Source organism: Lissotriton helveticus, chromosome 2_1 (genome assembly GCF_964261635.1).
Source record: "Lissotriton helveticus chromosome 2_1, aLisHel1.1, whole genome shotgun sequence".
Lineage (NCBI taxonomy): Eukaryota > Metazoa > Chordata > Amphibia > Caudata > Salamandridae > Lissotriton > Lissotriton helveticus.
Window position 1 is genome coordinate 1,447,976,152 of NC_136059.1, and position 144,179 is coordinate 1,448,120,330.

Sequence of the window (144,179 nt, forward strand, 5' to 3'; positions counted from 1 at the left end):
TCATATCCCTGATCCCTACAGGCAAAACATGCTGTAACAGAGGTTGTTCACAAGTAAGTGCGCCCTGCACCCAATTCCCCTTGCCTCACCCTTTTACTACCTAAATACTAAATCTCCACAAACTTTTGTTTAGATTGACCTTAACTCCATTCCTTGTCACTAGAGACCGCGGACGCAGCTCAGAGTTACTGGTTCGCCGTCCCTGATATACAGCAGCCCACTGCAATAGGTAAGCCGAGTTGCACCTGCAATTGGTACTGTCCCACCTTGATCTCGTCCTTCTTTATTGGCCACACTCCTTCATTTAGGCCACTCTGATTTTGACACTGCTCCGCGGCGCAAACATTTAAAATATGTCCTTTAAGCTGTTGCAGCCTATATTAGGTAAGCTCCTTTCCTCCTTCGGCGCCCCACCCATCTCTACGATCTTTTCTTAGATCCACATCACTTATCATTTTTCATGTATGTCAACTCTGACCCAGCATCCAACTGCACAGACCACGGCCGTGGCTGTCTGCATCCTTTACTCTCCTTGTACTTGGCCTGGACTTCTACTCGGTCTTCGCCTGAAACAAACCTCCTGCAAGTCACTCTGACCTTGATCTAGGTATTACTTTAACTACCTTTCACTCGCTGCCCTCAAGCACTCTATCCACTGGCACTGTTTCACATGAGTTTCACCAGTGTATGCATTTGCCACTTTTTAAATTATTTATTTTTTCTCTTACAGAATCCCACGCCACTTTGCTTTGAATGCCGGTGCTTTACTGGCACTCTGCTAGTTTCACAGGTTTTTCACCACTCACCAAGCTCTCTATCGTATTGGGCGTTCTATCACTGCACGCGTATGACTATGATTTTTAGCAAACATTGCTTGTTATTGCAAAATTCTTTCACTCTTGCTTTGCAATTGTATATGTTCTGCTCACTTATCCGGTATCATTGTACTCACATGCAATCCTCTTACTTTGGTCTGACATACACTGCCCTCACCAGCACCCAAGTTGTTTTCAAATTGTTTTCTGCCCGAGCTAACTTTCATACATCTCTTTTTCTTTTTTTAGCATTTATTCCCTCCTACGGTTTTATTTATTAAAGGCAAAATGTATACAGGAATGCCATTGTTATTGTCCTGATTATGATGCTATATCTTTTGTAAGGATAGAAACGCCATTGAATTGTTGTACGCCATATACCCCTCTTTATTTAGTACTTATTATGTGTAATGGTATCTCCACTATAATTTGTCTGCCTGAACCTTTTTGTTTCATGTTGTATGTCCTTCTCACTAAGTTGGATACAGGCTTGTGTCCCAATTTATTTGTTTCTTTATGAATCTTGTGTATATTTAAGCAACTATATATTAAAAACACCTGTCTGGGAGCATGGTGGAGCTGGCTACGGTGGAGTTCCATGCCTCCCCGTAGCACCTGAGAGCCGTGCTGTTGCCGCTCCTCCCCACGAGGTCGATGATGGCGGTCGGAAGGCATTCGCTGGATCTTGCTGCGGCTTTGCGGTCTCTGCCTCCGCTTACCTGTGATTCCTGAGCTGGAGTTTCCCTTGGATCCCAGAGGCTGAGAAAACGGCCATAGAGCGTCTGTGTGAGCCCTCCGCTCTGAATGCTGCTGCTAAGGTGGTTTCGGCATCCAGTACACCGGTGGAGGCGCGGCTGACAGCTGTCCGCTGTTAGCGGTCAGCGAAGCCAGGACTCTGATCTCGATTTTGCTCGGCGTTTTGCCTGCGGTCTACATTATGCGTAATGCGGCTGTTACGGATCTGCTAAGTTTGATTTTTTCCCGAGCTTTTGGAGGTGCTTAGTCAATCCTGCTGCCCGAAGAGTGAAAACGCACCGGCATTGCTGCCACGTCTGCCAGTTTTCGCCACAGAGCGAGTAAACCACTGTACGTCTTGCTAAACAATACTATATCTGCTTTCTCTCAAAAGACATTGAGGGGGAAAAAATCGTTTTTTTTTGGAACTGAGAAAAATCGGCGACAAGTGGTGAGCTTTGTGAATTCTCTGAACTCTTGAACCTTTGAACTTGAAGGGCTTTTTTTTCTCACAAATCCTTTATGAATATTTGAATTGCGGGCATCATGGGGAAACTACTAAACACTTGTATTAAAGCTAAGCAACGCCGACAGCAGGCAAAAGAGGCAGCGGATAAGCTAACAGATGGAGGTAACTCCAAGGAGGATGACTCGGTACATTCATCAGAAAGCTCAGAGGTGGAGGATTTACTGACAGAGAACCTAGTTCAATTGAGTATGGGGGACAAAGCCAATGATCCTCATCTTGAAGATAAATCCAAGACTCTTGAGCTCCCTCAGCCTCCTCAACTGCCCCCGCCATCTAAACAATTTCCTCTGTTTGTGAAATAATCACTTCTTCTCTCACCCAACAAAGCATCCTCTTCAAACTCTTTTAACCTGGAGCTAAGTCAGAATCAGCATATCGGCACAAATGATCTGAGGTCGGCTTTAAGCACCCCTATAAGCTCTGCTCCACCTGCTGCATCTACTTCTACATCTGAGTTAAAAAAGATAATAACTGACTCTGCGGATTCTAAAAAAGAAGATTTAAGGAGCATAGCAATACAGCCTTCAGAATTATCTGACAAGAGATCTGGCGGGCCGGTGGCAGACCCCCTCTGTTTGAGATGGACACGGAGACAGAGTGGGAAATGAGAATGTCCGTGAAGGATATGTTGAATCTAATCCTAGATGAAGTGAGAGAGATAAAGAGGTCGCAAAATATCGAATTGACTGCGATTCATCAGAGACTGGACAAAATGGACAAAATCGAGGAACTACTCTCAACTTTTCCAGCCCGTCTAGTTGGGGCGGAGGAGAGGATTTCTACTATAGAGGATCAAATGGTCGAAGTGAAGAAAGAGACCAAAGATGTATCAAAAACAACAAGGGCCCTCGAGATTAAATTGGATGATTTGGAGAACAACAACAGAAGATCCAATTCACGTATAGTGGGGGTTCCTGAAGGAATTGAGGGTCAAACATGCTTTCATGGGTGATCATGTTTCTTCAACAGGGGGTGATACCGGAATATAAAGGTGATTTAACTATCACCAGAGCTCATCGGGTTCCTGCTCACCCCTTTCCGAACTCTACTATCCCGCGAACTATCCTGCTAAATTTTGCAGATGTCAGGGTCAAGGAGCAAATTTTGTCCAGGGCGATCCAACAGAGGCAGTTCCCTGCGAATGCTACGGTGAAATGCCGAATCTTTTCAGATATGTCTGCAGTAGCGGCTAGACGCAGGAAAGAGTTTGTTAAGATTCTTCACTTATTTAAAGCCCATGGGGCCCAGGCAATGATTGCACAACAATCAAAACTCAGAGTGTTGATTAAAGGGAAATTCTATATGCTATCTCACGTGGAGGAAGCACAGGAGTTGCTTCATGGAATCCAAAATGGCTAGTCTGGACATAACACTTAGTTCTTGAAAATCCCTTGTGACAATCAGTATTATTCACGAATGTCTCTCTTTACACTATGTCTGACAATGTCTATAAGTTCAGGGGGGGCACGGTTTTGGGGCTGAAGGGGTGTAAATCCACGACACCTCAATGTTAAGGGAAAGGTTCCTGTGGCTAGCGTGGGCAGAGGGAGGTAAAGCTAGGAGGGTGCCACAGGCTGTAGAGGGGGGTGGGTTGGGCAAAAAAGTAAAAAATGAAGTTCTAGGCAAAATTCTTTTTTTCTTTATTTCTGCTGTTTTGTCAATTGCTGGAGATAAACGTGGTTTTTGTGGTGGATCTTGTGGTGGATACAGATTAGGGTTTAGATTGTTTAAAGAAGGTCTAAAAAAAAAAAAGGAGAAAATGTGTTACTGGAATTAAGTAAATGCTTTATTGACTGCTAAAATAAGTTTGAAAATTATCTCCTTTAACGTGAACGGCCTAAATAATAATAAGAAAATGCGAGCGATAGAGACATGGATTTTGACTGAAAATCCCGCAGTTATTCTTTTACAAGAAACTCATATTCCCATATTAAAAGCTGATAACTTCTCCATGTTTAAAGGGTGGGCCTCTTACCGGGGCTTTTCTTTTTTTTCTGAGTTGCAGAGAGGAGCCGCACTATTCCTTAATAGGAGAATGGAGGCGGAGATTAATCAAACTGATGCGGGGAGCCAGGGTCGGTGGTGCTGGGCCACGTGTAAATTAAAAAATAGACCATCGCCCTTTACGTAAGCTTTTATGCCCCTCTGAATGACAGCCCTGTGATATATGAGGAAATGTTTCAGTCCCTACTGATGGTTGGCGGGGATATTGTGATTGGAGGGGATTTTAATATCCTCATGAATCTGAATATAGATTCTACTGCTGGTGGGAAAAAAGCAGCTGAAACCTAAATTGTTTAAGACAATATGAATAATATAAGGACCTTTGATCTTGTTGACCCTTGGCGTTTCATAAATCCTCACAAAAGGGATTTTACTTGCTGGTCGGGAAGGCATAAGTCATTTTCTCGTATTGATTTCTTTCTTGTTTCCTCAAAACTTAAACGTCTATATCACCGGATGTTGTATAATGGCTTTTCCGACCATGCGATGTTAGCTGCTGAGTTTGTGTTGGATGAAAGTACGAATGTCTTGAAACTATGGGTTTTTAACAAGTCTTACTTGTCTGATGAAACATGGGTTACTTCTCTTAAAAATGAGATAAGGGAGTATATCGAACTAAATATGGGGACAGCCCCTATCCATGTTGTTTAGGACTCACTGAAGGCGTTTATTCGGGGGGCTGTCATTGGAAGGCACGCAAGGGAATCAACTATCTTTAGGGATACAAAGAATCTATTGCAGCAAAAAATACAGGCTCTAGTAGATCAAAAGTACCACAATCCCTCTGTCAGGATACAGAATCAATTAAATGCTGCAAAATGGGAGCAGAGTGCACATTACTTCGCAAGAAGTGAGGACATTTTTTGTAGACAAGCTCAAAAAATATACGAACATAGCAATTTCACGGGCACATTTTTGGCGTGGCAGGTTAAAGAACAAGCTGCAGCTAATGTAATTCGTTCTCTCAAATCTCCAATTAGTGATTTGGATACCTCAGATGCGGGAGAGATAGGGGCAATAATGTTGTCCCATTATGAGAATATCTATACTTCACATCACACTATGGATCAACGTAGATTAAACGATTTTTTAGATAAATATAGTCTCCCTACTCTTCCCCATCTGGACCAAGACGCAATGGCAACATCATTCTCGAGGGATGAATTAGAGCTGGTAGTTAAAAGTCTCCCATGCGGTAAGGCCTGTGGTCCAGATGGACTTCCTGCTGAATTTATTTCTACGTTTTTAGCTCCCTTTCTGAACTTCTCCTTTTATTATCAAATTCTATGTTGGAGGGTGGCCCAATCCCAGCATCCTTCTACGATGGAACTTTGGTCAGCTTTTTGAAAAAAGGAAAGGAAGCTAAAGATCCAAATTCCTATAGGCCCATAACATTACTGAACTCGGATTATAAAATTATCACAAAAGTGCTTTCTATTCGTTTTAATCATGTATCTTCGCAATTGATTCAAGCAGATCAGAATGGTTGTATTGCAGGCCGTCAACTTATCACTAATACACACTATCTGATTGAGGCATTAGATTATTTTGAAACACGAAAGGTGCCGGCTTTAGTTCTCCTTTTAGATGCAGAACAGGCTTTTGATTTGGTGGTCTGGGATACACTTTTTGTTATTTTACAATATTTTGGTATTCCCTCACAAATCATCACTCTAATTAAAACTTTGTATCAGGGTGCAAAAGCTCATATTCTTGTCAATACATCTATGGTGGGCTCGATTTCAGTACAAAGAGGGACGAGGCAAGGCTGTCCACTGTCCCCTGTCCTTTTTGCTTTTTTTATTCAGCCTTTAGCGGTTGCAATCAGAAAATGTACGGATATTTCCCCGCCTATTGCTTTTATGGATAAGATCAAACTATATGCGGATGATATAATGTTGCTTTTGAAACCTGAGATGCACTCGCAAATACAGGGTTTTTCGGTTTTTGCTGAATTTGAAGCTTTGGGGGGGTATCGAATAAACAAAAAGAAAACTGAGAATTTAATCTGTGGCAGTATAAATCCTGAATTGCACCCATATATTCAGAGCTGTATTAACAACAGACCCAAAAGGTATCTGGGCGTCTATTTTTCGCCTTCAGTTCGTGATCTGTACTCATTGAATTTTGAACCTTAAATTCAAAAAGTTTGTGATATGTTTTCGCGATGGAATGTATTGCCTTCATCGATTCTAGGTCGGGTGGCATTAATTAAAATGTCAGTACTCCCCTTATTTATTTTTTTGTTCTCTACTATTTCTTGTTCCCTTCCAGGTTCCTTTTTTTCAAAAGTCAAGTCCTTATTTTCAGCCTTTGTTTGGACAAAAAAGACACCTCGAATAGCTATCAATACCCTATACGTAGATAAAGAACAAGGAGGTCTTGGCCTACCAAGCCTTAAAGACTACAATTATGCATACTTTGCACAGTATCTCTCAAGATTTAAACATTCAATACCCAGAGAGGCATTGTTTATAAATGTTTTCTTTGACTTAATTTGTAAAGAGACTAAAATTCCCTCCCCACTCTCAATATTCAAATCACCCAAATTAGTTAGATATAAGGTTTTGAGTTGTTTTTTAAAAAAACGGGATGTTATGCTGAAAAGGTACTCACTCTCCCTCCTGAACTTAATAACTCCATTGAGCGATGCTGTCTCAGGTTTCGGGATTAAAATGGGGCCAGAAACTATACATAATTGGGCCAGATCTGGGTTTATAACATTATCGAACTTTGTGGAAAATGGAGCCTGGCTGACTCCTAATGAGATGGCTATCTTAATTTGTGGAAACTTTCTTCTTATGGGCTCATATAATTTACTGTATAAGGCTCTGGCTCAAATCAATCTAACGCAGATAGGTCAATCCTCACACTTAACAAATGATCTTTTTTGGTCCCCACTTCTCAAGAATCCCGGAAATTGGAGAAGAAGCTTAGCACAAAGCAGGGAGGAGGATGTAAGCTCCAAAGCAATTAAAAAATGGCAGAAGCATGAAATTCTTAAATTAACTGATAATTCTTGGAAAACCTTAAATAAATTTAATTTTACTGTCCTGAGAGGTGCCAATTGGCGATGAGCTCAGCTCATCATGAGTGCAGCTCAACCGCACCTCATGACGAGCTGAGCTTATCACAAGCACTCAACGGGTTAAAAAAGGTATAATCCACACTTTCCTAGTTTCATGATAAAATTTACAAAATAGGACTAGGTGCATATTGGATTGGGTGGAGGTGTTATCACAGGGACACTGTGAGAGGTTACAAGACCAGTCATTCATTTTTGGATATGTCATCAGTCTATAGATAATACTCAGTCTTAGCCTTGTAAGAAAAAATCAATCGAAAGTTCCGGGAACGAAAAGACAGATAAGGCTCAATTCCTAGTGTGGTCCGTAACAACTGATGATTTCTCACGGTTATTTTAATTGCAGATTATTCTAAAAACTGCATGCCCTCTTTTTTAAAAATCTTTCTTGTGATATTTATAATTTAAGATGGATTAGTAAAATATTTGAGATGGCCCAGTTTGTTCATGAAGTTGTAAACGTATTTGATCCAGGGAATTCTATATGCCCCATCCAGCTTTAAAATATCTTTTAGAATCTCTCTGTTCAACTCTGTCTTATCCTTATATCAGACTCTATGCCACAAAAGGTTTGGCTCCAATTTTGTCAGATCTGCTATGTGGTGGTGAGCCAGCTCCTCGTGGCAGTTAAAAGTAGAGGTACCGGAGGGGACTGAGGGGACAGAGAGGATATACCTCATAAAGGCATTTTCAATCTGTTGCAAAGAGTTAGTGTCAGCAAAACCCCACACCCCAGGTCTGCAAATAGCCATTGAGATGCATTTGGCTTTAAATATGTGTAACAGCTCTCGAGGCGGTTTCCTACCCAGCTTCTTAGCGAAGTTTGATAGGGCTGCTGTTGATCTGGTGAAGGCTGTTCTCTTTTCGGAAATGGCGGAGGCCCAGGAATCTTGATAGTTAAAAAATACACCTAGGTATGAAAGGTTTTTTGTGGTTACTAACTTTCTCTCATCAATGAACATCTCACGTGTCTTCTGCGTCCCTTGTTTACACCTCATTACGTACGTCTAGGATATATTAGTTTGTAAACCAAGGTCACCCATATGTGTAGTAAAAATGTCCAGGGCTTTCTGGAGGACATTTTGGGTACGAGCCATCAATACGGCATCGTCCGCATATAAAAGTACGGGGATCGATATGCCACTCACTTGGGGAAAATCTTTGCCCTGCGACAACAGTGCGCCTTCAAGCCCATTTATATAAAGATTAACAAGGAAGGGGACCAGCACGCAACCTTGTCTGACCCCTCTCCTGATTGGGAAGGCTTCACTGCATTCTCCCTTTTGACCAAAACGAATGCTTGCTGAAGCATCAGTATACAAGCGGCGTAGAAGGGTGATAATTTGTAGGTCAACTCCCACCACTTCAAGGACCTCCCACAGCCTAATATGCTTTACTGTATCAAAGGCCGCGATGAGGTCGACAAAGGCTAGATATAATCTGCCCTTTTTTGCCCTCGTGTATTTACCTATCAATAAAGAGAGGTTTAAGGACTGCTCAATTGTACCCAGGCCCTCCTGGAACCCATATTGTAGGTCTGTTAAAATCTTTTTTTTCCTCGGCCCACCCTGCTAATCGCTCCAAAAGAACCCCCCCTAGTACCTTGACCCTAGAGTCGAGGAGGGATATTGGTCGGTAACAACCTGGGACTTCCCGGTTGCCCTTTTTGAAGATTGCTATAATTATAGATTTTACCGAAGTGGACGGAAGAGTAGACCTTATACTGGCATTAAAAACCTGAGTTGATATAGGTCCCCACAGGGTAACATTATGTTCGTACAGGTCACCTGGTTCCCCATCGGGCCCTGGAGCTTTACCCCCTGTGCTTTGTGCCAGAGCCCTGGTGACCTCCTCCAGGGTGATTTCTAGATGAATATTTTCCCAGTTACTTGGGGCCCAGGCTTCCGGATAATTACCTGCACTCCCCTGATCAATAAATAATTTGGAAAAATGGGTGATCCATTATTTTTCCTAGATGGCTATCTCCACAGTGGATTGATTGCACTGTTCCCTCGAGAACAGTGTCTCCCCAGAGCACTCGATGTCAAGTTCAATAAAATATTTCAAAACACTTGAGCAAAGTTCAATTTGTCTTTTTAATTTTATCTTTGTTCCTTTGGTATCATGATAATTCTCATGTTTAGGTAACTTTTATCTCATTTGGCCCAATGCATTTCGGGCTGTAGCCCTTCCTCAGGGGCCATGTGCACTCCTGTAAGGTAATCAAGCACAGTTTCAAAAATAACAACTCATTGTCATGTTTTGTTGTACAACTTATTCATAAATCTACCTTTGTGAGCATGCAGGGAGAGAGAGATCACATTGTAATTGTTGCTACTTAAGAATAAAAACGACTGAAGCAAAACGTGATCATAAATTCATAGTTACATTGTGAATCGTGCTATTTTAGAAGAATGAAACGTGATCGTGACTGTGTTACATGCTGGGAGTTCAGGGTGTGTATAAATACTGGCACCACCCACCTACATATACCCTTGAGTAAAAACCCAACAAAAAGGAGTGCGTATCCCAAAATACCGTTTTTGGCCAGGAATCTATCTCCACAGTGGGTCATGTGCTAGAGGCTAAAAAAGGGGTTCTCAGAACCTTCCAAAAAGTTGTACTGTCTTTCTGTTCTGACGCCTTATGTAAAGAGTCCCATGCCTCATTACGGAGGGACAGCTTCCTTTCTTTTAAAGCCCTCCTATATTCTAGTTTAGCTTGTTTAATATTGGGGAGCGATCTAGGCTTCGTGTGGAGTGCCTTTTTTAGGTTAGAGTGAGCCCTAGTACAGCTTGCGTTAAACCATCTAGAATGTTTCGGCCTGTTCTTGAACTGTGCTGTCGTTAACTCTCTAACTACCCTGGTGATTTCTTTGGAAGAATTCACTGTTGTTATATCCTGGGCTTCATCGCTTAGACACGTTTCTATCTCTGCCCTGCACCTCTCTAAAACATTTTTGGTTAGCCAGTCTGGGTCAACCTGGGACCACTTTAGTGAAATTCCATTTGCTGTGTTCACTTCCACCGTTCCCTGCACACGGGTATTCGAATTGCGCTTAATCTGGATATAGGAATGTGGGTTAAATCGTAATATGAGGGGGAAATGATCGCTTAAGGCGACGCCACCAACCACACTAGATAGTAATACGTGTGCACCGGTAGCCGACATCATTGTAAAATCAATTGTGGTGGCTAGGCCTCTCTCATTAAATGTGGGCTGAGAACCCACAGAGGGGTTTAAGCTCTCATTAACAAATACTGAATCTAATTTATAGATGAGATCATTAAATATATCACCCGTCTTAGAATGGGAAAAGTGTGTGCAGCTATCCTCAATAAAGGTGCCACATAACCTGTTATCTGCATTATTACATAGTCCACAATTAAAGTCACCCATCAGCAGAGTCATTATATCTCTGCTTTTACTATCCAAAATTTTAGTTACTGTGGCCAGGATTTCTTTTACAACTCTGGCCGGGCAGACATGGAGTATTATTGGTGGTATGCTCCGTCTCATGAGGTATTTTCTGAACTGCTTGCGATTGCTCCAGTGAGCGTTTAACAGCCCCCTCCAGACTCTGTAGCCTTTCTTCTAGCACTGATAACTTAGTTATCACCGGTCGAATTACATTTACAAGAATACCCTCTAACTTATCCCAGAAGAGTGTTTGAGTCGTGACCTCTAATTCCCCTGTTAAAATAGTGCTCCCATTACTTGCATCGGCCTCTGTGGTTTTCATTGAGGTTATGCATTCTTGTTCTGTCTCCTTATTGTTTTGCCTGTGAAGAGAGTTTTTGTTTGTGTTAGGACCTTGTCCATGCCTTTTTTTTATAGAGGTACTGGGCCCTTGCCCTGGCTAATCTTCATTTTTTGGCCTCTTGTTTGAACATTAGGTTTATTTAAGGAGGCCCGGTCTGGTGTTTTTCGTACAGGTTCAGGTTGAGCTGATAGCCACGGCATTGGGGACCAAATCTCTTCCTCGGATGATATCGACAGGGGTGCCTCCTTATCTAGGGCAGATCTTGACATTTCACTAGGAGTAGGGGCTAAAGCTTCTGAGTTTATAGATGGTGGATGCGTGAGTCCTACTAGAGGTTTGAGTGATAACCTGTGCTCAGTTAAGATGATTTCATGCCTTAGTACCGACTCCGCCCTTTGTAGAAAGGCATCAAGGGTCCCAGCTACCCCTTGGCCTGTGATAGATTTTCGCTTGTTCATTCTCTATTCCTTACTATCTTTTCAGCCCCAGCTAGGTGTTGGTGTGAACACTATTATTTACAGGTTCCTACGAGCTGTTTAATTATCTATACACGATCTACCACAATCATATGGGTATATGTGGATAAGCAAACACAACTCATACCATGTTGTAGCAAAAGGCCTCTACAGGATGTAATAAAAAATTAAAGTGTCAATACCGTGGCCCAGCCAAGTCTCTTCCAGTCTCGGACGGGCTCAGACGGGCCCGCCATTGGTCCGGGCTTCAGCCGGGCTACGTCTCGTGCGCGTCCCACGCCGCGGGGGGAGAGGCAGCACTATATGAGCGTTGACACACCTTCCCCTTACTCGCGGCAGCTGGAGGTGAGGGATAGCACCTTGGGAGTTGTAGTCCTCCTCCTGAGTGCAGGCAGACGGCGGGGATGCAGTGATGTAAAGGTTCAAACCCTGGGACCTCGTCCCACCATGGTAACGCGACACACGGGCAGCAACGGGCAGGAATGCAGGTATCAGCGCCAGCAACAAAGGTTTAGGGATGGAAGAAGATCTTTAAGATAATTGGCTATTGCAGCATAAGGCCAGTTCATGAAAAAGAATGCTTTGTGTAACTTAGATTTTGAGACGTTTATTTGGAGCTGATGTTTATTTGAGCTAGCTACCTCAAGGGGTTTCACTTTCAAGTGGTGGAATTTGCACAGATATCAGAGTAATCTAGGTATAGTCCACCCTTAATCTGGGTTCAACACTGGGGCCCAGATTTATGAATAAGTCAGGCAAGGCAGCAAGACACCTTGCTGCACAGCGTTGCATGACACAAAGAGGGAAGACATTTTGCATATCTATTATGATATGGGGCATTCCTGCTCTCTCCCTGCACTGGCGCACACATTGCAGCCTGGTGGCAACAAAGACACTGTTACACCATGGTGCAAGGGTGCCTGCACTGCAGGCAGGATTGCTTTTGTGCATGTAGGCTCAGAATGCAGTACGCACAGAAAGAGGATAAACAAGGAGAAATAAACATATTTCCCGCATTACTCTTAATCTGGCAAGGTGTAGCATTTTGATGCATTCCCAGGTTTACTTTGACCTTTTTTAGCAAATCTGAGAATAGGCTGAAACGCCAAAGCTCCAACCATGCCTTCCCAGGACAGAGTAACGCAACACAGTGACTTGCTCTTCCTTGCGTTACTCCAGATTATCTCTGCCATGCAGAGCCACACAAAGTAGCTCTGCGTGGCAAAGTGAATCTCATTTAAGGGTTTGCGCTTTTATGCGTCATCTTGCATGACCAACAGCGATGCAATCCCTTCGTATATCTGGGGCCAGGTTTTGATGTGCTGATATCCCATGGGAAGGCTCAGTTCAAATTATGGCCAGATGAAAAGATGGGTCCTTCATGTCATTTGGATTTGTTGGACTATTTTAATGCCATGTTTGCTTTCCAAGGTATCTGCTCAGCAGTTAAAGTCAACAAGATAAATTTGCAAGTTTGTTGGTTAAATGAAAAACGTATCATGGTTTGCAGAATATTGATGAGAGGATGTCAAAGTAGTTATAGCATGGGGAAATACACACAGTCCTGTCCTCAGATACGATTTAGCTGGAGCCTGGTATCTCACTGAATACTGAATCATTGGGAGACATGAATGCAAAGCTTTGGCTGGACAGCAGATTTTTCATTATCATTTAAAAATCCAGTGGAAGAGTGGCGGCACCATCTAATGAGAACTAGGGTTCTGACAGAGGAAGGACAGAATATTCCTCTTCATTTATTGAAATATGTCTTACAGATGCTTGTTCTACTGCTGAATGAACATTATTTAGGCCTATTTTTTGTGTTTTGCAGCTTAGCGTGGTAGGCTTAGCAGTGAGCATGTGATGGGCTTGATGAGGTTTGGCACTGGAGTTGACCATAAGGGTTGACAATTGGTAATGAATGAGGGGTTTTAGCAACATTGGTTTTGTGTGGTATCGATGGCTAAGATACACTGAGAAGCAGTAATAGAGTGTATGCTATAGTTTTGTCATAGTGGGTTGTTACTTGGTTTGTTGTGGGCCCCGGATAGTGTAGTGGAGGAAGGGGAGCCCTGGGCTGAAATGAGGGTGTTTAATTATAGATAAATTTGCCCAGTCTCCTTTCTGCTTAACTTCTAGATAGAGATATGATATAAAAACAGTGCTTTAGTTTAGCCCTGATTAATGTGATCAACATAAATAATGACATTGCTTGTCTGGTATATGCTTAGGCTCAGATTAATTACGATGTTATGACACTCTCGTACCATGCAAGGAGACGCAAGGTGATACAAAATGCAGAATGAGATTTACCAAGCCAGACAAGACCACCTTGTGGGGCTCTGCATGGCTTGGTGAATCTGAGGTCACACAATGCAGTGGAATCACTGCCTTGCATCACTCTACCTGGTTGAGGCACATGGGTGAAGCGACTGGGCTCCCGTGCATCAACCCATTTATTACGAAGAGTGGTGGAGTAGTGTGGCTCACCAATTAGAGCGGCAGACCCTGAGGCTGAGGTCTAGCCCGGGACCAGGGTTCAATTCCCGACGCGACAGGGTCTTGGGCTCAATGTCCACGGACTCGATAATTCTTGCCTCGGTGCCTATTCTAACCATGGGTCCCACTCTGCAACTCTGGGCAATAGCTTGCTTAATCTCCACAACGGCCCCGAAAGTGCTAGGATGCCTGGCTTCACCTTGGGGGTGCCCAGTAGGGGGCATCTCACAGGGAAAGCCAGGAAGGGTTCCACAGCGGTATACAGCGCCAGTATGCCTGAAAGGTGATAGTGCGCTTTACAAGTATACATACATTTACATTTACATAAAGCATTCCCAGATTTAACAACACCAGGTAGACCAGGGAATGCATCAGAAATTGTAAATCTTCCCACCAGAAATATCTTTATTTCTCCTCGCTGTTACCTCTTTCTAAGTGTGCTGCATTCTGCAGCACACTTAGGCCCATATTCTGAAAGGTGCAATGGAACGCAGCGCATCAGCCAGAAATGCTGTTCTGCGTTGCGTGACAGGGAGAGAGCAGGGGAGCTCCAAAGTTACAGAAATATGTCTCTCCCCTCCTCTCCCTCTAGCGCTGGCACTGATTTCGGCTGCCATGCACCGGGCACACACCTTAGCCTCATAGTGCTAGGGTGCGTGCCCGAGTCTACCATAGGCTTTGTACAAGAAGGGCATGCTTTCTGCACAAAATACTATGGCTAGACACACCTTAAAGCTTTTCCTACTTTGCATGTGTGCTCCACAGTGCAGCATGCATGCAAGTCAAGAAACAAAGGAGAAATTAAAACATTTCACTTTTTAACACTTGCTTTCCAGAGGTGTTATTTTTGGCGCTAAACCCTGTCTACTAATGTTAGTAGATAGGATTTAGTGTCAAAAAGCATGGGTGGTTGCATGGGAACCCTCATGTTCCATCGATGTAATGCTCCCCTGATGCTAAGTAATACAAAGCAGCGTTTCCTGCTGCTTCGCCCTACTTTCTCATAATAACCAACACTAATATCAATTAGCGTTGATTTGTTAATCCCCAAAAAGGTTTAATGTCAGGTGAACTTCAAAAACGTACCAATAACCTGACACTAAACCTTTGTGACTCTGACCCTTAGATTACTTTAAAGATTGTTTTTTGTGCAGGGAAGTCTACCTTTGTGCACAAAAACAATCCTGCCGGCAACGCGGGCACCCTTGTACCATGGCGCAGGGGTGTGTTCGTTGGGTCTGGGCTGTAGATTATGGGCCACAGCAGGCAGAGTACAGGAGTGTACCATATCTTGATAGAAGGGGTGGATGTCTGTCCTGTCACGCAGCGTAGCAAGTTATCCTGCTGCGTCGCATTGCTAAAAAGATGCTAAATCTGCCCCTTAGTGTACTCTCTCCTCTTCAGTACCCTTTCTTTTAAGTGATGAGCTCTACTTGGCTATCAGTTTTCAAACTGTTTGAAACCGTAGGGAGGCTGGAGAAGGTATTGTAAGAACAGATCAGTCATATTCTTCCTATTTCCAGCCAGGTAAAGAGTGTTTTGCGAACAGTGGCGACAGTCAATCAGTCAGGATTTGTATAGCGCTACTGCTTCACACATGATGGTCTCGAGGCGCTGTTAGCCATTCGTTAGAAAATGGAAACATTGGATCCACAAACTTCTTGCACGCATTTTTGTAATTCAGATCGAAATAACCCTGCCTGTATTTGATTTATGTAAACGCCCATTTCAAATGTATTTTCCCATATCGATATTGTGTCATTCTATAAGGGGGGGCTAATACAAGACGTTACCAAATGAGCATCCCACTGAAGATATTTGTATTTAATCTGTGTTTTTCGTGCGGACACAGCCATTCAGACATTGCAATGTCGGATTTTTTTTCCCTTTGCCTTTATCATGGAAACATATTTGGACAGATCATGCCAGCTGTCTCTCCTTCTGCCTTCTACTGCCATCATCCTAAGGCACCACCCCACCTTCTGGCCCTGCTGCTAATGTGTGTGCTGGGAGGGAGCCGGTTCCCTTTCCCTGTCACACTCATAGTCATAGCACGCTGTGTGTCTCATATGGAGCGTGCAGCCGCGGCTCGCCAATCTGTTCCTGAAGGTTTGTATGCACCCATACACCGTCCCATGTGCCTCGTCTACTACTGCAACCATTTCATGCAAAGTTAGCCGGCTTTCGAACACACACATTTTTTTTTAACTGTAATCAAGAATTACCAAGATGACCAAATTACAGATTAATTACACTCCTTAGCTGCTCTCCTTTGACCCCGCTACCAGGAGCACACACGTTCTTTTTGACAAATAGAGACCGTCTACGGTATATACATTGGGAAATATCACTCAAGGTTCTCAGAATAAAACACATCTGCGAGATTTTATCGTGAACATAATTATTGCCGGAGTTTTTGATGTAATGTGGTAGTAGTGCAGGCACAGCAGAACATGTTTTTGCATGATATTGTTCACCATAATTACTGTATTAAGAGGTAAGCTTCACATAACCTTTCTTGAAAAATAAATAATGGAGGTAAGATTGTCATCGCCTCCTGTATGTATTACTATTATCCGCTGCATAGTTAAGGTCGACATATAACCTCAATGTGCAATGTACGTACAGATCATTTATTTGAAAGATGTAGTTTCAGTAAAATTGCTTTTGGAATTAAATGTTAATTTTTTGTGCAAACTCCAAAAAGCAGTGTTGTGACAAAGATGGCATGGGCCCTAATGGGAGCAAGGAAATGTGCCCACCCTCACCACAACAATTCCCTTGTTTGCTACTAAAATATAGGTATATTCTATACCTTGCCCATTCTCAGGCCTAGAAACTGGTGGCACTACACTTGTTGCACTATTGACAGCTAGGACCTTGCAAAAAGCCATTTTTTCTGAAGCATGAAATGGATGTATCTTTAATCACGGCCTGTTCCCTCCCTCTATTATTTTCTAAGGAATAGTGTTGCGGTATCCATGGTTGGTAATGTTAGGTGCTGGACGTACTAAAAGAGTGTAAGTTAATACGAATGTGTAAATTACTACAAAAATGTGGTTTGTGAATACCGAAAAGTAATAAACGTACTCAAAAGTGTAAAGTCACTCGAAATTGTGGATTACATGTGTGACTCAGGCCCATAATATGTAAGAGCAATGCAAGCTCCGGAATACAAACAAAGAACAAGTACACAGTGGATGGCAGCAGACGTCTAACCCTCATTCACACATAAATACACACATGTAAGATGTGCAGCTCAAAGTATGTATCTGGTATTTATGTAGCACAAACATAGCCTAACAATAAAATAGGTTATACATCCAAACTTCACCAACCAATCGAAGAGAAGGAATGTGCCACCCTTTTTGTGACAGGGACTTTGTTATCATCTGAGAGTGCCATCTCTCTCTCTCTCGAACCTGCCTCCATCAGACTTAATGGAAATCATGCAGCAAGCCAGAGGCTGAGACACACTATTATTTTTATCACAAGGCACAGATATGTTTTAAGGTACCAGGTTCAAGCTAAATCTTATTTGAGTACAGGGCAATGTGTATTTCCCCACTTTCCAACTATTGTTTCATCTTCTCGTTATTATACTGCAAACCAGGATGCAAGTTGGATTTTACCAAGTAAATTGCAGCTAAATCTTGATCACCCGAATCTATTACAAAGAGATATGCTCCTGGGTGACTTAATAATCTAGGGAGAGCAGTGGAAAACAAACAGACCTCTGAAATGCCAGAACCGAGAGTCTCTAGGCTTCCCCAAATATTTTGAGGACCCATCTATTCAACAGGCCATACTGACACGATCTAGCCCCCCTCCAGAGCTGCAGGGGAAAGATTTCTAACCAACTGGCACTAGGACTTAATCAATGCACTAATGCGAATTAGAAATCAAATTAGACCTAACCATACACAACCCACTGAGTAATACTGTGCAGAAAGTGTTTCTGGTAAAGAGCAGCCCTACAAGAATGTTTCAGGGAAAAAGTGAAGCACCAAACCCATTTTCGTCACTGAAAAACACACTCAAAATAGCTCACAAAAGCAGGAGAGGTGCTTTGAAATATGTATTTCAAAATCTCTGTGGATGCTATTTTGGGCCTTCATCACCTATAGCGCGCAGGGGCACTTGCCTGGAGATGGGAGCAGGTGCACAGTGCTTTATAAATGTGCTCTCCTTCCCACAGCACAGACTATCAGAGGATGCTTTTCTGGGGCTTCATCACCAATAGTACAGAGGGGCACTTGCCTGAGGTGGGAGCAGGTGCACAGAACACGCACTCTTCTTCCCACAATATGGCATTCTCCATGGACCATGTTCTCAGACTTCATCACCCGTAGAGCACAAGGGCACTTGCCTGGAGGTGTAAGCAGGCCCAAAGTGCTTCATAAGGGAGCTCTCCTTCCCACAGCACAGGGCACATATGGGATGCACCTGGTCATATGCCCAGGCAAGGACCAGCGCAAGAGTGGGTCCATCTGTGCCCAATCCTTGGCCAAAGAAGAATCGACCATGCCTCCTTCTTGGCTCATCGCTTCCCTCGTTGGACCATGGCTAAGCGTAAAGCTTGAGTGACCCACTGAGTAGATAAACGTCCCTGTACTACTTCTTCCATTCTCATGTATCTTACTTCTGTTGTTGGTGTTATTAGGGAAGACATTGCTTCAGTAGAGGGACAATTAGGATGAGGGCTGCGCACCGATGACCCTGCTCATACTATAAATGAAGAGGCGCTCTGTGTGTGGGCAGTTCTAGCACTGGAATACTCCTAGCTGCCATTGCCTAATCTAGTTAGACCTTAAAACACAACAACCTAAAATCAATGCCATTCCTGTGACTAAGCTGGTGTATAAACACAAAGGATCATTTCTTTTTTTGAATAGGGATAAGCTGGAGTGCTAGTAAAGAGCAGTGTAGGGGGGCCTCCACAATGCACATGGACCCCCGGTTGGGCCTGAGGAGCACCTAAAGAGATTGGGGAATCTTGTACTGGACACTTGATTCTTGTGGTCAGCGACTAAGATAGAAACTATGATTTAAAACCTAGTGCAGTCCATTAATGCACAGATCAAATTGATGCATCAACAACAGTGACCTCACTAAGCATTGGTGGGAATTTGGATCTTACCCCAACATCCTTCTTGAGCAATAATGTAATTTCTGCCACCCGGTTGTCTGAGAAAATTGTGTTTAAGAAACGTACTAAAAGTTTACCTGCAGTGGATAGAGGTGGACAAACAGAGAATTCTAAGGTGTGGGCTCTAATGTAAAATCCACTTCAGACACTAGTTTGCCGGATAAGGTATCAAGGAGGGTATATCATTCTTATGAGGTGACCAGCTTTCCTCTCCATAGCACGGCAGGGGGAAGTTAGGCTTCCACTTGAGGCCTAGATTCTCAACCTACTGCTGACAGTCACCCCTTTTGTGTTGGTGTTGCTTAATGTGCCAACTCTTAGGGGGAAGGGGGGGGGAAGCTATTCACAGTCGAAGAACAAGATTACCCATTGACTGAGTAGGCATTTGGATTGGGTATATTTCCACTTGATCAAATGGCTTTACATCTCAAGTTTAGATTAGGAGCCTTACAGGTCCAGTCATTCCTCAAATCTTGGCCCAAGACCACCAGATTCAGAGAGGACACGTGTTGCTGCTCTTTGGGCAGCCAAGAGACACTTACTCACTTGATGCTTCTTTGTGTCACGTCATTAGCTTCCCTAAAGTTTTAGCTCCATCCCGTTTTTAAAATAAAATACCATCAACTGTAAGGAGGCCTTAACACTTTATTAAAGAACAGATTGGTGGGATATTTATCAAGCAATAGCATCTACATACAAGCTGCATGAAAGGGTACAAGATTTGATAAAAATCAGAGATGTGAGATTAATGACCATAGCACGTTACATTTATACACAAGTAAATTTGCTACTATTGCCCTGAACTACTAGCTGCTAATTTTAAAATTTGCACATGCGCTTTCCTACATGCATTAGCACTGTCTAAGGTTGTAGCATGGCTACATATTTTGGACAATTTGTGTTTTATCTTTCTAGCTGTCTTGCATTTATGGATTTTATGAAAGGTGTTTAATTAGTATGTCATATTTGCTGATAAAGACTATTCTAGGTTATACTCCACATGTGAGCGGCTGGCAAGTACTAAAATATCATGCATAGCTAGTTCTTCTGACTGTCTAAGGACAGCATAGGAACAATGGGTCATATGTATCAAGATCCCCTTTTGCGATTCTGAATTTGTGATTTTTCGCGAATCGCAAATTCAGAATCGCAAAACGGTATGTATGTAAAAAATAGCAATTCTGTAAAAATCGCTATTTTCATTACGATACCCCAAATAGCGATTCCTTAACGTAAAAAATCACAAATGTGCGAATTTTCGCAAATCTGCTAATCGGAAACTCAGGTGCAGCTTGATGACATCACAACCAGGAAGTATGACTACCCATGCTGCACCTGAGTTTCTGAAGCACAGTCAGAGAGAAGTAGTGGTGGAGAGGAAACTCTGCAGTGGTGAAAAGAATGGAAGACACTGGAGACATGGCCAGCCAGGACACACAGCAGCAGCAGCAGGGGGAAGGCCAGAGGAAAAGGATGCAAAAGTTTTCTGAAGCAGAGTTGGAGGTGCTCATTCAAGAAATGGTGAAAAGCCATGAGCACCTATTTTGGTAAAAAATCACTCTGGGTGCCTGAGACACGCAAGCGGCGTATATGGGTAAAAATCCAGCAGAAAGTGAATGCTGTTGGTGTTACACACAGGAGTGTGGAAGACTTAAGAAAGCGCTGGTACGATATGTACCAGTGCTCCAAGGAAAAGGTGGCTGCCAGGTTGGAGCAGGCCAGGAAGACCGGTGGAGGGACCTCCACTGCCACTGACTCCACACCTCTTGAGGAACTGGTGGAGGGGACCCTGCTTTCGGAAAGCGTAATGGGCGTGGCCGACCTTGACAGCTCCGACCCCCGGTACCAGGACAAGGTAAGAAGCATGCCATCACACTCCTGACACCCCCCAACCATCCCCACACCCCCAGCAGCGACCCAGGGGCAGGACAAAACTAGTAGTCCAGTGCAGGTACACAAGCACAAACTGCAATGCATTATGGGAGATGTAGTCACATACACATTACAGTGGTGCATTTACAGCCAGCCAGTCCCCAATAGCATGTGCACATCAGGAAAGGCAAATACAAGACACATGTAATCCCTAACAGTGATATTTAATAATTGACAAGTGCAAGTCAGAATAGTAAATAAATGTGTGCTTTTATGTCCACAGCACCATCTGGAACACAGGCAACAGGCGGTGGAAGACAGGGCGATTCCCCTAACAGTCAAGCAGCAGGGCAAGAGGAGGACACAGAGGTGGAGGACAGCCCAGTAAACCCTCCAAAGCACCGCAGGAGACATGTAGTGCCACCACTACCCCCATTGGAGGACGAGGGCCAGGACACCGATGGCGATGTCCAACCTGAGCCAACACAGTCAGAGCGACAACACCGTGCACATGCAGATCCAATCCCAACAGTCCCAACCAGGCGCAGGTCTCGTACATCCAACAGAGCAGTGCTGCAGATCCAGGGGATGAAACAGTGTTTGGCGGACTGGAGATGCACATGTTGCAAGTACAGCCCCTGAGGCCAAAAATATAAAATCATTACAGAGGGAAGTCAGGGCAGGCTTCAGGGGCGTGATAGGTGCCCTAGAGGCATTCTGTGCGGAATTTAAGGCTGACCGTACTGCTAGGCGCAGAGAGTTGCATCGCCTAGACCTGTACACACGGGCGGTGAACCGCCTGTCCTCTGCTACCAATGTTCTATCAAAGCGCAGCATCTGCATGGAGCGCGAGGTGGCACATAACAGCCAGGACGTTGCAAGGGCATTGGTCCAAATAACATCTGCAGTAGATGAGCTGAGGGCAGTTCACACTACTGGGCCAGGAGGCGTAACTCCCACAGATGAGGATGCACAGTCAGGAAGGAGCAGCATTACCCCCCTCCGCCCACCATGGATAGGCGCCGTAGTGGCCGTTCCAGTAGGCCTAGTGGGCCAAGTGGGGAGGGCACTCTGCAACCCCAAACAGGGGCTTCTTCACAACAGCGCCGCATTTGAGGTGCACTAAATGGGACCACTGGATGGGTGCAGCTACCCACTTTACATGGACACTTGCTCCTGATGAAAGACTTGCACTGTGACGATAACATGTGCTGGACATTGGGAGAGACATTGTGTGTCATTCAGGCTGTGTGACATCATTCATCCTAAAGTTAAGGAATAAAACACAGGCTCACAAATGATATCTAGCATTGTGTCATATTTTCTTACCTAGAAATAGTTGCGTGTAATCTCATCTCGCTTCTGGTGCCCAGCAGCTGCATCAACTACACCGGCTGGCATACGTCCTGGAGCAGGACCCTCCACATCTTATTAATCGATTCACTGAGCTCCACCGGTGTGCCTTTCCTGGTGGCGATGTTGTGCAGCATGGCACATGCTACCACTATCTTGCAACAGGTCTTGGGGCTGTATTGTAGTGCCCCTCCACTCTTATGTAGGCATCTGAATCTGCTCTTGAGTATCCCGAATGTACGATCAATGGTGCCTCTGGTTGCTATGTGGGCGCTGTTATACCGTCGCTCCCCAGCGTTGGCTGGATTCAGGTAGGGCGTCAATATGAAGTCCCGGACCGCATACGCACTGTCACCTGTGGGGTGGGAGGAATATGGTTTAACACTATCCTGCATATGCTATCCTTAACAAGTGTGGCCTCTGTTCAAATGCATTTACCTAGTAGATATCGATCACCAAACTCCCCACTTGTGAGTCTACGGTGTATTCCACTGTGACGGAAGATGAAAGCGTTGTGCGTGCTACCTGGGTATTTAGCGACAATGTCCGTGATGATGTGTTTGGCATCACACACCACCTGTATATTCAGGGAATGGTAAGATTTGCGATTCCTGAACAGATACTCATTCTGGGAGGGGGGAATATTGGAACATGTGTCCCATCGATGCATCCAATGACGTGGAGAAATTGGGCTATTTGATAGAACTCCGGCTTGGTCTGGTCTAGTGCCTGTGGGGTGCTTGGGAAGTGAATGTGGTGATGCAGCCTCTGTACCATGGCATCAAGTAACACGTGGAAAAAGCACAAGAGCACACTCTGTGACACCCCTTCTGCTGAGGCAATCACCCCCTGGAAACTACCTGATGCCGAGAGGTGCAGTGAGCACAGGACCTGGATGTGGATGGGGATGGACTGTGTCCTGCGTGTGGGGTGTTCAAGAAAGGGTTTGAGTTCCTCAATTAAATCAAGAATGCTCTCTTCATCCAGCCTGTAGTGTGTATGGCTGTCCTCCTCAGTCCGCTGGAACAAGTAATGCGCGCACGGAATATCTTCTCCTGGCGTCTCCTCCTCTGGGCAGCAGCTCTGAGGTGCAGCCTCCTGGCTCTCACGTACAGCCCAGCCATTGTGGAAAAAAGTCTGTTGCATTGTGGGACTCCTTAAATAGTTTGCACCTGGTTACCACCTGCTCCTACTTGGTGATAATTGCGATACTCTAAATAGCGAATTTAGTGAATTCGCTATTTGTGATTTTTTCATACATCCCATAGCGATTTCTTATTTTGCGTTTTCCCTTTTGCGAATTTCACAAACTGAGAAACCGCAAAATGAGGAATCGCTAAGGAAATCGCAGAATTCTGGGTCTCACAACGTAAGGAATCGCTATTTTTTGCGATTTCTCATTTTGCGATGCGATTGTGCATCATACATTGGAAATAGCGATTTTTTTATCACAAACTCTGTTTTTTGCGATTCGCAGCGTTTGCGACTACAAATTAGCTTGATACATATGGCCCAATATTGTTTATGGTTATACTACATTCTCGATCATGGCCTATTTGTAAAGCGCTGGCTAGTTTTAAGTTTTGCACTGAATCAGCTTGCCTAATGGTTGAAGGGCAGTGTTAGGATAATGTTTTGTACTTAACCCTTATCAACATATTAGCAGCCCGTCCCAACGTTGCCCGGTTATGAAATAGAATGTGTGTAATGTGTGTATTTGGCAAGGGCAATTTATTTTAAAATCTCACGGTAGACAACATTTTTTGTTTCATTAGAATAGGGACGGAGAAGGCCCAGCTGCAGCCCTGGTTGATGTTAGCAGGCACGTGTAATTGGTGTAGAGAACCGCCGCCTGAGCCCGGCTACAGCCCTGGTTGATGTTAGCAGGCGCGTGTAATGTCGTTGAATGAGAGTGTTATCAGCCGCGGGTAAATCCGTTTAATGAGAGAGTTAAGTGACAGCGAGTAGAAGAGGCTGCAGTAATTGTCCCCGCAGACACGCTCATTTGCGTGCTCCCCCGCTTGAGGCCCAGATGCAGGCCTGTTTGATGTTAGCAGGCGCATGTTCCCCCACTTGAGGCCCAGCTGCAGCCCTGGTTGATGTTATCAGGCGCGTGTAATTAGTGTACTGATCCGCCGCTAGAGCCCTGGTTGATGGTAGCAGGAGCGTGTAATTTCGTTGAATGAGAGAGTTCAGTAACAGCGCGCAGGAGAGGCTGCAGTAACGTTACTTACCAGGCCTCAATTGTGAATGCGTTTGTCACGCACCCAGCACATGGGCACAGCAGACGATCTTCTGATTAATGTACGACTCATATGGCATGAAGGGCAGAACGTTGCACATGCCCCCAGTATTTCTCACGCCCCCAGTGTGCCCCTTGATGCGGCGCAATTGCGTTCACATGGCATGAAGGCCGGACACATGCCCCCAGCGTTTCTCACGCCCCCAGCGTGTCACGCCCCCAGCGTGCCCCTTGATGCTGGGCAGCAACATAATTGGCGCTTGTATGTACGACTCACATGGCATGAAGGGCGGACACACACCCCCAGCGTTTGTCACGCCCCCAGTGTTTGTCATGCCCCCAGCACACAGCCCACGATGTGATGGCCGTACCATACGCCCCCAGCGTTAGTCACGCCCCCAGCCCAAGCCCACAGCACAACGCAGACACGCCCACAAAGACTACTTTGCTGGCACGGTTCTTTTACCTTTTAAATGTATAGAGGAGTTGGCCTAACGGCTAAGGCGCTCGACCTCGGACCTGGGGATCTGGGTTTGAGTCTTGGGAACGACGCCAAACATCCTGTGATTCTGGGAAAATCACTTAATCTCCCCGTGCCTAACAAAAATGAATGTGTGACCTCATGTAACGTAACTGGTGCTATGTAAAGCGCTTTGATACCTGATTCAGTTCGGGTCAAGTTTGTGCTATATAAAACTCTGCAAAAAAAAAATTATAGATGGTGGCCATCTGCATGGCCTATGTCCTTCTGCTGCAACTGCCCTTTCCAACGCTGTATTGGGTGTTGTGATTGGTGCTGTGGTTACTGAGATTACCCGCCTCAAAGGTTTGGGCTCTCTATAATATTAGTATGGATATATATATATATATATATTCACTGAAAAAACCATAGGTTATAGACCATATATAGTTAGGAATTAGCATTTACAAAACCTTGAAAATTCACTGAAAAAACCATAGGTTATAGACCATATATAGTTAGGAATTAGCATTTAAAAAACCTTATTTTACTCACACAAAACCATTGAAATTCCATATATAGTTAGTTGCACTAACTATATATCGCGCACCCGCAATCCACTGCTGATCATGTCACATATTACATCATTCATGACATGGTCAGTGACATCACTGATGACATCACTGATGACATCTCAAATGACATCACTGATGACATCACTGATGACAACACCCAGTGACTGTATGTTTCTGTAAAGTTAAAATATGTCTTACATATTGAAGAATGAGTGGATGTATAAGTGTCTGGATGAAGGATTTAGTAGGTGCGTGACTGACTGTATGAGTGAGTGATTAAATGTGTCTCACTGAATGCATGGGTTAGTGACTAAACTGTCTTAATTTGTGCATCATTATGTCTGTTGTTCTGTAAACTGCTGCATGTGTTGATCATTAGCTATACGAGAGGCTATATGTGTTATTAATTGGTTGCCCAAGTATTTCTATGGGAGATTGAGTTTGTGTGGGGGTGGCTGGAAGGTGTGTGACTCTATGCATAGATGTGTGAGCAGTTTATTCACTAGGTGTATGAGTTCAAGAGTGCATGTGGAAACAGCTACATGGGCAGTTGACTGTGTGCATGAGTGTATTGATGAGTGAATGGATATCTCAATGCTACATGTCATAGTAAGTACATATGTAAAACACAGTACATGTGAGAGTTGGCATATATAAATAACTGTGCATGAGAGCCACTGAATGAGTGAGTGGTTGTATCGATCATTGTGAACTTGTATCAGGGATTGTATAAGAGAGTAAATATGTGTTAGTATATGTTTCAATAAGTAAGGTGTGTTTAACTGTATAGTTGAAGAAATGGAGGTGAGATTGTTTCTTTGCATGACTGACTGGGTGTGTGAGTAACTCCATGGATGAGTGGCAGTGTGTGAGTGTCTGTATACACTGAGTGTATCTAAGGTTATATTAGAGTCTGAAGAGGTTTATCGTATTAGCACAAGAATGATGTCAAATGAGATGTCATCAGTGATGTCATCAGTGATGTCATTTGAGATGTCATCAGTGATGTCATCAGTGATGTCACTGACCATGTCATGAATGATGTAATATGTGACATGATCAGCAGTGGATTGCGGGTGCGCGATATATAGTTAGTGCAACTAACTATATATGGAATTTCAATGGTTTTGTGTGAGTAAAATAAGGTTTTTTAAATGCTAATTCCTAACTATATATGGTCTATAACCTATGGTTTTTTCAGTGAATTTTCAAGGTTTTGTAAATGCTAATTCCTAACTATATATGGTCTATAACCTATGGTTTTTTCAGTGAATGTCAATGGTTTTTTAATAGCAAATATCATAAGCTGTCGAATGTCAAGTACGTGGTAAGTGAAAACATTTTCGTGTTTATGCACACTGATCTGCTTTGAATGGTGCCCCCCCCCCCTCATTTCTATTAGGAGTACTCTCTCTTTGCAGATAGTGAAAGGTAGTTAACGCAGGCCTTTGCCCCCGTTGTAATCCGTCGTGCCTGCTTCTCTCTCCATTTGATTGATTGTTATCCAAGTATTTACTGTTTTAGAATTAGTTCTCTTTGGTTCATTCTCTATTTACAAACAAACACAGAGTCGCAATACTCTGTTTAGTCTTTGCAGATAACGAAAAATCGTGTAAAAAAAAAGAAAAGGAATCGAGCAAAATCAGTAGGCCACTAATGGGATCTCTTTTTGACCTCGCTAAAATAGAAACATTAGGAACAACCCCTCATGACAAATACAAAACTAGTGAGATGAACTGAACTCCACACAATGATGGCTGCAAAACAGCTCGGCTCCGCCACCCACCCCGCCCAAAATAACGATAAAGAACGGCTGCCATGATTGGTTGCGGAATGACCACGACGGAGCTACGAAATGGTGCTGCTCTCATGCTAACCCCAGCTTCAGTCTGAAACATCCAGAAACACTGTAGACTACCAATTCGATCAGTTCCGGTAGCGCCCCAATGTAACCCGGTAGAGAAGAACTAGCCCTCCCCTCTTTGACTGATGGTTCTTGTTGCCTGTCCCTTCTGTTGTCATTTAACAGAACTATTTAGCCTGCTGAAAGGGGTTGTGTTCCGACCGCTGGTTGGTGGAGACATTTTGACTATATTCTGTACCTGCGTTGTCGCGTAATGCGTCATATGATGCGCCGCGTTAGCGCATCCGGAAGTCATCCGGGGCGCGCAGCGCGTAACGTAAGCATAACAAGTCATGTGACTTGTTAATAAAACTTTTCATTGGTTCATTTTACTTTTCTTATTGTAATGATGAAAGGCTTGGTCATATGACCTAAAAATTACGCTTTTCATTACTTCCGAACATTATTTTTTCTTAAATATATGTTATAATGTTCCAGGCTAATGTACTTTCCCGGAAATTTTACAACTGTCCTGCAAGTAAAATATATTCTTTTTTCGAGAAAAAGAGCGTTTCTTCGTCCCATGACGGAGCCGTTGAGCAAAAGAGGGTCGACCTGCTGTCTTAGTCGCCGATACGCCTGAATATGAGATTCTTATCGATCACTTTATGTTGCAGGAATAGAAAACACAACAGCCCTTGACCATTTATCTTTACTGCGTTCCTTCGTATTATACCTTTTACCCTTCATGTAATTGGTCTGCTTTATTTCACTTGCCTTTTAATGATTCTAAAACAGTCACTATTATTAAAAACTTTACCAATGTATATACTACTACCATGTTTTCTTTTAAAAACCTTTATTGTGAAAATTTCATTATACAAATACGAGCCTATAACCACGTGGGCCTGCCACAGAGCAAACTGTAATCGTATATGATGAATAGACATTTACACTGTAGAGGAACGTAACGGGCGGGCCATTAGGTTGCAAGAACTAAGGTGTCTAACAGTTACGGAATCGGTGGACGTACATTTTATAATTAAAATACGACAGGGCCAGTTACAATAAAATTATCTAGATATACATTTGCGGGCAAGTACCATGGGTGACGTTAATTCGAACTTTCAACAGTACAGTAATCAATAACACATCAGAACTTAATATCAATAGAGATGTCGAAATAGTCAATCAATTCTTGTCCCCGCCCGCCATGTGCTTCAAAACTGCATACGTATCTCGTGATTTCAAGGTTCTGCAACCAGTACACAACAAGGAGTTACGAGTCCCATTTATTCCGGCGCCATTTTGGGCGAGGACGGGCAGGTCCAGGATATAGTCAAAATGTCTCTACCAACCATCGACTATGATGATGTTCATATGCTGTATTTATTAGAGTAACACTCATCTGTCCACATGAAATTAATTTGCCACAATCTAAACATGTCATTTTAATCTTTCCAAAGTTCTTCTAAATATTTGGGACCGTTTCCCTTGCCTCTGAAGCTCTCAGTGCCACTTCTTTGATGAATGTACTTGCAGGTCAGGGGTTCTCCTCCAAATCTCTCTTTTATGCAGCACTATAATTAATTGGTGCCACCTCTCCATATGACGATGCATGGTATAGTTACCACAACTATATTTTTTTTCGGTTCCTCTGGAGAGTTCATCGTGGCAGATGAAGCGTGTAACGTACCGGGCATTTACCTTTTTTTGCATGTACAGGAAAGGAAAAAAAAATCGAGCGTCCGAGTTCTAAGGTGTCCCAGGGCCATTTTAGTGGACCAGGCCCAAATTCAAAGAACAGGCCGCCATTTTGAGAGTCCTCTTGCAGCCGCCTGTCGCTGTAGCATCAAGAGCAGCCGAAACTCAGCTGAATGGCAACTGAAACGGTAAAGGGGCGCCCCACTACAGCAGACGAGCCTCCACCTAGGAAGGCCCATTCACGCCGGCTCCCCCCCCCTTCGGGCACCCCACGCCGTTATTCGGAGCAGTATTGTAGGATGGCCACACCAGTGCGGCAACTTGCTAGACATCACCTCGGTGGTAACCGAATCTCAACGCCTTGTGGTGTCTTCTATTCAAAAAACATTGTTATGCTGCCTTCGACCTATTCGCCGCAAGTGCGCACACAACTCAACTGCATAGCTTGCTAGACACCACCTCGGTGCCATCCGGATCTTGGAATGTCAGCACCTTTTGGTGTCTTCTCTTCAGAAAATATTGTTGCGCTGCCTTTGGCCCCATTCGCACATCAGTCTGCTACTGACGCCATCTCACAGGCTAATGGGGCGCCCCACGCCGACTTTCAGCATTATAGAATGACCACACCAGTACAGCAACTTGCTAGACATCACCTCGGTGCCATCCGGATCTCGGCGCCCCACTGCAGATGAAGTGCCTCTCAACTATGAAACCACCACGGTGACATCCGGATCTTGGCGCGTTGTGCTGCCTTCGGCCTATTCGCACATCGGTCCGCTATTGACGCCATCTCACAGGCTAATGGGGCGACCCACGCCGAGTTTCAGCATTGTAGGATGACCACACCAGTACAGCAACTTGCTAGACATCACCTCGATGCCATCCGGATCTTGGCATCTCAACGCCTAGTGGTATCTTCCATACAAAAAATATTGTTACGCTGCCTTTGGCCCCATTCGCACATCAGTCCGCAACTTAGACATCACCTCGGTGCCATCCGGATCTTGGCATCTCAGCGCCTTGTGGTGTCAGTTGGAAAATATTGTTGCGCTGCCTTTGGCCCCATTCGCACATCGGTCCGCTACTGACGCCATCTCACAGGCCAACGGGGCGCCCCACGCCGACTTTCAACATTGTAGGATGGCCACAGAAGTGCGACAACTTACTAGACACCACCTCGGTGCCATCCGGATCTTGGCGCGTTGTGCTGCCTTCGGCCTATTCGCACATCGGTCCGCTACTGACGCCATCTCACAGGCCAACGGGGCGCCCCACGCCGACTTTCAGCATTGTTGGATGGCCACACCAGTGCGGCAACTTACTAGACACCACCTCGGTGCCATCCGGATCTTGGCGCGTTGTGCTGCCTTCGGCCTATTCGCACATCGGTCCGCTACTGACGCAAACTCACAGGCCAACGGGGCGCCCCACGCCGACTTTCAGCATTGTAGGATGGCCACACCAGTGCTGCAACTTGCTGGACACCACCTCGGTGCCATCCGGATCTTGGCGCGTTGTATTGCCTTCGGCCTATTCGCACATCGGTCCGCTACTGACGCCGCCTCACGTGCCAACGTATTTTCTCCGCATTTTATACCCTATGCCGCATAACAGGTCATGTGACTTGTTTATAAAACTTTTCATTGGTTCATTTTACTTTTGGTTTCCTAATGATGGAAGGCTTGATCATATGACCTAAAAACAACACTTTTCATTGGATGAAAACTTTTTTTTTTTTTCCCAAACGATGAAAGCCCCACCTTGTTTCTGGATGTTTCAGACTAAACTGGCGTCAGCATGAGAGCACCACCATCTCGTAGCTCCGTCGTGGTCATTCCGCGAGCAATCATGGCAGCCGCTCCCCACCAGAAGCCTGCAGGAGTCGGGGCCCCCAAAACTTTTGATGAATTCTCAAGGCGGAGGGGACGCTTTCGAGAATGGGGTCCAAGACCTAGCAGACAAGCGTCCGATTTCCAAGGTGTCCCAGGGCCATTTCAGTGGACCAGGCCCAAAAAGGAAAGAGCCTGCCGCCATTTTGAGAGTCCTGTGACAGCCGCCTATCGCTGCACCGCAAGAGTGGGCGCAACTCAGCTGAATTGCGGCTTTTGACACAGTGGACCAAAAACGGACGGAATGGCAACTGAAACGGTAAAGGGGCGCCCCACTACAACAGATGACACTCCACCTGGAGAGGCCCGTTCACGCCGCCTCCCCCGGGGCGCCCCACGCCGTTATTCGGAGCAGCATTGTAGGATACCAAAACAAGTGCGGCAACTTACTGGACATCACCTTGGTGCCATCGTTCTGCTGCCTTGGAACTATTCGCACAACAGTTTGCTACTGATGACCCACCCCCCGCGACGCCCCACGCCGTTATTTGCTGGGTGGCAACTTACTAGACATCACTTTCGTGTCATCTAGATTTCGGCGCGTTCTGCTGCCTTGGAACTATTCGCACAACAGTTTGCTACTGATGACCCACCCCCGCGACGCCCCACGCCGGAAATCTGGACGTTGTGCTGCGTTGGGACTATTCGCACAGCCGACCGCTACTTCGTTGTTTTTCCCTAAAAATGTTTATATGTTATTACTATTTTTGTTTTCTTGTATATATTTATAAATTATTAAAGTTTTATAATCTTACTACTTTGTCGGAGTGCTATATATTTTTAATGTGACACATAATTGTAAAAACTTTGATGTACAAAGAGTCATCCCTGGAATCTTCCGCTTCACGCTCGGTCCCCTCCCCAATCACAATACAGGATGGTTTTCAGATAATAGCAACGCTTCTGCTGTGACGGATCTCATCGAGTGTGGGCCTTGATCTACTATAACTCCTTTGAAGAGGGGTGATTCTTTACAGCTGTGGCCATAAACTACATCTGCAGGGCTAGCTGATAGCCTAGGACCGGCCTGGACAATCGGACACAGAGGAAAAGGAGTGTCAGAGGGTGCGGTAGTGAATAGGGCGAAAGAGAGGTGTCGGGCGGGCACAGGGTGTGATTCTCAGGGAAGAGCAGCGCAGATGGGGGGAGGTTTATTACCCATGCATAAGACAGAGAGCGGGGGTGACCACTGCCTGGGTGAGATGCTTGCGAGGGTGGGGAGCCATGCTAAGGATCGACAGCGTGCACAGAGTGGGTCTGGTCAAGGCATCTAAAATGGCTGCCGTGCACGACAAAAGTGTGGCATTTGAAAAAAGACAAGATGGCGCAGACAATGTTTTTCAACACTTCCTGATTTCCTTCGAATCGAACGTTAACAGACGTTGGGGCATATTACCAAAGTTAAGCGATATTTATCCCTAACGATGCATTGCAAAGATTTTTTTACCGTCAGAAATTATCGCAGATAAACCTTGCTATTATCAAGGTTTATCGCAAATACGATAAAAAACGACCGCAATGCATTAATATCGCTGAAAACTCAGCGATATTCATGCATTACCGAGCTAATGCTCTTAGCCATGTTATCCACCTCCCATTGGATAACATGGCTAAGAACTGCTCAGGGCAGCTGTTACTTTTTGGAGATATTCGCGCTTATCTCGAATATTTCCAAAAGTTGATAATAGGAGATAGCGATGTTAGCGACTGTTTCCAGTCGCTAACATCTTGGCATGCCCACTTTGCATGTCATTAGTGATAAATATCACTCACATGCAAAGTGGGGCCCAAGATGGTCGCTATCTCCTACTAGCCGTCGCTAACTGGTGTTAGCAACAGCTAGGTAATACAGATATAATTTTATCTCCGCGAAGCGGAGCGCTGTTACAGATATATATCTTGTTTTTGAACGTTAATTTCTCAAAATGCACTGAAGCACATATATTGAGACCTAGCAAAGGCACATCGGGCTACCAGTCCCTAATATTTTACCAAGTTTCGTGCAAATCCATTCAGCCGTTCGATTATTATTATTATTTTTTTTTTTTGCCCCGCGGGGCCCTTTTAAAACCTCCACATCAAACCTAGGGGGTCAGCGAGGATCTACTATGCCCCCTTATGGTCATTTGCCCCTTCGCTTTGGCCTCCTCTTGTCTCTCGATCCTACCGAGAGACAAGATGGCGGCCGCTACGTACTGTTTGGAATGTTTACAGACACCGGAGAGCCAATCAGCTTCGCTTCGCAAAGCTCCGTAACGCGAAAAGTACGCGAAGCGGTGCGCTGTTACAGATATATATCTTTTTTTGAACGTTAATTTCTCAAAATCCACTGAAGCACATATATTGAGACCTAGCAAAGGCACATCGGGCTACCAGTCCCTACAATTTTGCCAAGTTTCGTGCAAATCCATTCAGCCGTTCGATTATTATTATTATTTTTTTTTTTTGCCCCGCGGGGCCCTTTTAAAACCTCCACATCAAACCTAGGGGGTCAGCGAGGATCTACTATTCCCCCTTATGGTCATTTGCCCCTTCGCTTTGGCCTCCTCTTGTCTCTCGATCCTACCGAGAGACAAGATGGCGGCCGCTACGGACTGTTTGGAATGTTGACAGACGCCGGAGAACCAATCAGCTTCGCTTCACAAAGCTCCGTTGCGCGAAAAGTACGCGTCCTGGAGCGCTGCCCGGTCCGCTGTTACAGATATATATCTTTTTTTAAACGTTAATTTCTCAAAATCCACTGTAGCACATATATTGAGACCTACAAAAGGCACATCGGGCTACCAGTCCCTACAATTTTGCCAAGTTTCGTGCAAATCCATTCAGCCGTTCGGGCTAAAAGTGAGGCCAACCGCCCTATGGAAAACTCAATGTTAAAAACACGTTTTGGGACCCCCCTTTTTTCTCGACCCCCCCTGGACGAACCCCCCCCAATTTTCAGGGGCTGCTCAGAAACAAAATGTGCCATTTTCCTGAAAATTTCAGCCAATTCCGTCCACAAACGCCAAAGTTATTAGACATAGAATTTTCAAAAAACCCATAGAGAAAAAATCCTAACTATATATACCTACTGGCGACCGCGATCATTCTTCATTCCTTGTAGTACGCTCCCCAGTCCGCTTCCCGTTACGCTACCCACCCCACCCAAAAAACGATTTTTTAAATTTTTTTTTGAACCATGGTGACAATGGGCACATTAGTTCATATGTCTGACAAGAAAAAGATTGTCAATAGTATTGACACTAGGGGGCAAGTGGTGGTCATCTTGAATGAATATGTCTCTCGTGTCTGAATTGGAGTAAAATTGGGGAAATGACAATTGATTTGTGGATTACGATTCAGGCAACATAGCGTGACTATGCGCAGCAGGGTGACCACTAAATAATATGTGTGTGTATATAAAAAAATGTTTCAAAAGCAATTATATACTGTGCCAGGTATTGAACTAAGCAATTGCATAGCCACTTTAAATTCAGAGCATCAGATTTGATAAACAATAAAGATGGGACATGTAAAATGCTCCTAATGAGAACATAGGAGAATGATGGATAAACTTGTTTGATTATCAAATGTTAAAGGTGGCCCTTAATGTACGAGTTTTACTTATTGTTATCATTTGTATACTAAATTACAGCCTTGAAAAAGCCCGCGGAAGGGCGAAACGCGCGTCGGCTGTGACGATGTGGCAAGCCCTGCAGATGTAGTTTATGGCCCCAGCTGTAAAGAATCACCCCTCTTCAAAGGGGTTATAGTAGATCAAGGCCCACACCCGATGAGATCCGTCACACCACACGCGTTCCTACTATCTGAAAACCATCCTGTATTGTGATTGGGGAGGGGACCGAGCCTGAAGCGGAAGATTCCAGGGATGACTCTTTGTACATCAAAGTTTTTACAATTATGTGTCACATTAAAAATATATAGCACTCCAACAAAGTAGTAGGATTATAAAACTTTAATAACTTATAAATATATACAACAAAACAAAAACAGTAAAAACATTTAAACATTTTTAGGGAAAAAGAAGGAAGTAGCGGTCGGTTGTGCGAATAGTCCCAAGGCAGCACAACGTCCAGATTTCTGGACGGCACCCAGGTGATGTTGCCTGGGTGCCGCACTGATTTCGGTATCCAGCGTGGGGCGTCGCGGGGGGTGGGTCATCAGTAGCGGTCTGTTGTGCGAATAGTTCCAAGGCAGCAGAACGATGGCACCAAGGTGATGTCCAGTAAGTTGCCGCCCTCCGAATAACGGCGTGGGGCGCCCGGGGGGGGGGAGGCGGCGTGAACGGGCCTCCCCAGGTGGAGCCTCATCTGCTGTAGTGGGGCGCCCCTTTACCGTTTCAGTTGCCATTCCGTCCGCTTTTGGTCCACTGTGTCAAAATCCGCAATTCAGCTGAGTTGCCGCCCTCCGAATAACGGCGTGGGGCGCCCCGGAGGGGGGGGGGAGGCGGCGTGAACAGGCCTCCCCAGGTGGAGCCTCGTCTGCTGTAGTGGGGCGCCCCTTTACCGTTTCAGTTGCCATTCCGTCCGCTTTTGGTCCACTGTGTCAAAATCCGCAATTCAGCTGAGTTGCGCCCACTCTTGCGGTGCAGCGATAGGCGGCTGTCACAGGACTCTCAAAATGGCGGCAGGCTCTTTCCTTTTTGGGCCTGGTCCACTGAAATGGCCCTGGGACACCTTGGAAATCGGACGCTTGTCTGCTAGGTCTTGGACCCCATTCTCGAAAGCGTCCCCTCCGCCTTGAGGATTCTACAAAAGTCTTGGGGGCCCCCGACTCCTGCAGGCTTCCGGTGGGGAGCGGCTGCCATGATTGCTCGCGGAATGACCACGACGGAGCCACGAGATGGTGGTGCTTTCATGCTGACGCCAGCTTCAGTCTGAAACATCCAGAAACAAGGTGGGGCTTTCATCGTTTGGGAAAAAAAAATAGTTTTCATCCAATGAAAAGTGTTATTTTTAGGTCATATGATCAAGCCTTCCATCATTAGGAAACCAAAAGTAAAATGAACCAATGAAAAGTTTTTTAAACAAGTCACATGACCTGTTATGCGGCATAGGGTATAAAAAGCGTAGAAAATCCTTTGGCACGTGAGGCGGCGTCAGTAGCGGACCGATGTGCGAATAGGCCGAAGGCAGCACAACGCGCCAAGATCCAGATGGCACCGAGGTGGTGTCCAGCAAGTTGTCGCACTGGTGTGGCCATCCTACAATGCTGAAAGTCGGCGTGGGGCGCCCCGTTGGCCTGTGAGATGGCGGCAGTAGCGGACCGATGTGCGAATGGGGCCAAAGGCAGCGCAACAATATTTTCTGAATAGAAGATACCACAAGGCGCTGAGATGCCAAGATCCGGATGGCACCGAGGTGGTGTCTAGCAAGTTGCCGCACTGGTGTGGCCATCCTACAATGCTGAAAGTCGGCGTGGGGCGCCCCGTTGGCCTGTGAGATGGCGTCAGTAGCGGACCGATGTGCGAATGGGGCCAAAGGCAGCGCAACAATATTTTCGGAAAAGAAGACACCACAAGGCGCTGAGATGCCAAGATCCGGATGGCACCGAGGTGGTGTCTAGCAAGTTGTCGCACTGGTGTGGCCATCCTACAATGCTGAAAGTCGGCGTGGGGCACCCCGTTGGCCTGTGAGATGGCGTCAGTAGCGGACCGATGTGCGAATGGGGCCAAAGGCAGCGCAACAATATTTTTGGAATAGAAGACACCACAAGGCGCTGAGATTCGGTTAGCACCGAGGTGGTGTCTATCAAGCTATGCAGCTGAATTGTGTGCGCACTTGCGGCGAATAGGTCGAAGGCAGCACAACAATGTTTTCTGAATAGAAGACACCACAAGGCGCTGAGATTCGGTAGGCACCGAGGTGGTGTCTAGCAAGTTGCCGTACTGGTGTGGCCATCGTACAATCCTGCTCCGAATAACGGCGTGGGGTGCCCGAAGGGGGGGGGGGGAGGCGGCGTGAACGGGCCTTCCTAGGTGGAGGCTCGTCTGCTGTAGTGGGGCGCCCCTTTACCGTTTCAGTTGCCATTCAGCTGAGTTTCGGCCGCTCTTGATGCTACAGCGACAGGCGGCTGCAAGAGGACTCTCAAAATGGCGGCCTGTTCTTTGGATTTGGGCCTGGTCCACTAAAATGGCCCTGGGACACCTTAGAACTCGGACGCTCGAATTTTTTTTCCTTTCCTCTACATGCAAAAAAAGGTAAATGCCCGGTACGTTACACGCTTCATCTGCCACGATGTACTCTCCAGAGGAACCAAAAAAAAATATAGTTATGATAACTATACCATGCATCGTCATATGGAGAGGTGGCACCGATTAATTATAGTGCTGCATAAAAGAGAGATTTGGAGGAGAACCCCCGACCTGCCAGTACATTCATCGAAGAAGTGGCACTGACAGCATCAGAGGCAAGGGAAACGGTCCCAAATATTTAGAAGAACTTTGGAAAGATTAAAATGACATGTTTAGATTGTGGCAAATTAATTTCATGTGGACAGATGAGTGTTACTCTAATAAATACAGCATATGAACATCATCATCGTCGATGGTTGGTAGAGACATTTTGACTATATCCTGGACCTGCCCGTCCTCACCCAAAATGGCGCCGGAATAAATGGGAGTCGTAACTCCTTGTTGTGTACTGGTTGCACAACCTTGATATCACGAGATACGTATGCAGTTTTGAAGCACATGGCGGGCGGGGACGAGAATAGATTGAATATTTCGATATCCCTATTGATATTAAGTTCTGATGTGTTATTGATTACTGTACTATTGAAAGTTCGAATTAACGTCACCCATGGTACTTGCCCGCAAATGTATATCTAGATAATTTTATTGTAACTGGCCCTGTCGTATTTTAATTATAAAATGTACGTCCACCGATTCCGCAACTGTTAGACACTTTAGTTCTTGCAACCTAATGGCTCGCCCGTTACGTTCCTCTACAGTGTAAATGTCTACTCATCATATACGATTACAGTTTGCTCCGTGGCCGGCCCACCTGGTTATAGGCCCGTATTTGTATAATGACATTTTCACAATAAAGGTTTTTAAAAGAAATCATGGTAGTAGTATTTACATTGGTAAAGTTTTTAATAATAGTCACTGTTTTAGAATCAGTAAAAGGCAAGTGAAATAAAGCAGACCAATTACATGAAGGGTAAAAGGTATAATACGCAGGAACGCAGTAAAGATAAATGATCAAGGGCTGTTGTGTTTTCTACTCCTGCAACATAAAGTGATCGATAAGAATCTCATATTCAGGCGTATCGGCGACTAAGACAGCAGGCCGACCCTCTTTTGCTCAACGGCTCCGTCATGGGACGAAGAAACGCCCTTTTTCTCGAAAAAGGAATATATTTTACTTGCAGGACAGTTGTAAATTTTCCGGGAAAGTACATTAGCCTGGAACATTATAACATATATTTAAGAAAAAATAATGTTTGAAAGTAATAAAAAGCGTAATTTTTAGGTCATATGACCAAGCCTTTCATCATTAGAATAAGAAAAGTAAAATGAACCAATGAAAAGTTTTATTAACAAGTCACATGACCTGTTATGCTTACGTTACGCGCTGCGCGTCGCGCCCCGGATCACTTCCGGATGCGCTAACGCGGCGCGTCATATGACGCATTACGCGACAACGCAGGTCCAGAATATAGTCAAAATGTCTCCACCAACCAGCGGTCGGAACACAACCCCTTTCAGCAGGCTAAATAGTTCTGTTAAATGACAACAGAAGGGACAGGCAACAAGAACCATCAGTGAAAGAGGGGAGGGCTAGTTCTTCTCTACCGGGTCACGTTGGGGCGCTACCGGAACTGATCGAATTGGTAGTCTACAGTGTTTCTGGATGTTTCAGACTGAAGCTGGCATTAGCATGAGAGCACCACCATTTCGTAGCTCCGTCGTGGCCATTCGACGAGCAATAATGCTAGCCGCTCCCCACCAGAAGCCTGCGGGAGTCGGGGGCCCCCAAGACTTTTGTAGAATCTTCAAGGCTGAGGGGACGCTTTCGAGAATGGAGCCCAATCTCTAGCAGACAAGCGTCCGAGTTCCAAGGTGTCGCAGGGCAATTTTAGTGGACCACGCCCAAATCTGAAGAGCCGGCCGCCATTTTGAGAGTACTGTGGCAGCCGGCTATCGCTGCACCGCAAGAGCGGGAGCAACTCAACTACATGGTGAGCGAGACGCTGTAGTCGAAAGAGCGGGCGGTAAACAGCTGAATAGCGGAAGAGGCACAGTGTAGCAAAAGCGGGCGGAATGGCAACTGAAATGGTAAAGGGCCGCCCCACTACAGCGTGTCTTTAGGTGAAACGGATTGTGGGACAAGGTCAAGAATGGAAGAGTTACCAAAAGGCAAAAAGTTCCGCTTGATCCCGGGAGCCGGCCACCTATGTCAGGGGCGATCTCAGGCTACACCAGGAGAACACGACTTGGGGAGGGAGCCGGAGCCAAGCGCCCCCTCCGAGTCTGCGCCATCACACCGCCCCTCGGGGGCCTCCGTCAAGCGGTTCAGGGTGGCACCGCATTACATTGTTCACAAATGCAGTCACGTCCTCAAACAGCCCCCACTTTACTTTGAGAATAGTGAAGCTGAAGCAAGTGCACATAGGCTTCAGACAGTGTTACAAGCACTCCTCAAAACTTTGAACCATCAGAGTGCATGATTTTCATGCTCGATCGATTGAGCTAGCCGGATCGGGCAACAAAAAGTATAAAATAGTTATGTAAATAGTTGTTTAATAAAATGTTTTACCCTGTTACTTTGCTGGTGTGTTGTATATATTTGTAATATTTGCATACAGTTTATCGTTATTTTGGGCGGGGTGGGTGGCGGAGCCGAGCTGTATTGCAGCCATCATGGTGTGGAGTTCAGTTCATCTCAATAGTTTTGTGTTTGTCATGAGGGGTTGTTCCTAATGTTTCTATTTTAGCGAGGTCAAAAAGAGATCCCATTAGTGGCCTACTGATTTTGCTCGATTCCTTTTGTTTTTTTACACGATTTTTCGCTATCTGCAAAGACTAAACAGAGTATTGCGACTCTGTGCTTGTTTGTAAATAGAGAATGAACCAAAGAGAACCAATTCTAAAACAGTAAATGCTTGGATAACAATCAATCAAATGGAGGGAGAAGCAGGCACGACGGATTACAACGGGGGCAAAGGCCTGCGTTAACTACCCTTCACTATCTGCAAAGAGAGAGTACTCCTAATAGAAATGAGGGGGAGGGGGGGGCAGCATTCAAAGCAGATCAGTGTGCATAAACACGAAAATGTTTTTACTTACCACGTACTTGACATTCGACAGCTTATGATATTTGCTATTAAAAAACCATTGAAATTCACTGAAAAAACCATAGGTTAGAGACCATATATAGTTAGGAATTAGCATTTAAAAAACCTTGAAAATTCACTGAAAAAACCATAGGTTATAGACCATATATAGTTAGGGATTAGCATTTAAAAAACCTTATTTTACTCACACAAAACCATTGAAATTCCATATATAGTTAGTTGCACTAACTATATATCGCGCACCCGCAATCCACTGCTGATGATGTCACATATTACATCATTCATGACATGGTCAGCGACATCACTGATGACATCACTGATGACATCTCATATGTATGTATAGTTTGAATGTTTATCACGGCGGCTCCGGCCGTGGAGGGATCGCACTGCCTAGAGGGAAAAGGACCGCAGGGGAGAGAACGAGGCTTCCTTGCAATGGCACGGCAGGTGCAGAATTGAACATGTCGCTTACAATCCTGGAGCAAACTGGAGGGCTAAAAATGATCCTGAAGTGGCACACATGAATCGGACCCATTGGAGGGCATAAAAATATGTAAAAGGACTACATCTCCCAGCAGACATTGCAATTGAAATTGAGGCACAGCTGAAGCCAATTACAATCAGAATAAAGCACGGGGAGATGTAACCGCAATAATTGGATTCGTGTGATGCGGCCTCTGATGAGAAGCTACAATGCTTCGAAACGGGTAAGGCCAAGGACAACAACACAGGACTTGAAAGCTGCATGTTTCTTTAATAAAGGTTTTGACAAACCGACCTGCGAGTGGTGAGCGGCCTCAACTCCGAGTGTATAGTTTGAATGTTTATCACGGCGGCTCCGGCCGTGGAGGGATCGCACTGCCTAGAGGGAAAAGGACCGCAGGGGAGAGAACGAGGCTTCCTTGCAATGGCACGGCAGGTGCAGAATTGAACATGTCGCTTACAATCCTGGAGCAAACTGGAGGGCTAAAAATGATCCTGAAGTGGCACACATGAATCGGACCCATTGGAGGGCATAAAAATATGTAAAAGGACTACATCTCCCAGCAGACATTGCAATTGAAATTGAGGCACAGCTGAAGCCAATTACAATCAGAATAAAGCACGGGGAGATGTAACCGCAATAATTGGATTCGTGTGATGCGGCCTCTGATGAGAAGCTACAATGCTTCGAAACGCGTAAGGCCAAGGACAACAACACAGGACTTGAAAGCTGCATGTTTCTTTAATAAAGGTTTTGACAAACCGACCTGCGAGTGGTGAGCGGCCTCAACTCCGAGTGTATAGTTTGAATGTTTATCACGGCGGCTCCGGCCGTGGAGGGATCGCACTGCCTAGAGGGAAAAGGACCGCAGGGGAGAGAACGAGGCTTCCTTGCAATGGCACGGCAGGTGCAGAATTGAACATGTCGCTTACAATCCTGGAGCAAACTGGAGGGCTAAAAATGATCCTGAAGTGGCACACATGAATCGGACCCATTGGAGGGCATAAAAATATGTAAAAGGACTACATCTCCCAGCAGACATTGCAATTGAAATTGAGGCACAGCTGAAGCCAATTACAATCAGAATAAAGCACGGGGAGATGTAACCGCAATAATTGGATTCGTGTGATGCGGCCTCTGATGAGAAGCTACAATGCTTCGAAACGCGTAAGGCCAAGGACAACAACACAGGACTTGAAAGCTGCATGTTTCTTTAATAAAGGTTTTGACAAACCGACCTGCGAGTGGTGAGCGGCCTCAACTCCGAGTGTATAGTTTGAATGTTTATCACGGCGGCTCCGGCCGTGGAGGGATCGCACTGCCTAGAGGGAAAAGGACCGCAGGGGAGAGAACGAGGCTTCCTTGCAATGGCACGGCAGGTGCAGAATTGAACATGTCGCTTACAATCCTGGAGCAAACTGGAGGGCTAAAAATGATCCTGAAGTGGCACACATGAATCGGACCCATTGGAGGGCATAAAAATATGTAAAAGGACTACATCTCCCAGCAGACATTGCAATTGAAATTGAGGCACAGCTGAAGCCAATTACAATCAGAATAAAGCACGGGGAGATGTAACCGCAATAATTGGATTTGTGTGATGCGGCCTCTGATGAGAAGCTACAATGCTTCGAAACGCGTAAGGCCAAGGACAACAACACAGGACTTGAAAGCTGCATGTTTCTTTAATAAAGGTTTTGACAAACCGACCTGCGAGTGGTGAGCGGCCTCAACTCCGAGTGTATAGTTTGAATGTTTATCACGGCGGCTCCGGCCGTGGAGGGATCGCACTGCCTAGAGGGAAAAGGACCGCAGGGGAGAGAACGAGGCTTCCTTGCAATGGCACGGCAGGTGCAGAATTGAACATGTCGCTTACAATCCTGGAGCAAACTGGAGGGCTAAAAATGATCCTGAAGTGGCACACATGAATCGGACCCATTGGAGGGCATAAAAATATGTAAAAGGACTACATCTCCCAGCAGACATTGCAATTGAAATTGAGGCACAGCTGAAGCCAATTACAATCAGAATAAAGCACGGGGAGATGTAACCGCAATAATTGGATTCGTGTGATGCGGCCTCTGATGAGAAGCTACAATGCTTCGAAATGCGTAAGGCCAAGGACAACAACACAGGACTTGAAAGCTGCATGTTTCTTTAATAAAGGTTTTGACAAACCGACCTGCGAGTGGTGAGCGGCCTCAACTCCGAGTGTAAAGTTTGAATGTTTATCACGGCGGCTCCGGCCGTGGAGGGATCGCACTGCCTAGAGGGAAAAGGACCGCAGGGGAGAGAACGAGGCTTCCTTGCAATGGCACGGCAGGTGCAGAATTGAACATGTCGCTTACAATCCTGGAGCAAACTGGAGGGCTAAAAATGATCCTGAAGTGGCACACATGAATCGGACCCATTGGAGGGCATAAAAATATGTAAAAGGACTACATCTCCCAGCAGACATTGCAATTGAAATTGAGGCACAGCTGAAGCCAATTACAATCAGAATAAAGCACGGGGAGATGTAACCGCAATAGTTGGATTCGTGTGATGCGGCCTCTGATGAGAAGCTACAATGCTTCGAAACGCGTAAGGCCAAGGACAACAACACAGGACTTGAAAGCTGCATGTTTCTTTAATAAAGGTTTTGACAAACCGACCTGCGAGTGGTGAGCGGCCTCAACTCCGAGTGTATAGTTTGAATGTTTATCACGGCGGCTCTGGCCGTGGAGGGATCGCACTGCCTAGAGGGAAAAGGACCGCAGGGGAGAGAACGAGGCTTCCTTGCAATGGCACGGCAGGTGCAGAATTGAACATGTCGCTTACAATCCTGGAGCAAACTGGAGGGCTAAAAATGATCCTGAAGTGGCACACATGAATCGGACCCATTGGAGGGCATAAAAATATGTAAAAGGACTACTTCTCCCAGCAGACATTGCAATTGAAATTGAGGCACAGCTGAAGCCAATTACAATCAGAATAAAGCACGGGGAGATGTAACCGCAATAATTGGATTCGTGTGATGCGGCCTCTGATGAGAAGCTACAATGCTTCGAAACGCGTAAGGCCAAGGACAACAACACAGGACTTGAAAGCTGCATGTTTCTTTAATAAAGGTTTTGACAAACCGACCTGCGAGTGGTGAGCGGCCTCAACTCCGAGTGTATAGTTTGAATGTTTATCACGGCGGCTCCGGCCGTGGAGGGATCGCACTGCCTAGAGGGAAAAGGACCGCAGGGGAGAGAACGAGGCTTCCTTGCAATGGCACGGCAGGTGCAGAATTGAACATGTCGCTTACAATCCTGGAGCAAACTGGAGGGCTAAAAATGATCCTGAAGTGGCACACATGAATCGGACCCATTGGAGGGCATAAAAATATGTAAAAGGACTACATCTCCCAGCAGACATTGCAATTGAAATTGAGGCACTGCTGAAGCCAATTACAATCAGAATAAAGCACGGGGAGATGTAACCGCAATAATTGGATTCGTGTGATGCGGCCTCTGATGAGAAGCTACAATGCTTCGAAACGCGTAAGGCCAAGGACAACAACACAGGACTTGAAAGCTGCATGTTTCTTTAATAAAGGTTTTGACAAACCGACCTGCGAGTGGTGAGCGGCCTCAACTCCGAGTGTATAGTTTGAATGTTTATCACGGCGGCTCCGGCCGTGGAGGGATTGCACTGCCTAGAGGGAAAAGGACCGCAGGGGAGAGAACGAGGCTTCCTTGCAATGGCACGGCAGGTGCAGAATTGAACATGTCGCTTACAATCCTGGAGCAAACTGGAGGGCTAAAAATGATCCTGAAGTGGCACACATGAATCGGACCCATTGGAGGGCATAAAAATATGTAAAAGGACTACATCTCCCAGCAGACATTGCAATTGAAATTGAGGCACAGCTGAAGCCAATTACAATCAGAATAAAGCACGGGGAGATGTAACCGCAATAATTGGATTCGTGTGATGCGGCCTCTGATGAGAAGCTACAATGCTTCGAAACGCGTAAGGCCAAGGACAACAACACAGGACTTGAAAGCTGCATGTTTCTTTAATAAAGGTTTTGACAAACCGACCTGCGAGTGGTGAGCGGCCTCAACTCCGAGTGTATAGTTTGAATATATATATATATATATATATATATATATATATATATATATATATATATATATATATATATATTCAACACAAATTGCCCTGAAGCATTAGGATAGCACACTGTCGCTCTCTGCCCTCCGGCATAAAATTGCAGCCCTCCAATTTACTCCGTTTTTGTTAGTGTTGCCGACGCGTTTCAGGGCTCAGGGCCCCTTCTTCATGGGCTGACAAACTACAAATGGAGACTGCATGCTTCATTAACAACTTTAATTAAGACAGCATCCCACCTCCTGAGGGGCGTGTTTGCATCCACTTCCCACTGGTGAATTATGGGGGATGAAGTTTTGCATACAGGAGCACGTTTTCCTTTTAGTAAGTCCATTTGTCTTTGTCTTGATTTTGTTTCCAATTCTTGCTCTGAGTGAGCCACGGATGAAAAGAGGGGGGCTCAATCCGCATATAGAGAGCGGCGCCGCTTTACCAAGCACAGTCCTGACAGCGGCTCCTCTCAGCTGTTGATATCTGTATTCAGCAACTGACGGTGGTGCCTATCCCCACGGCCGGGCTGCCGTGCAAGTAAGATTCAACACAAATTGCCCTGTAGCATTAGGATAGCACACTGTCGCTCTCTGCCCTCCGGCATAAAAATGCAGCCCTCCAATTTACTCCGTTTTTGTTAGTGTTGCCGACGCGTTTCAGGGCTCAGGGCCCCTTCTTCATGGTCTGACAAACTACAAATGGAGACTGCATGCTTCATTAACAACTTTATATATATATATTGATACCCCTCGGTTCCTTTTCGCCAGAATTTGCAGCGCTCTCTCGCCGGTTCGTAAATCCCCGCGGCAGAATCACGCCGCATTTAAAACCACAACCAATTCCCCCAGCTGGGAGAAAAATGGGACGAACTCGCGTTTGTCTTCACTTATGTGCTTTTTTATTTAATCCTCACAGCATGGAGTTTCTCAAATAGGCAGGTACAAATCTACGCGTTTCGGGATAGCATATCCCTTGTTCACGATCAATTTGGCTCCAGGCTCTCAGTCTCAATATAGTGAGTCACATTATTACATCATTTCCTGTTTGATGTTATTTTGGCCCTCGGCCTTCTGGATGATGTCGTTTTTTGCAATTTGTTTATACATTGTTTTATCCGTCTGCATAGCCTATGTCCTTCTGCTGCAACTGCCCTTTCCAACGCTGTATTGGGTGTTGTGATTGGTGCTGTGGTTACTGAGATTACCCGCCTCAAAGGGTTGGGCTCTCTCTTTATAATATTAGTATGGATATGGATGGCCGCCTAAAGGAATGATAGTTCACTAAGCTTTGATTGTTATATGTCCGGACTCCGTATACATACAATTGGGCAGAGGTTTACTTAGCAAGGATGTCTTTAGATGACTAGAATACGATGCCCTTTAATAGCTATGTGTACAGTCATGGCCAGCGAGATCTAGTGAGAGAGGAGGTGGCCAAACAGCTAGAGCAGGCGACCTTGAAGTTGGGGAACAAGGTTGGAGTCGTGGCAGGATCGCTGAACATCCTGTGATTCTGGGCAAATCCTTTAATCCCCGCTGCCTAACAACATTAATGTGTCTATCTGTAACACAACTTGTGCTAATGTAAAGTGCTCTGATGCCTTTGGGTCGAGTTTGCTATATATCAAACTCCCCCCTCAAAAAAATAAGCATTTGCAATGCAATAGGTCTCGCATTCATGTGGGTTTAAGCATTGTAAATGACAATCTCTTTTATTTATGTTTTGGGTTTTAAACATAAATATAAGGCATTGTCATTTACAATACTAATAACTTAAACTCTTGCAAATGCTAGACCTATTGCATTGCAATAAAGGGCCTTCTTGACCACTGGTTAGACTGTAAATATCAGAGGAAGATACCGGCCTGCCTCTGGTGGCTGGTGCATTTTGAAAGTGGTAGGGCATAAATCCCTTTCTTGAATTGGAGGATGTGAGTGTCTGGATTAAGTAAGCCAGAAGATAAGTTAAAGGGAGTTCTATCTCCACTTGAGAAGATTTTGACTAGAAGCTAGGCGAAAGGGAGCATTTTGAAGCTGGATTTTCACAGATGTTTAGTAAAAATGCCCTGTCCTGAAGGGGAACTTTTATGTTGTTCCAAGCAAGCTTTACATTCAGAAGGGATCACAAAACTCACCCTAGCCAAGTAAATGTTCACACAATATTTGTAAAACGGTGGACTTTTCAATGTAATATCCTCTAAAAGTAGGTTAGAACTTTAGGAATTACAGGCAGTACAGGCAATCTGGTTATGCAAGGTCAAATGTCCTATGTACTTTAATAATACATTATTCTCTTTATTTTACCATTTAGTCCCTTTCAGGTAGCTGCTCACTAAAATGTTATCGCAGTGACTCTAAATAAAAAAGGCGAGACACACAAATCACAAGTTATACAAATTTCAATCACAGGTTGTGGACAGCACATCTATTCAAATGTTACCGGTTCACACAGCTGAGCTATTGCTCAGTTACAAATAGATCACATGATCAGAGAGCAATTTTGTTTAGCTACCCAACATCATCTTGTCATTTTCACCATTCACACATATATACTAGTTTAGGTTCTTCCTTTCATGCCCATTCATCATCAAATAGCAGGTCTATTGTGTGGCAAATTTTCTCCTCATCCTTATGCAAGAGATAGCCAGAATTGAGTTATGAAGGAAATCAGTAATTCAATGGTATGCCACACCTAAACTAGGGCCAGCCTGGTTTTTTATTCAGTATTGCTGCATTTGGCAGGGAAGAGTGGCTATTAGAAAAGATATTATAAGAACGGTGCTAGAAATACCCCTGAATATCATTGCTGGGCTATTATGGCAGGGTTATCCGCTCTCTCCCAGAGAATGCAAAAGGGTGCCCATGAGTGGAGGGTGGGGGCTGCGGAAATTTGGAGCAGGTTTGGTGACGTTGTCCATACAGCAATTGCTGCCACTGGCAGGAAGAGCAAAAACATCTTTGAGGACATGCAAAATATTTTTTCTGGTTCTAGTGACTAGACAGTGGGGTGCTATCTAGAGGCATCTGTTGGCAGGCCCAAGCCACGTTTATGATGTGGGGTCCAAGGTCAAGTGGCTTCTTTCCCTTCTTGCCCACAGTCACCTTCTGCCTGCTGGTCATCTGCTCCCTTAGTGCTCCCCTTGCTGTACCTGCCAGACAATAGTAAAGGGTAATTATTATGCTAGGGTTAGCCAGCATGTCCCAATGGATGCACACAGTGTGAGCAACAAAACCTATGCGCACACAATACAATCAATGACAAATAATATGTTGTTAATGTTCTTAGAAACAATGAAGAAGGGCAGTCGGTGTACGTTGTACTTGTTGTTTTTATTGCGCCAGCCGACAAGTGTTTCATTGGAGTACAGTACACTCCAAATCTTCAGCGCTGGAGAAAAAACAAAAAATAATCCAACTGACAATTCTAGCCAGAATGTCAGTTACAACTCAAATCCAGAAGGATATTGAGTAAGAGCCATAATCAAGTGCAATTAGTTAAAATAATGCTATATACAAAGTAAACAAATCACATGTTTCTATTCAATGGGAAAGCTTAAGAGAATTGGCCTTGATCATGCAGAAGATGAAGTTTTGTGAATGTCAGAAAGAGAAAAGAACAGAATTATTGGTGACAGGTCGCACAGCGCCCGTATTGAAGGATGGTGGTATCTTTCATCCCTTACATGTTCGCCAAAAATTCCTCGACCATTGAGTACATTGACTGAATGCAACTGTTTAACATGTCAATACACTTAATCTTATATGAACAGTTCAAGATTATAAAAACATAATTGATCACATAAGTTTTATAGAAATGTTCACTCTTATCATGTGATGTAAGAGTTGCCACCTAGATGCGTGAGAAGGCAAGGGGAAAAAGGAGACCCAAAGTACCTGTGAGAAAAGTCATCCATAATAGTGTCGCCTTAAGGAGCCCTATAAAGACCATATAGGAAAGAGAAATAAAGACATCCGCTCATACACACCACAAAAGGGCATGCTTCATACATACCTCAATCCTCATAGATAGTAGAGTTAATCCCTGCAAAGGGGAAGAAAAGGCTGAGAACTAATTGTAGCTGACAATTGAAAGCTATGCCCTGGTAGGCTACTGGAGAAAATGGCAAGGCTATATATCATGAATGCATGGCTTACCACACGACTGGTGATAATTCCGACCCAGTCAGGGTGTCGGTGGATTTATCGGCAAATGATAGCCAGGAGAGTCAAAGGCGCTCTGTCGCAGGAGGAGTCCCTTGTAACAAAAGTTTCAAGAAAAAAGGTGATTTAGAGAATGATATGAAAAGGGGTACTGAATAGATCAAGACATGTCACAAGTTTCATAGGATTTATTTCTTAAGATTCAAAAGAGAAGGACTCCCTTCATTTGCATCATGTCCTAAGTAGAACGACACGCTATGTATACTGCAAAGAAAGACAAATAATTCTGGACACAATTGCCTAGAACGTTACTCTATTGAGCTGGTAGAAATGGTGTAAAATGTCGTGAAGACCATTATCCTGTGACCTTGCCCTTATCACTGGTCCTATGTACAGGATGGCTGTTATATCGTGAGCCAAATCTCGCGTAAACAGGATAAGACCCACCTGTGGTGTTGTTCTGTGGTGAATGGTCTGCGCCGGATGTTGGCAAGGACAGACGATGGAGGAACTTCAAGTGTAACTAGGGGCAGGGATACACAAAGGGGATTGGATAGGTACTAATAGAAAAAATGTACAATAATTCAAGAGCTGCGTCGATAATCACTTACATTTGATTCGCTTTAGACACGAATAATATGTACTGTCAAAGTGTCCAAGGGCACTGCGATAATCTATATAAAAAACTGAATAGGTATGAAAAACGGATGGTGATTAGTGCTTTAAAACCGTCCCTTACCTGCAAAGACAAACTACAAGAAAACATTTGAAAAAGACTAGTCACACTCACTTATAGCTCCAACTATCAGTGGAGGAACCGCTGCCACAATCGGAGCTGTGTTCCAATTCGTTTCCTGAACGGAAAATACAGCATATCAGAAAAATGGCTAATGTCAATAAGAAATTAAATTAAGATTTATTCAGGAATATGAAACCCCCAGAGGGTCTCTGAGACACCAATCTATTCATGTACCTCTATGTCTGTACCGTAGCTCTAGCGGCGTCTTACGCTTGGCGATGGGTGCATCAGCGAGAAATTGATGTGCGCATGCGCATAAGTAAGATGGGCCCTTGTTTCCAAGGAAAAGGAATAGACCGCTAATTCTAGATCCGGCCAACAATGAACATGTTACCGGAAGTGAGTATAGGAGAGACCACGGTGTGGTACGTTCGAATATTTCATCAAAAAGCTCATGTCTCAAAAAGTTCGAGACAGGAAATGAAAATTCCGCTGTACTCCTGCAAACTCTAAATATTGAATGTGTATTACAAAGTTGGTGGATGAAATTATGTATAGGTGACGTGGATGGGGGGCCGCAGTATGATGTTTAAAGGCCAGAAATAGACAGAATAATTCTCAACAGTAATGGATGCATATGTATGCCACCTATTGAAAATAATGTGCAAAACCAATGTGAAGTGCATGTGTCCTCGTAAAAGCAATGAGTACCATATTCCACAAATGTGGGCTGAACTTCAAAGAACTATCAATATTGGAATATGTTCACACATCTCCCTGTCACCAATATTTCTGTTCTTTTCTCTTTCTGACATTCACAAAACTTCATCTTCTGCACGACCACGGCCAGTTTTCTTAAGCTTTCCCATGGAATAGAAACATGTGATTTGTTTACTTTGTATATAGCATTATTTTTACTAATTGCACTTGATTATGGCTCTTGCTCTTACTTCTGCATTTGAGTTGTAACTGACATTCTGGCTAGAATAGTCAGTTGGATTCTTTTTTGTTTTTTCTCCAGTCCTGAAGATTTGGAGTGTACTTTACTCCAATGAAACACGTGTCGGCAGGTGCAATAAAAACAACAAGTACAACGTACACCGACTGCCCTTCTTCATTGTTTCTAAGAACATTTACAACATATTATTTGTCATTGATTGTATTGTGTGTGCATAGGTTTTGTTGCTCAAATTGTAGATGTATGCTCAGCATTACATTGTCAAGGGGTTGTTAGGGTCACCCCTTTCCTAGTAGCACCACACCATTGAAACAAGACCACTAACCTAGCCAATTATCCAGTGGAGCGCAACTATTCCATTAAACTAAGTACCCTTGTCGTGGATAGGGATGCCCACAGTGTGTCACTAATGGCCGCCAAATTTGCCACTAATCAGTCAGTTTTTCTCAAGCTTTCCAGCGTGTCCCAAAGCAGTTCCAGAATATTTCATAAATTATGCATTACTGCAAGGCTAGCTAGCATGCACCCGGTAACAGCTGAAATATGCCATGTACCCCAGGGTGATCCAAGTCACTGGTGATCAAACAGAATATGTGACGTTTCAACACGATCAAAATGATCGCGGTCATTACATCGCAGTTTTTACAACACAAGTCATTACAACGACTTGCGCGGGAGGGTGCTGGACTTAGGAATAGTATGATTTACCATTCCAACACCAGTCTACATATAGTAGGGAAGGTGTTGGAATAGTAAATCATACGATTCCTTAGGTTAGAGCGCCATACAACGCAATTCATTGTAACTACTTGCGTTGAAATACCCGCGATGTAAAGTCATTGTGATGCAATGCTCGCATGGTAATGGATGTTTCCCCATCAAATGCATATATAAAATGCACATACCGTCACACACATATATCCACCTGCAAATGATCACCCTCAGTTGGTACTGGGTAGAATAATGCAATTTGGTATTATTAGAAATGAAATGACTTGGGAACTAGTACAGATCCTGCTCAGAAGTATTACAATATTCACATTTGAACCTGTGACCTGCACATAATTTATTTCAACAAAAGCACTAATGCATTGAGCTATCTTATTGTCACCCAGCCCAAAGATTTACGATTGCTTTCTGCTTTTATTTTCTTCAGCTGCAAACTCTTAATTTGTCATATATTAAATTATCACTATCATTTAATATGTATTAAACAGCTCTGCAATAGTTAACCTGTAATGCAGAAAGATGCTATAATCTCCACAGAAGAGATGCAAATCTTAAACCTGTAATGACTATGTTAAAATATGTCAATTTAAAGTAAGAAAATCTCAAACCAAAAGATATGCCCATTTATTTAAACTCTTGCCCCGGGAAGCGCTCACATTATGTAGTGCTGTGAAGGCTCAGTGATTGAAATGTTAGCGTGGACAGATCAAAAGCAATGCAAAGTCAAGCCACATAGCACAGGCCACATAGCGCTTAGAACCCGACAAACCTATGATGTGCCTATAAGTGCATCACGACCACTGTCAGTAAAAGTAATGTTTGTACTGTGCCATTAGGTTGGAATGAATGTATAGGAGGCAAGGAATAAACGTGGCCACAGCATCTCCATCGAAAGAGTTCGCAGACAAAAGTTGTTACTAGAGAAAATCTATTGAAGTGAACTTTGAGGCTAGCAAGACTACCTAGAATCAGGCTCCAGTCCTATGTGCATCAAATATCAAGCTGGTTACCTGCCCTGCATACCGCTTGAATCCGCCTCATGTTTTATAACTTCCTAATAACAGTAGAGCTGCATCCGCAAGTCACTCGTCTCTGGCCAGCAAATTTGCCTTCGGTGAAAGGCATTCACACCAACTGTAGCAAGTGCAACATGGCAAAAAGAGTCATAGTTGCAGTTCAGGCATTCTGCTTTCCAGCAAACAGACTGAGGGACCATGTGAAAGGACCATCTTATACTGTGGAAAGCATGGAGGGGGCGAAGTACCCACCCATTCATGATGTGGCAAAGAGCATGCTGAGCTTTGATGTACAGCATCCTGCAAGATTTAATATGTTCTGCTCCATTCATCACTACATGTCGCCACTTCACCTTATGTGAAGTAAGGGCTGAAATGAGGTAAGTCCTGTGTAATGACATCACTCTGTAAAAGATACTCAGTACGTTCACGCACGCACGCACAGGAAATGCCTCTTAGTATCTGACAGCTCTGGCTGTCTGCTCCATCCATTGGAAGGCCGATAGGGCAGTCAGACATTTAAGTATAGGTAATGCGTATGAAAATATTAAAAACAAAAGGTTTGAAAGGGCCTGCAGATGGGAGGGGCGTAGCCCCCACACCCTTACACAGAAACCGCTGCTGCGGCCTGCGACATTTTCAAAGTAGCGCGAAATAGTGTAGTGTAGATGTGTAAGTGTTGTAAATTACACAGACACAAAGTGTGAAGTGAGAGTTACATATGATCAGAGCTATAAACACTAACAAAGCGCTCCAACACCTTTTGCTCTGTGAATACACTGTTGCGGCACAGGAGGAAGAGGGGGAGGGGAGCTATTTCCTGACCACTCCGTGATTTGAGTGTGCAGTGTGGCATTGCGTAATGTCATTGATATCTTTGGCCTAATAAAAAACACTCAAGCTGTAGTATGGCCCTGGCTTCACCTCCTGTTGCAGGGCTGGCTGTGCTTTATGGCAGGCATGGAGGGACGGAGGGATGGTCTCAGCTGCAGCTCTGGCCTCGACAGTGCCCCCGCTATTACTAGTGAGCATGATGCTCTAAGGTGGCTGTTGGTGGTGGTATTGGTAATGGTGGTGGTATTGGTGGTGGTAGTGGTATTAGTGGTGGTGGTATTGGTGGCAGTGGAATTGGTATTGGTGGTGGTGGTACTGGTATTGGTGGTGGTGGTGGTATTGGTGGTGGTGTTAGATCCGGTGGTAGTGGTATTGGTGGTGGTGGTGGTACTGGTATTGGTGGTGGTGGTACTGGTATTGGTGGTGGTGGTATTGGTGGTGGTGGTGGTGGTGGTGTATTGGCGGTGGTAGTGGTGGTATTGGTGGTGGATGTATTGGTGGTAGTGGTGTTGGTGGTGGTATTGGTATTGATAGTGGTGGTGGTATTGATAGTGGTGGTTTTGACGTTGGTGGTATTCGTGGTGGTGGGGGTGGTATTGGTCATGGAATTGGTATTGGTGGTGGTATTTGGTGATGGTGGTATTGGTGGCAGTATTGGTGGTGGTATTGCTGGTGCAGAAAACACACAAAAGAGCAGAACAGGTCTGGAGATGGTGCTGCTTTTGGTGGTGGTGGTGCTGCTTTTGGTGGTGGTGGTACTGGTATTGGTGGTGGTGGTATTGGTGGTGGTGGAGGTCATGGTATTGATGGTGGGGTGGTGGTATTGTGGTGGTGGTATTGGTGTTTGTATTGGTGGAGGTGGTGGTATTGATAGTGGTGGTATTGGTGGTGTATTGGTAATGTTGGTTGTGGTATTGTTGGTTGTATGGGTGGTGGTGGGATTGGTAGTGGTGGTGGTATTGGTATTGGTGGTGGTATTGGTTTGGTGGTGGTGGTATTGGTATTGGTGGTGGTGGTATTGGTGGTGGTGGTATTGGTATTGGTGGTGGTGGTATTGGTGGGGGTGGCATTGGTGGTGGTGTTGGTGATATTATTGGTGGTATTGATAGTGGTGGTATTGGTGGTGGTGGTGGTATTGATGATATTGGAGGTGGAATTGGTAGTGGTGGTATTGGTATTGGCAGTGGTAGTGGTGTTGGTGGTGGTGGTATTGATGGCGGTATTGGTAGTGGTGGTATTGGCTGTGGTATTGGTAGTGGTGGTATTGGTATTAGTAGTGGTGGTGGTATTGGTTGTGGTGGTGGTGATATTGGTGGTGGTGATGGTATTGGAGATGGGGGTATTGGAGGTGATGGTATTGGAGGTGATGGTGTTGGAGGTGATGGTGGTGGTATTGGTGGTGCTGGTATTGGTGGTAGTGATGTTCTTAACAAAATCTGCTTTTGAAAACAATCATCATGTAGTTTTAGTGTAGATGAAATGTAACATAGATGTGCTATTGTCAGCTTAAGCCCATTAGCACACGATTACGTGCTACCTGGAATTCACATGACTTCATTTGCTAATCATTTCTAAATCCATTTTACTAGGAGGGGGTTTAAACAGAAATAAGATAATGCCGTGTTAAAGTGATTGAAAGCGTTACGGGCTGGCCGTGCTGCTTAAAATTCACAAGTAGATTCAGCTGAAGTAGCACATGTCTGGCCTGCAGTAAGAGAAACTCAATAAAGTGAATAGTGCTTACAGACTAAATGACAGGTCCCGTGAAACAACCAAAGTAAAGGGGCCAGGAGCCATGGACGGTTACAAATTAAGACAAGGCAGTAATAAGGCGGGACTAACAAGCCTACTAACCAATCTGAAGGCAGCATTTACGAAAGACAATGACAAAAGCCAATGAAAAATATGGGCGGAGGGTGGGCCGTGGCTTCCCTCCCATACTCTACTACAGCAGTCTCGCAGAGCGACAATGTATGTGTGCGGCCGCTAGGCTCGACCTAAAAATAGTATTTCTTAAGCCACAAAGTCTAGAGTTGCCCATTGTCATTCTAACTTCATTAGGCTTCTTTCACACTTAAGGTAACCAATGATCCATTTGTTATTTTGTTTTTATAACTCTTTGCACAATACTTCATGATGCCCATTTCTGCTTTGTCTTAGTAGACAGTTTACATTTATTTACCCTTATTTGCTGTGTAGGAGATATATTATTCATCTAAATTATAATTCTGCTATTAGTCTTGCATAAAAATATTGTACCTTACTAGTTTTGTATAAAGAGCATGATAGCCATAATAATTTTTGGGTCCTTCCTCTTATATTGTCCTACTCAGGAAAGTCATTTGGATGAACTATTAGGGCCTTATTTATGAAGGCCTTGCGCCGCCGGTGCGTCACTTTTTCCCATTTTAAAAGTGACGCACCGGCGGCGCAAGACCTTCATAAATAAGGCCCTTAGTTCTTTGGGAATTACCACCCATCCATTTATGTTGTAATGTACAGCTGGTGATGTTCAGGAGGGAGGTATTTCAACGATTTTTAATAATAGGAATATGTATACAATTAAGGAAACGTCTTTGTAAAATGTTTGCATCATAGGTTGTCTTTGTATTGCTTTAATGCTTTTGACTGTATTTTGGTATTCTTGCTTCTTTTAATTTTGTGATTGTTATTGCATGGCCTTTACTGTAAAGCTCAAACAATAAAGACATTGAAAATTAAAATTAATTGGGCAAGTCTACATTTGATCAGATAAATATGATCAAACGAGTTTCATGGGCAAGTAGGGATGCTAAAATATTCAAGGGAGACTATGTGGTGGTGAATTTCTATAAAGCCTCAATTGCTTGCCATGTTATAAGGAATGTAACCCTCCCTAGCAGTGAAATCTAAAATGATGGCCTTGCCTTTGAACTTTTTCTATAGGCCGCAAGCCCTGACCCCATTTGGTGGATGTACTATACCAGGCGAGAAGCCAGACATGGAGGGCTCAGGGAGTAGTCATTTTAGCATCCTACTTTCAATAGATTTGATGTTCTAAGCATTTTGAACACTCAAGATTGAATGCAAATAACCTTTAGCTCCACTATTAAGGGCCTTAATGGCCCCCACTGACTTAGGGGCAAAGAGATCTCTGAAAGTCCTAAATTGGAATGTTGCTGGCTTAGCGGGGAAAATGGAAGATGTCATTGCTGTAATTTTTTAATTACTTTCACATCGTTTTCTTACACAAAACGTAGGATGTGACTTGTGATTTCCCGCTGGGGGGCAATAGCCACTGCTTTATTACTGCCATATAAGCCATACATGGGGGTGCTGAGGGAGGTCTATCAATATTAATTGTTTAGCACCTTGATAAGCATTGCGCTAAATTGTAATATCAAAGAGCTTCCCACTAATAGCTCAGACATCCCAGCTTTCAGGCTAAGGGGTGGATTAGGTAAGACTATAGACATTTATAATGTCTATGTGAGAGGCACCAGAGCAGGCACATATCCTACCTTACAAACCCTAGATAAGCTGCTGGACATGAGGTAGCCTACGCATCCATTAATCATAGGTGGCGATTTCAAAGTAACTTTTGAGCCCCTAGACAGAGAGGACATCCATGATGTCAATGAGGAGGACAAACTATGGTTAGTTCCATCTCTTGATCTTCAACCAATAAAGAAGTTGTCACACTCAGCATTACAAATGAATGCATTGACCTTAGAACACAGGCTGCATGCTGTGAATGGAAGAACACATTCAGATAGTGGAGAGGAATAGACTTTCATTGGCCCCACTGGTGCTAGTTGCATTGATTACATTCTTGTGGAATTTAGACTGTGGCCAACTGTAGTTTATATGACTATTGCTAAAAATTGCCATAGCGACCATAATCCACTAAATTTGAGGCAGACACCCCTGGGGTGAACTAGAGAATGACGCAAAGAGTTAAATTATCACAACGGAGGTAATTCCTATGAATGACAAACGTCGCCACAAATGGCTAATGGTCATGAGGAACGAGTCTAAACTCAGGGCTTTAAGTGGGATGAAACAACTGGGGGGTCTCTCAAAGGGACGTGGCCAATGTAATTAAGGGTGTGGCTTACAAACACATAATCTAAAATTCAGTGCTCAGCATAGTGTGCTGCCCGACTTGTATTTTGCAGATCCTGTCATTGCATCCATATATATATGATGCAGCAAGTAACATCATACCTACACACAAGTCAGGAATATTGGCTTTGTCAATGGTTATTAGTTGCATTGGATAAAAAAGCAGCAACTATGACTTTTATATACTAGCAGCCCGTCCCAACGTTGTCCGTGTATGAAATAGAATGTGTGTAATGTGTGTATTTGGCAAGGGCAATTTATTTTAAAATCTTGCGGTGGACAACATTTTTTGTTTCATTAGAATAGGGACGGAGAAGGCCCAGCTGCAGCCCTGGTTGATGTTAGCAGGCACCTGTAATTAGTGTAGTGATCTGCCGCCTGAGCCCGGCTACAGCCCTGGTTGATGTTAGCAGGCGCGTGTAATGTCGTTGAATGAGAGAGTTATCTGCCGCGGGTAAATCCATTTAATGAGAGAGTTGAGTGACAGTGAGTAGGAGAGGCTGCAGTAATTGTCCCCGCAGACACGCTCATTTGCATTTCCCCCCCGCTTGAGGCCCAGATGCAGGCCTGTTTGATGTTAGCAGGCTCGTATTCCCCCGCTTGAGGCCCAGCTGCAGCCCTGGTTGATGTTATCAGGCGTGTGTAATTGGTGTACTGATCCGCCGCCTGAGCCCGGCTAGAGCCCTGGTTGATGGTAGCAGGCGCGTCTAATTTCGTTGAATGAGAGAGTTCAGTAACAGCGCGCAGGAGAGGCTGCAGTAACGTTACTTACCAGGCCTCCAGGTGAACGTGTTTGTCTCGCCCCCAGCACACGGGCACAGCAGACAATCTTCTGATTAATGTATGACCCACATGGCATGAAGGGCGGAACGTAGCACATGCCCCCAGCGTTTCTCATGCCCCCAGTGTGCCCCTTGATGCGGCGCAATTGCGTTCACATGGCATGAAGGCTGTACACACGCCCCCAGCGTTTCTCACGCCCCCATCATGTCACGCCCCCAGCGTGCCCCTTGATGCTGCGCAGCAATGTAATTGGCGCTTGTATGTACGACTCACATGGCATGAAGGGCGGACACACGCCCCCAGCGTTTGTCACGCCCCCAGCATTTGTCATGCCCCCAGCACACAGCCCACGATGTGATGGCCGTACCACTTGCCCCCAGCGTTAGTCACGCCCCCAGCCCAAGCCCACAGCACAACGCAGACACGCCCACAAAGGGCTACTTTGCTGGCACGGTTCTTTTACCTTTTAAATGTATTGAGGAGTTGGCCTAACGGCTAAGGCGCTCGACCTCGGACCTGGGGATCTGGGTTCGAGTCTTGGTAACGACGCCAAACATCCTGTGATTCTGGGAAAATCACTTAATCTCCCCGTGCCTAACAAAAATGAATGTGTGTAACGTAACTGGTGCTATATAAAGCGCTCTGATAACTGATTCAGTTCGGGTCAAGTTTGCGCTATATAAAACTCTGCAAAAAAATATATATATATGGTGGCCGTCTGCATAGCCTATGTCCTTCTGCTGCAAGTGCCCTTTCCAACGCTATATTGGGTGTTGTGATTAGTGCTGTGGTTACTGAGATTACCCGCCTCAAAGGTTTGGGCTCTCTCTTTATAATATTAGTATGGATTGAAAAAGCATCCATTTAAAGCCCTAGTGTTGTTGCTCCTGAGTTTCAAACCAAGAAGGGAAATCCAGAAAGAAAATTACTCTCTTTAAAGGATTTCCCTTCCCCTACAACGCTCACCTGGCACGACGTCATGCCGTAACTTCTCTACTAGTGAGAAGTGACTAGTGTGAGCACATTCACATCGATGTGCCTCCTGCAGTCTTGAAAAAGCAGACAGCCTGTGCCAGGGCACAAAACAGAGGCCGATATAGAGACCTATTTTGAGTTCCCCTTTAAAAAAACTGCCGGTGCTCACCAATGGTGAGACCCGGCCCACTTAAAGCACTGTCTAAACTCAACACCATAAAGCAGGATCATGAGTCCTATGTGGCCGTGTTTCAATCTCTGCAAAAGGATCAAAGCGCAATGGAGAACATTAGGGCCCTGCATGCTAAGTATTTTGGAAATCTAGCTTAAACTTTGTTGACTACTCCCACTGTCCAAGTTCCAAACAGAGGAAAACAAAGCAGGCAAACCCATGGTTCATGATCTAAGGAGGCCATATAAACTATCCCTAGAGGGGTTACTGGCCCTCAACTACTCTCAGCAGCCAAGTGGATGTCATCCTTCAACTAGTAGTGCCTGAGGAGAAACATTTGCAGAGTGGTGGATAAAGGGGCGGGGCCTCCAACAAGGTCTCAGCAATCCTGCTGGATTTGGATTGGATTTGGATACAGATTTGTAGAGCGCATAGCTACCCTAGGGCGTCCCAGCGCTGACAGTCAACCTATGGTTCCGGAGGGGGGAAGAGGTGGTGACGAATTATGGGAAGAGCCATGTTTTTAGTTGCCTACGAAAGGCAAGTAGGTTGTGTTCTCTTCGGATGGAGAGTGGAAGGGCGTTCCACAGCTTTGGGGCATTGTAGGAGAACAGTCGCCCCCCAGCGGGGCCTTTTGTATTCTGGGGACGCTGGCCAAGGAGAGGGAGTCTGATCTGAGTTGCCTGTTTGACTGATGGGGTTTGACAAGGGAGCTCAGGATCGGCGGACCTCTGCCATGCATTATTTTGTGTGAAATGCAGAGAGTCTTAAAGGTGATCCTTTCCCTAATCGGCAGCCAGTGTAGGCTTTTGAGGGCTGGTTTGGCTGAACATCTAGATTTGGTCCCTGTTAAGAGTCTGGCAGCGGCGTTTTGGGCGCATTGCAGTCTGTGAATGACCGATGCGGGGGCCCCTAGATAAAGGGCGTTTCCGTAGTCCAATCTGGAGTTCACCAGGCCCTGCATGAGCAGTTTCCTGGATTGGAAGGGGATTAAGTGGAGGATTTTCCGTGCTGTTTGAATCAGGCCGAAGCAAGTGCCTGTGGTTTTTCTGGCCTGGGCTTTAAAGTTAAGGTCTTGGTCCAGCCAGATACCAAGGCTTTTGACTTCTGGTTTGGGGGTGGGAGGTGATCCCATGCAGCTTGGCCATAAGAGGGATGGGGGAAGTTTGCGTGGGTTTCCCAAGAGAAGGATCTCAGATTTCTCACCGTTTATTTTAAGGCGCGATTCGCACATCCAATAGTAGTTGTTCTCGAGACAAACTGCCAGGTTGTCCATGCTTTTACTCGACTGGTTGATGGACACTACCAGTTGGGTATCATCGGCATACATAACTGTTTTTATGCCGAATGGGGTTATAATGTCTTCTAGGGGAGACATGTAAACGTTACAAAGTGTGGGGCTAAGGGAGGAGCCCTGGGGGACCCCACACTGGAGCGGGAGAGCTTTGGACTTGACTGTGCCATCAGACACCTGGAAGGTTCTACCTTCTAAGAAGGATTTGATCCAGGACAGGGCGGTGCCGGATACTCCTACCATGCTGAGCCGGTGGATGAGGATAGCATGGTCTACCGTGTCAAAGGCGGCACTCAGATCGAGGAGGATCACTGCCACTGATCCTCCTGCGTCTATGATGGTTCTTGCCTCTTCGACCACGGCTAGTAATGCGGTGTCTGTTCCCTGTCCTGGTCTGAACCCAGTCTGGGATTGGCGCAGGAATTTGTTGGATTCCAGGAAGAGAGATAGTTGGTGGTTGACAATTCGCTCGGCCACTTTGCTGATGGCCGGGAGAAGAGAGATGGGTCTGAAATTGGATAGATCGGTGGGATCGAGGTGGGGTTTTTTAAGAAGTGCCCTGACTGTGGCTTTTTTCCAATTAGTTGGGACAGTACCCAGTGTCAAGGAAGCGTTAATAAGGTTGGTGAAGGGGGAGGCAACCGTGGTGGCGACCAGTTTTAGTTTGCTCATAGGAGCTGGATCCGATGGAGCCCCGCTCTTCACTGATTGTAGAGTGGTCAGGAATAGTTCTTTGGTCAACTGAGAGAATGTTTGGAGGCATGGGGCCTCCGAACAAGAAGGAGCGGTGACAGGGAGTAGTGAGGTGTTGGGAGGAGGGAGGGATTTGAGGATATTATAAATTTTTGTTGAGAAGAACACAGCTAGCTGGTTGCATCTGGTGTCCGATGGGTCTAGTGTGGGCAGAGGGTCTGAGGTTTTGGTGAGAAGACGTACGATGCGATAGGATTCTTTGGCAGAATTGGCTGCGGCTTGTATTTTTTGCTCGAAGAAGGTTGCCTGGGTGTTTTTTATGCAAGCTTTGTAGTGCTTCATGGCAAACCTATATTCGTTTTTGCTTTCAGTAGCCCAGTCCTTTCTCCAAAGGCGCTCAAGCTTTTTGCACTTTTTCCTAAGTTTGCGTAGTTCTTGAGTATACCAGGGAGACTTAAGAGTTTTCTTTTTACTAGGGAGGGGTTTGACAGGGAGGATGGCGTCAAGGGATTGATCAATCCAGCCGCAGAGTTGAGTGTCTGCTCTGGAGGGGTCTGGGTCAAGCACCGGTGTGGTAGAGGCGAGTACTTGGGCCCATGAGGCCGTGTCCAGTTTTTGCCACCGACGGGATGGTGCTTGGGGGGGGAGGTCTCACTGGGGCTTCAGACAAAAGTTGAAGCTTAAAGGGGATTAAAAAGTGGTCTGACCAGGGGACAGGGAGGGGGTTGTTCACTACTAGTCTCGTGAGGTTAGTGAAAATGGGGTCCAACAGGTGGCCCTTGGAGTGGGTGGGATGGTTGCCTTTCAAGTGGAGGTTAAGGGAGGCTAGGTCTTCTTTAAGGTCTTCGGCGGTTTTGTTAGTTTGGTCGTCGAAATGGAGATTTAGATCTCCTAAGACCGTGAAGTTAGGAGACAAGCAGGCAAGAGAGGAGGTGGTTTCCACAAGGGAGTTGCAAAAAAGTTGTTGCTGTCCTGGGGGACGATAGATTAATATCCCAGAGAGGTTTGTGGATGGGGGTAGGTGGATAGAAAACAGGGCGTTTTCGCAGTCCTGAATTGGGCTGTCCTTGAAGTGGCAGGACAGGTAGTCTCGGTAGATAATCGCTATTCCGCCTCCAGTCCCGGAGGGTCTGTCCTGATGCTTGATGAGGTAGCCCGAGGGTAGTGTTTGAACTATGTCCGGGTCTGAGTTGGAATTGATCCATGTTTCGGTGAGAAAGAGAATCTCGATCTCAGAGTCTTGCAGAAGCATATTAATTTCTGCTTGGTGTTTCGGGAGGGATCTGCAGTTAAGCAGGGCCATCCTGATCCAGAGTGGTTTCGGAGGAAGTCGTGGTGTTAGCTTAAATGGACAGTTTGAGCTGCAGGAGTGTCCATCCTTTAAAGGGATGATGCTGCGACAGGGAGTGAAGAAGAGCCCCTGAGATTGAGGAGGGTTTCCTGGGTATACCTCAGGGGTGAAGATGTGACTGAAGCAGGGGTCCTGGGCCTCGGGCTCGGTCTGGCGCGGACGGGCGCAGACGGGCTTACCTTAGGCGCTCCCGCTGCGCTCGTCCACTGCGCTTCCGGCAGAGGCACATGGTTTATGCGGAAGGAAGGGGGCGGAGTGGAGTGGGCGTGGCCTAAAAAAGGGGCGTGGCCTCTGTCCTCGCCGGTAATGGCGTCAGGCGGTGTGTTAGGGCAGGCTTCGCGGCAGCGCTAGGATCCGCTGCGCGGGCCGATCAGGGGCGAGCAAGTGCCCTGAGGTGGTATCACGAGCGGATGAGTTAAAAACACAGTAATAAAGTGACAATAGATTTTTTTTTAAAATAGCACAAATAACGCTCCCAGCTTCCGCCTCAGGAGATAGGTTGAATCTGGTTGCGGCGCTTGTTATCAGCGTCTTTATACCAGGCGGCAGTGGGCGTGGCCTAAAAAGGGCCGTGGCCTCTGTCCTCGCCGGTAATGGCGTCAGGAGGTGTGTTAGGGCAGGCTTCGCGGCAGCGCTAGGATCCGCTGCGCGGGCCGATCAGGGGCGAGCAAGTGCCCTGAGGTGGTATCACGAGCGGGTGAGTTAAAAACACAGTAATAAAGTGACAATAGATTTTTTTAAAAATAGCACAAATAACGCTCCCGGCTTCCGCCTCAGGAGATAGGTCGAATCTGGTTGCGGCGCTTGTTGTCAGCGTCTTTATACCAGGCGGCAGTGGGCGTGGCCTAAAAAAGGGGCGTGGCCTCTGTCCTCGCTGGTAATGGCGTCAGAAGGTGTGTTAGGGCAGGCTTGGCGGCAGCGCTAGGATCCGCTGCGCGGGCCGATCAGGGGCGAGCAAGTGCCCTGAGGTGGTATCACAAGCGGGTGAGTTAAAAACACAGTAATAAAGTGACAATAGATTTTTTTTAAAATAGCACAAATAACGCTCCCGGCTTTCGCCTCAGGAGATAGGTCGAATCTGGTTGCGGCGCTTGTTGTCAGCGTCTTTATACCAGGCGGCAGTGGGCGTGGCCTAAAAAAGGGGCATGGCCTCTGTCCTCGCCAGTAATGGCGTCAGGAGGTGTGTTAGGGCATGCTTCGCGGCAGCGCTAGGATCCACTGCGCGGGACGATCAGGGGCGAGCAAGTGCCCTGAGGTGGTATCACGAGCGGGTGAGTTAAAAACACAGTAATAAAGTGACAATAGATTTTTTTTAAAATAGCACAAATAACGCTCCCGGCTGCCGCCTCAGGAGATAGGTCGAATCTGGTTGCGGCGCTTGTTGTCAGCGTCTTTATACCAGGCGGCAGTGGGTGTGGCCTAAAAAAGGGGCGTGGCCTCTGTCCTCGCCGGTAATGGCATCAGGAGGTGTGTTAGGGCAGGCTTCGCGGCAGCGCTAGGATCCGCTGCGCGGGCCGATCAGGGGCGAGCAAGTGCCCTGAGGTGGTATCACGAGCGGGTGAGTTAAAAACACAGTAATAAAGTGACAATAGATTTTTTTTAAAATAGCACAAATAACGCTCCCGGCTTCCGCCTCAGGAGATAGGTCGAATCTGGTTGCGGCGCTTGTTGTCAGCGTCTTTATACCAGGCGGCAGTGGGTGTGGCCTAAAAAAGGGGCGTGGCCTCTGTCCTCGCCGGTAATGGCGTCAGGAGGTGTGTTAGGGCAGGCTTCGCTGCAGTGCTAGGATCCGCTGCGCGGGCCGATCAGGGGTGAGCAAGTGCCCTGAGGTGGTATCACGAGCGGGTGAGTTAAAAACACAGTAATAAAGTGACAATAGATTTTTTTTAAAATAGCACAAATAACGCTCCCGGCTCAGGAGATAGGTCGAATCTGGTTACGGCGCTTGTTGTCAGCGTCTTTATACCAGGCGGCAGTGGGCGTGGCCTAAAAAGGGCGTGGCCTCTGTCCTCACCGGTAATGGCGTCAGGAGGTGTGTTAGGGCAGGCTTCGCGGCAGCGCTAGGATCCGCTGCGCGGGCCGATCAGGGGCGAGCAAGTGCCCTGAGGTGGTATCACGAGCGGGTGAGTTAAAAACACAGTAATAAAGTGACAATAGATTTTTTGTAAAATAGCACAAATAACGCTCCCGGCTTCCGCCTCAGCAATATTCTGCTTGCTCATAAAACGCTGCTGCATTAGACAGAGTTTATCGGTAACTCCGCTGAATTCTGGGGCACGAAACTCCATGAGCTATGACCAGGTCTAACAGAAAGGGGAAAAATTAATGTCAGCAATGAGCAGAAAGAGGCTACATAAAGGTTATAAGTGAGCAGAAAAAGGCAGGAAATTAGCAGAACCCACTCAAACTCTCACACATCTACTCACAGGCTCACAGGCTCACTCAGACACTCACGCACCCACTCAGGGACCTATTCATGCATCCAATTAGCTACTCATGCACTCCCTCACACACCCTCTGAGACACTTATGCACTTTCTCACACATTCACTCTCAATGGTTACAGGTTACAGTTAGAAAGTAACATTAATAACACATAGAAATTCACTGAAAAACCAAAAGGTTCCCGGGACATTATCATTAGGTTAATAGAGATCTTTTTAAAACGAAGAAATTCACTGAAAAAAACAAAGGTTCAAGGGATATTGTATGATTGCATAGCTAGTGCTTGTGTGATTCTATGAGTGCAACTGCCAAGGACACACTACGAATAACAAGTGTTTTGTAAAAAAGTGTCAAGCACATATATAGATATATTTTACATAACTTTTTAGTGTAGCATTTTGGTGAGATACTAATTTTACTTTCCCCCTTGTATTCACTTGTTATTCACTTGTTGAAAGAACTACATCAAAAATGCATTTTCCTTCTGCACAGCAACACCAGATGTTGCAATAACATCAGTAGTCACAAATACACATGACAAAATGTAAAGCAGATATATAGACATATTTTACACAAAGTTTGACTCTAGCTGAATAGTAACATATTTGTTTAACTTTATTTTAACAACACATTTGTAAAAAACAACTGTTTCAAAAAACAACTATCAACATCTAAGCTCAAGAATAGAACATAACTCCCAAAACCCATCAAACTACCCATTGTTACCCAAACTCATTTTGAAAATTGTGCTGGTTTTTAAATACTTTTCTCTATTTCGACCAAAAGATACTGATCGTTACGAAGGCTATGTCACCAGGAAATAAAGGAATATTATTGGATAATACACTACAACTAAAAGAATAAGGAAAACACCCCCATTTATATATCCTGAGCATTCTTTAAGAGGAGTTCATAGTGAGCAGATTTGTGTAATGCGCAATATGTCACAAGACATTGTCAAGGGGTACAAATAAAAAATATTCTTGTGAGACTACATTCATGCTTTACCATCTAGAAACATACCATAGCAATTGTCTAAAAGCAGCAAGAAGGCAATGCAAGCCTGAAGGACCCTCAAGTTAGAAGCTGCCACAACAACACCGGGGCAGAGAGTCCCTTCAGAGGTCAAATCTCAACTTCAAGATTTGGCTCCACAGTTTTCCCGGATGGTATTATACTGCAAGGATTTTGGAGCTGTGGTGAATTCTGGAGAGCAGTCGTTAAAAGCCCTTCGCAATGCTACAAAGAATCATAAATGTTGATATTGTTTTTTTATTTTTGGCCATTCACAGTTTTTCTACATTAATATGCATTTCATTATCTTCTAATTTATTATAACACTACTTACATATAACTTGCAGTATGGATACGTTAAAGCGTTCCTCTACAAATAAATACACAGCTAACTTTTGCCAGTTATTATTATTTACTTTTACACTTTTTACATTCAAGCCAACAGTCTGTGTTTGAATCTTCTAGGTGAGTGCATCGACAACATATACAAACATACTCTGGTTTTTCAGGTCACACTGTGTTACATTTTGTAATATCTTTCTCAAAGCTATCAATGCCAATATCTTTGTCCTGTAACTCCTCCTCTTAACAATTCTCATTTTACCCAAGAGTCCTGCTAAGGACCAAAGGAATGAAACTGCACATCATCACAAACCTTTTCTATGTCTGCCAATGGACCATGAAAAAGTGCGTGATTTATTTCTCCTAAACATAAAGCAGGAAGTTTGCATTGTTGAGACGTGTACAGCTAACATCTTGAAATAAAATAGTAATTTATAAACAAGCTGGTGCGTGTACCTGAACACTGGTATGCTTTTAATCTTGTAATGATCCAATCCTTGTAAAGTACTTATTTTGTGTTTTAAACTTCACCTTGGAAAGATATGTAGAAATGTCCTTAACATATCAATGGATTGCTGTCAAATACTACAAGCACTACTACAATTCCATTTCAATACGGACCCCTGACTCCACCTTCATTGAACCTGTTCTCCAATAACTTGTTCTACATTTGTAGGTACTATCACTGTTTCACCATAGGCGTGACGTTCTTCATTTAGGAACATCTTCCTCTGTAATCAATAGCATGAACTAATCTATTTTCCTGACAATCGCTTTCTTCATTAAAGAAAGACTCTGTACTAGAAGTAAGTATGCATTCTTAACTAAAAACTTTTACTTCAATTCACTAATTTCTTTTCTGATTTTTTTTCCTCATGCACAACACCATTTTATCAAGAGTCCTTATTCTATCTATGATCAAAATAAAAAGTCTCACCTTCAAATCAAAGGCCTTCTCAACTATTCTCTCAACTCTTTCTGTTTCAATGTATAACTATTCTACTGCGGAACATGCTGGCTCTGACTTTCTTAAACTTCTTCTGTCTCCTGGCTAAGGTGTGTCCATCTCTGTTACATTCTTTCCTGTTCTTGCTATATTGATTTTGTCCATTGTTAATCTTTCTCATAGTCTGAATTGTATTTTCATTATTTCATAATCTTTGGAAATGTGTACATATATATCTGAAATAAAGGACTTTGTTCTTTTACTTATAGCCCTTTTTTGTTCACCACTTTTCCTTTTGCCCCTTTTGCACCTCAGTTTTGCATATATACTGTAGTTGCTTCTGTTCCTTTTTCCGGCAAGCTTTTGTAGGCATTTTGTCTGTACATATACAGTTATTGTTCTGTAAATAAAATAACTATATTGGAATTTATTTTCTAGCCGACGTACCAACTACTTTACTACTGGCTTACACGTAATACAAAAACAGTTTTTATGTTATGCTGCAGTTTGAAATCTGAAAAATGAACCTACCTACATGACTACAAGCACTGCCTTCAATGTACCAAACCCAAATCAAAACACAAAACTTAATTTACTAGTTACCTTTTATTTTATAACATCCTATCCTGCAACACAGCAGCATCATATCTCAGTTCTCACTTATACACACTAAAAGACCACTGTATCCCTTATGTATTCAATTTCGAAAATAAACATCAAGCAAAGTGTAAAAGAACATAGAGTGCCTCAATATTGTAAATCCGAAAACAACATAAGAGCTTTTACTGTGCCTCTGTACCACTGTGTCACTGATATGTTTAGTGTTTCATTACTTTTCTACGTAAGGTGTCAGATTTAAGTGCATATACAAATCTGCACATTAATCTGTATCCCAGCATATAGCTCACTAATTCTTCCAAGTAAATGCAAACAGTGTGTGACAGGTTACATATAAAAGTCTCCTAAAGGTTCTTAAAGAGTACATATTCCTTACTAAAACTTACAAAGACATGTGTTTCTGGTTGAGTACAACAATACTCCCTGGATGATTGGATGAGTGCATAGATAGTGTCTAGATAATTCCCTCAGAATGTAGGTAGTACCTGCAAGATTCCCTGAGTGTGTAGGAACTACTCTGGTGGTTAGATATCTGCATAGTTAGTGCCTGTGTATTCACTTGACTATATTGCTACTATCTGCGTGATTGGATGAACGCATGGGTGTTGTCTGCATTATTCAATGAGTATTTAATTAGTACCTGGGTGATTTGAAGAGTACGTGTGCAGTCCCTAAATGATTAAAAAAGTCCAGTTATCACACTTGATATATAATTGCATACATGGCCATCTAAGAGCATACATTGCTCTGTTACTCAGCGTGCATATGCATCAGTACGTTTCTGAAACTGAAAGCAACAATTCTCACTTTTTCAAAGCACAAAACCATTTCTTAATGGCAAACCTTCGTAATTTTGCAAATAATTCTTGTGTTTTTAAAACATATATTCTGCATGTCTCAAAGAAAGGTGACATGGCAAGTGAAGATAGCACAAGAGCCTTCAAGAGAAATTCTGCACTATTAACCATCTTCAATTGTAAACATAGCATGTTTAAAGAAATACACCACCATCATCATATACATTAAACTTTCAATAGCCTTAAAGAACATAGATCACCATGTAAGCATATATGTGATTTCATGATAGGTATACGCCCTCAGGCCATCTTTCCAAAAATATATATTTCTCTTCATCTTTTAGTAATACCTAGTAACCCAGTAGAACCAGTAGGTCACAAGTTTACAGCGCATTCTAGAATAAACATGTTACATCCAAATGAGATACAGAAGGTCTAGTTTTCTCCACAGAATCAAAAGCATACCCACATCTGTATTATATATTTTTTAAACAACAGCCAATAATAGGACTTATTGCTAAGGCATCCAACAAACGACCTACATTTATTCACTTTCATGCTGACAGCATTCAAGGAAATATATATATTTTAAGCTACCCTCATTTGAGCTGCTTTTCATTTGGAAAACTACCTTATTCAGCTCAAGCCTTCTCCTGACTGCTATTGCTCCTTCACTTTGAAATGCTTAGAGGATGGATTTTAGGTCAAATCTATGTCTATTGTGCTAAAGAGGCTGCAAAAACAGAGGTATTGACAGGAACTTGTGTTTGCCAAATGTGGGGATTACTTTGTTTGGCCAGAGAGGGTTAACGTTTCATCATTTGCTGGCTTTGGTCCAATCCATCGGGGATTGCCGAGCTCCTCACCTCATGATTGTGCTCTGGGGTGGCAACGACCTCGGCACATTGACTATGGTAGGGCTTGAAATCCTAATAAAAGATACCTTTACAGAGCTGATGCCGCGTTTCCCTCACATTGTCTTGGTGTAATCTAATATATGCCAAAGACAGAAATGGAAGTGGTCAAATCAATACCGTCCACAGTTTGACAAAGCCAAGAAACATGTTACTAAAACTCTTTCTGCATTCCTCAGAGACTATTGCATGGGCTGTATCTATAACAATAATCTGTGTTTAGACATGCATGGAATTCATAGAAATGATGACTGCACTTTACAGATAAAGGCAAAAGGCTCTTTCTAAGTAACCTGACACTCTGCAACCGGTCTTATGTGTAGGTGTCATATACACAAAATCAACACAAAGGCTCTTATCAGAGACACGCTAGTACCCAAAATATTGTTAATTTTCTTCTAAAAGATGACATTGCAATGGTCACGAATATGTTGCAAGAACAGAAAACAAAAGCAGACATTCAACGGTCACCAGCACATCCAAAAATAGTAAGTACAAAAATCCATTCTAAACATTGCGCTACAAAATATTACTATTTACTTGCTTCTTTAAAAACATGTTTATACTAGTGTTTTGGTAGCAAGTTTCTTTAAATTCCATCTTTCAGACCTATTTTCCATTTTCATGGTTATTCGGGAAGTCACAACAACGCTGTTAACCGTGATGATAGCGCCTTTTCCATAGAGTAAAAACACATACATGCACACATATTATAGTATTTTACACATTAGGGGACCAATTCCCAAAGCAAATCTGAGCCAAAAGTCTAACTTTATGACTTTTGGTATTCACAGAAGTCATTTATAACTTCTGGTATTCACAGAAGTCACTTACGAATCGTATCTTTACGTCCGCATTCGGGGTAGAGTCTTCGCACTTAGGCCAGAATCCTTGCACACGGGTCGTAAACTCCGCACCCGGGCTTTAATCTCTGCACCTGGACCATAATCTCTGCACTCAGGCCAGATGGCCATTGTCTTCAATACGAAACACCTGTGTAAGTGCTTACCATCCCTCCCCTGCATGGGTCGGAAGAAGTCTAATCACCTACACCTGCAGTTAATTGACACCACCTGCAAGACCTGCACTACAAACCTTATGAAAGCAGCTCAGTTCAAGTTAGTCTTTATTTTATAATTTCAATCATAAATAGTGTCATAAAATATCATGTGTGCATGAAGGAAGGAAAAAAAGACACATGCCGGTTAAATTACATGAGAAAGAGAAAAAAAATCATTTACACAAGATAAAAAGGTATGTCGTCCATATCCATGCCATAAAATCATACAATTCAGTGCAAGATTAAATATCATCATTATCGGAAATTTTCCTAGCATGTATCTAACAATTAAAAACCAAACCATAATAATATAATAGTTTGGGATTAAAAAAATGAATCCATATAGAAGACAATTTACTCAGGATTCTATAATAAGGACGAGCTGCTCAGCCAAATATACATAATTAAGAAGAAGCAGCACACACACAAGGCCCAGGATTGGCTACATAAAATTCTTGCTTGACTGCTCTGCGCCTTACTTCATAAAATGCTACATCAGAGGAGGAAGAAAGATTATACTGAGGAGGCGACCACCATGATTTAGGAGTTTGTGAAGCACCACAAATGGCTTCGTGGTTTCCCTCTTTACAGCACCAGCGGCACACAGAAGGCAGCCTATTGCAGCATTTAGCAACTGCTATCACAGCATTGGGGGAGCATGTCCACACTGTCAATGACATAAAGAAGAAGTGGCAGGACAAGAAGAGGCAGTAAAGGAGAAGTACGCCAGGATTGAGGTAGTTAGAGTTCTCCCTAGTGTACAATTCGGACCCCGCCTCCATCTCACCACACTAGAGGAGGATGTTCTCCACCATACACCCCAACATGCTCCGTGGATTGGCTGTGAGAAATGTCCGCAATGTGGTACCAGGTAAAGGTGATGACAAGAACATGGATATGAAATGTCTGTCTGTGTTGCACCAGAATTATGACTATGGAAGTTGTCCGAAGTATGTATAAAAAGGATAATGAGTCAGAGCCTTATGTCTATCCTACTGTACGTTGCACCTCAAGTCCTAGAATTTTTTTAGATTGAAATGGCAAATCCCATTCCACTATCAAAAACATGGGCCCAGCATTGCTGGTGTATATATTTAACACTGGTAAATAGCAATAGACAAAGTGCCCCTTCCACTTAGCCAGCTGCGACTGGGGCAGGTAAGAGCAGTGGAGGAGGCAGGTAAAAGTGGTGGGGGGCACAGTAGGGGGAAATCATCAGACAATGGAAATAGTCTCACTGATGCCAGTTAGGTTGTGTTGTTAGGGAGGTGTTTATGGGCAGCTAAGGTGGATCTAGAGGAAGTGAAACATATATATCTGGTGGCTGAACTGCACAATGCAAATTCAGTGTAGGCAGCAACCATCCAAGCTTCTACACTTTACAACAATTTGGGATCTTAGTCAAATGTTGACTTCATCTTGCCTCCTCTCCTACCATATTCCCAAATATAAGTGACAGGATAAAATATGGGGTTAGGATGTGTGACGTACAAGTCATCATTCATTGACAGCTCTGTTCTACCATGATGCTGTACATGTATAATGGGAACCGATTGGGGAGAGGAGTTGGCCTAACGGCTTGGGCGGTCGACCTCGAATCGGGGAACCGAGTTTGCGTTTCGCCAATGACGCTGAACATCCTGTGATTCTGGGAAAATCACTTAATCTCCCCCTGCCTAACAAAAATGAATGTGTCCTCATGTAACACAACTGGTGCTATGTAAAGTGCTCTGATACCCGATACCAGGTCAAGTTTGCGCTATATAAAACCCGTAAAAAAAAACAGAGCTCACACAAAGATTGAACATAGCAAATGTGTTATCTCCAAGTCCTAAATGGGCGTTGTGAATTTATGAGGAGGGAAGCACAAATGTGACTCAAAATGTACCTGACTATTGGACATATCATATATTGACTCTCAAATGCAATGAAATGATCTGATGTGCAAATGTGAAACTGGTCTGCATGATGATGTACACTTCTTTAGATTTAACAACAGACAACATCATACTAAGCCATGGTGGGTCTAACAATGAAGGTGTAACCAAAGGTAGGCGGAGGCGTTCAACGTAATTATACCCTTCCTTCAAATATCAGTTACCTTCTCATACACATTTGTCTGTAAATGTGTTATTGGTTAATGTCAGTGCTGTGTGAAGGAAATGTTATATTACCGGGTTAGGCCTATGTAGCGAAGCAGCTCATTTTTTACATTGTCCTCACAAATAACATTACCAGCTTCGACCTTTGGCACACATTTGCACACACAACAATGTCAGATTAGTTCTCCGAAACTAAACTTGTTTTTACATTTAGCTTTGGTCTACATTATCACTATACCCTGAACATCATATCCAAGGTCTTGTTTCACACTACACACACATGTATGTGCTATCTTCATTCACGAGCGACAGGGGTATCTACATATCCACAACATCACTAATCTATGCATCCATCGCAGGCAGCTTTCTATTATAAAAGATGAGCATCCCGATAGAGTAGTAGAGGAGGTACTTCAGCTGACACTGAGGGTCTTTGCATGCTGAGGAATTAACATGCATCAGTCTGACATCTCTTAAGGAGAGTCCAGTTGGTGACCAAGATGGGGTCCTTCAATCTCTCTCATCAGGTAATAGGGTTGGATAATCTTTCGGGGTGATTCTTGACTCTCCACCTACACACACTCTAGGTACACTTAGAGTAGGGTTTGCATAGTAGTAGTACGCAATATTACTGCCTTGTTTATATGCCTGTATATACACACATTGTTTTAGCACCATGGTATAACTCTACCTACTATTTCCATTTCTGGTGCTTGTAATCACGCATATCTGCTTCTGTCTCCTAATCATTGCACCACACATATTTTATTCAAGAATAATGTTGGTTCAATAAACATTATTGAAAATATCCCACTGTGTATTCTCTGTATATTTCTCTGAGAATAAGTAAGCACGAGTGTCTGAGTGAAAGATTCTTTACTGTTTCCACGATTACTGAAGGGTCAGGATTGTCATGTTCAGTCGTTGCCAAAAACCATTTGTTTACTGGAAGGATAGAGGGGTTACAGTGGCACTGTGAGCTAGCTGGTCTAAAGGCCAACATATCTTGTGGGGGTGTCTGGAATCAGTCTTGACACCAAGCCCTTAGGTTATGTTTTCCGAACAATGTACAGGTCCTACAGATTGGTAGGAACTACACAACATGGTGCCACCAACGTTTTTTCGGCACTTATTTAATGAAAAATTCAGAGCAGTTCAGATGTGCTCTCTCAGGGTCCTCTACTCACATTTTAACTGGGGACTTCTGTAGAGGGAAGGAAAACAAATCCGCCTCAGCTGAGCAGGTATACCCTATGTAGGCTGTAGGTTAAATCAAGCTTGGAGGATTAGAAGTTCCCACATCATGCATACTATATCTCTAAAAGATTTTGGCATAAATACTACTGCTTTAACAATGGCCAAGCACATAAATGAGGACTTTGTAGAACAGTTAGTTGCATTGAATATTTCAGAGAATTGCAAACAGGCAGTTACAATGAAATTATTATAACATGGCCTCTTGGCAACTGGCGTAGATGTTACCTTCGAGTTTGAGGCACACGAAGCATTCAGAAAAGAGGTGTTCTATTATTGGGTTATATTCCCACCTGCAGATGCACCCACAAGGTTCTTTCATGAATACATTGCGCTTTCTGGGCATTCTACCCGTTACCTGTGAGGAGCCAGACTCGCGCTGTGTGTTTTCCCTACCTCCCGGCATTTTCACCAACTGTTCGCGACACCCGCTGCGCGGGTGCCGCTCACCGCTTTGTTGCCCCATCCTCCCTGGTGTGAGCGGCTCCACAGTCCGTGGAGAGTAACGCGCTCCCAGGTTGAGGTTTGACATCATCAGACTGTGCGTGGAGCCTACCGGGGGACTGCTAGGTCCAGCAGCCTCAGCTGCACACAGCTGCTGCCTCTTCCCCCGGCGGCCACGCCCTCAACCTCTCCCTTCTTTGCTGGTCTCAGATCTACCGCGACGCGGGACGCACGCGGGACGCAGCTCGGGGCGAAGACCGGGCAAAGAGCGGGCCGTTTAAGGCCGTTCAAGGCCGGCAAAGGACGGCCCTGGCCCAGTACCCCTGTTTCTTTGCCCTTGAGAAGTATAACACCTAAGATGTCGACTACACGCAGCAGAACTCGAAGTTGCGCGAAAAAAGCTACGGCTGTAGCTCAGGTGACTGGACCTATTGATCTTTTTATTTCACGAGTCCATGAGACCATTGACCAAAGTATTGTTCTATTGGAAAAAAGAGTCTCTATGGACCTTGCAAACGCTAGGCGCTCATCTTTGGGCCCTTTGGCAAAGGTTAAATCACCTGTTCCGCAGACTACGAATAATTGCTCCTTACCTATAAGCATGCCTACTAGTAATGTTACGACTGTACCTAATACTGTCGATCTATCGGTTGCCCCATCAGACTCAGACCCGTCCTCCGAAGACCTGGAGGTCACACCAGACCTAGAAACTTGTCAGTCACCTGACAAAGCGGGGCTGAGTCTGAGCGGGTTTAGCGATACGGAAACAGTTCCCGTACCCATTGTTTCCCGGGGAAGGGCTCCTAACCCTCCCAAGGTTACATCGAAGGGCAAAAATAAAGTAAAAGCACCAGTCAGGAACCATAATTTAATTTCTCCTACTCCACAAACGACACCAGGCATCCCATGCTGGGTACAAAATATGGTAACAGATTTAAAACTAGACCTTGAAGCCACTTTAGCAGCACAAATTAAGCCTTTAATTTCTAAAGTGGACAGGCTTACTTCGTTAATACATTCTAAATGGCCACACAAAAAGCAGGGACAAGGGCATGTTCAGCCACTAGGATCCACAGATCCAGCACCTGAATGTTTAACGAGCACTCAGCCTCCAAAAGATGAATTAAATAAGGGTCAAGTTACTGCAGCCCCTGGGAACCCAGTTATATCCCTTGAATCGCAAGCAGGGAACAACCTTGTCCAACTAACAACTGCACTGGTTTCTAAGGAGAAGGCCCCGGTTCAGGTGAATCAACACCCTGTTACTGATAACATTAACATCCCTTCTATTCAAGCTAAAGATGTTGCAGGAAAACCCAATCCTAAATCTGCATCCCTCCCTACAAATAAACCGGAAGGGTCTAAACAAAAGCAGGCGCGCTTTAGGTCCATTAATCTACCACCAGAGGTTTCCCCTTTTGTCGTTGTGTTGACAGCTGTTCCTCCATTGAAGGAGGGAGTAAGAGAAACGTTTACTGAGCTTAGAAATAAATGTGCTCAATGGCTCCATCTACACAAACCCCTTCCTAATAACATGAACGGCGAAATTCTTACCGTGCGTAGAGGGGACTGGGTGGGCAGAAGCAAGAAAACAATAGTAGGGGACGTAATTACAGTTAACTTTAGGGATGTAGGGGCAGCAAGTTACATATGTAATGCACCCAATAGTGGTCCTGCGACCCAAATCAACCCACTTCCTTTGTCCTATTTTTTATCAAAGCCAGCACGACCCAACCCTCCATGTCCTACTTTTCAAAGTAATAGAGGACCTGGGTATTTTCCACAGCAAGCTGCCAAACCTTGGCTGCACCCTCCTCATCCACCTCCTTATCCACCTCCTTATTTTCCACCTTATGTTAATTTACAACAGCAATTACCAAACGTCATACCTTTTCCTATGCACCAAGTTAAAGCCCCCTGGCAACATCCATTTCATTTTCCGTCACCTTTACCCCAGCCTGCTTATCAATGGCAGCAATCTTTCCTGCCATCACAATTAGATAAACAACCGTGGCAACAACCATGGCAGGACCCGTCCCACTCCCAAGATCCTATGCCCTCTCAATTCGCCCATCCAAATAGATATGCTGTGTTCTATCTACATGAGCCCCCTCGCGGCCATCGCACGCCAACACAACCTGAACATCATCTCCTACGCCGACGACACCCAGCTGATCCTCTCCCTGACCAACGACCCCGCCACCGCCAGAGCCAACCTGCACGAAGGGATGAGAGACGTAGCCGAATGGATGACGACCAGCCGCCTGAAACTGAACTCAGACAAGACGGAGGTCCTCATCCTGGGCTCCACGCCCTCCGCCTGGGACGACTCCTGGTGGCCCCCCGCCCTGGGCACCGCACCCAAACCGACGGACCACGCACGCAACCTGGGCTTCATCCTGGACTCCTCCCTCTCCATGACCAGACAAGTCAACGCCGTCTCCTCGTCATGCTTCAACATCCTGCGCATGCTACGTAAGATCTTCCGGTGGATCCCCACCGAGACGAGGAAGACGGTCACCCAAGCCCTCGTCACCAGCCGACTGGACTACGGCAACGCCCTCTACTCCGGAACCACGGCCAAACTCCAGAAGAGACTCCAGCGGATCCAGAACGCCTCGGCGAGACTCATCCTCGACATCCCCCGACGCAGCCACATCACCGGACACCTGAGAGATCTGCACTGGCTCCCGGTCAACAAGAGAATCACCTTCCGGCTCCTCACCCACGCGCACAAAGCCCTACACGACCAAGGCCCGAGCTACCTCAACAACCGGATCAGCTTCTACACTCCCAAGCGCCTCCTCAGATCAACCAACCACGCCCTCGCCGCCGTCCCCCGCATCCGAAGAGCGACAAAAGGAGGAAGATCCTTCTCCTACCTGGCCGCCAAGACCTGGAACTCACTTCCGACCAATCTGCGCCTGACCCAAGACCACCTCTCCTTCAGGAAGAAGCTCAAGACCTGGCTGTTCGAGCAGTAGCGGCACCCCCCCCCCCCTCCCAGCGCCTTGAGACCCTACGGGTGAGTAGTGCGCTCTACAAATGACCTGATTGATTGATTGATTGATTGTTAGATGAGGTAGATTGACTCAGCCCTCCAGAAGTACTGGTTTCAAATATTCCTACGCCCTTTCTTGACATGGGGTGTTCTCCCCCCCTTGTCACCCCACCAGCCGAACTCACTATATTGACTCCTCCACCGCCTCTTCAGCATACAGGTAATCGGGGCAGCCCCGACACATGCATAACTACTGCTAGTTACAGCATAAGCCCAGTCACTATCCCTCGGGAAGATAGTCCTGCCTTATTACCACCAGTAAATCAGTCGGAGTTGTCCGTTGTTGGTGATCATGTCAAACCAGCAGGAATTTCTCTTATTTCCTGGAACATCGCTGGCCTTTCCGGCAAATTAGGTACACCTTTTTGGACCAGCTTTTTAGGCGAGGGATTTGACCTAATCCTATTACAGGAAACTTGGTGTCCAGATCCTATCTATATCGAAGGGTATGCATCTTTTTGCCTCAGAGCAACCAAATCCAGCTCGGGCAGGGCTAAGGGGGGCCTTTTATTGCTTGTGTCCACTAAGCTGCGCGATTGTACGGTCAAATATAGTTCGACTGTGGGGACACACAGCCAAGTTATAAGGATGGAGTGTAGGAAGAACATTGATTTAGTTATTGTTAACTTTTATAACAATATCTTTGATGCTACTAGGGGGGATATTTTATTGCCTCTGGAAAAGGAAATTATTAAGGCCCTTAATATTTCGATGGGAAGGGCTGAGGTGGTTTGGGCTGGCGATTTTAATTTGCAGCCCTGCCACTTGTCCAATGGGAACATCTGTGGCTTTGATGCAGCATCAAATAGCCATTGGGGAGACTTGGGGGTGAGGGAGGATTCTCCTCACTTCCAACACTGCAGTTATGGTTCCACGCTAAATAACATGCTAGTCACGCTGGACATGACCCTGTTAAACTGCAACGTTGATGATCGGGCAATAATATGCCCTACATTTACGGGCAGAGATGCAGGTTCATTTATAGATCACATTTTGCTGTCTAGCAGTGGAAACTATACCGACTTGTACGTAAATAAAGAAAGCCTTAGCGACCACAATAGCCTACGTGTTACCCTTTTGGGGCATGGTACCTCATTAGTTCCAGGTGGTAAATGTACAATTGACATAGTGCCTACTAGACCAAAGGGCCTAAGGATCAAATGGACTGGTTTAAACTCTAAAGTTAAGCAGAAGGAGGTCCTTATTCAATGCAAGAAACAAATTAGTTATTGCCTGGACGATGACTGTGATTCTGCCCGCTTAATAGATTACTTTGTATCTATGAATAGGACTATTGACGGTATTTTTACTAAGACCCCGTCAGCCAATAGTGGTCTTAAGCAGGGGTGGTTTGACAAGACCTGTATAGTTGCCCTCCGCGACTTAAAGAGGGCTCTTGGTATCAAACCACGTGTTAAGGCGGACATACAATACCTCAGGGCCAGTTATAAAACAGCTATCAATAAAAGGAAAAGGGTATTACAGACCGAAGCGTGGGATAAGTTGAGGGAGGCTGCTGAGACTAAGAATAGTAAACTCTATTGGGAAACAATTAATAGCCCGTTTCTCAATAAAGAAAATGTCCCAGAACTGACCTCATATGTGGCATGTAATGATTGGGTTAACCATTTTTCCAAAATATTTAATCCAGAAGGGTTAACCTCTGAATTACCACCATCAGATATAAATCAATGGTTGCCCCTTCCAATGGCTATAACACTGGAAGAATGCCATGAAGCAATCTCTTTAAGTAAAGGAGGCAAGGCTCCTGGTCCCGATGGGGTCCCGTTGGATTTATACAAAGATGAAACAGTTTTATGGGCCCCCATTTTGATGAGAATTTTTAACTGTGCGGCTGAAAGTGATTTTCCATCCACGTGGGGTCAATCGACTATCATTCCTTTACATAAGAAAGGTGACAAATCAGAGGCCTCTAATTATCGTCCAATTTCATTACTGGACGCCTCTGTAAAGGTGATGAGTAGGATTTTGCTGAAGAGGCTAGAAGACTGGGTTACTGATTTTAATATTTTATCTAGAGTCCAATATGGCTTTCGCAAAGGCCTGGGTACACTGGACCAATGCGTAAATCTGGACCTTTTAATTAGTAAATATACTGTGGCCAAAAGTGGCAACCTCTTTTTATGTTTTGCTGATTTGAGCAGCGCTTTTGATTTGGTTAACCATAATATTTTATGGGAGGTTCTGCTCGATGCAGGGGCCCCAAGGGAAATAGTTTACTTTTTAGCTAGACTGTACGAAAAACTTTCATGTAAAGTCCGCTACGGGACCCTTGGTGAATGTACCCCGTTTTTTAGAGTGTCTCGGGGTATACGCCAGGGTTGTGTTTTAGCTCCGCTCCTATTTTCCCTATTTATTAATGGCGTCGATCGAACCCTGATTGACATCCCAGCAGATGCCCCCCTGATTGGTGGTAAACCTGTCCCGCTGTTACTTTATGCGGATGACGCTGTTCTTCTATCCCGAACACAGATGGGCCTACAACGTCTAATTGATAATTTCATGCAGTTTATCCAAGCTAGGCGGCTTTGTGTAAATAAAGCAAAGACGTATGTAATGTCATGTGGCCAGGCAACCAAGCAGGTAAAGCATACTTTTTTCCTAGATAAGACAAAGTTGATCTCTGTTAAATCCTTTTGTTATCTGGGAATAACATACAATAACAGTGGGTCCTGGAACGCGGAATTTGATGCTGTAAAATTAAGGATGCTACGGTCTACTAGTAGCATATTTCGCTTTGCTTCTAAACTTGGCTCACGAAGTATTTTTGATATGATGAATATTTACAATGTATGTTGTGTCTCCTCTGCTTTGTATGGGGCAGGGGTGTGGGGACACTGTGAGGGTACTTCCCTGCAGAAGGAGGAAAACAAGTTCCTAAGGAGACTGCTATGTGTCCCCCCTTCTGCTTCCATCCAATTGATTCATAAAGAAGTTGGGATCGAGTACATCTCTGACTTAGCAGCAGTTCGGCCACTCTTATTGTGGCGTTCTATTTGGGCTAAGCCAGAGACTCGATTCACCCAGGATATTATCCTTGACTGTATAGGTTTGGATCACTCCTCACGTATATCCTGGTTAAGATACATCCATCGCTGGTATCTTCTTCTTTTTAACATTGATGTGCTCCGTGAGCCCGATAAGGTTGTCTCCATTTCAAAAAAAGAAGTTAAGACAACATTTTTAAATTTTCGTAAAGCTGAGCGAGATAAAGCCGTTGGCAACCTTGTTACCGTGAAATTCTACAAAGATTTAAATTTAGCTCCTGGACTCCAATCCTATCTTGTATATGTGACACGCCCCTCTCACCAGTATGTTTTAACACGGGTTAGATTGGGCATTGTTCATCACTTGGTTGCTTTTCCAAACACAAAAACCAGTTCAAACATGCCCTGTCCGTGTGATAGTACTTCTCGGCAGAGTAGTTGCCACTTTTTACTTTTTTGTAAATTTTTTCAGTCTTTTAGGACAAAGTACCTCAAACCAATTTTTATTAAATATAATATTTATACCACACAAACAGCATTGATATTTTTATCTTCACTAGAGAACGAGGAGATCTGTTTCTTCTTGGCCACTTTTATCTTAAAATGTACAGCTGCCAGGAAAAGTATTGTATTATAATAATGTTTACCTACCTGTCTGTACTTATGTTATACAGCTGCCAGGAATTGTTTATGATATTACCGTTTACACTCCTGTCTGTATATATATGTTCTTAAATTTTGTAAACTTTATATCAATTTCTGTAATTAAGGTTTCATTATATATGTAGAGGGCCACAGTACTGAATGTTTTTTAATAATTTTAATGTACAGTTCCCAGGAAATGCCTAGTGAGTAAGTCCTTCTGATCCCCAGATTGTCCATATAAGGATGCTTCGTATCCTATAATAATAGGTTGACCTAAAGAGGCATGATTATTTATCACTTTCTGCACTTTAGCCTTCTTTTCCCTTTTAAGAGAGATTATATGGTGATTTTAATATTTCAATTATGTATTTTGCTTGTATGATTTGTATGTACAAATCGAATAAAAGCTTTTGAATTGAATACATTGAAGATGAACCACCCAATGAGTATTTCTCGAATGTGGATTTAGATTTTTGAGTCGGGAGTCAGGACGAGTCAGAACTCACTTGGGACACTGTTGTTATGAACTCGGAGTTGGACAACATACTTGGAGTTGGAGTCAGAGTCAGGAGGATCAGAGATGATGGCATGATTCAGAGAGTGGGTGTGAACATGACTACTTCGAGAACTGCCACCAGAAGAAGTTGGAAGTTTTCAAATTCACTAAAACTAACCAATTTGGATGATGATGACTTTGAAGTAGCCTAAAGGTAAACAACACCAGACCTAAACATGTCTGTGTAGTGGTAGTGGTAAGTGTGCTGTGACTGACTTATAGTGGTGCTTTGATTTTTTACGTAATTGGGGAAATGCTATGTTGCTGTGTATGTGTGTGCTCGTTGCTGTCTGGCCCAAATTCGAAGCTACGTGGAGGTTGGGTGAGGGGCCCGTTGTTGGAGTTAAATGCCAGAAACAGACATTTAGCCATGCTGCCTCTAAAAGTCTTCTTGTTTCAGTCCTTTATGCAGTTTACCTTTTCTCCTTGATTCTTCAGTATCATTTTTGTTATTCCTTCTACAGGCCCTTTACCCTGCGACATACTGCAAAAACAACTTACACTTACCTTACCGAGCCGCATCCGCCAGGCACCCAAGATTAACTGACAGTCCAAGAGGAACGCAGAGATGCAACTCCCAATTTTGGAATACAGTATAATTTTTTCTCTTTAATCATTACAATTGTATGTGCTGTTTATGTTTGTTTACTTGACTCTTACAGATATTTTAATTGTATTTGCTATCTTTCAAAGTCCGGTACAACAGAACATATTATAACTTGGGACTCTCTGAGGGCAGAAGTACAAGTTGATTTACCTGTACTATTCTTGTACTCATCATCATGCATGCATTTCCTTTTCCTCCCATAACAGATTTATGATGGTCGGCCGCCAAGATGAATGTGTTGTCCTAGTGGAGTAGTGTTTACATTTGTCAAACCTTTCTCTCAAATCCCCCATCCATTAATTGAATCCCTAACTCTCTTCCCCAAGCTGTGTGATGTATTGAGATGTGACTAAATTCAATTTACCCCATTAATTGATCACACACGTGGTGGGGTGAATGTGGTGAAAGCAACACCAACTCAAGGCAAGGTGAGTCTCTTCTTCTGCTCTAAGAATAGCCCATACTGGCAATATTATATATATTAGATTAACCACCCATGGACAGTATTTAATATTCAAATAGTTTTCTGAGGAACATAATCCATCATAATTTCCAGCATCATCATCCTTCCAGCACTAAAGGTTACGCTGTTCCATTCCACTTCATAGCTCAAGTCGTCTTCAATTGGTAATTTGTACTAGCCCAACATTCTGATTCTTTTTATTTTACTTTAGCATTGCTTATCAATCATGGTTCTCATTTGGCAGTCTTCTTCGTGTGTACTACTACTAGTCATACATTAGTCTCCCTCAGGTGGGTGTCTCATTTTTGTTTGGGAAGCTTGCATATAAAACGGCATTGCCTCAGTTTGTCAATCTAATTAGTTCCCTGCATTGAATTTTCCCCATCCTACAGTTTGAGTTTGGCTAGGGGGGAGTGAAACTTCACTGCAGAATCTGGTGCTTTCACTAGTATTCGACTAGTCGGCGAGCATGCTGCTACTGTCTACAAGTACCACACCATGGCATCTTGGGAAACCATCACCATTCAGCCATTGCTTCATGCAATCAGAGGTAAGAGAAGAACTGTGGGGGATTCATTCAAGATGCAATAATCTTTATTAAATGGAAATTAATTCACATACACACACCCCTTCTGAGTCCTTAGGGGTTAATATAGTTACAGACTGCAGCATAGATTAGGAGGAGAGACTGGCAGTGGTAGTACAAGTGAGGGTACCGCATCTATTTGTTGGGGTGTTACACAATCGGTAGATTTAAAAACAACTGTCTGCAGCCCTGCAGCAAAGTAAACAGTGTAAAGTAAAACAGTAAGCCCCCAAAAAATATTTACATCATATTTAAAACTATAAATGTATTCTTTTAAAAAATACAAACTAGAAGGAAAGAACCCCACAACACCTGTCCCACTCCTCTCCCTAACCCAAACCAATGTCCAGTAAACAAGTCCCAAATTTATATTGTCCATATAAATCAAATGTCCATAAAATAAATTCTATACACCCAGGTTTTCCCCAATTACCACATTCCCAACCATCTCCCTAACATGCCCCACCCACCAAACAAAAGATTAAAAAAAGTGGCAAGAGAGGTCTATCTAGGTGTGGGCTAGGTCTCAGATCTTCCTCTCCAACTGGCCGAAATGCTCCTACATCCTGGCCTCCAGGCACGCCATCCTGAGAAACATGCGCTGCTGAAATGTTCAAAGTGTACAGTGGGAGCAGCAGTGGTTGAAGAATGGAGGTGGGTAGTTGCTGGGCCCCAACGCCGTATCACCAGAGGTATTGGGGGGGCCTGGCTGGGGTCCGGGGCATTGGAAGCTGCAGCTGCTGTCACCTCCTCCTCCTCCTCCAAGGCCACCAGCCACCGATATTCTGACATGGTGTCCTCCTACTTCAGTTTCCGGGTCTTGGCTTATATCTCCTGCCTGGTGGGTTGGGTAGGAGTAGATATATCAAGAAAGAAAAAGGACAATTGTAACCAATACTCGTAACCAATACTCTTAGCAAAATAGTAACACATAAAATGATATAGTGGCACAGTCGCAGTAGCGCTTCATACCATTTGTGGTATCCTCACTTCCTCGGCCCCTAAGATTTAGATGTGATTAGAATTTAAGGCATTAGGCACTATGGAGTAAACAAGTATTCTTCTCCATCTTGTTTAGCTAAATTAATCTTGTAGACATGCCAGCTCAGCTTGTGCCCTTGCCAAGCATACTCGTGTCACAGACTCACGTTACTTTATTACTATCAGCAGGCGGGCAGCTGTACTATACAATTATCTCTTTTTTTTTATTGACATGCTCTGTTAAATGGCAAATGCTCAAATTTACTTTCACCCTGACTACAACAAGGCAGATGAATGCATGAATAGTTACTAATATGAATTATGATATACAGCACAACGTCACGTGAGGTACTACTATTGTAACCATGAGTAGATAGGCTACCCATGGCTGACACTGTCAAGATGCCATGGGTAGGGAGTGGGCCTCCGAGGGAGTCAATTGATGATGGGTAGGTACATAATATTTATGTTGTGCTTGAAAACTATTGTGAGTCAAGTGAGTATTCTGAAATACAACCTCAAACCTTTGAATCAAAAACCTTGATAAAAAATCCTTGTTTATTCTTCTTTCCAGGGATTTTTCCATTTATCTCTGTATTGTGTGTGTTGTAAATGTGTAAGACTTGTAAAGCGCACAGCTGCCCGTAAGCGTCCCGGCGCTGAAGACCGCTGGGGAACCCGTCCTGGCTTTCCCTGTGAGATGGTCCCTTCTGGGCATCTTCAAGGTGAAACCAGGCATCCCCGGGGGGCCATTGTAGAGATGAGGCAAGCTTAATGCCCAGAGTTGCCAAGTGTGATCCCTGGTTAGAGTAGGCACCGAGGCGAGAATTGACGAGTGCGCTGACCCTGGTCCACGACCCTGCCGCGTCGGGAATTGAACCCTAGTCCCGGGCCATTCTCTGCTTCCGGGTCTGCCGCCTCTAACCAGTGAGCCACACCACTCCATGCTCTTCTATCATTATTTTTATTCTTGACCCTTAGCTTTGCTACCAAGGCACGGTTTAAGTTTCTTCTACATTCTCTTCAACCTGTCTTCACCTATGATTGAATACCATTCATCCATCCCAAACATGGCTATCATTCTCATCAAACATTTCATCAACATGGATTTGTCATTTAACCACCCATGCATCCTTTCACCATCCTTCAATCACCCATGCATCCTATCAGCCACATATATATGCATCTCAGGCTTTCACCTACGCATCCTTCTCCACCAGTCATAGTACATTTCACCCATCCTTCCATCGTTCTTTCCCTTTTTCATCAACCCATCAAGGTCTGACTCTTCTTCATAAAACTTTCCCTGCGGAGTTGAAAATATAAGAGACATTAGTTACTCAACTCTGGCTGTATATGCTAATGCTAAGTAAAGGGTGTCTTCAGCTGTTCCCAATTTAGTCTCAACTGTACAGTGTACATCCTTGCAGCAAGTGTATAATTTCAATTAACAATAAGCAAGCAATATGACTTACCACTGCCTGTCACTGCTGCTGACTCACCCTCTGCAGCTGCCCGCATCTGCTCCCTGCTGGCTGGCGTTGCTGTACCCACTGGCCCCAGCACTGGTGATCAGTATGGCTAGAAAAAAAATTACACATTTTTTAGATGTCATGTACTCCTCCCCCTATTTCTTTTTTTAACTAGCAAGATTGAAAATACATACACAACATTCATCCCAACAATTCGGGTACAGGCAGTATGCCCTATCAAAAATAATGGGCATTTTGTTGGTGGCAGTTTTTGAAAAGCCTCTCAAGAAGACAACCTGTAAAGGACTGGACTCAGTGGCTAGAGCTATTGGTGAATCTGATTTTTTTTTAAAGAAAAAGAGTTGCCAACTGGGAGAACAATCGGAAATAAGGTCTTCTTGATTGGAAAAAGGAATTGTGCCATCCTTCTTCTCCTCATACTTTCTTCTAGCCATGGTGCATGGTGATCAGTTCACCATCAACTGCTGCTAATAATAATACTAGGCCTAGGTGAGATGAAGACACAACTTTGTGGTGTCCAACGTGACCATCGTTTACTGATTGAGCATGAGAAAGAAAAAGAAAGCCTTCTCAACTCAACAATCATGCTTTGAATACCTTACTTGGGCATAAAATCTGCATGGCAGAGCAGTAGTACTATTACTAGTAGCAGTAAGGACTAATGGGTTCTCTGAGTCCTACAGTACCACCACTAGGCAGTCAACAAAATAAATATATCAGGGGAGAGGGAAAGCTGACTGAAAAACCAAAAGTAAGCAAGCTACAGACAGACAAGTACGGAGTCAGACAGAGGCAGTTTGAGTTAAAAAATAATACAGACACTAGAAATATAAATAATTAAGTTAGAAAATAGAATAATGCAGGGATAACAAGAATTTAAAAACAGATGAAGCAAAGAGGATTTGGGAAAAAATAAAGTTAGAAAACAAAATAGGGAGCGGTAAAAGTTCGGGAAGTGTATATTAATTTTAACAACAGGAGGACTTCCCCATGGCCAGCAGTGTCATCAGATGAGGACTGTTCTTGGGAGACACCTCCAGCTCCCACCCCTACCTCGGTCAACCTCGTCTTGCTCCTGGATAATGATGATCTTGTAAGACATAATTAAAGAGACATAAAATGATTGGTGTTAAATAAATATTAAATAATCGCTCCAAAAAGATTGTTTTACAGGAAACGGCAATTGCAATAACATTGACCTTTCCTAAAGCAGTTCAACATGTTTTAAACTAGTATTGCGGTCATTGCCCATCCTATCTTCATTATTCTACAGTTTCACTCTGATTGCTGAATCTTAAACCTACCTAGCCCGCCTATTCCAAAGACTTTGGAATGAATTGCAAAAAAGTCTGCATTTAGTCTATAAAATACATAGATGGACACATGCATATTGCATACACCAAATTGGTTGGTTGCTAGTCACTCACTATACAAACAACGAGATTCTACAAGGACTGAAGTGAGAGGATGAGGGCTGCTAAATTACTAATAATAAGTAACTAACTAGCTACTACTATCTTAGTGACAGGAGAAAGGGAAGGAGTCTATTCTGCATTGCCGAACTTAAGTTCTCTTACAGAATCAGCCCAGGTGAGCGCAAACTAAGTTGCAAAAAAGTATTATTTGTTACCTGAATGTGAGCAGCAGCATGCTCACTATTTGGGGAAAAAATATTAGACTTAACAAAGAACACACAAAATTAATAATAATTAGCTTCTCACCATGCCCTGCGACCTCAACCCCTAGCAGGTAGAGCAGGTCCTGCTCTCTGTCCCGGAAGTAGGCCCACCGGTCCGTCAGCTGGTTGTGGGTTTGCGGGACCCCAGAGCAGTGATACACTGTCTGGCGCACCCTCGCCCACTGCTGCTGCCTCTTCATGAGCCTGTACCCAGACCCAGGCCTGCCACCTGCTGCCAGTGTTGAGGGGAGGTGGCGCAGCATACAAAAAAACAAATGCTGCCACCTCCATCTCGGAAAACAAGGCCCTGGGCTGCACCGCTTCTGCTCGGGTCACACTCTCTGCCATGATGCTGGAGATGCATGGGGCAGAAAAGAAAATGTAGAAAGTAAAAAATTAAGGGTGAAGAAGAAATGAAGTAAACAAAAATTTGAAAGCAGTGCAAAACTCGCTAAAACACACAAAAAAGAAGAACACCAAATATACACTGAAGAAGACTGAAGGAAAGATAATATATAAAAAAAGATCAGAAAACACGTTTTGTGAAAGAGGATTGAAGAGATTGAGGCAGGATTGAAAAGTAGACCCCAGCACCATCACAGAAAATAAAATAAATGGCCGCACCCATGCGCAACCGCGTGGTGCATCCTGGGCGATATTTCCCCGCGAACACGCAATCCGCGTTGCCGTATGGTGGGAAAAATCATGTGTGTGGGCGGGACAAGCAACTCCACTCACTTGCGGAACTCCATGTAGATCTCCTCTCCTATTAGTATTGTGTATCTATTCCTTCATTTCCTAAACCCATTCAAATGAACTAAACATTTTGAACTAGTAATAAATTACAATGAATGATCTTTGCTACTTATCTCATTCTCGATATCTCACCCTTTGACTGGTCAACTCAGTCTGCATTTTTTAAATGCATAGATGCTGATGGATGAATGATACATTACTACACATCACTGGGAAATCACTTTGGGTTGGGAGTTGGAAATGTACGAGGTACAAAAAATAAAGGGCCAGAAACGTGAGAGAATAAGATAGCTCACTAAAAATACCAATAACTACCACTATCTCAGTGACAGGACAGAGGAGTCTCTGCATGACTGCTTAAATAACCAGTCCAAGCAAGCACCAACTATTAGGTCTAGGTAGCGCCAAGCACCTGTCTACTCTAGGATGATCACATAATGTTTGTAACACAAACTTAACCTGCCTAAGTATGAGTAACATGCTTGCTATTTGGGAAAAAATATCAGCATAGACAGAACACAACCTATAAATAAATATTACACAACAAGCCCCGCAACCTCCTTGCCCAGCAGGTCGAGCAGGTCCTAGTCCCTATCCAGGATGTCTGCCACCAGTGCGTAAGGTGTTGTTGGGTGCACCTTAGCCCAGATCAGTGGCCTACAGCCCAGTGCACCCTCTCCCACCACTGCTTACACTCCTCGAGGACGTACCTGCTGCCTGGCCTTCCACCTGCTGCCAGGGTGGAGGGGATGTGGTGTTGCACATAAAAAACTAGCATAACCACCTCTACCTCTGAGAATAATGTGTGGGCTGCTCCCCTTGGCACCGTAGCCTATTGCAAGGTAGGCATATGGGCTGGAAGTGCTGGTTCAGGGGGACCTCACGCTGCCACTCCCCTGCTCCGTCAAGGTGCTGGGTGGGGACCGGGGAAGAGAAAAAAGTAGAAGGAAAAAGAAGGAAAAAGAAGGGGAAAAAAAAGTAAGAAAGCAAGTGAAAATTAAAAAAACTCGCAAAACACAAAATACATTTAAAATCAAATTAAATATAAAAACACAGTGCCACAGGGAAAGGATGTAACTAAAAAATGAGGGGTAGTTAGGTTTCAAAGGGGTAAGAATAAAAAGATTAGGCAGAGATTGAAAAGCAGGCCCAGCACCTTAAACAGAGCAAAAACCAAGATGGCCGTACCTAGAAAACAACATGGTGCTGTGCATGTGCGATTTTTGGCACAAGATCTCACTTTGGATTGCGTATGTTGAAAAACATAAAGCAACTCCGCCTGCTTGTGAAACTCTGCAAAGATATGCTGAGGTTTTTTTTCATTCTGCGGAGTTCCGCAAAGTGCAGATATGCAAAGTCTGGCCAGACCTATTATTTTGTTTGCCATTGTTTAGGCTGAAATGTGTATGGGTTAGGGTGGTGGAGCATGTGGGTCAAGTTTTAAGGTTCTAAATTGTGCAATGGATGAGAGGCGGGTGAATTAATGTTGTGTTTGGGTGTTTGTAGTAGCTGTTGGTAAAGATTGAGAATTTGGGAGTAAAGTTGATTTAGGATTTGTACTATTTGTTTAGTCATAAGGGTGGAAGTGGGTGTTTGTTTCTATTTTGTGATGGAATGTTGTATGAAATTATGTGTGTGAGACAATTTGATGCGCTGTGTGTGCATTATGGTTTGTTTTTGTGAAGTAGTGAGATTAGATATTGATGTTGTGAATTTCTGTGAAGTATTTGGATGTAAAGTCCTGTTGGTGAGTGAAATTTGAATGGTAAATGGGGTGGTGATGTGCATGGGATGAGAGTGTATTTGGTGTGCGAGAGCAGAAGGACTAGGGATTTGGAGTGTTTGTATTATATTTGATTGCAGGAAGAGGAAATATGTGTAGTGGAGTTGGTGAAAGGACTGTTTGGTTATGTGTTTTTGTAAAAAGTGGAGGAAGGTGTTGTTGGTGGATGATATGAGAGAGGGTTGAGTATAGTGTGGGTGGTGATGGAAAGGGGCCTGTTAGGAGCTAGGAGCCGGTGTATTGTAATAACAGAGAGTGTATGTATGAAGGGATGAAGGTGATATATAATTTGGGTTTGTTTTGGGTTGGCAATGCAGGGATTTGCTAGTGGTATAGGACAGAGTAGTGTTTTCTGTGAGATTGAAGGTGCTATTTTGTGACAGTAGATGTGAAAGGGTGCATAAAGGTAGCTTGTGGGGTTTAGTAGTGGTTGTTGAAACATTGAAATGTGGATAGAGGCCATTTGTAAAGAAGTTGTGTATGTCTGTTGAGGTTGTGTTATTATGTGTGTGGATGTGGAAGGGTTTTTTTGTTGTTGTTGAAAACCTTTATTATGATCAGTAGAGGTTACACAGCTTGTCGCCTACAACCTGTATGAGCAGGCCGGCAGCTTCTGCATCATCTAGGGAGTGTACTATACTTCAGGGGAATATTTGATTAACACAGCAAGCTGCCTACAACCCATCAGGGTCGGCCGCGAAAAGGGCTATTGGGAGCTGTATAAGGAAGCATTTGCAAAGTACTGAGAATAATAATGGATATAGGAAATAGAATGGCTGAGGTTTCACAATTTTTCCAGTATTTTTTCCCCTTCCATGCCAACTAAATCAACATAACCTTAACCAAAAAATCCGACAAACTCAGCGGCCTGTATTAGGTTGTTTTCCTGCCTATAAACTATCCCATTAGCTGCATCCTGAGCTGTTGTGTGAGTATGGGGGCGGGTTGGGTGCAACTGGTACTACAGTGTGCAACGTGCATGTCAAGTGGGCACATTGCACGGGTGTAATCAGCTAGGTGGTCCTGAATACTAGGACTGCCACGGGGGTGCAACTCGCAGGTGAGAGTGGAATGTAGATTCCAGATTGCGTGGGCAGGCTACTCTACTGTGGAGGCGCAGGACAGGAGCCTCAGTGTGCATAGACATAGGAGGGGTTGTGTATTGAAGGTGCGGTACTTGTAGTGGAGAGGGAAACATCGCACACGACCATTTAGGAGTGGTGTGTTGTGTCTGGTACCGCAGGAATAGTCGCCCGCTCTGGTTCATCGTCTTCCGACTGAGAGTCGGCTTGTAGTCATTGGAGGTACGCAACAAGCGGACCCCAGACGTCCTTGGGCCTCGACTTGTGTGGAAGCAATTCCGCGTAGTTATGTAGCTGGTCTTGCCATGTAAACATGTCGGTAAGCCAGTCCTTGAACTTGGGTGCTCGACCTCGACCCCAGCGGCATGCTACGTGGTGCTTTGCCAGGAGAAGGCCGAGTGCAAAGAATTTACGATGTGCGGTCAGTGCAGGGCAAGCCTGCCCCAGCAACGCAATCCTCGGGCAAGGTGGCACAGGTACGCCAACCATATCGGACAAGGCACCAAATACTTCCTCCCAGAACGTAGCCACCGCTCGGCATGTCCATGCGAGGTGGAGAAAGTCCGCGCCCTCGGCCTTGCAGCGGAGAAACCTGTCATTGTCCCGGAGGTGAAAACGGTGCAGTTTGACAGGAGTGTAATAGAACCTGTGCAGGAACTTATAGTGTACCAGCCGGAGGCGCGTGTTTCCCGTAACTGCGGTGGTGTGCGCGCAGCTAGCTTCCCATTGGTCAACGGACATAGGGTCTCCCAGATCAGTGTCCCAGTCCCTCCTGGCTCTAAGAAAAGGAGGGGACGAGGCAGTCTGTGTATGCTTATAGAGCATAGAGACCACGTGCTTCGGAGTGTCAGATTGGAGTAGTAAGTGGAGAGGTTGGACTGTATTAGGTTCATCTGGGAAGGCCGGCGTGACCTTCCTGATTCCCTGCCTCAGACGTACGTATAGGAATGTATCCATGACAGAGGGGGATTCGCCACCGAAGAATTGCGCCGATGTGCGGAAACTGCCCTGTAGGTATAGGTCCCCACACGTGCAGAATGCTAATCGTGCGAGTAATTTACGGCCAATTTCCTCGCAAGTAATACTAAGCCTCGGGTCGTTCGCTAGGGTCATGAGTGGCGAGTATAAGAACGTCGTCCCCATGACCGCTGCTATGTGCCTCCAGGCCAGTACCGTACATTCGACTGTAGAAGGGTCACAGTCAGTAAGTTTAGCCTCTGAGTAGAGGTAACCCGATGGCTGCATCGGCCTCATGTAGCCGTCTTCGACCGCAAGATGCGCCATGAAAGGGGGGGGGTGGAGCCAGTACGCGGCAAAGTGGCCTTGCGCACAGTCATAATAACGTCTGAAGTTAGGGACGTCGAAACCGCCCTGGTGGTACGGTAGCATTAGGGACTGTAAGCTCAGTCGGGCCTGTTTCCCACCCCAGATGAGTCATGACAGTAGCGAGTCTAATGTACGAAAGTAATTCGCGCCTGGGTTGTATGGTATATTAGTGAAGAGGTATAGTAGTTTTGGTAGAACTACCATTTTGATAAGTGAGATGCGACCCGCCATGGACAATGGGAGGTGTATCCATTTAGTGACCTTGTCCGTCAGTTTGTCAATGACCGTCCCATAATTAACCCTGATGAGCGTGTTGCGTTTTCTAGTCATTGTTATACCTAAATATTTAATCTCCTCTGCCTCCCAGACCAGGGGGTAATCTAGGGGAAACTGTGTAGTCTTGTCGGTGAGTGGGGATAGGGCAGATTTCGACCAGTTGACTTGTATAACCGAAATCCCTCCAAATCTGGTAATCTCACGCAGCAGAGGGTTCAAGTTCTCTTGGGGTTTATGTACATAAAGGGTCATGTCGTCAGCATATAGTGCTATGAGTAACTGCCTGTCCGGGTAGATGAGAGAGCGGTGATTGTGGTGTTGGCGCAGTTTGGCCGCTAGTGGCTCGATAGTAATAGCGAATAGAACTGGGGACAATGGGCATCCCTGCCGTGTGCCACGATGAATTTCAAAGGGAGCCGATCGCGATCCATTTAGCACCACTGAGGCCTGAGGTTGTCGGTATAATAACCGAATCCAATCTAGGAAGCTGAAAGGAAAGCCCATTCTTTCCAGGAGCGCCAACAGGTAGTCCCATTCTAGCGAACCGAACGCTTTCGTGGCATCGAGAAAAACAGTGACAGCCTCACAGTTGGGGGTTATGTCCTGTATCACCGCGTGAAGTGTACGCAAATTATGGGACGTCACGCGATTTGGGACAAAGCCTGCCTGATCCGGCAGTACAAGTCTTTCCATTAACAAATTAAGGCTCGTCGCCAGAACCTTAGCCAGAATCTTAACGTCCGAGTTTAACAAAGAGAGGGGACGGTATGAATCGCAAGATTCAGGCGGCTTACCCGGCTTTAGTAGTGATGTTATTAGGGCCTCCCGCATAGTCATCGGTAGAATGTTTTCCTCCAGCGCAGCATAATACACCTGCTGCAAGATCGGGGCTAAGATATGCATGTATGCTTTATAAAAATCAATCGGTAATCCGTCAGAGCCCGGCGATTTACCCGATTTCATGGACATTATGGCATCGGTTATTTCTTCTAGCTCAATTATATGATGAAGAAATTTCTGCTGGGAGGGGCCTAAGCAAGCGAGCGCAGTGTCTGCCAAGTATGTGTTCAGGTTTATCGGAGTGGATCTATGGGAGGTGTACAATGTAGAGTAATGTTCAGTGAGGACCTTGAGTAGATCCGGCAAATTTCTGTGTGGGACGCCATGGTCATCCAGCAGGGTAGTGATGTAATTTTGATATCTAGGGGGGTTAACAGCGGAAGCTAGCGCTCTGCCCGGCCTGTCTCCCTCCCCATATATACGCGCAGCAAAGGGTTTCCCTCGGAACCTGCATTCCTTTTCTGAAAGCTCAGCATATTTATTCAGTTTTTCTCGCAGTGTGGCTTTTACCGAGTGTCCCTGCGTAGGGTCACCCACATCCCTCTCTAGCTGCTTCAGTTCAGGTTCCAATTTTCGCAGCTCATCGCGCAAGGATCGGAGGACTCCACCCCCCTTAGCAATACACCAGTCCCTCACCGTGACCTTAAAGGCCTCCCATACCGTGGTAATGCTGGACACAGATGATATGTTACGGTCAAAGAAATCTTTTATGTCCTGTTCTAATTCCGCCCTGAAGGCCGAGTCTGTTAAATGTGCCGGGTTGAGGCGCCAGCTTAAGTAGGGGGAGGCGTCAAGGGGGACGTGCAGGGTCACTAACACTGGGGAGTGGTCTGAGAAAGTGCGTGCAAGGTGGGTAGCCTTAGCAAGCCAGGGGGAAAGCCCAGCCGTACAGAGGATGTAGTCCAACCGTGCCCAAGTTGTTAGGATCCGAAGACCGTAGATTCCCTTCCTGCTAGTCTGAGGGTGGGCACAGGCAGGAATATGCTGTTACGCGATCCTAACACAAGTAGAGTGCAAAGCTGAGTGGTGTGTGCCCTACGCTTGCGTGGGGTGAATATTTCTCCAGGTGTCTATCAGGCGATGTTCCTCTACTATGTCTGACAGGGTACGCTGCGTCCGTGTATAATGCACAGCTTGAGGGTGAGATCTATCTGCTGATGGTCGTAGTGTAGTATTGAAGTCCCCACCCAGTATAACATGTGCAATCCCCATTGACTGAATCTTACCCCACAACGTGAGGAGGGATGAGGGGTCATCTATGTTAGGCCCGTAATAACACGCAAAAAGTATAGTGTGGGAATACAATCTGCCCCATACAAAGCAATATCTGCCTCCCACATCGGTCTCGGTACCCGCAGGGGTAAACTGCACGCCTCGTTTAACAAGGATGGTGACCCCCCCTAGCATAATTGGAATATGATGAAAATACTCTGCTAGTTGCCCAGCGAGATGCAAACAACGGGGAACCACCTGGTCTTAAATGTGTTTCCTTTAGCATAGCAATGGAGATCCCCTGTCTATCTAAGTAGCCTAGAATCTGTCTCTTTTTCCTCGGGTCATTTAGTCCTCTTACATTCCACGAAACTAGCTGCAGTTGTTGGATTGACTGTGTATTCGTTACGTCCCCCATCCCAACCAACGCGAAAATGTGCTATATACAAGCATGATAGTACAGTATATACCAGGATCAAGGGCAGCAGTGGACCCAGCAGCCTCAACAACCAGCCCAACCTCCACGATCCAAACTTCTGCCAGAGCCTTTATAACCGTGAGTATTAAATGTCGGAATACCCCCCCACCCACACCGGCCACCCCAACCCGCCGGGGAAATAGCACCCACCCGCCCATCCCCACCAACAAGAACAGTGAGAAACAACATCGCCTTAACAGAAAAAGCGGTGCACACATCTCTACCCTCAGGGGGGCGGTGAAACGTAGGGGTTCGCCCATTGGGGGTCAGAACTAGGGGCACCAGACCTGCCCACCACCTCCCTTCTTACACCCACGTAGGACCGGGTTACCCCAGTCAGTTCATGTGGGACGGAGGTGGGCGACCGAGCACATAGTGAGCCAGAAGACCCACAGAGTTTTTAGGAGAGACCAGGGGGGTCTCTCGGTTGCACTTGGGGGAAATTATACATTCCTGACCGTCAGTGGGCCACGCCTTACCAAGGCACAGAAGATCAATGCATTGAGTTAGTCTTGCTGTGACATTGGTGATGGCGACCTAGAGCGATGGCGTGGGGATTCCTCCGCAATTCTGTCCTTCTTGTGTTGTTTTAGGAAATCTTCCACCTGTTGGGGGTTCTGAAACAGGTGTTGCTTGCCCTGATAGGAGACTTTTAGTTTTGCAGGGTATAGCATGGCATAGGGGAGCACTTGAGCCTGCAGCTTCTTTTTTACCCCGGTGAATTTGCGTCGAGCCTCCTGAGCAGAAGGGGTAAAGTCTGGAAAAAAGAACAGTACTGCACTGCCATGGTGTATGGTCCCCAGCTCCCTCGCGCGTCGCAGCACCGCATCGCGGTCCCTATAGTTCAAAAAACGCGCAATGATGGGCCTTGGCTGGGACCCGGGAGGGGGTCGAGCCGCCCAGGATCTATGGGCCCTTTCCACTATGAGGTGAGGGGAGAATGAGTCTTTTCCGAACAGATCGATGACAAGTTTTTCAACAAAGGGCTCCATTTTCCCAGTATTGGTTGTTTCTACCAGGCCCAAAATGCGAACGTTATTGCGACGAGACCTCGCCTCCAAATCCTCATTCTTGTCAGCGATTAGTTTAAGCAACCTGTCCATCTGAGTGACCTGCTTGGAGGAGGAGGCAGCCCCGCCCTCCAGCGTTGAAATCCGGTCTTCGGCTTCCTTTATGCGCGTGTTGTGTTGCTCCAGTTTAGTTACCACACTGTCCATACGCGCATTAATGGTGTCGATCTTGGAGTCTATGGTTGAGAGGCTTTGTTTCATGCTCAGCAAGAGGGTTTTCCAGTCCTCCTCCGGCAGGGCCGGCGTGGTGGGGCTGCCTTCGTCCACTGGCGTCGTTTTGGACGCCTTCCTGGTCTCAAATGGTATTTTAGACTGCCTTGCGTCGCTACGGCCCATGTCTCTTCTTGGCGTCCGCGACGCAGTGGAGGCAGTTGCCGCCAGGTTTGAAGAGGGTTAGGCAGATGAGGGGGGGGGGAAGTTGGCACCGGCAGAGCTTTAGATCCAGGCGCAAGCTGCAGAGCAGTGTAGTCGTTGAGCCACAGACAGGCAGGGAGGCGAGGACAAGGGCCGAATTGCACGGCCAGGGCAGAGGAGCTAGTGGTGGTTGCAGCCTAGACGTAGGCCGTGGCGTTGCAGCCGTAGGAGCAGGACATAACGTCCAGGGTCACTTATGTAAAAGAATGACGTGCAAGTCCTCCGCACTCCATGGGAAAGCGTTGTGCGGCAAGTTGTCAAGAGTACGGGATGTGGTCACCCCGCGGACCGATGTCCCACACGGGGGCCACAAACTGCGTTGGGGCTGAGCGCCTGGAGGCCGGAGCGCCCACACCCCACACCCGAAGCAGGAGAAGGCTCAAGTCAGCAATTACAGTGGACAGGCATGGGGGGGAGATCAGCAGGCCTTCCAGTGCACCAGCAGCCAAGTTAAAGGAGGGCATTGGCGTCCACACACTCCCCCAAGAGGCAGCTCGCAAAGTTCCCAGTATATTCACACAGGCCCTTTAGGCCGCGCCCCGTGGGGAGCTGGGTAGGCGCCCCGAGAACATGCACGCCCGCAGCCGCCTACAGGTTCCGATCTAAAAAGCAGGGCTTAGGAGCAATGCGACGGCAGGCAGCGGGCTCCGGTTCCCCCGCCCACACTCCCCGCAGGTCAGTCTCCACGCTCCCCTGGCCGCAGAGAACGCCCGGCGGCCACACGCGGGAAGCGCGCACAAAGTCCGGCCGGCCACAACAGCAGAGCGCTCCTGCCCCCCCCCCCCGGTACCGCTCACCGTCGCGGGGGGCCAGGTTGGTCCAGCGTAGGTTCCGTTGTTCGTTCTGACGGCGCTCTACCACAGGTGTCCACAGCGTCGGGAGGGAGAGGCAGGCCACTCCACGCCTCGCGAGCAGGCCCCCGATCCCCGGAGTCGCCTGGCGCAGCAGTCCGCCTCAGGGTCACAGGCACCTCCAGACGCCGGCGCGGTGCAGGCTCTCCAGCAGACAATTCCGCCCCAGAACATTCATCAGCCACAAGGAGGGTACCGCTGGATTCAGCGCGGCGTCCCCGACAATTTGGGAAGGTAAGTGTCTTGGTCTATCTGGACAGGATAAATGTAGGAGCGTTTATAGTGCCCGGTCAGGCAGGAGCTTCACTCCAGTGCGGCCATCTTGGTCTGGCGCCACCTAGCGCCCCCGTGGATGTGGAAGGGTTATGGTGGGGGCTGATAAATACACAAATAGAAACAAAGGCATTATCTCTGGCCCCAGACCCAACCCGGACCAAACAGGCAACTGCCCTTCTCCTTTCAGCCCTGAGCCTTGATGACCAGGCTGATACGCCCTTAACCCTAAGGGTAAGTAGCCCTAGCGATCAGGTGACACCTTTGGCTTAACTCTAGCCAGTCAGAACCGTATCACTAAACCATAGAGCCAATGGAAGCCCTGGTGCTATTAACCAATCACAGCCCCTAGCCCTATTAGCAAATCAAATTTCAAACCCTAAGTCCTAGGTCCAATAGAAACCCTTCCCCTTAGAAACCAATCAGAACCCTAACCCTATCAGCCAATCAGAACTCAAACTCCAAGCCCAAAATCCAATAGAAGCACCAGCCCTATATACCAATCAGAGAATATGTGTAACAGCCACACAAAACATATTTAAAGGGCATCAGACCTTAAACTTAAGGGGCTGTGCAGGTGTTAAGAGAGGACAGAGGCCTGGTGAGGTGCCCTGTGACCAATCAGTAAAGCAGAAACTTGTCTGCAGCAGGCTGGGAGCTCCTCCTGAGGACGCAACCTTTTTGGATGCATACAAGTCCAATACAGTGCAGTAAGGTCCAAATTTAAAACAATTAAATGCTGTTTTTTGCACAATTAAATAAACTTGTTTTTCAAGTCACAAAAGAGTGCTACATACACTTTCCAAAAACAATTTTTAAGTACAAAACAGGTTAAGCAGTCTCTTTCATATTCTGCTTAGGGGTGTTTTTGCCATTTAAAATTCCAGGGTAGGGTGAAAGGGGGTTTGCCTTCTTTTATCTTTAGCACAGTTTACGGAAAACAAATAAAAAATGTAAGCAAAGCCACAGTGTAAAAATATCAGTTGTAAAGAAAAATTGCACTGTGCAGGGTGAGTGCTCTTACCTCTTTTACTTTGAGCTGGCTCTCTGGGCTGTTTAGGCCTCACAGAAGCTGGGGCTATAAAATTGAAGTGTCTGCATTGAACTTCCATTAACAAAACTTAAGAGGCGGTGCAGGTGTTAGGGGAGGGTAGACACGTGATCAGGGTGTCCTAAGGGCCAATCAGTAAAACCGGGCTGGTGTTCAAGGGGGCTGGGACCTACTCCTGGGAACACAATCTCCTTGGATAAAGGAAGGTCAAGTACACACTTTGCAGGTCCTGTTTAACCATGTAGATAAGGCCCAAATTTAAAACAACTAAATACTGTTTTTTGCATACTTAAAAAACATTGGGGCAGATTTACAAGCCCTTTGCGCCACTTTTGCGTCACTTTTCCCATGTTAAAAGTGATGCAAAAGTGGTGCAAGGGGCTTGTAAATCTGCCCCCGTGCTTTACCAGTCACAAATGAGTGCTACATACACTTTACAAACACAATGTCTACCGACAAAACAGGTTAGACAGTCTTTTAAACACTCTGCTTAGGGTAGATTTTGACTTTTTAGATTCTAAGGGGAAGTGTTAGGGGGTTTGCCTTCTAATACTTTTAGCAGAGGTTAGGGAAAACAAGGAAAGCAATCTAAACAAAAGCTGCAGTGCAAAAATAACAGCTTTAAATGAAAATTGCACTGCATAGAGGGTGTGCTCTTACCACGTTTGCTTTGCACTGGCTCTCTGGGCTGTTTAGGCCTTGTAGGAAAGTAGGATCTGCTTACTATGGGTACCCCCACTTTTTGCTTGATGTCACACTGGTTTTGACTAGTCTGGCTGGGATCCTGAAATCAGGACCCCAGCCTATCTGATTTTGCCATTAAATTGACATACATGTACTTTGCTATACTCCAGATTGGATACTGAGGTACCCTTATCAGTCCCTAGGATATGGTACACCGTGTACCCAGGGGATAGGTACCCCAGAGGCCTCCCATGGGCTGAAGAATGTATTTTGCCACCCATAAGAGACCCTGCAAAATGAAACTCTAGGTCTGCTACTGCGGCCTTTGTGAGATGGTGATTGCATCACTTACTTTCGATATTGGTTCACTATATATGATGGTCACTACACTTAAAACTTATAAGTCACCCCTATAGCAGGCCTTAACAATCCTGAAGGCAGGGTGCTGGGTTTTATGTGAGAGGGTGTCCCTGCATGAGCAGAGCCTCTCTGCAGCCTTCGGAGACCATTCTCCCGAGTTGTCTATGACTCAGCCGGACATATAGGTAAAGGTGCATTATAACCTTGTGGTGAATGCTATCACGAAAACGGATGCATAGAAACATATCTGTAACTGGTGTGGGAGGTATGATTTCACCCTTCTAAAGCGACCTTTGCGGGGTCACCGGCATACCAGGTGCCAGCCTTCTCGACCCGGACAGCACAAAATGGATGCTGCCAGCCATAGACACATTTCGTCCTGTTGCTGAGCCAAGCTTGACCAGGGGAAGGCAGCGCAATAGGCATCCTGTCACAGGGAGGTGTGATCACCATTAAACACAGATAAGGGGAGAGGGTCAACCATATCTACAACTCTACCACCCCGAACCCCCTGAAACACAGTTATACACACTTAGAGGGGTGGAGAGACTCAAAATAAACCCCAAAGCAACCCGCACAACAAAACAAATGTGATTGTTTTGAAAATACTGCCCTCATTCACACACCAAAATGTGTGACATGCTTCATCATCGGGTCTGCTTACAATACACCCAGGTGTAGCCACGCTCTGGACGGAGAGCATAGGGGAGGGGTTTAAACATAAAAGACCACTGGACACAATACAAAACCAAACAACATATATACACAAACGGAAATGTGATCAGTGAATGTCACCCTGTGACTAGAACTGAAGTGCAACATGTGCAGTTAGTAAAGAAGTGTATTAAAACTGGTTTGAGGATACTAAACGAAATTTTATTAACAGGTTCCGCAACCAGGATTAAAAAGAAAAGAAAGGATGGGTAATGTTTCCAAGAGAAAATAAAGTTCTCAAAACAACCCTCCTAATACCGCTGTTGTCAACATGTTTCGACCGACTTACAGCGCCAAGAGGGTCACCCCGGTCCTCTTCAGGACGTGTGTTGCTATCAGTCCTGCTATTGGTCAAGCCGTAATTCGGTCAAAGTACCAATTAACTGATCACACCGGATTCCAATTGAATCAACATGCGTGGAGGGGATCCCAACAACACGGGAAACATAAGCGAGTTTATTAAAGATGTAAACTCAACATGGCGCCCTGCAGGTAGGTGTCCCAAGAACACAACTGTTCCGAGGAAGAACCTCGTATGACTGCCTGCACTCGGATCGCCGCGTCGGTGTGATCACCTCCCAGACAGGATTTAGGGTAGTGGGGCTGAGTTGGTGGACTTTGAGAGTGCCTGAAAGTCTGCACTTGGGCCACATTCGGTATCCCAGGGCATAGTCCAGCTCAAACCAGTTCTGGGAGCCATTGGTGCAAAATTTGACAAAGGACATGGGTGTAGCTCTGTCCTGCCCCTCCCCTAGGAGGGTCCCCTGAATCTGTCCAACTCTCTCCCGTGGGTATAAAATGGGTTACCTGACTACGGGGCATTCGATTTTACGTGGACAAGATTCTACAAGAGGAAATCACTGACATTCAACCGTCTGAACACCTTGAACTTCACTGGACCTTGACTGGGCTGACTTCGTACCCCTTTCCGTCCAAAGCTGAGTTTGTGCTGTGATTCCATACAGACTCTGTGCAGGACCTGTGGAGCACTTAGGACAACAGAAGAATATCCCTTGAAGTGAAGGAGTCACTCCCCTGCTTTGCAGGCACAGAAAGCGCACCCGACTGTTAGCTGCTCCTGAGCTCCTACCGACTCTGAAGATTCAGGAGGTGGGTCCTTGAAGGTCCCTGAGGTTGATCTGCCCTCTCATCGACTTTGAGGTCATTATCCCTCATGAGGGCTGCGTAACCAGAACACCTGTGCACCTCATCCATCTGCAAGTGCATATGCTTGTTGGTGATTCCTGAGCCTGTGCATTGGACCCTATGTGGTCCTTACCCTGAGCAGTATTTGCATCAAAGAACTCTGGCCTCCTCGTACCGTGTGCTCCGTGGGTTGGTGCTTTGCAAACTTACTCGAGATCCTCCCGGACTCCTGGTCCTTTAGCCTGTATGTCCCTCTGAGGGTCATCATGATTGTTGTAGGGCTTTCCTGTTTGCTCCAGACAAGCCCTGACTCTCCATTGCTTGGAGAGTCCCCTGGACCTTGCTGGTCACACCGTAATCTTTTTGTCTATGCTGTTGCCAAGGCTTGTTGGTTCCTCCCCCGGACACCGACCCCTCAGCCCTCAACATCCTTTGTGGGACAGCTCACCTCCGGCTCCTGGTCATCCTCGACGCCTCCAGGAACTCGTGGCTACAAAATTAAGCATCCCATCTTCGTACCTGAAGCACCCGACATCGGTGGGCATTCGTCTACTGAGCCCCTGGTCACTCTGATGTGACCCAGACTATGTCCCCTCTGCTTTCAGGTTCCTTCCATCCAGAATCCAAGCTTAGATTCTACCGGACCCTTTTCACCTTCACGGCAGCAGTACTTCTTCACTTCCTTCCATAGAGAACAACAAGAGTTTCTGACGCCACTTCAGACTTATGCACCCGGCTTCCCTGGGTTAGGTAACTCTGATACTACGGTATCCATGGGTAGGGTGGCTCTTTAAACTCTTAAGTTCCAAAGGGTTTGCTCGAAGTCCTCCTAGAAGCGTCCTAAGACTTATCTTTGCAAACGCGACTTTCCCATAAGGTAGTATGGAGCATGCAGTCGTGTTTTCTCACTGCACCCGTCCTCCGTGGGTCTCCTGTGTCATCATCTTGGGTGGTTCCTTGGGGTCCCGTATCATTCTACATGCTATAGGCACTGTGTTTAGTCAAGTCTTGATTGTTATACCACTAATTTAGTATATGGTTCGGTCTCCCCCTGAAGCCGGCTGTGTATTGTGCTACTTACAACTTTTCTATTGATCCAGTACTGTTTGCTTTGTGTTCTACCCTCGTGCAGAGGATAGTAGAGAGTGTTATATTAATAAATAAATAAATGTATATACCTACTTTGTGGTTCTCCTTCATTTACAGGCACATGCATCATCCGTTAAAAAAACTTGCAAAAGTTGCGGATCGCACAAACTTGCCATTTGCGAATGCAAAGTACCCGCCAGCAATGCATGAACCAAAATATTGCAAAAACACACGTTTTCGCAAAAATAAGGAATCACAAAAAATTCACAGAATAGGATTGCGATTCTGTAATTGCATCTCCCGAATAGCGATTCGCAATTAAAGAATCACAAAACTATGAATGAAAAAACGCAAATTGCGATTTCCCTGAAAATTGCAATTTAGCAAGTGCAATATAGGAAGGATCACAATCAGGTGGTAATCAAGAGTGCAAATTACATACAGCTGAAATCCAACAGAAACTTATTTAAACACACCCAGGATGCCCATGAACATTTCACAATGGCAGCGCCTTACCTGATTGCGAGGAGAATGAGGCTCCAGGCTGCAGCACACAGAAGGAGAAGACTACAGGAGTGCATCTTCAGAGTCTGCATTACATTGCTAGGACAAACTGAGGACGAGATATACGACAAGTATAGGCTCAATGCTGCAATGATCATTGATTTAATAACTGAATTGGATTCCATGTTGCAGCGTCAGACACGTAGGACCAATGCAATACCCACACATGTGCAGGTCCTATGTTGCCTGCACCTACTGGATTAAGGCAGTTTTCAGGGGGTCATAGCAGTAGCTGGAGGTGTGTCTCAAAGCGCACTTTCACATATCTTTAAAGCATTCCTTGATGCCATGATGACCCGGATCAACTCCCACATCAGCTTCCCCACAACCGCACATGACTTGACCAAGACCAAACAGGAAATTTATCAGATAGCCTGCTTCCTACAAGTCTTAGGTTGCATTGATTACACCCATCTAGCAATATGTCCCCCTGCAGGTAATGAATACATATATAGGAATAGGAAATGTTACCATCCCCTAAACATACAGGTAGTATGCAATGCAAAAAACATTATAACTGACATAGTGGCTCAATACCCAGGAAGTGCCCATGATTCCTACATATTCTGCCAGAGCGGCATACACACTCGTCTGTCCAGGGATTAATTTGTCGAGGGACATCTGCTTGGTAAAAATGTGTTATTAATTCTAACCAACATTGCACGTATGCCAATGCACCACTGCCAGTGACCCTTTGGTGACTTCCATGTACGCTTTGAGGAATTAAATCATTACGCTGTACCTAAATCCTACAACCCCCAATGAGCAGATGTACAATGCTGTGCATATCTCCACCAGGAACAAAATTGAGCGCACGTTTGGGCTTTTGGAGAGCCGCTTCAGATGCCTACACAAAACAGGTGGAGCATTAAAATACAAACCAGAACAATGCTGCAAGACAGTGGCTGCATGTGCCATATTGCATAACATTGCCACAAGGAAAGGCATTCCTATAGAGGTGTCTGACAGCGAGTCAGAGGACGACGACCAGCAAGGGCCACCCCGACGTGCAGTACATGGGGCAAGCGCAGCTGAAGGGTGCAGGAGATGCATGGAAATCACACAAAACTTTTTCTGAGGTGAGTAATGATGAGAGAACACATGGCTATTGCTATCCAACTTTGTTTTAATCAAATAATAGGTACTTTTGTGTTGATGCACACATACCATGTGCCCAGTGGCTCAGACGTGAGTCCCTTGCTCACTTTGCCACTGGATTCAAGATAGCCTGGCTGATGAGGGTTATGAACCCGAAACCGGTCCCATGATGCTTGTTTCCGGTCCAGGGAAGACATGGCTTGGCAGTTCGGGCTGAACTGTTCCCATGAGGCACAGGGTCAGACTGATTTGCATATGGCCATGTCTGAACTGGGATGGCGGAGTGAGCTAAAGAATGGTGATGGATTAAACCCAGATCAGTTGACTGGGGGTGAGTGTTTGATTTGCTCAAACACTCTGTCCATCATCCCCTTTTGTGTCGCTTTGTTCAACCTAAGTTGGCAGGGTATGGTCAGACGTGAGTCCCTTGCTCGCTTTGCCACTGGATTCAAGATAGCCTGGCTGATGAGGGTTATGAACCCGAAACCGGTCCCAGGATGCTTGTTTCCAGTCCAGGGAAGACATGGCTTTGCAGTTCGGGCTGGACTGTTCCCAGGAGGCACAGGGGCAGACTGATTTGCATATGGCCATGTCTGAACTGGGGTGGTGGAGTGAGCTAAAGAATGGTGATGGATTAAACCCAGATCAGTTGACTGGGGGTGAGTGTTTGATTTGCTCAAACGCTCCGTCCATCATCCCCTTTTGTATCGCTTTGTTCGCCCTAAGTTGGCAGGGTATGCTCAGACGTGAGTCCCTTGCTCACTTTGCCACTGGATTCAAGATAACCTGGCTGATGAGGGTTATGAACCCGAAACCGGTCCCAGGATGCTTGTTTCTGGTCCAGGGAAGACATGGCTTGGCAGTTCGGGCTGGACTGTTCCCATGCGGCACAGGGTCAGACTGATTTGCATATGGCCATGTCTGAACTGGGGTAGCGGAGTGAGCTAAAGAATGGTGATGGATTAAACCCAGATCAGTAGACTGGGGATGAGTGTTTGATTTGCTCAAACGCTCCATCCATCATCCCTTTTTGTATCGCCGTGGCACAGGAATAGCATTAATGATTAATGAATCAAAAATCAGTCACAATAGTTGTCACCATCAATGGTTACCTCACCATGATGCAATGTCTGTGGCCATGCCATTCTATTTCTTCCTCCCATGCAGACCCAGACGCCTTTCATATGGTGCATCCTCATACCTCATGCTGGTAACGTAGGGTGAACTGCTGCGTGTGTTGCCCCTACTTGCAGTGGAGACGGGTATAGATAGGCTGCTGAGGCTTGAAGCCGCCTCAGTTCTCTCTTCCAGTGTGGCTAGATTAGACCCAACTGTGGCAGCCTGCATTACTTCCACTGCAGTCGTCACCTGGCCCAGTGCCTTTGCCACATCCCCACTCCAATGGGACAGCTCAGTCTGCATTGTCACAGACCTACGTGTCAGCAGTGAAGTCGTGGTGGCCAGCCTATTATTCGATTTGGCATACACGTGCATGCCCTGCACCAGCTGGTGATGGTGCCTTCTCTGTGACACATGTCATCACCCAGGTCAGTTCCTGCACCCAATCTGTCAGGGCTGCAATGTTGCCAGACATTTTTTCGATTTGAACCTGAACTAAGCGCATGTTTTTCACCTGCAGGCCCTGCACCCGGAGCATCTGGCCCTCCAGACCACCCCAGATATCAGTTGATTGTTCCACATGCCGTGTATTTTGTGACCTGGTTCCACGTCGATCGGGATTGGACTGTGCTGCTCCGGGGCTGTGCTTGGGGAGTCGGTGTGGGTGTTACTTGAGCCCGGCTGGATACCAGTGTTGCATGTGCCTCATCCTCTGTTTCCATTGCCACTAGTGGTGGGATTGTTGCCCTGTGTGCTGTAGGGGCATGTGATGATTGTTGTGGTACCACAGGTGTGTCCGTCTCATCTACAGCAGTTTCTTCCAGTGTCTCCATACAGTCACTGTCATCTGCCTCTTCACATACTGCATCTGTGATGTTAAACAGTGCAAATCTGCATTAGTTTCTGTCTGTTATGTGATGTCAAATGAATCGTTATTTTTCTGCAATTAAATAGGTTGCTGTTACACTATATCTGACTTTTTTCATTTATATTTGTGTGTTTGCCAAAGTACCTGCCTGACCTGCCTGCATCTCCCATAATGCACTTTGATGTGATTTTAAGATGTGGACTGGATTTGCATTATGGACACTTGTGCTGCACTGAGCAGATGTGATACCTAACATATGTATACTGATGGTCACTTGCATGCATCTTACCTTCAGATGTGTTGACTGGCTGCCGGCCGGTGTTCAGCTGCGTCACCCCAACTACTGCTTCAGGCTGAAGGGTTGACTCCACCATGTCCTCCATGGGTGTGTTCCCGGTCTGTGTCGATATTCCCCCTCCTGTCTTCCTGGCTTCCTTCAACGTCTCGGCGATATGTTCTTTAACACGGATGCGAAGGTAGTACCATCTTTTTTTTTTAAATCATCAATGGTGCGGTGTGTAACCCCAACAGCATTAACTTTGCTTGAATCGGATCCATATTTTCCTTTTTTCCTGCTCAGGATCTTTGAAAGACAATTTCCCAAACAGCTTATCATGGCTGGTTGCCACATCCTCTATCAATGTCTCTATTTCCTTTTCTGAGAACTTAATTTTCCTTTTCCTGCCTGTTTGGCTGTCTTCTGCTTGTGTTTCCACCATTTTGGGCAAGGGACAGGTGTTAATCCAAGTTTTGCTTTCAATCCTGTTAAGCTCATGCAGTCAGCTCCCTCCTCTCCCGATGACTGTGCACTGAATGGTGCATGGGCTGCTGACTTCCTGGTTGTGATGTCATCAATAGGCATCAACTGTGCGACCTCGCTATTTGCGATTTCCCTAATAGCGATTTTGCTATTTGCGATATCGCAAATAGCAGCCTTGCTGTTTGAGATATCACTAAAAACGATATCGCAAACTGCGTTTGCGATTATCTGTGATTTTCTATGAAATCGCAGATTTTTCTTGCATTGCTTGTTGCGATTCTATATTTGCGATTCCTTATTTTTCGCAAATAAGGAATTGCTACTTTAGGGGTTGATGCATGTGCCTGTTAGTCTCTCAGGAGGTGATATTCTGGTAAAACAAACTGCTTTACATTCCTTCAAGATTAAGCCTGAAGGTTGCTCTCCATAGCTACCACTAGGATAGCTTTCATAAAGGTTATCTTTCACGTCATACATCAAAGGGGTTGTGTGGATTGGTACAGGGTGCCCACTTTAACTAGTGGAGAGCATATACCAAGCCACCTCTCACAGGCTTAACATAAGCTGGGGCTACAAAATGGAGATGTCTGTATTTAACGTCCCTCCACAAACTTAAGGGGCTTTGCCGGTGTTAGGGGAGGGCATAGGCCTGATCAGGGTCCCCTGTGGGCCAATCAGTTAAAGAGAAACTGATGTGCAGGGTATCTGGGAGCTGCTCCTGAGCACATAATCTCCTTGGATACAGACAGGTCCAATACACACTTTGCAGGTCCTGTTCAACACTGCAGATAAGGCCCCAAAATTTAAAACAACTAAATACTTTTCACGCTCTCAAAAACCTTGTATTTCCAGTCACACCTGAGTGCTACATACCTTTTATAAACACAATTTCTAACTACAAAACAGGTTAAGCAGTCTTCTACACACTCTGCTCCGGGATTTGGAGTGTTTGCCTTTTTTGGGTTCTAGGGATTAGTGAGTGTAATGGGGTTTGCCTTCTAGTAGCTCTAGCACAGATGAGGGAAAACAAGTAAAGCAGTCTAAACAAAACGAAAGTGCAAAAATAGCAGCTTTAAGGTAAAACCACATTTACTTTAAAATTGCTCTCTGGGCTGTTTAGGCCTCACAGAAGCTGGGGCTATAAAATGGAGGTGTCTCCATTTAAGGTGGTGTCTAAATTGCTTATAATTAGTGAAGTTTCAGGATCATGATGATTGAATTGAGAGCAGGAAACAAGGAATCATCATAGGAGTAGGTGGTATGTTTGTATTTTAATACAACCGCTCTGTGGTGGATTTTATTTGTAGGTATTTTTTTAATGTTTTTTTTTTCATTTGTTTATGTATTTTTGCTGCTCTGACGATGTTCTGTAATGAAATGAAACGCGTTGGCTGGGCTGGTAAGACCTTTGAATAAAGATTAAATGCAAATTTATCAACAAAGAGAACTTTCAACAATTCTACACTGAAGTTAGAATTTCCTTTGTTGATCCCTGAAACACTGATTCAAATGTATTCTTCGTAGCCAAGATAACTTTGGGTGAAGGAGCGCTTCATAAGTCTCACTAACCATAATCGTAAAACTATTGATTGTGGAATTTAGAATGAGGCACTGTGTATGGTTACCTATACAGGACTTAAATAAAGGTTGGAGTTCATCTCTCTAATTTGTGTCTTGTTCAATGTGTTTTGTGGAAGTTCTACAGCAGTTAGACCTATGTAGGGTTAAGCACTATTATTCACAGTATGGGAACTACAGCTTGTGCAGTGTATTTGTGCCATAACGGCTAAATTATATTAAACTACCCAATGTTGTATCAATGTGTAAGAAGTAAAGAGAAATAAAGAGATGGGACATTTTCAGAGAAGAAAGGGGAAGAAATGTTTTACAAACGCTACACATAGCAACACGCAATTTAAAAAATGAAGTTAAATATAGATACATTTAAGATTTGTACGCACCCTTGCATCGTCATAATTTTTTGTGAAAATATACAACCACGTGCAAATGTGTGTGGTGTACAGGGGAGAGTGGGACCGAGGGGTGCTGTAAAATGTTACCATGTTTAATAGCTTGTAAAAAAGTTAGGGGAGAATGACGACTAGAGTCTGCTGGGACGTATTGTGCTAGTATACCCTAACAACATCAACAGCCTCCACTAAAGTGAATGGATTGCTAGCCTTCCACCGTCGCATGCAATGTATTTCCGGTATGTGCTCAAATCTCGTGTTGTCATAATAAGCTAATAACGTGCAATATTTGCTAATAATATATACATTTAAGATGGTTGTTCAAACTCTGTTGTACGCTCTAATTAAACGATTTGCGTATTTCTTGTAAACATAGCTACGTGGATAAAGCGGGCGCTTTTTTCATTTGTCTGGGTTCATTGCAGGCTCATAAAAAGAAGCATTGCTTCTTCCAAAACACCAGGCTTATCTGCACATGCACGTGCAATATTCTACATTTATCTTGACATCAGTTGTTTATCTTTCAGAAGCTCAACGCTGGTACGTTATGCTGAACAAAAACCCACATCTCTTCCTTTCCTTTTTACTGATTCGGGACAACTATTGTCAAAATGCATTAATCACTTTCCTTGTTATTGGAGTACTTTAAATCGCACGCAGCCATGCAGATGAATAGCAAACGCAAGAAAGGCTTTTACCAATCTAACAATCACGTAATGTGACGTTTGACGTTGGCCCATAAGCAAAATAATTCACCTGGTGCATGGTGGCCCAATTACTGCTAAATACCGTGTCACTTTAATCTAAGGGTTACTTTGTATAGGAGTGCAACTCCTATTTGAGGGTATTACAAAGTGATCAATCACACGTCCAAATGAACCATGTGGTGGTTGTGCTGATGGACTTGAGATAACGTGGCTGCAGCCAACAAAAAGCACATCAAGGTTCGCTGGGAGAGCAAAACTGACAAAAAGACAGTCTTTGTTGCCAACCTCCATTTCAAATATGCACCGTATACCTGACAGTTGACGTTGCTTTTTAAGCTGCACCTACCTAACTGATGTCCTGGGGAGACAAAGGCTACCTAAATAGAACTTAGAAATGATACATCAGAGAGGCCTTCTAAATTAAATCACAAATTAGTCAACTCAGCCATCCCTTGTGCATTTAGTAATTCAGTAAGATCATATATTTGGAAGTGGGGAATGTTTATTTTACCTCAAGAAAGAATACTTAAGAGCCAATATATTTGGTTTCAAATACAATATTTGACAATATAACATTTGACTGAAGAAACTAATAGTGCACATGGAGGAATCGTACATCAATTATATAATCCACAACAACTCTTACAGGGTTCCTCTTGCATTTTATGTAAAAAAATACTTTCACATGAATAACTGTTAGCTAATTAAATGGAAAATGTTGTTCCGTTAGAATATATATATATATTTATTATGTATATATATATTTTTTCTCCTGAGAAAAGTGCTTTTGAAGTAATATATATATATATATATATATATATTCAGCTCCTGAACCGTTTCCTTCAAGAAACGAAAAGCGCACTCCAGGGGTAAAGCAGCAAAGTTTATTCAGCCCACCAACACTCGTGCAACAGATGCGTTTCGGACGTCAAGTCCTTCGTCAGTGTTTACACAGTTTACACTCTTGCGATAGCATTTAATGAATACCCACAAGATAGAAAACGGACATCATCCATGGAGCGCTAGCGCGGCGGCCATTTTAAGATGGTTAAATACCCATTGTCATAAGCATTAATATCAGACAAAAGAGCTTCAATTCTCCCTATTTTACTATATTGCCGTGTATCGGCAGATCACCACATTGCTAGCATAAATATCCAAGGCTTCCGTTTACAATAAGACAACCACTGGGCCTTCTTTTGCATGTTTCACTTGCCGACATTTTTCCATATTTCAAAGTGAGAAATAACAGTAATCATCTCCATGATTACATCTATTGTTCTTAAACATGCATATTCATGTCTTTTGCTTACCTATAGTAAGAACTATTGTTTAAGACAAGTCTAAAATCAAGCCGTGTATCGGCATATCACCACATTAACCAGTGCAAATTCTATAGCATTATTTTCCTTTCGCTATCATTTCATACAAAATTATCATCATCTCCTCAAGTCATGATCAAAGAAACTCAAAAGTTTCGAATTAGATACAGATATAGCATATATATATCACACATAATAAGCTGTTCCAGAGTATATGTCGGCAAGTGAAACATGCAAAAGAAGGCCCAGTGGTTGTCTTATTGTAAACGGAAGCCTTGGATATTTATGCTAGCAATGTGGTGATCTGCCGATACACGGCAATATAGTAAAATAGGGAGAATTGAAGCTCTTTTGTCTGATATTAATGCTTATGACAATGGGTATTTAACCATCTTAAAATGGCCGCCGCGCTAGCGCTCCATGGATGATGTCCGTTTTCTATCGTGTGGGTATTCATTAAATGCTATCGCAAGAGTGTAAACTGTGTAAACACTGACGAAGGACTTGACGTCCGAAACGCGTCTGTTGCACGAGTGTTGGTGGGCTGAATAAACTTTGCTGCTTTACCCCTGGAGTGCGCTTTTCGTTTCTTGAAGGAAACGGTTCAGGAGCTGAATATTTTCCGCGAGTATCGGCGCGGAGCTTGCACCCGCTGTTTAGAGTGCCCTGGGATGACCGGTACGACTTGGAGCCTCAATATATATATATATATATATATATATATATATATATATATATATATATATATATATTTATATATATTTATATATATATGTATATGACCTACTGGCCATCGCCAGTAGGTAGTCATAGTTAGTACCGCGTTTCTATTCAAAAAGTGTTTTTACTTTTGCAAATATATTTGACGCCATTTGACGAATCTTTGCGAAATTTTCCAAACTAATGATTCACTCAGGTCAGCTCCTGTCTTGAAAGTTTTGTGGTGATTCGTGAAGTGGGGGCTGAGAAAAAAGGTTCAGAAAGCGCCCTTTCTCTTAAATGGTGTAAATCTGTGTAGTAGTTCCTGAGAAATTCCCAAAATAAAAATTTACATATCTGAGCACCGGGAAAGATTTGCGAATCCTCCCGTGAACAAGCTTCATTTTGATTGGCTGCTAACACTCCAAACCAGGAAGTTTTGGCAGCCATCTTGTGACTCGTACCGAATCAGAAAAAAAGGGCAAAAAAAAGGATAAAAATAAAAAAAAAGGTGCAGGGTAGAAACACCCTGAACCCCTATGCCTGCTCAGGGGGTCCCACAAGGTGTCTAAGGGCCAAAAAAGCATTTTTTTTTAATTGGCCGCAAATAATGAAAAAAACCGAAGCGCGGGCTACGTGCATCATTTCTTAAAGCCCCCGGGTGGGCCAGGTTCCAGGGGCAATGCCCACAAGCCCTGGGGACCGTCACCTCCCCGGAGCGCTAAATAAATATTAGAAGTGTGGGGGGCTCATTTCCCTCCCCACACTGCCTCGGGAACCACCACCTCCCCGGGCACACTTAATTTTCAGGGTGGGGGGCTCATGGGCCCCCCAAGCCCCAGGGACCACCACCTCCCTGGGTATTCAAAAACTTAAATTATTGTATGGGGGCTCTTTCCCCTCCCCACACTGCCCCGGGGAACACCACCTCCCAGTGCACACTTTATTTCGATATGGGGGTCTGCTGTGCATCCCAGGCCCGGGGGACAACCACCTCCCTGGAGAGTTACACACTAAGGGAGGGGGATCACGTGGTCCCCCTCCTGAGAGCCCTCAATAGGCCTGGGGACCGCCACCCCCCAAGGCCGGCTCCTGCAATGTTCTGGGGTGCCCCCCCAGGACATTGTGGTTTGGTATAGCAGGGTGGGAGTACAGCTCCTGCCCTACCATAGCAAACACTGCTTTACTTCCAAGAAGCAAAGCAGTATTGCTTTTGGGCAAGGGGAGCTGCATCTCAGTGGCTCCTCTTGCCCAAAAGCAATGCCGGCTCACACAGAGGCGGGGAGCCATTAGGGACCATGGGGGCATTTGGGCTTCCTCCACAGCCCCCAATGCTGAGGTCAGGCTCCGGGGGATGGTGTTCCTGGGGCCAGAAGTGGCCGCGGAGGGGGGCCAGTGGCCCCCTCCCCTTTATTATTATTATTTTTTCAATAAACAGAGGGCCAGCCCCGGGTGATGGGGTCCCCAGGGCCAGAAGTGGCAAAAGGAAGGGGGGACACGCAGCCCTTAATTATTAGTATTTTTTTTCAGTAAGAGGTAGTGCCCCGGGCGATGGGGCCCCCGGGGTGATTTTTGAATAATGGAAGTGAGGTATTTTGCATGCAATCACCAATGCATTAGCTATAAAGTGCTTCAATAACCCAGGCACTTTCATTGCACAATTTCAATCACCCAGACACTACTCTTGTACTTATGTAATCACTGAGCCAGTACTCATGCACTTATAAAATCACCCAGTCACTACCTTTGCACTCATGTAATCACTCATGCAGTACCTTAGTACTCCTGTAATCACCCAGGTAGTACTCATGGACTTATATAATCATCCACTCACTTTCTATATACTCCAATAATCCCCCAGATATTACCCCTGCAGTCATGCAATCACCCAGGCACTAGTTATGTACTACTTCTGCAGTCATGTAATCATGCAGCCTGTACCTATGCACTCGTGTACTAACCCAGGCACTACCCTTGCAGTTGTAGAATCACACAGGTCCTATTGTTGCACTCATCTATTACATTTTTTTATGTTTCAATATATTCCAGAAATATCATATACATATTTCTTTTAGATATGATAATGATTTGAAAACGTTGAGACATTTGCATGCAAGCTTTTCACAATATGGAGAGACTTAAACCACAATTATTTCAGAGCGCTCCTGAGGCGGAAAGCCGGGAGTTAGGCACCCGACCCTTATTAAAAAATGTCTTTTAACAACTGTTTTTAACACTGTTGTGTGTTCACTTTGTCTTTAGAAAAATTGCATTTTAGTTGCTCATTTTGCACAGCCTTACCTCCCCATTCGGGACGCCTAATCCCTGTGCGCCCAGCTCTCCGAGGGCCGATTCAGGGCCCGACTCGGATCGACAGGGGCTCCCGAAGGGCGACGACTTTGGCCGCCATCTTAGGGAGAAAGTAGGGTCAGCGCTCTAGCGGCCGGGCGATTCACGGCCCGGGCGCATAAAAGGAACACATCAGAGCGAGGAGACCCACTATACCACAATTATTTCAGAGCGCTCCTGAGGCGGAAAGCCGGGAGTTAGGCACCCGACCCTTATTAAAAAATTACTTTTAACAACTGTTTTAAACACTGTTGTGTGTTCACTTTGTCTTTAGAAAAATTGCATTTTAGTTGCTCATTTTGCACAGCCTTACCTCCCGACTTGGGACACCTAATCCCTGTGCGCCCAGCTCTCCGAGGGCCGATTCAGGGCCAGACTCGGATCGACAGGGGCTCCCAAAGGGCGACGACTTTGGCCGCCATCTTAGGGAGAAAGTAGGGTCAGCGCTCTAGCGGCCGGGCGATTCACGGCCCGGGCGCATAAAAGGAACACATCAGAGCGAGGAGACCCACTATACGACAATTATTTCAGAGCGCTCCTGAGGCGGAAAGCCGGGAGTTAGGCACCCGACCCTTATTAAAAAATTACTTTTAACAACTGTTTTTAACACTGTTGTGTGTTCACTTTGTCTTTAGAAAAATTGCATTTTAGTTGCTCATTTTGCACAGCCTTACCTCCCCACTTGGGACGCCTAATCCCTGTGCGCCCAGCTCTCCGAGGGCCGATACAGGGCCAGACTCGGATCGACAGGGACTCCCGAAGGGCGACGACTTTGGCCGCCATCTTAGGGAGAAAGTAGGGTCAGCGCTCTAGCGGCCGGGCGATTCACGGCCCGGGTGCTATGAAAATGGAGGTCATTCCCCGTCCGCGCAGCGGGCGCGCCGATGGCGCGCCGGAGGCGCGTCAGCGGCAAGCCCGTCTGGGCCCGCCCGGGTCAGAACGGGCCTAGGGCCAGCCTCTATGTCCATTTTACGGCAGGGACCAGCTGTTCTCACAAGGGATCAATTGCTGGCGCTACGAAACCACGGGGATCCAGGGTGCCTTCAACGGGACTGGACGGTGGCCCCGTTCTGCCGCTGTCGGTCCTGCCCCGATCCTGGATCCGTGGGGACCAACGGCATGAAAACCAGCCGAGTCCTGAGGATGGCGTTACTTAACTGTAGATCTCTGCCAAAACATGCGGTGGAGATCAACCTGTTGATCGAAGACAGCAACCTCGATCTGCTTTTCCTCACGGAAACATGGTTAACCCCTTATACAGATTTCGATACCATTTCTGCCCTACCTTGCGGTTTTAATATTCAGACTCTTAACCGCGACGAGGGGAAAGGGGGGGGTCTTGCTATAATCTACAGAGAATCTCTGACCTGTAGATTTGAGGAAAGCGGAATCTTAGATACGGAGAGTACGGGTTTTAATATTCAATTGACACCTACATCCTCCCTCTCGGGATTCCTCATTTACCGCCCGCCGGGTAACCTAAAACAATTCTTAGATTCCCTTTTAGAAACTACCTTAGCAGCAGCAGTTCGGGCCTCCAACTTCTTGGTTTTGGGAGATCTGAACCTGCACTTAGACGATCCCAACGATAAAATAGCGGCTGATCTTATTTCAAATCTCAAAGCCTTTGAATTAGATCTCATAAATAGGGAATCTACCCATAATAAAGGCCATTTGTTAGACCCCATTTTTTCAAATATTCACCAGCTGAGAGCTCAATCTCCTCTGCCCCTACCTTGGACCGACCATTTCTTAGTCCCTTTTTCCTGGGAAATCCACCCTGAAACAGACCGGGCCATCCGTCCCCGTATACTTCAGAGAGACTGGCCGAGGTTATCGGTGGAAGACCTCACCCTTGCCCTTGAACAATCTACTCCTGATACAGAACCTGATGTACTGCTGGCGGATGAAAACTTCAATAATTGGCTTACCAACTCCCTGGACACGGTTCTTCCTCTTAAATAAAAAATAAAAAAGAGCAGTACCTTCAAATCCCCCTGGTTTACGACTGAATTGAGAGATCTCAGAAAAGCCTGCAAAAAATCAGAACGTAAGTGGAGGAAAGATTGGTCAACTTTCAGCAAAACCTCCTACCAGGCCGCTCTGAGACTCTACAAAGCTGCACGGCAGAAATCTAAGGCAGATTTCTTTAAGGAGAAAATCAAAACATCAGCTAACTCCTCCAGGGAAACGTTTAAAATTGTCAAACAGTTGCTCAAAATTCCAGCTCCTATAACTATACATAAGGACCCCGAATTAAGATGTGACCAGCTAGCGGAGTTCTTTGATAGCAAAATACAAAAAATTCTGGATAGCCTCCCCCAAATGCCCAATATACTATTGAGAGAAGCCCCTCCCCCCGTTTCTCCCAGCTCCCAACTCAAGGCCTTTAGCGCCATCACTAGGGAAGACTTCTGTAACACGCTAGCCATCATAAAAAGTGGCTCTCCATCCGACCCAGTCCCTATGCACATCCTCAAACAAATTTTTAGCACGATTCCATTTACGGCCACAGAACTGTTAAACGCCTCATTCGCCACAGGCATAGTCCCCCCAAGCTGGAAGCAAGCTAAAATCAAAACACTCCTTAAGAAACCAGGCCTAGACCCCTCAGACATGGCCAACTTCCGTCCAATCTCCTTGCTTCCAGGAATGGGCAAAGTGGCTGAGAAGGTGGTGAACAAGCAGCTCTCAGAATATCTGGAAAAGAACGGCCTCCTGAGCGACTCCCAAACGGGTTTTCGCCCAGGTCAGAGCACAGATACTGCCCTTCTAGTTGCTACTGTAGAGGCAAGATACATCTTAGATTCAGGGGGATCAGCAGCCCTGATCCTCCTGGATCTAAGCGCTGCATTTGACACCGTTGACCATCCAACCTTGGTCCAGCGCCTCGGCAAATTGGGCATCACGGGGTCAGCCCTCAGATGGCTGGAGTCCTTCCTCGAGAGAAGATCGTTTAGGATCTGGGAAAATGGCTCGATGTCTAAACCCATTCCCCTTCAGTGTGGGGTGCCTCAGGGCTCCTCCCTGAGCCCCACACTGTTCAATGTCTATATGGCCCTGTTAGAGGAGGCAGTAGCCCCCTTCGGGATCAAATCTATTAGTTACGCAGACGACACTCAACTTATCGTCTCGCTGTCACAACAAAGGGGACACCCATCCGACCTATCAAGATGCCTAACAGCTATCTTCTCATGGATGACTGACTCCAAACTCAAACTCAATGGAGCTAAGACCGAGATTATGGTTATGGGCCACCCACTCCCATCCTTGTCCTCTGATCATTGGCCTCCTTGCATGGGGGACTTACCATCCCCAAAGGAGAAAGTTAAAAGCCTCGGGGTTTGGTTTGAACCCCAACTTACATTCAAGACCCATGCACAGAAGGTGGCAGGAGGATGCTTTGGATTACTGCGGGCTGCAAGGAAGGTCCTCCCCCTTCTTCCTTTCGAATCGAGAAAACTTCTAATTCAGGGCCTAATTTTGGCCAGACTAGACTATGGCAACGCCCTTCTTCTGGCGGCGCCTCAGGCCTCGATCAACATCTTACAGCGAGTACAGAACGCCGCAGCTAGGCTCCTTATGGGAGCTCCCAGATGGGCTTCAGCTAAACCCTTGCTCAGAGCTCTACATTGGCTCCCAATCCAGGAGCGAATCTCCTTCAAGTCACTATGTATTGCCTACAAATCCCTCCAAGGTAATGGCCCTCCAGCCCTTAGGGGATTGATCTGCCCTTATAAATCGACTCGGGCCCTTCGATCTGACGGAGAAAACCTGGCCATAACACCTAGAGTGAGGAAAGCCCGCACTGGAGGTCGTCGGTTCTCGCTGAATGCAGCAAAAAAGTGGAATGCCCTGCCCAGGGACCTACGGAAGGAACCCTCCTACTTGAAGTTTAGAAAATCACTTAAAACTTTTCTTTTCCCCAAGGTCCCCTAATTTTGTTTCTTCCTCAGGTGTTCTGTTATTAACTGTTTTAGCGCTGGGACGCTCTAGGGCAGCCATGCGCTCTATAAACCCAATTTCATTTCATTTCATTTCACTTATAGTTGAGTCATGTAATAGTCTACTGCTTTATATTTGGCTAGGACCAACACTCATGCAATTGTAAAAACAACCAAGTACTTACTACCCATGCAGTCTTCGAATGATCCAGGCACTACATATTCACTGCTGTAATCACTCAGGCATTACTCCCGCACTTATGCAATCATGCAGGCACTACCTATGCAGTCATGCAATCACCCAGGTATTACCAATGTACTCTTTCAATCACCTAGCTACTAGTCATGCACTTATATAATCACGGAGGCACTACTGTGGCACTCTTTTAATCCCGGAGGCACTACCCTTGTACTTATATAATCACTCAGCCAGTAGTCATGCTGTTAGGAAATCACCCAGGAACTACCTTTGCACTCCTGTAATCTTTGAGGCAGTATCTTAGTACTTCTGTAATCACCCAGGCAGTACTCATGGACTTATAACATCACTCACTTACTTCCTATGTACTCCAATAATCCCCCAGATATTACCTCTGCAGTCATGCTATCACCCAGGCACTAGTTATGTACTACCCCTACAGTCATGCAATCATGAAGGCTGTACCTATGCACTCATGTAATAACCCAGGCACTACCCTTGCAGTTGTAGAATCACCCAGGTCCTACTGTTGCACTCATCTATTCACCTAGGCACTCCTCAATGAGTCATCTATGCCTTTAGGTGATATTCATACACTTATCCATTCACTTCATGACTATGTGTGCACTTATGCAATTACCAGTCACTATCCATCTTCTCCTGCAATTACCCGGTGACTTTCCTTGCAATCATACAATCACCCACTCACTTCCCATGGAGTCATGCAATCACTCAGGCAGATCCATTATATGTCTCAGTTTCTGGGTTCCACTATATTCCAGAAATATTGTATACATATTTCTTTTAGAGATGATGATGATTTAAAAACATGGAGACTTATGTATGCATGCGTTAAATAATATGGAGAGACTTATAGTTGAGTCATGTAATAGTCTGCTGCTTTATATTATATTGCACTAAGCGACTCACCTAAACACTAAGCGACTCACCTAAAAGCACCTTACGTGCATCCACCTATCGACCATGGAACAATCTCAATTTGGAACACTTAAAAACACAACTAACATCCAGTACAAATCTGGAAACAATAAATTATGTTCAAAAACTATATGAGTGGCTACAGGAAGCTTTTAATATCCTGATACCACTCAAAACCACACAATAGAGCAAAAGAAAACATGCACTTTGGAGAAATACAGAGATAAAAGACATAAAACTACAAATTAGAAAGCTGCAATGTTAGAACTGGGGGTCTCTACTTGCCAATGGTATACACCATTCACCAAATAGGGACCCTTGCTTCTAAGTCAGGGAAAGGGGATTACACTACTGGATAAGCCCTGCTCACCCCCTTGGTAGCTTGGAACGAGCAGACAGGCTTATCTCAGAGGCAGTGTGTTAAGCATTTGTGAATACATACATGAATACAGTGAAAACACTAAAGATGGCCACCACACCGGTTTTATAAAAATAAGTATTCTTTATATAGATTTAACACAAGACCACAAACAACAAAAATCCACAATACTGTACTTAAAATAGACTTAAAGATGGTAGAAGTTACTTAATTCAAGTTGATGATGAATGTAACAATGTTCTCACAAAAGTACCAGGATGCTTAATGGAAAACAAACAAAAGTTTCGCAGGAAGGGATATGTGTTGGTTCCTTGCTTAGGGGAAGACGATGTATCGTGCCTCAATGCTTGCGCAGAGTAGGGGATGCGTCTTGGTCCTTATCGGAGAGGAGGTGATGAGTAGATTCTTGTGATGCATTCCGGTTGCGATATGACAAGATTGCACCTCGATGGGATGCGACGTTCCGGTGCGATGCGATACGATAAGATGGCGCCCTTGATGAGACGATGTGAAGATGATGCGTGCACGCCCAGCAGCCATGCGGCGAACTCTGTACCTTTGGAGCCGCGACAGACCCTGTGACACGCTTCTCCGGTGATGCGACAGCAACCTTGCGGCGGCAACACGCTTCTCTGGTGAGGCCTCCGGTAGCAGCTTTGACCAAGGCACGCTTCTCAGGTGATGCGGTGGCAACCTCTGCGGCGGCGACACAATTCTCTGGCGATGGGATAGCAACAGCTACGACTGCAACACGCTTCTGCTCGATGTGTCGCGCTTCCAGCTCCCAGCAACACACAAGCTTCTGCAGAGTAGACAGGATTCCCAGCAAGGAAATTCAGGGGGGAGCTGGTAGTGAAGTCTTTTGTCCCTGAGACTTCAGCAGGAGGCAATCACAAGTTCAAGCCCTTGGAGAAATATTCTGTAAGATGATGAAAGTTCTTTGAAAGTTCCTTCTCCTTTCCTTGGCAATAAAGAAACCACTGCAGGCCAACCCAGCAAACAGCACACTGGCAGAGGGGCAGTCCAAACTCCTGCAGCTTCCGTGGTTTTTCTCCTTGGTAAAAGGTTCGTCTGGGTCCCCATGTTTATACTGCAAAATCCTTTGTCCTCTGAAGACAGAGGGGCCTTTGCCTAATCCAAACCAGTTCTGGTCAGTCCTGGAGCACTTTGTTGACAAGACTCCTTCTTTCCTTTCACAGTGTAGGCCAGAGACATCAGACACACCACAGGAGGAGAAGCCAGTATTGTGGAGGGAAGGCACAGCCCTATTTAGGTCCCAGGTGCAACTCCTCCCACCCATCTGCATGCTGATCTCCCTATTCAGCCTTGTGCTGACTCACCCTGTCTCCTTGAATCCCCTAGCCCCTGTCACTCAAACTCCAGACAAGGAATACACAACCTAGCAGAGGCAGGCTTGGATAGTAAGGCAAGAAAATACCTACTTTCTAAAAGTTATATTTTCAAGCACAGAATGTTAAAACCAACTTTACTAAAAGATGTATTATATCATTCTGAGTTCAGGCATACTAAATTCGAATTTGTACCGTGTTTCCTGAGTCAGTTAGAATTATAAGATGTTATAATCAAACTACCCATTCTGGCCTATGGGGAATAGGTAGCCTTGCAATAGTGAAAAACGAAACTGACTGTAATTCACTATTAGGACATGCCACACACAGCAGGGCATGTCCTACCTTATACTTACAATGCACCCTGCCCTTGGGTCTACCTCATGGATGTCTTATATGAAGATAAGGGAAGGTTTAGGGACTGGCAAGTGGGTGCACTTGGAAAAACCAAAGGTGGTGATGGACGGAGCGTTGACAATACAAACACTCACCCCCAGTCAACTGTTCTGGGTTTAATCCATCACCGTTCTTTAGCTCACTCCGCCACCCCAGTTCAGACATGGCCATATGCAAATCAGTCTGACCCTGTGCCTCATGGGAACAGTCCAGCCCGAACTGCCAAGCCATGTCCTCCCTGGACTGGAATCAAGCTTCCCAGGACCGGTTTCTGGCATTACAGCCGTCTTCAGCCGGGCTTGCTTGACTCCAGTGGCAAAGTGAGCAAGGGACTCACGTCTGAGCATACCCTGCCAACATAGGGCGAACAAAGAAAAACCAAAGGTGGTGATGGACGGAGCGTTCACAATACAAACACTCACCCCCAGTCAACTGATCTGGGTTTAATCCATCACCGTTCTTTAGCTCACTCCGCCACCCCAGTTCAGACATGGCCTTATGCAAATCAGTCTGACCCTGTGCCTCATGGGAACAGTCCAGCCCGAACTGCCAAGCCATGTCTTCCCTGGACCGGAATCAAGCTTCCCAGGACCGGTTTCTGGCATTACAGCCGTCTTCAGCCGGGCTTGCTTGACTCCAGTGGCAAAGTGAGCAAGGGACTCACGTCTGAGCATACCCTGCCAACTTAGGGCGAACAAAGTGGGTGCACTTGCCCAGTCAACATGGCAGTACTAGACTGCACACAGGCTCTGCAATGGCAGGCCTGAGACGCACTTTACAAGCTGCTTCTGTGGGAGCACAACCAGTGCTGCAAGCGCACCAGCAGCATTTGATTTACAAGCCCTGGGCACACATGGGGCACTGTACTAGGGTCTAACAAGTACATCAAATAACCCAATCATGGAGTCACTAATCAATACATCAATTTAACATAGGGAGCACTTGCACTGTGGCACTGAATAGCAGTGGCACAGTGCCCAAAGCATCTATTCAGCAAAATATATCAAAAACAGAGGAGGCAATCAGTGAAGAATGGTTGGGAGACTCATGCCAATGATACCAGGTCTAACATGTGTCCCCTCCAGCTGAAATGTGGGGAGAACTACTCCTCCCCTTGGGAGTTCTTTTCACTAAGGCGGAAACATCTGGACAGACCATCAGCATTGGCCTGTTCTGTACCAGGGCGGTGTTCTACTGTAAAGTTCATCCCCTGTAGGAAAATGGACCACTTGAACAACTTTGGGTTCTCACCCCTCATCTGCATTAGCCATCTGAGGGGCCTGTGGTCGATCTGAACCAGGAAGTGAGTCTCAAACAAGTATGGTCTCAACTTCTTCAGTGCCCAGACCACAGCAAATGCCTCACCCTCAATTGCACTCCACCTCTGTTCTGTGGAAGCAACCTCCTACTGATGAAGGCTGCAGGTTGGTCTAGGCCCTCTTCATTAATCTGTGATAGAACAGCCCACACACCATGCTCTAAAGCGTCTGTTTGAACAATGAATTCCTTTCAGAAGTTGGGCGCCTGAAGCGTGGGTGCTGTGCATATGGCAGTCTTCAGGGCGTCAAAAGCCTTCTGACAGGTGTCACTGCACATAGACTCTGCAATGGCAGGCCTGAGACACTTTACAAGCTACTTCTGTGGGTGGCACAACCAGTGCTGCAAGCCCACCAGCAGCATTTGATTTACAAGCCCATGGCACAAATGGTACACTGTACTAGGGTCTAACAAGTAAATCAAATAACCCAATCATTGGGTCACTAATCAATACATCAACTTAACATAGGGAGCATGTGCACTGTGTCACTGAATAGCAGTGGCACAGTGCCCAAAGCATCTAACCAGCAAAACATATAAAAAACAGAGGAGGCAATCAATGAAAAGTAGAAGGGAGACTCACGCCAATGATACCAGGTCTAACACGCAACATGGCTGGCTCAAAAAAACAAACAAGAAAAAATTCACCTACAGAAAATTTACAGATTATACAAGTCAGCTATCAAAAAAGCAAAGAAAAAGTACTATTCAGACAGAATTCAAAAAGCTAAATGTGCAAATAAAGAGTTCTATAAAATACTGAATGAATTTTGTATACCAAATTGCCTAGAAGGAATGCATCCCGTTACTCAAGATTTCACCAACAAACTGGCAAATCAATAACGGACAAAGCAGACATGTTGGACTCGTACTTAAAACAGAGACAAAGCACCAGCACCAACCCTTTTACAAAACAACAATCCAAGAATACTCTTACTCAGCTTCTCCGTTCCTTCCAACACATTTCACACAATTAATTTATGGACCTGGTCAAAGCAAGCAGGCCTGCCGGCAGCCCTTCTGACCATGGTCCACTGCAAACGTTCAAGACAAATCTTCTAACAACCTCTGCTGCCAATCCAGTAAGAAGAATCATCAAAGATTCCTTAACTACCGGAATATATCCAGAAGATATCAAAAAGTCATATATAAGCCCTTTACTTAAGAAAACGAGCTTGGACCCGCTGAACCCTGACAACTTTAGGCCCATTCCAAATGGACCTTTCCTAGGCAAACTGATCGAAAGAACAGTGTTTGCCGAGATTTCACAATTAATTGAAGACAATACCATACTTTCAGACTTCCAAACAGGATTTTGTCCGGGAAGAGGCACAGATTCTTCCCTCCTTGCCATCTGGGATGACCTGAAGAACACAGTTGACCGCAACAGGGTTGCTGTGCTATTCCTCTAGGACCTCTTGGTTGCCTTTGACACGTTTGACCATGACACTCTGGTACAAAGACTCTATGAAGCCGACATAAAGGGGACTGCTTTAGACTGGATCATGTCCTACCTGCTAAACAGAACTAATGTCATCCATAGCCTACCTTTCTAGTCCAAACCGTACTCCACAAAAGCTGGGTTCCCGCCCATGCTTTTCAACATCTACATGAAGTCATTACCAGTACTGATCAATCAATTTCACCTCACGTGCTATAACTATGCAGATGACACACAAATACTCCCTCAACTGGAATGCCCCAAAGACATTGGAAACTCACCAATTTTCAGTTATCTCAGAACCGTAGATTAATGGATGACATGGAGCTATCTCAAATTGAATGCTTCCAAAACGGAAATACTCAAGTGTGGTGAGTGGAAACATTATGACCCGCTTTCTGCCTACCCTGATAATCTGGGATCACCTCCTAACGTATCGAAGGAAGTAAGAGACCTCGGAATGAGCATAGATTTCAAGTTGTTGATGAATGCCCAAATGGACAAACTAGCAAGATCAAGCTTTCTTACTACGAAAACTCAGCAATGAATCTTCCCTCATTTGGGATTTCCACATAAGGTCCAAGCTACCATCTCCCTTGTTCTGTCCAAACTCATTTATGCCAATAGCCTCTACCACAGACCACCTTTAATGACTATGAAAAGACTACTCAAAAAAAAGAAGAGGGTCAGTGGAATAAGAGTAAACCACATACAGGAGCAACAAATTGAAGCTAACCTAACTTTGGTTAGTCAAGAAAGCCCTCACTCACCGACCTGGTCGGTGACATGCTTCATCATCGGGCCCCACTAAAGAGGCCGAGTGCCTCTTTAGTGTGCTACAACGCCAGAACTACTGCGGAGCAGGTTTTTGTGTGAAGGCTTACAGTGAAATATAGATAAAAATGTCCCAAGTGTATCAAAAAAACATTTTATTTGCAGACCACTTGGACACGGTTATAAAAATTACCTTATGTGTTAGGAATTTAATCCAAAATTAATTGTATGGTTAATTCCCTTTATTAATAAAATCAGTCAACATGTTTCTGCCTTTGAAACTGTGTTAATTTACCAGGCATTCATCAGGACCTCTCATTGTGCTAAACCCTGGCGGTATGAGCACTCTAAGGCACTCCCTTACCTAGGGGCGTGAAAGTGAAAAAAAGTGAAAGTGCAAGGGAAAAGAGCGATTGCCCAGTTCCTATTACTCCTGGTTTAGTAGGCTTTACCAAAATCAGGTTTTCTGCACCTGGAAGAAAAAACACAGACATACACAAAGGACAAAACAAACATTAAGTAGCTGGAATTGTTCACAATCGTACATCCGTGATGCTCCAAATTTGTGGGAGGATAGTGGATGGCAACTACACACTATGGTTATCACCAGCCTCTATATCCTATGGAAACTAAAAGTTAGGGGGTGTTTGTGAGCTACATGTGGGCTAGATCGAGCCAAGTAGCTAGAAAGGATAGTATTGAAAACTTAAGGGAGCGACTGCTCCAGTTCCAGATCAATGGACCAAAGGTCAGTGATCCGATCGTAAATACACAGTTTATTTTAAAATTGTCTCACTTGAAAAAGAATTGCGATCTGCACCATGGGTCACGGGAGGGGGATGGAGGCGTAATTGGCACACCCTAAATACAGGAAAGAAACGAAATATCAGCTTGTTGCCCAAAGGTTACTTATCTCAATATTGCCGCTGGAATTGTCACCCCACTCACGCCCTCGACGCCAGGCACCCTCTTGGAACCTGTGACTCCCTCGTACCGGACCCCCGACGATAGACTGCAGGGCCGGGCAGAGAGATTAAATCCAAGCCGCGTGAAGCGAGTCATTTCCGGGTTGGGCGTGGTTCTGAGTATGGGTAGGCGTGCTGGCAAACCCTTAGCCAATCATGGAAGGGTAGCTGCGTCTGACGATGCGTGTGGGCCGTTCATTGATGCTAGCTGTATGCGATGACGTTGAGAGTCACGTGGGACGGCAAAGATGTGGGACACTGTATGCGATGACATTGTGAGTCATGTGGGACGGCGAAGATTGCTACAGGAACTGAGTTCAGGCTCAGGCAACTTTATTGAACACAAAAATACACAACAAAGTGGATGTTTCGTTGTGTTAACTGTAAGGATTCAAGGACTAATTAGCGCTACAGTGGTGCGCTGTCAGTATCAGCTGGGAGTGAGTGTCACTTTTTGGGTGAAAAAGTGAGTCCCATTGAGCGCTCAATTTACCGGGATGGGGCGTCGGATGACATTATCAATCGTATTTCTATGGTACTATCCCGAGAGTTGTAAAACCCTATGAAAAAAATGAAAATTTAATGGTTTATTCGGTGATTAGATCATTTAAGTACTGAGTTCCATGGGATTTCGTCATTTAATCCAGAGAGGTGGGTCACCAGACGATATACCCAACGTTGCTCCTTTTCAAAAAGTCGTTTACTGATGTTATTGGTCCCATTAATTGGTAATATCAGGTGTAAAAAGACAACAACGAAAATGAGTAGACACTTCCTTAATTGTAATCAGACCACCAATGACATGCGGTGGACAGTGATAGAACAAATTAATGGGACCAATAACATCAGTAAATGACTTTTTGAAAAGGAGCAACGTTGGGTATATCGTCTGGGGACCCACCTCTCTGGATTAAATGACGAAATCCCGTGGAACTCATTACTTAAATGATCTAATCACCGAATAAACCATTACATTTTCATTTTTTTCATAGGGTTTTACAACTCTCGGGATAGTACCATAGAAATACGATTGATAATGTCATCCGACGCCCCATCCCGGTAAAATGAGCGCTCAATGGGACTCACTTTTTCACCCAAAAAGTGACACTCACTCCCAGCTGATACTGACAGCGCACCACTGTAGCGCTTATTAGTCCTTGAATCCTTACAGTTAACACAACGAAACATCCACTTTGTTGTGTATTTTTGTGTTCAATAAAGTTGCCTGAGCCTGAACTCAGTTCCTGTAGCAATCTTTGCCGTCCCACGTGACTCACAACGTCATCGCATACAGTGTCCCACATCTTTGCCGTCCCACGTGACTCTCAACGTCATCGCATACAGCTAGCATCAATGAACGGCCCACACGCATCGTCAGACGCAGCTACCCTTCCATGATTGGCTAAGGGTTTGCCAGCACGCCTACCCATACTCAGAACCACGCCCAACCCGGAAATGACTCGCTTCACGCGGCTTGGATTTAATTTCTCTGTCCGGCCCCGCAGTCTATCGTCGGGGTCCGGTACGAGGGAGTCACAGGTTCCAAGAGGGTGCCTGGCGTCGAGGGCGTGAGTGGGGTGACAATTCCAGCGGCAATATTGAGATAAGTAACCTTTGGGCAACGAGCTGATATTTCGTTTCTTTCCTGTATTTGGGGTGTGCCAATTACGCCTCCACCCCCCTCCCGTGACCCATGGTGCAGATCGCAATTCTTTTTCAAGTGAGACAATTTTAAAATAAACTGTGTATTTACGATCGGATCACTGACCTTTGGTCCATTGATCTGGAACTGGAGCAGTCGCTCCCTTAAGTTTTCAATACTATCCTTTCTAGCTACTTGGCTCGATCTAGCCCACATGTAGCTCACAAACACCCCCTAACTTTTAGTTTCCATAGGGTATAGAGGCTGGTGATAACCATAGTGTGTAGTTGCCATCCACTATCCTCCGACATATTTGGAGCATCACGGATGTACGTTTGTGAACAAGACCAGCTACTTAATGTTTGTTTTGTCCTTTGTGTATGTCTGTGTTTTTTCCTTCCAGGTGCAGAAAACCTGATTTTGGTAAAGCCTACTAAACCAGGAGTAATAGGAACTGGGCAATCGCTCTTTTCCCTTGCACTTTCACTTTTTTTCCTTTTTTTCACTTTCACGCCCCTAGGTAAGGGAGAGCCTTAGAGTGCTCATACCGCCAGGGTTTAGCACAATGAGAGGTCCTGATGAATGCCTGGTAAATTAACACCGTTTCAAAGGCAGAAACATGTTGACTGATTTTATTAATAAAGGGAATTAACCATACAATTAATTTTGGATTAAATTCCTAACACATAAGGTAATTTTTATAACCGTGTCCAAGTGGTCTGCAAATAAAATGTGTTTTTGATACACTTGGGACATTTCTATCTATATTTCACTGTAAGCCTTCACACAAAAACCTGCTCCGCAGTAGTTCTGGCGTCGTAGCACACTAAAGAGGCACTCGGCCTCTTTAGTGGGGCCGGATGATGAAGCATGTCACCGACCAGGTCGGTGAGTGAGGGCTTTCTTGACTAACCAAAGTTAGGCTAGCTTCAATTTGTTGCTCCTGTATGTGGTTTACTCTTATTCCACTGACCCTCTTCTTTTGTTTGAGTACCTTGACCGGGGATTAAGAGTGTGTCTTGAATCTCCCTATCTCTCTTTTTGTTGATATATGAAAAGACTACAACAGATTCAGAACTCGGCTGCCAGGCTACTCTTACATTTCAAACTACGAGACCACATCTCCCCTGCCTTAAAAGCCCTGCATTGGTTACTGATTGCCAGAAGATCCACATTCAAGCTGCTTTATATCACCCACAAAGTGATAGATGGAATGGGACCGCTCTTCACCAGAAATAAAATCACCTAACACATTCATTATAGGAACCTCCTCTCTAGAGTGACACCTCGCCTCAAAATACCAAGATACAAGAAAAAAACATGGGTGGTACATCCTTCTCTGTTCAAGCAGCCAAAATATGTAACTCTTTACCCCCCAACATAAGATCCACCGACAACCACCTTATCTTCAGTAAACTACTCAAGAATTGGCTCTTCGCCACATAAGCACCATCTGCAAACAGAAATATACAGCATATCCCTCTGTATATAATCATTTATTTATACTTTAGACATGTACCTATACATGTGTATTGCTTTGTATAAACATGTCAAATAATTATGTTAAAAAAAAGAAAAATGTTTTTTTTTACGCACAACACTTGAGAACCAGAGTTTATCGAATGCATGTTTAATATACTTATACTTACTTCCTTTATGCATCTATATACCTACCATGTACTTGGATTTATGTATTTATTACTTTCCTAAAAAAATGCACTACCGTATTTCTCACCCTATACCTCTATCAGTATCTTTAATTTACATATACTTACTTCCTTTATGCAACTATAAACTTTCCATGTACTTATGGATCTATATATTTATTACTTTCTTCTAATGGAACATATCCAATGTACTACCCATTTTTTTCATCCTATACCTTTCTCAGCATATATTCTACCTCAACTCCCTGACTCATCTCAAACCTCTTTCTACTACTCTTTCTAATGCACTAACCTATTTCTCACCCTATACCTCTATCAATATATCTTCTAAATTGACTCTCTCATTCATCTGAAACCTCATACCATTACTAGGACCCCCAAAATTGGCCTTTATAGACTCTTTCCTACTCTACCCCCTCCTTGCACTATCTGACACCTTTTCTAATATACTGATCCCCTAAAACAAGTCTTTCTAAACTCTTCCCTCTGACTCTTCCCCTCCACATCCCTTTCTACTCATCCCAATCCGTCCACTTCTGCAATGACGTCCCCCAAAAAATCTCTAAATCCTTCACTCTTCTATCCCTCCACTAACCTTTTCAATCAAAATAACAGACTAACATGTCTACTTTTCAAATTTCATATTCCACTATACTAATTCACCATCACCAACTTTAACTGTCATTTTCTCAGGAACTACTGAACAGATTTACACCAAATAAGCAAAAGGCACGAGTCTGAACCAAGAACTACCTCTTTGCCAAATTTGGTGTAATTCCTTTCAGCAGTTCGAGCTGTAGCTGCAGCTAAAGGTCCTATGGGAAATTGCATGGGGAAAATGTGTTTTGGGACCCCCCTTTTTCTCGGCACCCCCTTAATGAATCATCATGAAACTTCCAGGATAGGAGCGGACCGGAGCTGGCCAAACGTTTGGAAAATTTTGCGCAGATTCGTCAATCGGCGCCAAAGTTATTCCAAATAGAATGTTGCGGATTTCCTATGGGTAATAGGTCCTAACTATATGTACCTACTGGCGGTCGCCAGTAGGTAGATATAGTTAGGACCTATTATTCTTAGGAAATCCGCAACATTCTATTTGAAATAACTTTGGTGCCGATTGAGGAATCTTCACGAAATTTTCCAAACTTTTGGCCAGCTCAGTTCTGCTCCTCCACTGAAAGTTTGGGGGTGATTGGTCAAGCGGGGGCCGAGAAAAAAGGCAGGGTCCCAAAACGTGTTTTCCCCATGCAATTTCCCAAAGGACCTTTGGACACGGCTACAGCCCGAACAGCTAAACGGAATTACACCAAATTTAGTAGTCCTCAGTTCAGACTTGTGCCTGTTGCTTATTTGGTGTAAATCCGTTCAGTAGTTCCTGAGAAAATGACAGTTAAAACCATTTATATATCTATGGTCACGGTGGATCCGCGTATCTATCCGGGTACCCTAAGTGCAGCCTACAAGCACCCTGCCATGCATGAGCTAAATGCTAATTGGCTGACAACTGTCAAAATCAGGAAGTGTTGGCAGCCATCTTGTGCCTCGGTAGAACCGAGGCACAAGAAACCAAAAACTAATGCTGCAGAACGCGGAAAGGGGGCAGAGTAGACACACCCTGACCCCCTAGGCCTTGTCAGGGGGTCCCACAAGGACCCCCAGGGCCAAAAAAAGCATTTATTTTTTTAATCGGCGAGATTTGTGCACCCAGCGCGAATTTCGGTGGAAATAAAAAAAAGAAGAACAGACTCTCGCGCTTCCGTTGTAATTAGCCCCCAGGGGCCCAAATCCCAGGGGCAATAAAAGAATTGGGTAGAGGGCCCAAAGGGGCCCCCGGCCCCAGGGACCGCCACCCGCCGGAGCTTCAAGAAAAAATGTCAGGGGCTCATAGCACCTCCAGCCCCAGGTCCGCCACCCCCGGGGCTTTTAAAATAGGAAATGGGTGGGGGGCTCATAGGCCCCACAAGCCCTGGGGACCACCAACCCCGGGGCTTCATCACAATATTGGCAGCGGGCTCACGCCCCCCTCCACAGCCCCAAAGACCGCCACCCTCCAGGGCATTAAACTGTAAAATAAAAAATAAAAAAACTGTGTGGGGGGGGGCTCAAGCTCCCCAACATGCCCTGGAACTGCCACCTCCCCGGGGCTCTAATATTTAAAATAGGGGGTCTGTGATGGACCCTCCATCCCCGGGGACCACCACCCCCCGGGGCTTTAAAAATGGTGGGAGGGGGGCCGCAGGGCCCCACTCCTGGAGTCCTTGTTGGCCCTGGGTACCGCAATCCCCCAGGGCCGGCTCCTGCAGTGTCCCGGGGTGCCCTCCCCCGGGACACTGTAGTTTGCTATGGCAGGGCCGGAGCCGCGCAGCTCCCACCATGTCGACGTAATCACTATAGAAGTAAAATTAGGAATGTAGATCTGCATTTAAAAAGTGAAAAGGAAAACAATGATAAGTGGGAGAAATTTGGGGCTTATTTGTTAGTGAAAGGTCGTTTTGAATTGGATAGTGATCAACATATTTGTAAATATTGTTACAACAAATTAGAAGAAAACATAATTTCAGCTAGAGCTGTACATAATACCCTAGAGTTGGTATCTATTCCTCTGGAACTGGTAGATCTAAATATGTATGAGTTCATTCTTATTCAATCTGTGTACCCGTTTTAGGCTATAGTTCGTATGTAGCCTAAAACAGGTAAGCTGCCTCCAACAGATTTACAAAGAGGTTTAAAAGGAAGGGTGTGTATTTACCTTTAGATTTTAAGAACAATATTGAAATTATTGGTGTGTAGAGAGAGGAGAGTGAACCTGTAGTTATTCTAGTTAATGGTGTACCAACAAAGAGTCGGAAAAGATGGCAAGAGTTAGTAGATGTCACCAACTTTCAAAAGGCTACATGATATCTTGTACAAAACAATATTTATATAAAAATGTATATGTAGAAGAAGAAAAAAATATCTTTAGAAGATGAAAGAGAAATTTCAACTGGCCAAATAGAAAAAGTAGACAACTCGAGGAGTGAAAAAATGTGTGAACAGTATAGTATACATCCTCTCCATTCATAAGAAGTGATAGGAAACACTATTGAATTATTTTAAATGAAGAAAGCAAAAGTGTATGGGAAAAAAGTTTAGAAGCTCTTGTTTTCCCACAGCTCTTTCCCACTGGAAAAGGTGGATGATATGATGAACGACCAGTACAAATTTCAGCTTCAGAATATCATACAACAAGATTTTACTCAGAAGATCCATGATTTCGACAGTGTATTCCATATTTATTTCATCTTCTATTTGAAAGTAACTTGTCTGGACTTTCATATGTAGTGAACCACATATTAAAAACAGGAGTTCATCTTACACATCTTTTTGCATAGGAATTCTTGGACAAAGTTCAATAAAGAGACTATCATTTAGAATCTCAGTTAATTAATTTGATGGCGTGTAAACGTGGTACTAATGAGTATTGTATTGTCGTCATGGAGAACTTAACTGTATGTTAAAGAACTTAGGAACCCCTACGTGGTTTGTTACGATTAGCTGTGCTGAATATACATGGGACGATTTACTTGAATTTCTACAACAAGCAAATTCAAATGTAAATTTTTTGGTAAACATCACTTACAACGAAACTTTTACAATGCACTACCATTACAACGCGGTCATTACAACGCAAACTATTACAACACATTGCTCTGGGGGGCGCTCTAGGATAGGGAATAGGTTAATTTACTATCCAATAACCTTCCCTAGTGTCCACGGGGACTGGAGTTGGAATAGTAAATTAAACTATTCACTATCCAGCACCCAAAAGCGCTATGCGTTGTAATGGTATGCGATGTAAAAGCCGTGTTGTAAAGGCAGGCGGTGTAATACCCTGCGTTGTAACGTCATACATCCCAAATTTTTTTATTTGAAGACAGCTGGAGAACTGTGTTCCTTGGATCCTATAAATGTGTGCAGATATTTTAATCATAGGTTTTAAGCTATGATATCTTTTATCTGCAATTAAAATACTCCACCTTTTGAAGAAGGTATTGATTTCTTTTGGAGAAGGGAGTACCAAGCCAGAGGTGCGCCTCATATACAGATGCTGTTATAGATCAAGAATGCACCAACTTATGGGACTGATACTGATGAAAGTGTTTTGTCTTTCATGTAAGAGTATATTACCTGTGCCATTCCAGAAGAAGGAGGAGAAAACAACTTGAGACAACACGTTTTACGGTTTCAAAGTCATCGATGGGGGAAACATTGTCGACCAAAATACATATTAAAGGGAAAGTTTTATACAAGATGTCGTTTTGGATTCCCACATCCAGTAATTTCAAAAGGAAGAGTCAACAGTTTCATGTCAGCAGTAATGTATACTATAACTCAAAATCTCTGTAGAATACTTACAACATAAAAATAACTGAAGATTCAAAGGATATTAATAACTACAATCCAGTGATTTGACAATTTGCAATGCAATTAAGGATATCAAGTATGTTGCAGATAATTTGATTACTGTTGCTCGCTAAATTACATCATATATAACCAAATCTGAAAAGAAGGAGTTGAAAGAAATGTGGGCAGAAATTTCACAAGAGAAGACTCTTAGTAACAAATTATACAGCTTTAGTTTGTAAATGCCTTCCCATCAAGAGATTGGATCCTATGAATGTTTGGATCGGTTGACCGCTGGAAGTTTATATTCAAAGTCAAGAGGAATCATTTGGGTAAGTCTAGGTCTTGCTGCAACACAACATTGAGTACTAAAATCAGTACAATAAATTGAATACTTAGCATTGAATTAACCAGAAAGTACAGATATTGTTAAAACTAGTATGTTGGATACGTACTATCCCAAAAAAAGTCCACATTTGGAAAACATATGTCTACATGAAGTACTGCAACATTACCTTTTTAAGAGAAATGTTACAGAAAATATAAATGAAGAAAAATATGCAGTAATTCCATGTGATGGATGTTTGGTAAAACATGCCAAAGGAAATCTTATTAACGACAGGAAACTCAGTTGCGAAACTCCAGATAAAAGGGAATTTTTCTATTTAGCACTTCTGCAACTTTTCAAGCCTTGGCGTAGTGAAATGGAATTACTTGGAGAGTTTGACTGCTATTAAGATTCTTTTAATGGATGTAAAGATAGCATTCAATGCACAATTTGTTCAAATTATCTCCATATGTTAAATGAAAAGATTGTACAAGAAACTACTATTGCAGCTGAAATAGCTAGAGACGGCTCTGAAGATAGTCAAAGTTCTGCTCCACTAAGTCAAGATCCACTCGGACAACAGTTTCTTGGAAATAAAGTAGCAATAGCCATGAATAATGTTACTGAGTTGAGAAACTTGGTAGAACAACTAAATATTAAACAAAAAGAAATAATGTCAGCAAATCACACAACAGATACTGCATCGTTTACTGCATGAAAAAAGAATGCCAATGCACATTATTTAAACCTATTCGAATGTATATCACTGGGCAAGCTGGAACACGAAAACTTTTCTTAATTAAAAGTTTGACCAGTTATCTACACAAAACCACTGAATCACTTTTTTCTTGTGTTGTAACCGTTCCAACTGGGTTAGCAGCACACAACATTAAATGCATTACATTACATCGATTACTCATGCTACCAGTTGAACATGAAAATAAGTTGGAATATCACAAGCTATCTGAAGAAGCTTGTTATGAAGTCTCAAGAGTGCTCAAGAAAACTAAACTTCTAATAATTGATGAGGTGAGCATGGTCTCACACTTTATACTTGCTTTTGTATATTTAAGAATGCAACAGATTTTAAAAACAGATTATGATGTTCTATTTGGAGGAAAACATGTAATTGTATTTGGCGACCTACTACAACTTATTCCTGTGAAAGGGCAACTAGCTTTTAAAACACTTGTCCATGAAGACATTAGGAAATCTTTGGGAAGTATTGGAAGATTCAACATTTGGAATATAAAGAACTTATTTAGAATATACGACAATCAAGTGAAGAACATTATGAAAACATTCTTCAAGATATAAGAATTGGTGTTTTGACAAAACATGGTAAAGAAGCTTTACCAAGTCGACTTTTCACGAATTTGTTTGCAAATCAAAACATACCAGCAGAAATAATGTACAGAGAAATTGGAGAAAAGAAGTCTATAGTTTTCCTAAGACTTATACTGCAAGAGTGTTCTGCATTCAATCAAAAACGTTTGAAATTGGAAACACAACCAATAGCGAAAATGGAAGCTATTGATGAAATGGAACATGAAGGAGTTATTATTCTTCTCTGAGAGAAATTACAGTCAAAATTGGATTATTTGGAAAAGTCTGTGTCTAAGACAGCAGGTTTAGAAAAAACGTTATATGTGGGATTAAATTGTTGGGTAATTTTACAGCGTAATTTGTTATATTGATTTTATTTTATTTAGTTCTGGACATGCAAAGAACATATGCAAACTGTTGGCCTGATCCATCCCACAACGTGTGCATTTGCCCTTGTTTATGCCCCCCAGCATTCACTTTTAGCAGGTGTATAGTATAAATTAAATATAGTTTTATAATGTTGCGTTTTAAGACTGGGAGAGATCAGGAGCTTATCTGCCAGAGCAATTAAGTCTTGTAAGATATTCCCTTGCTGGGATAATTTGGTGTTCCATTTAAGGTTCTGCATTTCCAGATCATCACCTTGTAATTCGATGAGACTTTGATACAAAGTGCCGATCGTTCCAAGCTTCCTGATTACCTCCAGCAAACTACTTTTTTTGCCAAGTTTGCTACAGATGCTTTTTTAAGTAAATAATCCCAAATCTGTAGATATTTTAAAAAGTCCGTTTTGGGAAGGTCATATTCGGATACCAACGTGGAGTAAGCCTTCATACCACTGTTCTCAACTAGATCACACAGGGTCAAAATTCCCTTTAGTTTCTAGCCATGATGAAGTCAGAAAAAATACCAGAAGGCAGTGATAAGGAAGAGGTGGGTGTATGAAAATTAAGTTTACTGAACTATAAATACTTCCGTATCTGCAGCCATGCTTTATGCGCAGCCAGAACCACCTTATATCAGGTGTTTTTTATAATAGCTATGCTCCAGATTTTTAAAGAAGCTCCTCTCTGCTTTTGAGCCCAGCAGCATCTGAAAAATGTTCGGGAACTCTTCTGTCTTTACTTCTCCTTCCTCAACCAGTAGAATTCCCATTTGTTGATTAAGGCATGCCCAATAGGAAATTAGGAACTGCCTAACCCCCTCGAAATCGTGGTAAGGCCATGTACTTCATTGCTCACCAGGGTTTACCTTGCGTCCATAAGAAACTACTTCTTCTGAAGTTGTTTACTCATGAGTTCCAGCGTGACAGATCTAAAATAGTACAAAACTTTGGGCAGAATATCAATTTCTAAAACATTACATCTTCCCAGGATTGACAAATGTAAGTCTTTAATTATATCCAAACCCCTTTTTATTTTCCGTACCAAGGGGTCCCAATTGGATAATACCATCTTATCCAGGCATGCATGAATGCAAACCTCCAAAATATGTAGCCTCCTCTGTAACCCTAAAATCGCTAATGATGGTTTTCTCTGTGCATACTACTTGTGTTTTAGCTATATTTAATTTTAAGCCAGATCTTTTCCCAAATAAGAGTGCTAGTTGTTCAATCTCTATGAAGGTCCTGGAGAGATAACTGCAATATCATCTGCTTATGCTAGTATATTAACCTCCATCCCAGGTCTCACCAGCTGTGCATTCCAATAAGTTCAGAAATAGATTAATATAGAGGGCAAATGATATAGGGGAGCACGGACACCCTTGCCGGGTACCCCTGGATATTGTGACTAAGTCAGACTCAAGCCCCAGCGAACATATTCTTGCCGTGGGAGATCTATACATGGTTTTATGAGCTTGAATGAAACCAGGCCCAAATCCTTGCCATTGCATAGTTATACAGAGAAATTCTCAAGAATCACGGTCAAACGCCTTCTCTGCATCAAGGAGCACTATTCTGCAAGGTGCTTTTGGCACATTAGCGGAATCCAACATAGTGACTACCCTACTAATGTGATTGACCGTGCCTCTTCCTGGGATAAAACCATGCTGCCGGATGGGTACTATGGAAGCTATCACTCGGGACAGTCGTGTTGCCAAAATTTTGGCATATATTTTCCCATCACAATTTAAAAGTGAGATGGGTCTATATGACCCCGGAAGCATGGATGGTATGTATTTAAAAAAAAATACTTGCTACATCCCATGAAGCTGGGGCATCCCCTTTCTGCACCTCCTGAAAATCCGTAAGCATATCTGCTTGTATCTCGGGTAGAAAGGTTTTATAAACTTCAAGAGGGAGTTTGTCAGCCCCAGCAGCTTTCGCTGATACTAAAGAGCCAAACGCCTCCACAAGCTCTTCCAGGGTTATAGGTTCCTCCAGATATCTACGATCATCTAAGCTTAATATTTTCTGTGTGGATCTTTATAGAAAGCTGTAGTTCCATCTTGGTTCTCAATCTCATGAGCGACCATTGTGCCTTCCTTGGCCTGGCCGCCCCGACGCTCCTTCTGCTGCTCGTTCCCGCCTCCTGTGAGCCTTCAGGCGCTGCCTCCTGCATTTCTTCCGCTGCAGGCGACCCAGCCGCCGCTGAGCCGCCCGCACTCGCGTCCCCGCTTTCCCGCCGCTGCCTTCCCTGCGGCCCCGCCCCCCACCAGCCGATTGGACAACCCGCTCCCGCCTCCCAGAGGACCCTCCCTCCCGGCTCCCTTCTTAAGGGGACCCTGCTCTACGTTCGGGAGCGACCATTGTGCCTTCCTAGGCCTGGCCACCCCCACGCTCCTTCTGCTGCTCGTTCCCGCCTCCTGTGAGCCTTCAGGTGCTGCCTTCTGCATTTCTTCCGCTGCAGGTGACCCAGCCGCCGCTGAGCCGCCTGCACTCGCGTCCCCGCTTTCCCGTCGCTGCCTTCCCTGCGGCCCGCCCCCCCGCCAGCTGATTGGACAACCCGCTCCCGCCTCCCAGAGGACCCTCCCTCCCGGCTCCCTTCTTATGATGCCTCCTCGCCCGTCTGCGCCCGTCCGCGCCTGGACCGCGCCCAGTGCCAGGACCCCTGGCCCCCGACGATGCCAGCCCACACGACGGACCTACGACGCCGCCACTCTCAATGCACTCAATGCCGGCCGGAACCACGCCTGCTACCGAGCCACCCCGAGACGCACCCACGGACCCTTCACCTGCTGTACCTACAAGTTCACCTGCCTCCGAACCTGCCCCACACTCGCCAAGCCAAGCACCAGCAGCAACCACCTCAAGTGCATCCTGATCAACACCCTCTCCGTCCACAGAGACGCCGTGGAACTCTGGAACCTCCTCGACGCTACATCACCGGACGTCGCCTTCCTCACGGAAACCTGGATGAACGCCTCCTCTGCACCCGACATCGCCATCGCCATCCCAGACGGGTACAAGATCATCAGGAGGGACCGCGTCAACCAGACCGGAGGGGGCATCGCCATCGTCCACAGGAACACCATCCGCATCACGACTGACTCCAACGACACCTTCGCCGCAGCCGAGCACCTCCACTTCCAGATACACACCGACCCAAAGACGACCCCCAGAGGCACCCTCGTCTACAGACCTCCGGGACCATGCACACAATTCAGCGAAGACATCACAGACTTCATCAGCCCACACGCCCTCCCCTCCGCTGACTACATCCTCCTTGGAGACCTCAACTTTCACCTGGAGAACAACAAGGACCACAACACCGCCGCCCTGCTGGACAATCTCGCCAACCTCGGACTCAAGCAACTGGTCAACACCCCCACCCACTACGCCGGCCACACGCTGGATCCAGTCTTCTCATCCAGCAAGCACATCACCTTCAGCCACTCCACCGGACTCCACTGGACCGACCACAGCTGCGTCCACTTCAGCTTCAGAAGAACCACGACCCACCACCACCCGCTTCAGATCGCCCACAGAAGCTGGAGTAAGATCACCACAGAGCAGCTCACCACCTCTCTCAGCCAGAACCCACCCGCCACAGCAACGGACCCCAACGAAGCAGCTCGGAACTTCACACAGTGGCTGACCGCCTGCGCGGACGACCTCGCACCACTGAAGAACCCTCCCAGCAGACCCAGAAGCAAGAAGGCATCCTGGTTCACCGACGAACTCAAGGACTCCAAGAAGACCTGCCGCACCCTCGAGAAAGCCTGGCTCCTCGACCGGACCACCGACAACATGACCGCCCTCAAACACGCTACCCGCAAGCACCACCAGCTTATCCGCACCACCAAGAAGAAATCCCTGAAGGAACGACTGGACAACAATACCCACGACAGCAAGGAACTCTTCAGCATTGTCAAGGAGTTCTCCAACCCCAGCACTGGCACCAACGACATCACTCCGTCACAAGACCTCTGCGACTCCCTCGCCTCGTTCTTCCACCGCAAGATCGCCGACATCCACAACAGCTTCGGCGCACCATCCACGCACCCAACCGTAGAACCAACGCCCCCCACTGCCACCCTCCGCACCTGGACCACGGTGACCACCGAAGACACAGCCCGCATGATGAACACCACCCACTCCGGATCTCCGACCGACCCCTGCCCCCACCACGTCTTCAACAAGGCCGACTCCACCATCGCACCCCAACTCCGGAACATCATCAACGCCTCCTTCAACACCGCCACCTTCCCGGAGAGCTCGAAGCACGCCGAGCTCAGCGCCCTCCTGAAGAAACCAACAGCGTACCCCACCGACCTCAAAAACGTCCGCCCCATCTCGCTCCTCCCTTTTCCTGCTAAAGTCATCGAGAAGATCGTCAACAGACAGCTGGCCGCCTTCCTCGAGACGAACGGATCCCTCGACCCCTCGCAGTCCGGCTTCAGAGCCAACCACAGCACCGAGACCGCCCTCATCGCAGCCACCGACGAAATCCGGACCCTGCTCGACAAGGGGGAAACAGTGGCCCTCATTCTCCTGGACCTCTCCGCTGCGTTCGACACTGTCTGCCACTGTACCCTAGTCCAGCGCCTCAGCAATATCGGTATCCAAGAGAAGGCACTGGAGTGGATCATCTCGTTCCTCGCCGGAAGAACTCAAAGAGTCCGCCTCCCCCCATTTCGCTCCGAGGCCACCGAAGTCATCTGCGGCGTTCCGCAAGGATCTTCACTCAGCCCCACCCTGTTCAACGTCTACATGAGACCTCTTGCAGCCATCGCACGCCAGCATGACCTCAACATCATCTCCTACACCGATGACACCCAGCTGATCCTCTCCCTCACCAGGGACCCCGACACCGCCAGAACCTGCCTACACGAAGGGATGAAAGACGTCGCCGAGTGGATGAAGGACAGCCGCCTGAAACTGAACTCGGACAAGATGGAAGTCCTCATCCTGGGATCTTCGCCCTCTGCCTCGGACGACTCCTGGTGGCCCGCAGCCCTGGGCACCGCACCCAAGCCAACCGACCACGCACGCAACCTGGGCTTCATCCTGGACTCCTCCCTCTCGATGACCAGACAAGTCAATGCCGTCTCCTCATCGTGCTTCAACACCCTGCGCATGCTTCGCAAGATCTTCCGCTGGATCCCGACCGAGACCAGGAAGACAGTCACCCAGGCACTCGTCACCAGCCGACTGGACTACGGAAATGCCCTCTACGCCGGAACCACAGCCAAGCTACAAAAAAGACTCCAGCGCATCCAGAACGCCTCCGCCCGACTCCTCCTGGATGTCCCCCGACGCAGCCACATCTCCAGCCACCTGAGGAACCTGCACTGGCTTCCCGTCGACAAGAGGATCACTTTCCGGCTACTCACCCACGCACACAAGTCTCTCCACGACCTGGGCCCCAAGTACCTCAACGACTGCATGACCTTCTACACGCCCACCCGCCAGCTACGGTCTACCAGCCTCGCCCTCGCAGCCGTACCACGCATCCGAAGAGCCACCGCCGGAGGAAGATCCTTCTCTTACCTGGCTGCCAAGACATGGAACTCCCTCCCCATCCACCTCCGGCTGACCCAGGACCATCTCACCTTCAGGAGACAACTCAAGACCTGGCTGTTCGAGCAGTAGCATACCCCTTCCCCTAAGCGCCTTGAGACCCTCCCGGGTGAGTAGTGCGCTATACAAATGGCTTGATTGATTGATTGATTGATGATCCTCTGTGTATAGCCCCTTGTAGAAGGCTCTAAAACCTCTAAGATCTCTGGCAGCATTTCTACGATTTTTCCCGCTACATCTTCAATTGCAGTAATTGCATCTTTTACCTCTTTATTTCTGATTTTCTTGGTCAAGCATCTTCCAGGCGATTACACATACTCATAACAGTCCCTTTTAAATAGCTGATATTTCATAGCATTATCCTTAGCTCATACTCCATTTAACCTAGCCTAGTAGCGAGCTACCTCCGTTTGTACCGGAGAGCTTTCTAAATTCCCCCACAGAGCATATTTTGAGGGGTATTCAGCTTGCTGAAGATTTTCATCCAACCCCTGTATAAGCTGCCCCTGCTGCTTTTGAGCATACAATCCGAAACTCAGGATTACCCCCCTGAGTCCTGTTTTAAGGCATCCCACACAATGCCACCTTTAGTGGAATTACAATTTATGGCAAGAATTTGATTTAGCCATTGTCGTATATGTCTGAATAATTGTTCATTAAGCAACAGCTTCAGATCAAAACAAAAGGTTCCCTGAGCTCATACCACTCCTTGCATTTTAATTTCAATAGCAGTGGGTTGTGATCCGAGGGGATTCTCGATTGATCTTTATCTGTCCTTCTGCCAGAAATATTTTTCTAGCAATAAAATAATCAAGCCTGGCTAACCTCTGATAGGGTAAAGAGTAATGCATATATCCTGGATCAGATTGCTTTAATCTGGGACAAACATCGGCCAGACCTTGCTCATAGATAAACTGCTGCAAAGCCTTAAGGACCTTGGGTTTCCGACCGTAGTATTTTTCCCCAGTAGTGCCCTGGGTGACTTCTTCAAGTTGAATGTTGAAATCCCCGTACAATATCAGGGGAGATGCCAAAGAAGCTAACTCTGTATTTAGTCTAATATCTGGGCTTCATCCTGGTTAGATCCGTAAACAGAGCAAATTGTAAGTTTTTTGTTTCCAATAAAACATTCAACAATTGTCCAGCAACCACATTTATCTACAAGGCTTTTCCCTACAGTTAAAGTGTTATTTTTGGCTACAAAAGCCACCCCTCTTGTTGTAGTCCCTTGCGATGTACACACCAGTATCGTATACCCTACCTCTGATAACACCTTATGTTTAGTCCAAGGGATATGTGTCTCTTGGAGACCAATCACATCAGGGGGGGACATGATTCTGATTTCTTTTGGCACCCTTTGCCGCTTGGCCCTATCGTTGAGACCCCGTACATTAATGAACATATCGACAATATTACACCCTCACTCCCAAAACACCACATAATTTCTTCTTGTTTGCTTAAACTCATGTATTGGCCTTTTCCCCCCATTTTCCCTCTTGTACCCCTGTAGCAGCCGCCCCCACCCAGGCACCACCCCTTGCCTACCCTGCTGTTACTTCTGCCAGCAGAGTCCCCCTGCCCACCCAGTCATGGAGGCTACAAGACCCGTAGGTATTGGATGATCGAGAGACTTACACCTATGCAGACCGCCTCCCACTCCACTCAATTAATCCAGCCAATGTACTATTCAACAAAACTATTCGGCTCCAACCCAGCATGTACTGTTAAGTGCAAAAACAAAATTAAAACATAACATTATAGGGCTAGCATACTGGAGATATAGGTATGTAGCAATCTTGCATTTTAGATAAAGTCTAGGTTGTTTAATTTACTACCGCCCCATTCCCTATGTTTTAGGATTTAATGCCATACAAATATTCTTTAGCCTTGATCTCAGATGTGAAAAACCATGTGTTATCTTTAAATATAATCTCAAGTTTAGCTGGGTTGAAAAGGAATGTTTGAGTTCCTTTACCTTGAAATTTAGCTATTAACTACCGAAGTTGCCACCTTTTTTCCACTGTTTGATGGCAGTAATGTGGGTAAACAAAAAACTCAAACCCATTCCCCTTTCTCTTCCTATCTGGCCTGGCCAGGTCATAGAGTGCCTGTCTGGACAAAAAATTAGACAAACAAATGAGTATTGCTCTGGGTCGTAAAGCCGACTGGCTGGATCCCGGGTTGTTGCTTTGCCAGAAGGCAAACCGGTGGGCCCGTTGCACCTCAATATCCCAAGCCCAATACGTCAGTTACTGGAAAGCTTCTGTAAATAGTCCCACAATGAACTTCCCCAGGTCAGAGCTTTCAGTACCTTCAGGTATACCAAGAATTCTTACATTTTTGCGGCAAAGACGATTTTTCATGTCCTCGAGCTTCCATGCTATGTCTGTGTCTGTTATAAACGAAAACACGGGGACCCAGTTAGATCCCTTTACTAGCAGCACAGCCTAGCCTGTTGCTCCAATGAATCCAATAAATCAAGTTAATCACTGTATATGCTTCAATTAATGTACTCTTTGACACTGTTCCTTTTCTTCTTTTTCATTTCTCATTTTAAATCGATTTATTATATCCATTC